The sequence below is a fragment of the Hakea prostrata genome, chromosome 5 (genome assembly GCF_041222555.1).
Source record: "Hakea prostrata isolate BN-2017 chromosome 5, UWA_Hpros_2, whole genome shotgun sequence".
Lineage (NCBI taxonomy): Eukaryota > Viridiplantae > Streptophyta > Magnoliopsida > Proteales > Proteaceae > Hakea > Hakea prostrata.
In genome coordinates, this window is record NC_142604.1 from 15,927,243 (window position 1) to 16,057,979 (window position 130,737).

Below are 130,737 nucleotides of genomic sequence, written 5' to 3' on the forward strand. Positions count from 1 at the left end.
TTGAGATATTTTTATATACCATCTAGGAGAGGGTGGGGGTAGGGGTTTTTGGCAGGCAATATGAAGGAAGAAGATGGATGAATTCCTTCACCCACCTAAGAGTTGGGTATTGGATGACACAAGGGTTAATAAATTAATTAGGAGTGTATTTTAATCATTTCATCTTGAGATTTAATTGAGACTAGCTGAAACTATTAAGTGTGAGCCAATAATAATATTGATAGCTAAGGGAGTTGCCTTCAGTTTCACCATTCTTAAGGGAACCTAGTAAAAAACTAAAAAAAAAATAAAAAAAAAAGAAAAGAGAAAGAGGCCCCCCCCCCAAAAAAAACCCACCCCACCAAAAAAAAAAAAAAAAAAATAAATAAATTTGATCCGATTTAATCGGAGAGGCAATCCCATCTGATTAATTATACTTGACATCCAAGAAGGATAACTATCGACTGATGATAGGGTTTGTTCCATCCAAATTTCAACCGGACAATAGATTTTTATTTGGAGCAGCTGTTGTTGTTGGCTGCTTTCAATGGTAGTGATCGCGCCACATAATCAAAATAAGATACAACAATTGAGAATCAAATACGAGGGGTTTACCTATAAATATTTTTTAAAATTTTTTTTCACTCTAAGGGTTTAGAGTTTACTAATTACAAAATTAGACCTCTCATATACTGATTTACCTAACTTCCAAATCTCTATTTCATTTTGCCTAAGTCTCTCTTTCTCCACCGATACTCCTTCCTCTACAACTCATCTCCACCGTGTCTCCTTCTACTGCAACTCATATTCTCCACCTTATCTCAACCGTGTCTCCCATTTCAACTATATTCTAGTTTTCACTTTGTCTCTCTTCATTCAACCATTTTATCTAAAGTGTGTCAAAACATTCGCTTTGTGCTTGGTTTAGCCCATTTTAGTGAACTGACACTACTTTTTCAGCACATTTTACCAAACAAGATTTCATTGGTTTTGTGCTAAAAATAACTCCAGCGCATGAAACAACTCTCAAAGAATTCGAGCACTCTGTGCTCCCTGATGACTTTACCATCATAAATACAGGGAGACCCAGGGGTTAAGTGTTGTGATCTTTTTTTATTTTTTTACTTGTAGGTCTCACACGATTTGTGGTGGGAAACATCGGATAAATATTTTTTAATTTTTTTTCCACTGTACGGGTAGCCACGTCATCAATATTTAACTGAACGGTTAAGATTTAAACATGAGGGATTGATGTGTAAATATTACTTTTTTATTTTACATTTTAAAGAATTAAATTTTATTAATTTACATTACAAACCCTCTCCTTCACGATACCGAACGCCTCTCTCATGTCTCTCAACCGGGTTGGCTCTTCAATCACGTTTCCTAAACTTCTTCGGCTTCTAAGGTGTTTGATGTGGAATGCGTGAGGGGCTATGGAGGATTTCCCGACATCTATCACTATCCGAAGTTTCCGGTTGAATGTCGTTTGGATGTCAATGCATCTTTGCCTCTTCTTCATTTCCGTTTGTGTCAGTTCCTCCGGAGAATCGGAATATAGAAGATTTCTTTGGAGCTTTACGGGCGGATAGGGTTTGGATTTTACCCAACATGATTTTCCAAGTGCACCGCGTGTCCGAATGAGAAAATACCCACGGGGAAGAGGCGCCCAGGTTCCGGCCCTTCACCAACCGGACCTTCGTGGTGGGAGAATCGTCGATTCCGCGCGAACTCGAAGGGAAATAAGATGGTCAATCAAAATCGAATCCGAACCCTCAAAATTGATAGCTTCAACGGCAACCGACGAGCAGGGGGAAAGAAACACGAAGAGAAAAAGAGAGAAGGGGGGAGGGGGAGGAGAAGGACTAGTAAGAAATTAATAAAATTAATTATTTGAAAGTAAAATGAAAAACAATATTTACACATAATCCTCATGTTTAGTTCAACCGTAATTAAATCTTAATGACATGGTTAATCTCAGCCAGACAACGCGCTAAAAATCCCTGATACGAATTCCCCAGACAACGCTACAAATCCCACACTGGATAAGACGTTTTGCATTGAACTCAGATGTAGGTCCCACCATTCCCATTATAAGTTATGTGGCTTCACTTTACTATAAAAGAAAGAAAATAAAGAAAAAAATCATTCGACTCCCTCTAAATTCTAATTCCTTTTTCGTCTTCTTTCGATTTTTTTCCACAAAAGATTCCCTCGGTCCGTCTACCTTTCAGGTAAAATGACCGATACAACCCTTTCGTAACAAAAATAATGAAAATAAAACCAATCCCAACCATCGCAAGGTGCAGTATCTTTTAAAATATACCAACCGACGACTCCCATTCTTCCAATGGTCTTTTCTCACGTTGCCTTGGGAAAAAACCTACCCTCCCATTCTTCCAAAAGTCGAGTCTACGTGCATAAGTGCATTTAGCTTCCTTCCGTACGAGGAGTCATTACTTTTCCAAGCGTCGCTGTTCTCCCTTGTACCACTTTTCTTGGTGTTGAAGCAATTACTCGCTCATGGACTTATAGTCTTCTGTGTTTAGTCTTTCTTCCTTCGCGACACAGAAAGCTCCGTTCCTCTCTCGTTGACTGACAGTGTGTACGATCAGTGAGTTACAGGAAGCTTGGGAGGTTTAGCAATGGCGATGACACCAAAAGAACACATAGAACACAAAAGGAATACTAAGTTCCGCTCCGGTTTGGAGACGAATGATGATCTTCAGCAGGCCATCAAGTATCTCTCTGCAGAGCTCTACGCTAAAGATGTCCATTTCCTCATGGAGCTCATCCAGGTTTTCTACTCCTTCATTCTCTCTGTGTTTTTCTCATTTCCTTTCTTCCCCTCTTTTAAGTACTGTCTTTTTCGGTAAGAGAGAAATCGTCTGCAACATTTTTATTAATGAAATCATCTGATCATACTTGATTCTAGAAAATTTGCATTATGCTTGTGATTTTGAAAGTCCGCATCATCGGAATCCATATTTTGGAGAACCATAAAGGAAATCATCATCCACTAAAGGGGTTGGTCTTTCCAACCGAGCAACCTGTGACGGTGAGAGAAAAATTATTATGAACCGTTAAGCGTGTTTTAAGCCATCAGATTGACCGAGATCTCGTCGGTCAAGTGTGTTTTGATGCCATCAGATCCAGATTTCGTTTGTTATTAAAATCTCTATCGAAATCTCGATTCGACGGCCCATGTTTTTGCGCTTAACGGTTCAGCGCAGTAGCGAAGCAAAATCCTTTAATTATTATTAATTTATTTTTGTCAAACACGAGGAAATTCAAATGTTCTCTCAGGAAAAAAAGAATTTCGGGGTTGTTGATTCAGGCGATTTCTTATGTAAAGAAAATTATTTTTGTTAATACTTTCAAAGGATTGAATGTCCTGGTATTTATTTTTGGGAATCGGTGATCGAAACGGTCCAAAGTTGATTTCCTAGTTGACTCACTGAGTTTGAAACTTTAGTTTAGGAGATTGCATGTTTCGCTGGTGATGACAACATGGAACTCACGTTGATTTCATGTCTTTTATAATTTTGTTAACGCTAGATTGGATATACGTCTTCATTTTCTGTGAATATACTTTCAGAACGCAGAAGATAATGAGTACCCTGGAGGGGTGAAGCCATCACTGGAGTTTATAATAACATCTCGAGACATCACAGCTACTGGGGCCCCTGCTACGTTGCTGATTTTCAACAACGAGAGAGGTTTCTCTCCAAAAAATATCGATTCCCTTCGCAGTGTAGGGAGATCAACAAAGAAAGGGAACCGGCAACGGGGTTACATCGGCGAGAAAGGTACTTCCCAAAGTTTAGCTACAATTTTAGATTTCTACGCATTTTTAGTGCAAATGAAGTCAATTACTTTATTTAATTGCATTTGCATCATCAACTCAAGTTATTTTGATATTTCTTTATCAATCTCTCTTTATTTATTTCTAGTATTCTTTTATTAAATAAAAACCACGTATAAAATGTATCTTTCTCTTTGTTTTGTTTTTTCCTTTTTAATGGAAGAGTCCTTGTTATATCTAGGAGATGAGATATTACATATGCCATCAGCAAGGGTTGAACCTTTGACCTCTTCATTAAGAAGTGTTCATTTTATCAATCAAGCAATCTTGAGTTGGTGATTGAACACAATGATAGTATATTAGGTGAAATTTAAGCCGCTTAATACATCGTGTGGGGATTTTCTTTAGCGTTAAAAAATTCATTCATTTCATGTTTAATCTCCCTTGCAACCAAAGACGATCATAGTATATTATGTTGTTTATTGGACTTTATCTTGACTTGGTATGTGCTTCTTATTTTTGGGTTCAATTTGGTTGAAATAATGAATCTAGTTGTTGATTCATCCTTCTTTTGTTGTTAATATTCAAGTAGAAAAAACTTTTTATTTAAGAGGAGTTTTTACGAGCTGAATTTTAAACATTGGATGGACAAAAATGTACAAGACATATTTTTTCCATCCCCATTTAATGGTTGAAATAAAGCCGTGTAGCATACAAGGCATTGTACAAAGTCTTTTTACTTTTTCTTAATTAGTGTAAATGGGAGCAAATGTTACTAGACTGCTTTTCGTACATTCTTCATATACATATTGCATATAAGAGTATGAGCCAAACTACATCTGTTAAAATATCACTATTTTAGCTTAGGTTTTTTTTTTTTAGTTACTTCCTATTTTGGTTACTTTCTATTTTTCTTATTGCTTGGTTGACAAGTAATCTCCTTATGATGGTTTCCTTTTTAGTAGATTTGGGAGATTCTATGCAATATGTAATTTCTTTTTGGCTATAACTCAGTTTAGAAAAGTTAGGAAACTTTCCTAAACTAAGATTTGATTTTACATTATAAATAAAGTATGAGGGGACACACGCACAAGCTCTTTCATTTTTCCTTCTCTTCATCTCTTCATCTTAGTCTTCTTCTATTTTTCTTCTTTTGTTTAATTTTCTTTTCAATCCCTAGGTTTTTTACAGGTACTGAAATTCTAACAACATTATTTTCCAACTCTAATTTATCGTTATTATAGATTCCTTCTTATATTATGTAGGAAACCTTATGTAAATCGGTTTCTTGAAAAGATTCTCTAGAATTTAGGATTTGTCCATAATCTTCTAGCAAATAAGGTAAAAATATTATGAAATGCCTAGGATTGGTAGAAAGAAAGCTAAATAATGGTTGGATTGTGGAAAAGATGGTGATGTGAACACAGGAACCCTAAGTCCAAAACCCTAAGTGGGCCCCCTAGGATGGATTTGAGAAGCCTCTATAAGGTGGCTGAACTTTCTACGAGGGGTATTTTGGGCATTTTGGCCAGTATTTTATCTTATTTTATTTCTGAAATTATGATTAGAATTCTCCAAAATTTTAGTTGAGTCTAGTTTGATAGTTTGAGTATATCCAGGATTTGCTTAGATTGTTCTATTTTGAGTTGAATTGTTCTGAAAGAGTCCTAAGTTAGTTGCTTTAAGTTATTTAATAAGCATGTGCTTAAAAGGATAACTTAAAGTATGAGATTCCAATCTAAGGGTTGTAATATTGTAATTTGATTCCCTTTTAAGTTTGGATAAGAGTCTAGTTTGAGTTGTAATTGGATCTCATTAGTTAAGGAGGACCTAGTTTAAGTCAGAATCTTTAATTTTAGGTTATAAATTGCCTCTTTCTACATCATAAATTTAAGTCTTGATGAATTAATGAATTGAGTGTTTGAGGTTCAAGGTCTCCTCTGTGGGGAGGCCCTAGCATGCTTATTAAAGCGGCAAAGCGACCAAAGCGATTGGGACACCGTCTTGGCGATTAGGCGACTAAGTGACTAAGCGGCGCTTAGGTGGCAATAAAGCAACCAAAGCGGTTTAGTCAATATTTTTAATATAACTACTTTTAAACTACTTTTTAATACAAATACTTTTTATAATAAACTAAAGTACAAAACAAACATTCAACAATCACATTCATAAAAATAAAATTAAAAAAACATTCAAGAATCACAATTATGAAAAATTATCCAAAAAAAGAATAAAAACATAACTTCATCTCATCTAGCATCATAAGATTCATAACAATAATTATGTAGTATGTACTATATCAGTAATCAATGTGAAAAATGAAAATGAAAGAAAAGTAGTATGTACTATGTCAGTAATCATTGAATATGGCTCATGCTTCACATTCTGTTGCTGACAGGCACTTTGGGCCTCGATTCCGAAATGGCTCACATATTTAAATTTATATACGGCATTGTAGAATAAGTTATGATTAAAAAAAAAAGAAAAAATAATATGCACAAATTAAAAAATATAAAAAAAAGGCTGTTTTAGCATCTAGGCGGCAATATGGCGCAAAAGGTGGCAAAGCGGTACTGCCTAAGCAAAAAAGCGGCAAGAAATCAGCCCGTTAGTTAAGCGGTCACAATTTAAGCGGTTCAAAAACCGCTTTGCCGCCTAGGCGGACGCTTTGATAACCATGGGCCCTAGTGGGGTGAAAAGCTTTCAAGTTTTTTTTGTTTTCTTCAATTCAACAGCTCTCAAGAGATCTTCAAGCATCCAAGCAACCATTCCAGTGAGCACTCCCAATCCCCAAGCAAGTACAACAGCCTTCCCACCCTTCCCCCTCCCTTATGCAAGACCCTAGAAGCCTTCCCCATCTACCGTAGCATTCCCAGCCCCCTCCCCTCTTGCCTAGCCTTAGAGACACCCCCAACCCCATCACAATTACCCCCTTCCCCTTCCCCCTAACAGTTTCCTCCCAACCCTAGCCCCTTTCCTAGTTGTTGTAGCATTCCCCATCTCCTTCTTCTCTTCCATGCGACACCAGATCCTAACCAATTTTGGATTCACTGTTTCCAGCCCCTTTTCCATCCCTTTCTCTTGTAATAGGATCGCATATATCCTAGGAGTAAAATGCTCCATTAATTCCTACATTACAGCTCTATTTTCTGGAGTTCAGAATTTCCTGCACTTCATCTTCTTCAATGATTTGTAGAATTTTGTTAAATTTCAAAAAAAACCCTAATCAAGGTTGTCAAGGCGACAAAAGCGAGGGGGGGGTTCCGCGTAGGCGTTTAGGCGACAAAGCGGCGCCTAGGCGGCAATAAGGCGACCAAAGCAGTTGGGTCAAATTTTTTCAATACAACTACTTTTAAACTATTTTTTAATACAACTACTTTCTATAATAAGTTAAAAGAACATTCAATAGTTACATTCATCCAAAAAAGAAAACATTCAAGAATCATAATTATGAAAAATCGTAAATAAAAAAAAGAATACAAACATAAGTTCATCTCATCAAGCATCATAACAATGACTATGTATTAATAGAGTGAACACGATAAATTAAATTAATATATCTCATTATTCTGATTTCCAAGTCATTGTCCATTAAATGATTCATTGATTCTTGATGTTGAGTATGACTCATGCTTCACATTTTGTTGCCGACGGGCACAGGGTTCGGGGAGGCTGCCCTAGCAGGGGTGTGGGTGTAATGTCCCTGAGCTTGTAGAGGTCCTATGTCACTTTGGACCTCGGAGTTCCTCGCAAAGCTATATATATTGTTTTGTAGAATAAATTTTGATTTAAAAAAAATTACGAAAAAACTATTATGTGCACAATATAAAAAAAGCGGTTGTTTAAGCGTTTAGGCGGCAATAAAGCGCATAAGGCGACAAAGCGAGAAAAAAAGAGCATGTCAATAAAGCGGTTGAAAAACCGCTTTGCCACCTAGGCAGACGCTTTGACAACACTGCCCTAATTGTTTAAAACCTTAGTCTCTCCTTCTTTGAACCAACTTTTGACTTGTGGATCAGCTATATACTTAAGTCTGGTCTGCAGGATAGCAAGCTTAGCCCACTCCCAACCCTAGCTAAAACCCTATTTTGCCCTAGATTTCAAAATTTGAATATGAATTTTAGTAACTAAGGCTGCATTTGTTTGCTGGAATAAAGGTGGTGTGGGAAAAAAGGGGTGGGAAAATTCTTGAAAAAAGCAAAATTTTCCTACTTTTCCTTTAAATCCTAAAATTGTAGTTTGTTTGGTTGCTTGGGGTGGGAAAGTTAGAGACACGTTTCCTTAATTTAAGGAAACTTGTCTGGTGAGATGGCAAGCCAACTTTCCCACCCCAAGCGTTTTCAAAATCCCAAAAATGTGTGGGACTTTGTGGAAAAGTAAAAAGTAGGACCCACAATTAACAATTTTCCACAAAATTCCTTAATTTCTTTTCCTTCTCCCTCACCCCACGACACATGGGGCCCACATGTTTTTTTCCCCCACCCCACCATTGCAAACAAACGCAGCCTAATAGAAGTCAGATCTGAATCTCATTCTAAACAGGCCTGAAGTGTTTTAAAAACCCTAACAAACCCCTCTGCCTATTGCTGGAATTTCCAGGGCAACCACATTCTAGGGAAGTTACGGTTTTACCCCTAATCCTATATCCGTGGTTACATCTGTTGGATATGGGTTGAAAGGGGAAAATTAGGTGACTCGCAAGGGTGGGAGAGGGGTTGGGGCTATCATTTTTTTGGGGGGGGGGGGGGAGCTGGCATGCTTGCTGTGCCAATCTAGGGTAGTGGGGGAATGGGTGGGGATTCTTGCACAGGATAGGGGAGAGGGTAGGGGAGTGTTGCGTGGGCCTGTGGAAGGGGTAAAGGGTGCTGTGAATGGAGGGGAGTGTGGGAAAAGGTGCTGCGATGGGGCTGGGGGTGTATCCTAGGGCTGGCAATGGGTAGGGAAGAGAGGGGAATGAGCTGGATTCATTGTACTTAAATGCTTGCTGGACTTGAAGAAGATGCCTTTCATAAGGATGCTGGAGATGCTGATACTTGAACACTATTTAACTTTCAACCACAGCCCCCTCAACTAGGAAACCATGATCCTTAACTGAATCAAATTTATTCAATAATCAAACTGAACATTACAAAGAAATGATAGGCTTATTTATAGCCTACTAAAAGACTCTTAACACTAAGTGGGATTCCTTAACAAACTAGGATCCCACCACATAATCGAGACTCTTGAATTGGAATCCAAAAAAACACATACAACAATAATAACAACAAGTCTTGTCGGATTCTTGCCTTCCAATCAACTCTGTTTGAGGCCATGTCACGTGTCCAGCCCCTAGCCAGCCCAAAAGAGCCAAGAAAGGGGCCCAAGTCCATTCAAAAGTTGGGCCAAACCAAAAGGGGCCGAATTCTGTCCAGGGGTAGTATGGTCATTTTCCTACCTTTGGACTGAGCTACATTAGTTTGATCAAGTCAAGTTTTATATTAGGAAAATAATATTGTTTTTTATTTCCTATTTGGGAGTCCTAATGTTAAGTAATTTTGGTATTTGTCTATTAATAATGTGATAGGGGTTTTATTTTAGAAAGTCCAATTTTGGTAAGTAATTTGTTTCCTATTTAGTAGGGAATTTCCTTAGTTGAGTCCCAAATTGTTAATTCTTGGTTATTTGGGAAGCAAGTTTCATTGTTTGAGTCTATTTGGGATAGGTGGCTATTTATAAATAGCCACAATTTCAATGTAAATTTTCAGTTTTGAGTCAACGAAAATTACGAATTGAAGAAAGACTTGAGCGAAGGTGTGGGATCCCTGGGAGAGAGACCTACAGCTGGATTTTAAGCTAGTGTTCTGCAATTTTCAAGTTCTTCTTCTACTTCCAGCTGAAGCAACATTTATAGCCTTCCATTCTCAACATACAAGTAAGCTCAGCCCCTTCCCTATCAATCTCAGCCCTTTCTTCTGTCTGCAAGCCTCCCTACCCCCTCCAGCACCTTGCACAACCTTCTCAGCCCCCTCTCCTCTTGTCTGACCCTAATCACCACCCCAAACCCATTGCACATTGCAGCCCCTTCCCCTTCAAGTTCCTGCAACTGCAGCCTATTTACCATAGCCTATAAACCATCTCCCTTCTACTACTCCTTCCAACGTTTTCAGATCCCACCAGAATTTGGACTCTCTCATTCCAGCCCCAAAACATCCATTATACCCTCTTTAGAATTGCCAAAGCCTTGGGACTTTATCCCTACTCTTAGCTTCCTCTAAGCAGCCCTATTCCCCTAGGCTCTGAGAGACCTGCAATTCATCTTCTTCCTTGGATTTGCAGAATTTCCAGAAATATGAATTTTCTCCAGTTAGATCCTATTCTAGTTGAGGAATAACACTTGGAGACAGTTTTGACCGGCAGAACCAGCAAGCCTAGTGTTGAGAAACACAATTTTGGTAGAATGGCTTAAATAGATCAGTGTGATCTCAAGCCCTCTATTTATAGTAAAGTGAAAAGAACACTATTACATAAATGCTTTTACTTGGGTAACAAGAAATAGAAGATTACATGAACAAAAACTCTCCCTCAAGTTGAGGCATAGATATTAGTCATGCCTAACTTGCTTACAATATAGGAAGGAAACTCCTACCTTCAAACCCTTAGTGAAAATATCTACCACTTGGTTTCTAGACCTCACAAAAGACATGCAGATGAGCCCTTGTTCTAGCTTTCCTTTGACAAAAAAACTATCAATTTCAATGTGCTTAGTTCAATCATGTTGCACAGGATTATTGGCAATACTAATGGCAGCCTTATTGTCACAATATAACATCATAAGGTTTGGAACTTGGACTTCAATATCTTTTAGCAAGCCTTTCAACTATAGTAGCTCATAAACTCCACGAACCATAGCTCTATATTCAACTTAGGTACTGGATAAAGCTACCACATTCTGTTTTCTTACTTTTCCAAGTAACTTGATTACCTCCAACAAAGGTATAATAACCTGAAATTGACTTCCTTGTCTGGAGATCCAGCCCAGTTTGCATTAGTGTATGCTTCTACTCTTAGATTATCAGTGGGTGATAAAAGTATTCTTTTTCTAGGAGTTCCCTTCAAATATTGTTGTATTCTAGTAATAGCCTTCATATAAGCTGAATATGGATCATGCATGAATTGATTCACTATCCCCACAGCATAAGCGATTTTGGCCTGGTGTGGGACAAGGAAATAAGCTTCCCTACCAGCCTTTGGTATCTTTCTTTGTCCACTGATTCTCTCTCTTCTTTTTTTAAGTTTAGCTCCAGCTTCAATAGGGGTATCCATTACTTTACATCCCAACATTCCCACTTCTAATAATAAATCTAGGACATACTTTCTTAAGGATTGGAATATACCCTTCTTTGATCGAGCCACCTCAATCCCTAAGAAATACTGTGACTTCCCTAGATCTTTAATCTCAAACTCTTTGCCAAGAAAGTCCTTCAACTTTTGAATTTCTTCACCATCATTCCCTGCGATGACAATATTGTCTACATAAACAATGAGAAGTGTGATGTTAGTACCTGACTTCTTGACAAATAGTGTATGATCAACATTGCTTTGCTTGTACCCAATAGAAGTCATTGCCTTCAGGAGGCGTCCAAACCAGCATCTAGGAGACTGTTTTAACCCATAAATTGACCTTTTCACCAAATATCTTTTAATAGACCCTTCAGCCATAAAAGTTCACATACTTCTCAAACCATGGATCTATACTCGGCCTCTGTACTAGACAATGACACCACATTTTGCTTCTTCTCCAGGTTACTAGCTTTCCCCCAATAAATGTATAGTATCCTGATATTGATTTTCTGTCAGGTGAACTAGCCCAATCAGCATCTATATAAGAAAACTTCAGCTTGGACAATAATAATAAACTTGAAAGGCAGCACCAGTCTTGAACCGTGTAACAATAGTAGACGCCAATAAACACTAAGAGTACTTCACCTAGGAGATAATCAACTTAAAAAAACTTCAATTTTTTATGTTGAACAAGCCATCCAATATTGAGGACAATAGGCACTATTAAAGATGAACAAAATACTGAAGTATAGTAGCATCAAAGGCACTTTCCAAATAATGCCAGTAGTAATAGGGAGGAATCTCCACACTAACAGATAAAAAAATCTTATAGCTTCAATGTCTACACATAGCCTCTTGCAAGGAGGCAAAGTAGCAAGCAAAGGTGTGGGTAGTTAAAGAAACATTATTGGTTACTGTGGACTTAGTAGGTAGGTAAAGGGTAGTATAGGTTATTATGGATTAAGTAGTTAAAAGGTAGTACAGGTAACTATGGACCACAATTAGGTAAAAGGTAGTGTAAGTTACCATAGATCACAAGTAGGTAAAAGGTAGTATAGGTTATTATGGACCACAAGTACGTAAAAGGGAGTGTAGGTTACTGTAGAATACCATTTTAGAAGGATAAAGTTCTTCACCACAAAATATTCTTCAACACATTTTGATTAGATATAGAAAGAGTCTCCAATCTCTCCCCCCCCCCCCCCCAAATGTAGTATTACATGTGAACAATTAATGACAAATAATATCCAATATGGAAATTCCCAAACGGACAAGAATGACAAATAAAGGAATGGGATGGCAAATTTGTAAATATCACAAAATTGAAACGAGAATGGCACGAATTTAACTAGAGAAATCCCCAAAAGGAAACACTGACCCAAAAAAAAAAACAATCAGTAAACTTGAAAGCCTAAATTTAAGGAAGCACTCCAAGAATAGAAACCCAAGATAAAAAGGAATCAGAAGACCGAATAAAAAACCAGAATCAGGAACAAGATCCGAAAATAGAATCAGAAATCTAGAACAACACCTGAGAACATAATCTAAAACCAGAATTAGGAATAGAATAGAGATAGAAAGCCAACCAGGATTTGAACCAGACTTGATCTCAAAGCCGAACTAACAATTGAACAAAAAACCAAAATTAAACCAATAGAACCATCTTCTTCCTCAAAGACCCTCAAACTTGAAAATTGAACATACTGAGACGGCACCTGCAACAAGTTCAACGTCCCTCATCCCTCTCTTTTTTCAACTGATCTTTTCTCTCTTTTTTTGTGGGAATATCACAAAACTCATTGGAGGGCTCAAAGTCAAATTGCAGCGAACTTAAGAAAGCAGATCAATTGGAAAGCACCAGGACTTTCAAGAAACTTCCAATTGAAGCAGAACCTCCAAACCTCCAATCAAAGATCTGAAACGAACTACTTTTTTTTTTTATATATATTTTTAAATGTTAAATCTCCATGGGAACCCTAGTTCAATAAATAGTTTGTCATCTTTATTGAACTTGGGTTCCGTTCTTCAAATTAGAAACCTAAACGGTTCTCAAACAGCCAATCGAGAAGGAGCAACCCGGGAATCTGATTAATGCTCTGATTCCATATAACAAACTATAATCACCTACGGAAGTGCAGCTGCAAGGCAGAAAAGAAAACAGAAAATCAAAAAAATCAGAGATGAAGAAGCAGCAGCAATGGGCTGCAATTTTAGCTTACTCACCTAGAATCATAGCCTCTCCATTTATAGATTTCATAGTCCACAAATACAACTTGAGAAGCAAGCCATCTTACCCTCTAAAAAGGGAAATAGTAAGTACATTAAATTAGAAAGAACTTGAAAATAGAAACTATGCTGAAAATAGGAACTATACTTTCTAAGTCTCCTAAACCTTGATCACCAAGGAATTTCTAAAAATGGAAAATATGTAACTCAAATTCCCCAAAACTTCTTGTTATCATCACGGTCAATTCTGAACCAGGAGGATAGTTCTGGCACCGGTTCTAAACGGCTAGGGGGCGTTAGGCCAACTCATCCTCTGCAGGAGGGAGTAGTTGATCTATGTGGCACAAGACCCATGTGCCTGAACCGAATATCCAAACGAAGAGTTAACCATACCCAGCTCATAGTGTGATCCAAGATCTCCTCAAGCCTTGAGACGACAGAATATCTGTAAATTCTTACACGCCGCTAAATAGGAACGGCTGAAAGGACCCTGTCTCGCAGCATGGCCAGTAAGCCACCGTAAAGGGTAAGAGCCCAATATATAATCCATGACCACGGAAGAAGGAGGTAAGCTCTACACACTCCAGCCTTCATTCTTTTACTTTCCAACCCTTCAAGAGCTTGATCTTCATCATCTCTTTGAGTTTGCACTCCTGAATGGTGTCTACTATTTGCTGGCCTGGATTAACTTGATCGTCGGAGGTGGCTTCCCGTCCTCAGAGGCGGTCCACTTTCACCTTGTCTTGGGTCTCACGAACCAAGGCTGGATCTGGAGCGAACATTGAAGCCAAGATAACATTTCTTGCACCAACACTTGTGAACCAAGTCACCATCTCTAAAAGTAGAAACTCAATGACTTGAGTATCAAGGCAGCAACCACTCTCAACAAATATTATGTAAGGGGTGTGGTCCTATGCATAGTTTGAAATCTCGTTTCGTCTCGGTATCTCATTGGTACCCGCTAAACATGGTTGTGTGAATTTTAGTCTCTCTTTCCCCCTACATGCATGGTAAGGCTATTTAGTCATTATTGAGGATATTAATTTTTCAATGTGCAGATACATTGGTTCTTATATACAATGTCTTGTAACTATTCTGTAAGAAAATAGACTAACAATTATCTTTTACCTTCATGTTCTTTTCTGTGTGGTAGTTGTGCTTTCTATAAATGACAACTAACATACTGGTGACTTGCAGGAATTGGCTTCAAAAGTGTATTTCTGATAACAGCTCAGCCTTACATTTTCAGTAATGGATATCAGATAAGGTTCAGTGAAGATCCAAGTCCAGATTGCAGTGTTGGATACATTGCACCCGAATGGGTAGAGGAGAATCCTACTCTTGCAGACATAAAACAGATATATGGTTCTGCTAGTACGCTGCCGACCACAACAATAGTGTTACCTTTAAAACCTGATAAAGTGGGACCTGTTAAGCAACAACTTTCCTGCCTGCATCCTGAAATTCTATTGTTTCTTTCCAAGATCAAACAGCTTTCTGTTAGGGAAGACAATGAGGATTATAGATTCAACACCGTTAGTGCAATCTCCATTTCAAGTGAGGCTGATTTTATCGTAAGGAAGAACATTGATGCAGAGTCTTACACCGTTCATCTCTCAGCTGAGGAAAATGATGATGAAACAAAAAGAAATTGCAGCTACTACATGTGGAGGCAGAAATTTCCAGTTAGGCTGGAAAACAGAGTTGAACGACAAGAGGTTGAGGAATGGGTGATTACTCTAGCATTTCCAAATGGAGAGCGTCTTGATAGAGGGATGAACTCTCCTGGGGTCTATGCATTTCTGCCAACAGAAATGGTTACAAATTTTCCCTTCATAATTCAAGCTGATTTTATTCTAGCATCATCCAGGGAAACTGTTCGCTTGGACAACAAATGGAATCAGGGTATTCTCGACTATGTGCCTTCTGCATTTGTTAATGCTTTTGTCTCACTTGTGACGACAAGTGTAGCTGCTCCAGTGTCTACATTGGTCTGTATGTTTGATTTCATACCTATTAGAAGCTCTTCATATCCAAAGCTGAATTCTGTGAGGGAGAAAATCAAAGAGAAACTGGCTGAGGAAACCATAATTCCATGTGAGTCTTACACTGATCAGAAGTTGTTTTGTAAACCCAGTGAAGTAGGCAGGATAATGCCTTCTTTCTGGAATATCTTAATTAAAGCAAGGAAGCAGGGTGTGAGCTTGCATAATTTGTCATCCCATGGATTGTGTGTTCTAAATTCAGCATTTGATAGAGAGGAATATGATGATGTTCTAAATTTCTTGGGAGTGAAACAAATGGATAATGATTGGTACGTGAAGTGCATCCTGAGTTCTAATCTAGTAATGGGTGTTTCGGAGGATGTTTATATGGAGCTTCTGTATTTCCTTGCTAGTAACTGGAATTCCTGCTTCATGAACACAAATGTCAAGGCCCTACCCCTTCTGAAATACATGGCTCAAGATGGGGATGTATCTCTATTGAGTATCAATGCAGTGACACAGGGAAATGGACGTAGAGTACGCCTATCAGAAGATGCCAATCAAATTTCATGGCTAATCAATTGGAATCAAGAATTCAGATGTCCAGGAAATCTGTTCTTTATGCCGAAAAGCACACAGGAGGCTCTGCGACTATTTTCTAAGAAGGAATCAATATCACAATGGTTTGCATACTATGTGACGATCTGTTCTGAGAATACTTCTGGTTATGCCTGTCATATCATTGAGTCTTTACATGATGACAGGAGGTTGGTTATTGCATTAGCTCACTTCTTGCATCACTCATTGTCTTATGGATATCTGTCTGAACGGGAAGTTCGTCAGTTTTGTGGTGATAAAATGCCCTTAGTAGATAACTATGGATCTGTAACTAGAAGAAGAAGTGGTGTTCTTGTCCCTGCAAATGGAAGCAAGTGGGTAAGATTGATTGGTACGAATCCGTGGAGGGGAGAAAACTTTGTTGAATTGGGAGAAGACTACTTGCAACCTGGCCATTTTGCAGGTTTTAAAACATCAGGGCAACAGCTCATGACATTCATGAAAAATTATGTTGGAGCTTCTGATATCCCGGATCTCTGTCCCCCTAATGCTGTATTTCCCACAGTTTCTGCTCCCTTGATCAAGGAGAATGCATTTTTGTTGTTTGACTGGATTAGAACCATGAAGTGTAAGGGAACAAAAGTGGAGGGAAAGTTCATGAGATGCATAAAGGAAGGAAGTTGGTTGAGAATTTCTTTGGGCAGCAGTTCAGGTTACAGGCCTCCTACACAGTCATTCCTATTGACCCCTGAATGGGGTAATCTGTTGCAGAATGGGTCTGTCTTAGTTGATATTCCTTTGATAGATGAAAGATTCTATGACAATAGAATCAGTGAATATAGGGAGGAGTTGAAGACTCTGGGAGTGATTTCTGAATTTGGAGAAGCATGTCGATTCATTGGGAAGCATCTCATGTCTCTGGCAGCATCATCAAATTTGACCAGAAGCAATGTGCTTTCAATGCTTACTTTCATTAAATACTTGAGGGAGAGGTATTTGCCTATCAAAGATTTTATCACGAATATAAAAGAAGAAAGATGGCTTCGGACTTGCCATGGGCACAGGTCTCCTGTTGGATCAATTTTGTTTAATTCAGAATGGGAAGATGCCTCAAAAATTAGTAATCTCCCTTTCATTGATCAAGACTACTATGGTGAGGAAATCCTCAATTTCAGAGAAGAGCTTCAGTCACTAGGTGTTATTGTTGGATTCAACCAAAATTACAAGGTTGTGGCCGACAACTTGAGTTTGCCATCTTCATTAACTTCGCCTGATACTGTTCTCTTCATTTTAGAATGTATTCGGCATGCAAGTTCTGAGAAACTTGTTCAAGTGTTAAAAGATAAAAAATGGTTGAGGACCAGTCATGGCTACAAGTCTCCTGGTGAATGCTTCCTGGATAGTTCTGAGTGGGGTTGCCTTCTGCAGGTGTTCAGTGGTTTCCCAGTGATTGATGAAAAATTCTATGGAAGTACCATCCTCTCATACAAAAATGAATTGCGAGTAGCTGGAGTAGTGGTGGATTTTGATCTAGCAGCAAAAAGATTTACTTGCTATTTTAAGCAGCACGCATCCTCTACTACAAAGGAGAATGTTGTCTCATTTCTCTCATGTTACAAACAGTTAAATGTTGCACGCCTTCCTTTTCCAACAGATTTTAGCAAGTGCATCCACGAGGAAAAATGGCTAAAGACTACTCTTGGCAACAGGTCTCCTAAGGAGTCTATATTGTTTGGCCCAGATTGGCTTTGTATCTCCCAAATTGCTATACTTCCATTCCTCAGTGATGATGGTAATAACTATGGAAAGTACAAAACTGAGCTGAAGGCATTGGGAGTTGTGGTTGAATTCAAGGAGGGAGCAAAGTTTGTGGAAGCTGGCATTCGTATCCCCTCGGATCCAACGGTCTTGACTCCCAACAATGTGTTTTCGTTGCTGGATTGTGTTCGAAACTTAAAAAAGCATGAAAAGAGTGATCCCTTGCCTGCGACATTTTTGAAGAGAATTAATACAAGATGGTTGAAGACTCATATGGGTTATCAAACTCCAGAGAAATGTTTGTTGTTTGATGTAGAATGGGCGTCAGTCTTGGAGCCAGAAGATGGGCCTTTCATCGATGAAGAATTCTACGGTTCCAGCATGATGTTGTACAAAAAAGAGCTCGGTGCCATGGGTGTCACATTAGATATCAAAGGTGGATGCACTTTGCTTGCTAGTCACCTGGAATTCCATTCTCAACTTGCGGTGATTGCTCGAATATACAAGTGTTTGATGAAATTTAGCTGGGAGCCTGAAATGAAAGAGAAAGAAGCTAGATGGATTTGGATTCCAAATGGATGCAGAAAGGGAGAGTGGGTCAGACCTGAAGAATGTGTCCTTCATGACAGGGATAACCTCTTTGGGGCACAGTTGAATGTTTTGGAAAGGCATTATGAGAAGGAACTACTAAGTTTCTTTTCCGTGGCTTTAGAAGTTAGATGTGCTCCTTCAATTGATGACTACCATAAGCTATGGAAGGAATGGGAAAATTCAGGATACCAGTTAACCGAGTCCAAATGTTGTGCGCTTTGGGTTAATGTTGCAAAGATTTGGACCAAAAAGGCACAGAATATTTTTATGGAAAACTTGTTGAAAGTACCTGTGGAGACAGGCACGGGTGAAATTCTTTTGTCCAACAAACAAGATGCCTTCATCCCTGATGATCTGCAATTGAAGGATATGCTTCAGAAGGCTTCCCTTCATCCATTATTTGTCTGGTGTCCGCAGCGAAGCATGCAAACTCTTCCTCGCTGTAAGCTTCTTGAAATGTACCGCAGTGTCGGAGTCAAGACTCTGTCTGAATGCATACAGAAGGATGAATCCTCCATACCAGATGGTACTGAACTCAAGATGATCAATCCGAGAGATGTACTTATCAGAGAAGGGCTACTTAGACTCATACTTGGGTATCTGGCAGACCCAGCACTGAAAATGGATGTGAAAACAAGGCATCAAACGGTCAAGTATCTTCTTGATCTTTCTGTGTTTCAGACAAGTAAATCAATTACTGCAAGTTATGTCTTACCATTCTCTTCAGGAGAGAATGTGAATGTTGAGGTAAGTCAAATGATTCGTTGGGAAAGAGAAAATTCAAGGCTGTTCATACAGAAGGCTTATAAACCATCTGGGCATAAAGCCAATATAGAATTTGCTACATCGTTTTCCAAAGTGATATCCGAGGGACTGTTATGGGAGAAGGAAGATCAGATTTGTGGACTATCTGAGCTTATCAAGTTGGGTGTTCTGCTGGAATTTGAAGAAGAAGCTATCAAGTTCTTGATGAATACAAAAAATCTGCAACTTCTAATTGAGGATGAGGAGTTCTTGGCTTCAGTATCCACATCGTACTAGCCAGTCCACCTTTATGCTTGCTCTGTTTGTCCATCTATCCCCTACCACTTATATCTGCTTCTGTAATGTTTTAAATTTCGCTTTTGTTACTCTATTTAACTCTTTGTATGTCCAATGTGCATCTATGGGGTATCAGTATTGGCGTCCAAATAGATAGCCCAAATTAATGCTTGTTTTGTTTGTCAGTCTTTCCTATACTGCATATATCTACTGCTTTAATGTTTTAAAGTGTGTTTTGGTTACTCAACTCCTCTTTGTGATGTCAAATGTGTATATATGGTTGATTAAGAACTCCAAAAATCTGTAATTTTTCATGGTGGATGAGTTCTTGGCATTAGTATTCACATCCAACAGGCCAGCCCAACTTGATCCTTGTTCTTTCTTCTGTCTCTTCTGTACAAGATCTGGTCCTTTAATGTCTGACCTTAGATTTAACTATTTGTGACTCAAAATGTCTATGGTGAGACTAGTGGATTGACATTTCCTTCTTCTTGTTCTGCTTCTGTTCCGTTTCCTTTTTGCATTAACAGTCTTCTTTATATGTACAAAACAGCAGGGCGGAGCTCCCTTGGGGCCGCCCCCCTTTTTTTCCTATTTTCATGTGTGAAATATCAGCACTTGAACCCCCTCCCCCTTTCCCTCTTTTGTAGAAAATTTTTAATGATGAAGACAATAGGTAGAAAGGTCATTGTGTTTTTGTGGCTATTCACTAGTTCTTGTTTCTGTAAGAAACTAATATTAGTTTTTAATTAATACATGGTAGATTTTTTTTTTTAACATTAGTGATAGATATTTTGTAATCATTTAGCCCGTCCCGATGTTAAGTCCTGGCTTTGCCCCTGTAGAACAGTATAGCATGCAAGTTTGTTACAATGGAAAGAATAGATCCAAGCTCTAGAAATTGGACATAGAAACATGATTTGGTTGTTTTTGTAGCATTTATTTTCTTATATACATAATTGGCTTGATTCTATAGCCAAATAAATGTTCAATCTTTCCCAATGACAAACAAATGCATAGATCCATCGACTATTATGTAACAGATTTGGATCATCTCCTTGGAGGGGCTCTTCCAATGAGTGTTTGATGAGTTGTAGGATTCAGTTGCATATAATATTCTAATCCAAGGGTACTCATATTTCCTCCAAGGAGAAGAGCCAAATACTTATGTGATCCCTGTAAAATTAAATGTTTTAGCATGTAATTAAACCCCATTCTCTCTTGGTTTACACATGCTGTACCTGTTATTTTACATTAATCGTTAATCACCCACAGTGGTTAAGATTATTTGATCTGCTCTATAATTTCTTCTTTTTTATGTTTTAATATATAGTTTATGTTCACTGTATACTTTTTCAATATCCTTGATTGATTATTTATTATCTTGCACTATAAACAAAGAAGTTCTGGTTGGAGTAAAAATATTATTTATTTATTGCACAGCATGAATCTACCCGATTTAGTATGTAACCATTACCAGTAAATGCAGCCCATTAGCTGCAAAGGCGAGTGATTATTTGTGACAATTGAAGTTATTGAACTGGGTCTGTTTGGGATGAGTCTGCTAGAGGCATCCATGGTCAGGTGATAGGCAAGGATAAAGCTTTCAATCGTGGAGTTCAACTTTGGTGTTTTTATTCAAGTTTACATTGTTAGGCTTATCTTAAACAATTTATGGACTCAGATTAGGTCTGTTTATTGGAGATGCATTGCCATTTGGTTCGAGATGGGTTAGTTTAGTTTGTTGTGGGAGTGGATTATGGTTTGAGATGAAATCCCTTCAATTTTTTAGTCTCTTAATTCTCTTTTACCCTAGAGAAAGACGAAGTGATTGAAGAAGACTTCGTCTCTTTATAGGTTTGAGCAATTAAGATTTATGTTGACTGTCTTCAACATACTTGTGATTAGCAATGTAACGCAATGGGTTACATGACATTTTTAGTTTCTCCTTCGGATAGAAGTAAAGTAAGAGTTGTAGATGGACATGCCAAGTTGAGCCATTCTTTCAACTACATTCGTCTACACTAGTAGATACAGGAAAAGCAAAATCATTTGTCCTTTTATTGAGATGCTCAACTTAGGTACCATCTCTTGAAGGTTGACTTACCATAGCAGAGCAGCATAAGACTGCAATGAGTAGTTTAGGTAAGATACACTGTTAGGCATGATACAGAGAAATATTGTTTTACTAGCATTATCCAGTGTTTTAGGACCAGGAATTGGACCGATGATCGAACCAGATAGTTATTGATTCACACTCAAAAACTCTAGAACTTCTTCGCAATCCCTGCCCCCATGGAAATTTAAACTTTTCTTGACCTGTTAATTATTTGGTGTTGATTTTTGCCTACTAAGCCAACCAGTGGTTCAATTCTAGGTTTCTTGAGCATGACTCAGTCCGATTCTAATCTAGATTCACTATTTTTAAAGATGCAGGAATGTGGTTCTTAGAGAATGCATGCAATGTAGTTAACATGCTTATAATATGCCTAGTGATCAAACAATGAAACAAGTGGCCCTTATTTAGATATCTGATATTCCCAGACCGGCTACCATAAGTTCCCTGAATTTCAAAGGATTTTGCCTACTTGATTGTTTCCCCAGGATGCCATGCTGTCCTGCAAAGGTATATATATATAATCTCTCATTGCTTTCTCTTGTAGTAAGCATGGTTATACATTGAAAACAATCATAATTGTAAAGTGAAAGAAGAGACAGTTTGAGGCTACCGTGCTTGGCTCCTCGAACCACTGCTTGCAGCCTCACTAAGCCCCTTAAAGCTCGATATGCTCTTCTTGCCTGTTATCATAAAATCAAAAACTTTGAATTTGGTTACCAAGAGAATCAAGAGACGAAAGCCTATACATGTTCGCTTGTACACTGCATTCTCATTGTAACAGCCTCTCCTAATGACTTCTCTGACTTCCCCAACCCCTTCCCTCTGGGCAGCTCAACATTTCTGTGGCCCCAATAAGACCTACCCCTACTGTTCATGAGCTTCTATTGCTGCGATTGGAATCTTCCTTTTACGAGGAATCGGCATCCAAATGGGTAAGAAAGTTTAAAAAAGCATGCCTTAAACCCTGATCTTTGAGAAGGGTTAGCCTTGCTGGGTCCCCCAAGACCGGGATCAGCCCGATTGGTAAAACCCTGTGAAGAAACAAACATGGAAATGATGCAATTATTAAACAGTCTGCGGTAAACCCTTGGGACCAAGAACTACAGATAAATCCGAGAGAGTTTTAAGAAAAACCCAATGAGTAGGACTTTTCACAAGTCATCTCCTTTCCAAGGATAGGTTTTAGCAGAATATACAGGTGTTTTGGGATCCTGTATTTAAGCTAATTAGAGTATAAAGAATACATTTTTTTTATTTTGCTAAAACAATCGATGTAGATATGTCATTCAATGTACATATCAATGTAGAGTTGTTCAAAAAGTACATTATAAACTTAACTACTTAAGCAAATAACATTCAATATATAATTTATAACTTCAAAATAGTTGAAAATAAAAGGAAAATACAACTTAGTGTTAAGAGGAGTGCCAAGAGTGAATTCATCCTGTGAGCTGAGTAGTATTATGCCTGTAACATCCTCTCCTCCAACCAACGAACATAGACATCCCATGACATTTTATGCCTATGGTTGTCAAGTTAATCGACAACTGTAGCTTTATGAGTCTGGTAATCAATATGCTTAAGATAACCAACATGAGGGAATACGCACTTTGGATAGGGAAGTCCTGATGGAGGGGGTATTTGAGGAAACATGAAATAATCAAAAAAATTGAAAACTTGGGAAAGCTACAAAATTTACAGGAAAAATATATGCTTAAGATAACCAACCTGAGGGAATACGCACTTTGGATAGGGAAGTCCTGATGGAGGGGGTATTTGTCGTGGGTATTTGGGGAAACATGAAATAAACAAAAAAATTGAAAATTTGGGAAAGCTACAAAATTTACAGGAAAAAGTCCCAAGTTTCCACGAAATTTCGTAGGTTTTGATGAAATTTCCCAAGTTTCCCACAAAATTTGGGAATTTTTTTTTTCATGAACCAGCTGGTCCAACTGGGTTGAACCAAGTTTCAACAGGTTTCGAGGTTTTGACAAATTTCGAAATCTCAACAGTTTCGAATGAAACTGAGGACTTTTTTCGGTCCTCATGAGTTTCGTTTCGCATTTTCCAAAATGGGAAATTTTGCAAGTTTCGATGGAATTGAGTTTCGTTTTGCATTTTCCAAAATGGGAAATTTCGCAAGTTTCGATGGAATTTTGTTCTATGGCTGCAGTGGCAGGTGTTTTCCGAGGAAAGGTGTAAGTAGAAGATGGGTGAAGAAATAATCTCTTCACCCATCTGAGGGTATGAGAAGATAATTTAGTTATATAACACATTAACATTTAACACCCCTATCACCTTATGGGCAAAACGGTTATTTAATTTCAAATTAACGAAAAAGTAACAAGAATTAATATTAGATTTGGTTGAAAGTGGGTCACCACTAAATTTTCCCCACCCTAAATGTATCCAAATTTCAAACTTGGGACTAAAATACCCCTCAGTTTATTTAATTGAATATGTTATGACTAAAATGTACTTTAAATATATATTTTTTAACTATACATTAATTGACGTTTAATACCCCTTTTGCAGATTTTTTTTCTTCTTTTAATGCCAACGTTTTTAGGGCCTGTTTGGTTACATGAGTCTGGAGATTTCAAATATCTAGAGATTTTAAATCTATAGACCTCAAATCTATGGAGTCATAATTTATAAAATTAAATGTTTGGTTGTGAAATGAAATATGTGGATTCATCCTAAAAAACTATTTGATCGACGTGATTTTTGTAAATATGCAAATGTATAGCTTTTTTGAAATCTCTAGATTTCACCCCTTACCCATAAATCTACAGATTCACGTTTTTAGTGTAAAAAAGTGAATCTATAGAATACAAGAATTTAGAGATTTTTACAACCAAACGGGTATAATTCTCAGATTCATGAATCCAGAGATTTGAAATCTTTAGATTCATGTAACCAACAGGGCCCTTAAATAACCTGAAAAGTGATGCTGAAAGTGTTCTGCAACCCTAAAAAGCATTTCGGTCATTGCTTGTCCCAGGAAGATTCTTTGGATGATTAAATAACTGCTAAATGTCGATCAGCATTTTCTCATTGTGGCCCATTTTGTTCTGAACAGCATTTTCTCATTTTCAATTGGGGATGGTAGGGATTCTAATCTAAGAACAACATTTCAAAGAACAAGAGAAGAAAATGAAGGCCTAAAGGAAGCTCAAAGTCTCTAGAATTTGAAGAATAATAAAATTGTGTGCAGGGGCGGACCAAGGATTCAATATGGGGGGCCGAAGAATAACCTTCTCGTTGGGGAATCACTAATGCTACTTTGCCACACATATGTGGGGTTCTTATAAGACCCATTGAAGGTCCCACCGCTAAATTATTTTATTATATTAAGCAATAGGTCCACATATATTTTGTGGGGCCCACACTATTAAAAAAAAAAAAGGTAAATTATTGATAGTGATATTTTTTCTTTCCGACAAAGTATAGGTAAATTAAAGCAACAATACAAAAAATATATATATACACATGATTTTTCTTAAAAGTACCTAATTGTGGAGTATTTTTTTTTTCAAATTTTCTTAACCCACTTATAAATAGGGAAAATAATAAATAGGAAGAAAGGAACGAGAGAGGAAAGAGGAGAGAGTAGAGAATAAATAGGGATTGAGGAGTTAGTTTCTAATTAGGAATGAAATTTTGAATATGAATAAGATTTTTTTTTCAAAAATTTCCTTAACCAATGTTTATAGAAAGAGAAGATAATAAATAGGAAAAAAAAATGAGAGAGAAGAGAGGAGAGAATAAATAGGAATTGAGGAGTTAGTTTCTGATAAGGAATGAAATTTTTAATAACTAATAAGATCTTTTTTCAAAAATTTCCTTAACCCACGATTTATAGAAAGAGAAGAGAATAAATAGGAAGAAAATATGAGAGAGAAGAGAGTTGAGAATAAATAGGGATTGAGGAGTTAGTTTTTAATTAGGAATGACATTTATATCTATTATTTTACTTTTAAAAATTGTTCTCAATATTTGAAGGGGCCAAATAGTAATATTTCACATGTAGGAAGAGAAAAAAATTAAAAAAAAATTAACAAACTAAAAGAATTAATATTATTTTTTAAAAATCCAGGGGGGCCTGGCCCCGGCCCCTCCATAGGTCCGCCCCTGCATGGAATAGAGTATTGAATTTGATATCACCTAGATCAAATTATCATACATCTCCAACATTAGATAACAACTACTTGGAGTCTTGAAAGTAGATGTTGTAGTCGTTGAATTTGACCAACTAGTTGGATCACTGGTTAGATCAGTGAATGGATCAAATATGGGGTTGAAGATTGAATCAGAGGTGACCTGAATTTGCTAACAAATCAAAGAACAGTCAAACTAGGTTAATCATATATGATTAGAAGTCACCTCTAATGATAGAGTCGGATTGCAAGCAAGACCATGAATTCAGGTTTTTGAAAAACCAGTGAAAGCTAAAGACGAGAGATTGGGAATGACATCGAAGTGCATACCTTATTTGGCTTTGAATATTGCTCGCATAAAATGAAGTGTCAAGATGAAGAAAAAGACATGACTGGGTGGCATTCAAGCACCAAATTGGTGCCTGAAAGTTGATCAGATTTGTTGTTGGGCGGTGCTGGTGCAGCAGCTTATGCGTGTGGAGAGCCCAGTGGTTGTTTCACACCAAGCTGAATCAAACCTTCAACTCAATGCGTTTATACTCGAACCAGTGGTGGTTATGTATTATATATCCTGACAAACATGAAAATACATATATATTTTATCCTTCCAAGAACATGCTAAACATGAAAACCTTATACAATACATACGCCACTGTTTCTTTCTAATTTTTATATCAAGAGCTAACGATCTTATTATATATTCTGTAACGACAAAGAAGGTCATTTTGCGTGTCTTACGTTGACGTTGCATGAGATTTCACATGACTTGGCCAAAGATAATAAATAGTTATTATTATATATACCAAAGTGTATAATTTGAATGAGACTCAACGGAAGCAGTTCAGAAGTAATCAAGATTCAAAACCCATCTCCAGAAATATAAAAATTTCGTCAAATCAAACAACGCGCGTTGATTATTTAATTTTCACGTGTTGTTTATTTAGAAATCCTTTCATGAGCTGGTTCTGCATGGCTACGGTTCTATGTATAACAGTATAAATAACTCCTTTAATTTTGCCGTGTTTTGGAGATGGAAACCTATACAGAACCTGCAGAAAGAGAAGCAAAATTGGAGTTCGATCGACCTATTGAAGCAGAGCAGTCAAGTCTTACCTAAGAATGGATTGCCGTAAAGCAAGAGTTTGTGATCAAAAGACAAGGAGATGCAATCTGTTGGAAGTGATTGCTCAAGTTCAAGGTGGGAGTGTTGTTTCTCGCCGTGTAATCGGCGGTGGAGTCACTCGGATCAAGATTGTTGTGAAGAAGCAAAACTTAAACAAATTTCTGGAAATGGTGGAGATTGATAAGAAGAGCAACTCTCAAGAACCACAGTCCTTATCATCAAACTTACAACAATGGAGGCCTGCCTTGAAGAGCATTGCTGAGGAGCAGTGATGAATATTAACAATTCCCATCTCTCTCTACACTGCATTAAATTCCTCCTTTTTATTCAATTTTATTTTCTCACTTGTGTTTCTAAGGATTCATGAAAGAACTCTGAATGTTGAAAGCCAGCTAGCACATTGTAATTGTTGTGAAAGTGAAGGAATACTATGCTTTGAAAGAGAAAATGCACACTTATTATTGTGAAGGCTTCCATACAAGCAGTTGCTCATATTGGAAATACTCTCCACTCAAGTCTGTTCTTCCACTCACACTCATATAAGTGTGGGACCATAGAACAAAATTCCATTGAAACTTGTGAAATTTTCACGAAATTTCTCATTTTGGAAACTTCGAAACGAAAAACTATGAGACAAAAAAAAAATCCCAAATTTCGATCGAAACCTTGTAACCTATCGAAACTTGTCGAAGCCTGGTTCAACCCAACTAAACCGGTAAGTTCATGAGGAAATAAATTCCCAAATTTTGTGGGAAACATGAAAAATTTGGTGAAAACTTGGGAAATTTCATAGAAACCTTGGAAATTTCGTGAAACCTTGAGACTTTTTTTTGCAAGTTTCGTTGCTTTCCCATATTTTCAAATTTTTTGTTGCTTTCATATTTCCTTAAATACCCCCTCCACTCCATCTAAACTTCTCTATCCAAATTGCGTATTCCCTCAAACTGGTTATCTTAGGCATGTTGATTACCAAACTTAAAAAGTTACAGTTGTCGATTACTCTAACAACCATAGGCATAAAATGTCATGGGATGTCTATGTTCTTTGGTTAGATGAGAGGATGTTACAGGCATAGTATTACTTAGCTCACAGGATGGATCCACAGAGGCACTCCTCTTGGCACTGAGTTGTACTTTTTTTTTATTGTCAGTTATTTTGAATTTGATGTTTTGAAGTTAGAAATTATATTGTACTTAAGTAGTTAAGCTTATAATGTATTTCTCGGACAACTATACATTGATGTTATGTACATTAAAGCTACGTTTGTTTGCTGGAATAAAAGTGGGGTGGGAAAATTCTTGAAAAAAATGTAGATTTGTTACTTTTCCCTTAAATTCCAAAATTGTAGATTGTTTGGTTGCTTGGGGTGGGAGTGAGAGACAAGCTTGGTGATGTGGCAGCTCAACTTTCCCACCCCAAGCCATTTTAAAACCCCACAAATTTGGTGGGATTTTGTGGAAAAGTAAAAAGTGAGACACATCGTAGCCTACATTGATTTTTTTTAGCAAAATACAACCAATGTGTTCTTTAATACTCTAATTAGCTTAAATTCAGAGTCCCACCCTAAAATACTCCCTAAAACCTGTCGAAACTTATACAAAAAAGTCCTAAGTTTCCTCGAAATTTTTCAATTTCTCACTTAGGTTTCTCATTTTCACTTACTCGAAACTTGAGTTTTCCTCGAATTTTGTTCTTTGTGTGGGACCCACACTATTCTTGCCTAACATGAATAGACCCTGTGAGTCTTGGTAGGTGAAAGGGTAATATAAGACTTTAGAGGATGAATGCAGAATTTGCCCATCCCTTAATGTTAGCCTAAATTAAATCCCTTTATACAACTTGTAATTTTAGAAATCTTATCAAACACAAATCTCTTAAGAGTCTTTTCTTTCATCCTCCCATGACATTTCCATTCTTAATGTTATAAATAGGGAAGAAGATGAAATTAAGACCTACTCATATGATTGTGTGGTTTGTGTGATCTAGTTGAAAATTTACTAAAAGGATAACAAAATTTACCAAAAATGAATATTTATAGAATGAAAAAGAGAGATTATTTCTACCAAAAAAAGAAAAAGAAATGATATTATTGTTGTCTCATGTACTATAGCTTAATTACTAATCAAATCCTACTCTTCATAAAATTACTATTGCTCTCTCACTTCTAACAGTGTTAAGAAGTTGTTAGAGTTAAATGTGTAATGTTTATTTTGTCATTTGTTAGAATTATTGATGTCCCCATGCATAATAGCTTGATTACTATCGACCTATCATATCCCATGTACTATCCAAAATAACTAACACAAACTTAGAATTTGCCTCAAATAATGCCCACTGATGTTAAGTTCCGTTGGTTTATTGATGACGTCAATCTTTGTATTTCTAAAAAAAACTCAAAATAATTTATTGTTTGCGTCAGCTCATTAGTATCCGACCTTGAAATCCAAAATAAATAGAATATAAGGACAAAATTGGTATTTTATATTTTTTCTTCTCCTAAATGAATTTGATATTATTTTTTGACTTCTTAATTCAAGTGAAAATTAAGAAAATAAACATTGCATACCGAATCTTAAAAGTCTTTTAAAACCATTAAAAAGAAATATTTTTTTGACCTGCTTTTAGAATCCTGAAACTTGGTATATGCTGAGATTTTACTTCATTTCAATATCTATATGTCTTCATAAGCCAAAATTATATAAAATATATATATAATCGCATCAATTATTCATCACAATCGCATTGAAATGAGTACATCAGTCAACGTGAACACCCTGGTCACTAATTTTTAATCACTATGTATAACGATGATCCAACAAAATCTTGTTTCTAAAAAAGAATTTTATTTTTCTATATATTTTTGTACCCGAGATTTTGACCACCTTATTCAAATAAATGTTCTTCAACGTATATTTTATAAAGGGTCCTGACACATGGAGGAAGCCACCCTCCGCAAAGGAGTCTTTTTACTTCTTCTTCATATTTTTTAACTATACCATTGATACTAGAAAGAAAAAAAAAGTGATCGAGATTTGATATTTGATCACTACTTCAGATTTGGACCATTGCCAATTCAGTGTTGTTCAATTATTGTGCAATATTGAAGAAGCCAAATGCCTCACAAAGTGAAAAATGATGTATTGACTTCACACATTTTGTCATAGAGTCTAGTGTAAGTTTGGGGTCACGCTCCTTCATAAGAAATACTTTCCCGTATAAATTGTTATCACAATTTTCTATTAGTAAACCGGCAAGTTAAAGCAACAAATACTGAAGTATTCGAGCCATTCAATTTGAATTGTAGGTCATTATCAATTGAATTACCCTTGTGTTTGATATTCAATCTCTATAATATTATAACGAATCCCTCCGCTTGTCAATTGCGTTGATTTGGCACCGGTATTTCATTTAAGGCGAATACGGTGTTAGACTCTCGAGCCCTTTGTAGCTAAAAGAATCATAAAGGAAGATTTAATGCAATATTCCAAATTGAACCCACCAAATTAATTATAGTAGGGAATTCTCAGTCTCCTTTTGTTTTTCCATGGATAAATCTTTGAATGTATCGATCCTATGACTGCAAGGTTTACATGATATAAATGAATAATTAGACCGAAGACCTATCCTTGTTAATCCAAAATAAAATATAAAGATAAAAAAATGATGTGTTTGGGAGGATTTTTCGTAACCTACACGTCTTAAAAGTCCAAGATTATGAAAATCAAGAGTAAAGTTTTGTCTTATATTTATAGTATATGATATTTAAAGTACTAGTTAGATTGAATCATACTTAAATCTGCTAAGATATCAAAGAAAAGTGAACGAATGCTAAAACATGAGGGATTGAGAATTAGAAGTGCATACCTTGTCTAGCTTTGAATATTGAGAATTTTATGAAATATGAAATGAAATTTGGAGGCTGATCTTTCCATTCAAGCTTCAAACCAGAAGTTTCTTCACCTTTATTTTGGGTGCTTCTTCGTGTCATTCTCCGGCACTAGTACCACAGTAATTCATTGAATAATTAAAAAAATTTATATATATCGAGACCTATAAATGCTCCTGTATGCAAAAGAGATATAATCCATATTGAAGGAACTAGAAGAGCTAGGGGTAGACCTAAGATAACCTTAGGAGAAGTGGTGAGAAATGATATGTATAGCTTAAGCCTTGTATCTAGCATGGCCTCGAACAGAACTGATTGAAAGGTAAGAATTCATGTTGCCGACCCCATTTAGTTGGGACAAGGCTTATTGTTTATTGTTGTTGTTGTATTACAGATACTTGCAATCTAATGGTGAAGTGGAGCCAACTTGAATATGCCAGAATAACAGCTAATAAAATCCTCCAACAACATGCTTTTTGTTTTTTCTTTGTTTTTTTCTCTTTCTCCCAAGGACATGCTTAAACATGAAAACCTTGTCCGATATATACGGCACTTAAGAAAGTCGTTAATTTTCCATGTCCCAAGTTTATGTGACGTGAGATTTCACTTGACTTGTCCTAAGATGATGCATTTTGCTTCAGTTGTGCATAGGACTATCCTACGTAAAAAGACGAACCGTTAAATTGAGATCTAAGTCAAAATTTCCGATCTCAACCATCGAAAAACAACAATCGAGATCAAAATCTTGCCCGAGATCTTGATCTGATGACTTGTTTTATCGCTTAAATTGTCGTGCACATTAAATGAGCTGAACTAAAGCTCTATCCAAAGATGATGACTAGTTCTTACGTAAAAAAGTTGAAAAATCACTCTTCACATACATTTTTTTATAATATTATTTACAAGTGTTTAATTTGAATGAGACTTTTCAATTTTGTCCATCTAAGAATGTGGCCTGTAATTAATAATCCAACGGTCACAAATAAAATAAAACCTAACTAAAAATTGAATATAATAAATCTCTAAATTTTTTTTTTTCAATCTTATCTATCATCTCTTTTGGAGTCATAATTTTAGAAATTTATTAGAATTAGTTTTTAATTAAATTTAATTTTTATAATTGAATTATTAACTATTACCTGTCACAACCCTGGATATAAATTGGAAACTGTGACAAAATGAAAATATAAAATTTTAGTCAAATCAAACAATGCGCGTTGATTCATTTTTCACGTGTTATCTAGAAATCCTCAAACCGCGCCTTTCATGAACTGGTTCTATATATAAATAACTCCTCTTGCCATGCTTGGGAGACAGAAACCAATACAGAAGCTGCAGAAAGAGAAGCAAAAAATGGTGTTCGACCTAATTGAAGCAGTGAAGTCTTACCTGAAAATGGGTAGCCGCAAAGCAAGAGTTTGCGATCAGAAGACAAGGAGATGTGATCTATTGGAAGTGATTGCTCAAGCCCAAGGTGGGAATGTCGTTTCTCGCAGTGAAATTGGTGGCGGAATCACTCGGATCAAGATGGTGGTGAAGAAGCAAAACCTAAACAAAATTCTTGAAATGATGGAGATTGATAAGAAGAGCAGCTTTCAAGAACCAGAACCAGAACTACGCTCCTTATCATCATCAACCTTGCGACAACGGAGGCCTGTCGCCTTGAAGAGCATTGCTGAGGAGCATTGATCAAAATTCACATTTCCCAGTCTCTCTATCTATACTTATTCAATTTTATTTTTCCACTTGTATTTCAAGGCTTCAGAGAAATAATTCTGAATGGTAAAAGCTAGCCAGCACATTGTAATTGTTGGGAAAGAAAAAGAATACCATGGGTTGAAAGAGAAAATGTACACTTTTTGTCGAAGGCTTCCAGACAAGCACTTGTCTATGGTGAGAGAATTGCCTCTTCATCCACGCTCATATGAGTGTGAGATCTACATTGTCTTTGTATAATATGGATAGACCCTGTGAGTTTGAATAAATAGATGAAGACGGAACAATAATTTTAACTGAGAGGTTGTTTTAATACCTTGATATCTGGTAGTTAGGGTTGGTATAAAATTTTGAAAATCATACAAATATTTACAATAAAAAACAATTGAAAGTAAGTAGATGTCATATAATCTACAACTCTAGAGGATGTTTATATAATTTGCTCATTTTTTAATGTAGCAACTTGTAATTTTAGAAATTTTAAAAGTCTTATTAAACATAGATCTATTAGAGTTTTTTTCCCCAATCCCAGTATGATATTTCTCGTCTGTCTTAGTGTTACAAATAGGGAATAAGATGAAATTAGGACTACATAATGGTTTTTTCCGGCCACTTAATTAGTCCTAGAACGACCTATTCATATGATTTTGTGTTTTGTGCATTCTAAGTGAAAATTTATATTCTTATTAAAAGAATAAAAAAATTACCAAAATGTATTTATAGCACGAAAAAGAAATATTAATGTTACCTCATGTTGCTCGATTATTAATCAAAACCTACTTGTCATGAAATTATGTACTATTGCTTTCAATCTCATTTTTAACAGTGTTAAGAAGCTACTGTTAAAGTTAAATGCGTAACGTCCATTTTTTTTCGTTAGAATTATTGATGTCCTAATGCACGAGAGCTTGATTACTATCTTATTCTATTTACTTTTTGAAATGATTAAAATCTTAGACTTTGCCTCGAATGATGCCCACTATTGTAAAGTTCCGTTAGTCAATTGATGACATGATATCTTTATATAAAAGTTAAAATAGTTTATCCTTTACACAATCCGTTTCAGAGGATTGGCCAGATTTTCGAATCTGAATCTTGGTTTATGCTGAGATTTTACTTTATTTCAAAGTCTATATTTTCTAAGAATCCAAGACTATAAAAATAAAAAAGTATAGTTAAATATAAATAACACCATAAGGTCGCTGTCTCTTTGGTATAATCGCTTCAATTATTCATCACTTTAATCACATTGGAAATGCTCAGTACATCAATCAATGTGAACTCATTGCCACTAATTTTTAATCACTATATATAATAAAGTTCCAACAAAATCTTGTTTTTATTTGAAAGTATTTTATTTTTCTCCATACTCTTGTACCCTGACCATCTAATTCAAATATATAATTTGCAAGTTTCTTTTATAAAGGGCTCCTGACACATTGGGCATGCCACCTCTCATGAAGTGTGAAATGATGTATTGATTTCACACGTTTTGTCATAGAGTCTTGTGTAACTTTTGGGATTTTGCTTGCAGCAGTGCGTACGGGCACTGCTCCAAGCAGCCAAAAGGTTATGATGAAAAATTGGCTCTGATGTTAAATCTTTATTGTAGATTTTTTCATGTGCAAAAAAATAAAATTTAAGTGGGAATATACCCGGTTAACTTGGGTCGAAACAATCCATTACAAAACCAAAATCCTATTTGAAAAAGAAAAAAAAATATCGTCTTCTTCCTTCTTTTGTGCTTCCGATTTTGTTCTTGAAAGTGGAGAAATCTGCGCCAACAACCTTCCAAACTTTTCGGAGAAAAGCTGCCAGAATCCGGTGGTATAAGAGTTCAAATTTGCACCAGGGAACATCATTTCCGTTTTCACGCAGGAAATCTTTCCTGTTGCTCTTCATCCCTCTATTTCTTTTTCTCAAAATCTGTCTCCCTCGTTGTTCCCATTTTTTAGAAGGAAAGATCTGTTTAAAAAACTTTTAAAAACAGAGGATTTCACCTAATATTATTGTTTCACTTGCTCGTTCTAGAATTAGATAATAAACAATGAGGAAAACCCCCCACGACCGCGACAACATCGGAATGAAAAATTCACTGAAAATTCAGATCCAATCAAATGAAAAATTCAGATCCGTTCCACTGAAAATCAAGATCCATTCCAAGAGTCGCCTTTGTTTTGTTTCTTAAAAAATAAATGTGGTGGCCTATTAAGTTTTTATACTCCATAACCACGCGAGAGTAATTGAAGCATCGAATATAGCATATAGAGTCGGTAAGATGGATGAACCAACATCTTTAGAATCCTCTTCTCTGTTGCAAACCTCTCTGATTGTTGCTTCCGTTCCAAGTTTCTTTCACTGCTAGAGACGAAGAGGGAGAAGGCGGAGGAGAGGAGATAAGGGTAGGTTAGAGGATTATCTAGGGTTTTTTAGATGATTTTTACCTTGCAGAGATGCTCTTTCATCTTCCCATTTACGATTGAGAAGAGGAAAATGAAAAGAAGACTTTTAAGTTTGGTTTGAAACTAGATGATCCACGGTCCGAGTTAAAGCCATTAAACCGAGTCAGTACCATTTAAAAGGAGTTTTGTTGCACATGATGATAATCCATGATGAGGATTTAATCAAACATTAAAGATTTAATCCTGAACGTATGTTGCTTGGAGCAATGCCTAGTAGGCACTGCTCCCAAGCAAAATCCTAAGTTTTGGGTCACGCTCTAGAAATACTTTCTTATATAAGATGTCATCATAATTTTCTTTTTAGTTAACCGTCAAAAAAAATAATTACTAAAGCCATTCATGTTGAAATTGAGACATCTTCACTAAAAAGTGTTGGTCATTACCAATTGAGCTACCTTTTAATGGTGTATGATATTTAATTACTACAATAGTATAACAAATTCCTTAGCTCTTGTCATTTTTGTTGATTTAGTTTCATTTAAGGCAGGGTGTTATACTCTCGAACCCTTTGTAGTTACACCCTCGAATGTTCACAAGTAATGCTCTTTCCTAGGCTTCATCCTCATGTAGATGCTCTTGGGAAGAATGCACATCTTCTTCATCGGGTTGATGTTCTGATATCTTGTTTTAATTTGTCTTTATATTCTCTTAAGAATATGGGGTCAAGCCCCAAAGTTTACTCCGGCTTTCTTACTCATAGGGTATAAACATGGTTTAGCAACCAGTTGGGGATCTAGTTGAAAATTTTACAATACCACATTCTGCACATTCTGCAATCGGAGAACTACTCAATGCAACAACAAACAAAGACTCAAAAATTAATAGATGAGATTATTGATCAAATAAGGATTCCTCAATATTACCATGCATATACTATTCTTTTTTTTTTTTTTTTTCTGAGGTTCATTCGGGCCAGCTTGCACGCCTGCACCTCGATTACATCCTCAGAGGGAGTTTTGTCATCCGCAAAGGTCGAATCCATGACCTTTCTATTGAGAAATATGGAACTTACCACTCTACTAACCATATATTGACAAAGTATGGATTTTGCTACTTGTGAATTAGCACTTAATAAAAATTCTTGTCAAGCATAAACCTTTCATAAATCATAAGGAAAGATTTAATGCGATATTCCATTTGAACCCAACAAAGTATAGTAGGGAATTCTCAGAATCTCCTTTCATTCTTCAATGACATTTCAGATCTTTCATCGATAAACAAAGAGTTAATCACAAGGGAATACAATTAGATTAAAGACAACTGAATGGCTTTCCACTAAATCTTTGAATGCATTGATCCTATGACAGGTCTATATGATATGACTAAATACATGGACCGAAGACCTATCCTTGTTAATGCATAAAAAAAAAAAAACAAAAAACAAAAATAATGTGTTTGGGAGGATTACTGAACCTACACGTTCTAAAAGTCTAAGATTATGAAAATGAAGGGCGCCTTATATTCAAAGTATATGATATGTATAAGGAATAATTAGTATTGCCCTCCTCTATTATGATTTATTACTACTTTGTTTTCTATTGTTGTTTGCAAAATCTTTTTTTCCCTCGGCTGGTTGGCACCCACGGGGGGGGGGGGGCGGGGGGGGGGGGGTCCGCCCCCGGTCCTCTGTTGAGATCCGATTAAAAAAGAAAAAAAAGAAAAAAAAAAAAAAAAAATAAAAAAAGAGTGGTTGTTGTGTGTGTCTTTCCCCTCCCCCTCCCCCCCCCTTTTTTTTTTTTTTTTGTTTTTTGGGTTTGGTCCGGACCCCCCCCCGGCTTGGGTTGGTGTTGTGGTCCTTCGCCCCCCCCCCCCCCCCCCCAACAAAACGCGTGGTGGCGTTTTTTTGTTTTTGTTTTTTTCTTTGTTCTCCTTTTCCTCTTCCTTTTTTTTTTCTTTTTCTTCTCCCCCCCCCCCCGCCCCGGCGGGCCCTCCCGCGGCCGGGGGGGGCCGGGGCGCGGCGCGGGTTGTCTCGTTGGTACTAAATCCCCTCCCTCTTTTCCTCCTCCCCCCCCTCCCCCCCCTATAATTTTTGAAATTACTAATTTGATCTTACATTTTACCTATAATTATTGTTGCCCTCCATCATTAAATTCCAGTAGTTAAGTGATGACGTGACAATTTTTATTTATTTAAAATTTTCAAAATAACCCTAAAGCTTTATTCTATTTGTTTATATTTTATATTGGATTACATTATTATCTTAATAATTAGGAAAAAAATTAACCCTAATTTGGTAGTTCATTATTTTTATCTTTTTTATATTTATTTTTTAGTTTTTATTATTTACTTTATAATTTGATGTTATCAATTTTAAGTTCTTTTTCTTAATTGAAAAATAATAATAATTTAGGCAGTCTTGTTTTGGAATTTAAAAATGATAAGAATACAAGCGGAAATTTGTTACTTGATATAATTTTTTCTAAATTAGGATAGTATTGTGTTTTGATTTCTTAATTCTAGAAGGAAAAAAATAGACATTAAACATTCAAATGTAACAGTTTTTTAACACTGTTAGAATTGGGGAGCGACAACAGTAATTTCATAAAGAATACGAACATTTCATTAATTAAGCTATAATAGAGAGGCACAACAGTAATTATCCCTATCTAAAATATATGTAATAGCTACCCCCTGAGAATGCAGTCAAGTGTGCGAAAACTGGTCTGGAAGAACCTCAATTGCTCCCCTCCCCCCCACCCAAAAAAAAAAAAAAAAGCTTAGTCAAATAAATGACACCATACAATTAGTTGTGTTAAGAACCCTTGGCCTACAAATTCCTCTTTGGACAAGGGGTTTTGAGTGAGGAAGAGTCTTGTTATAACCCAATTGTATGTAGTGAACATTTTCACTAATTATTCATCACTTTAATCACATTCTAAATGATCAACAAATAAAGTTAATATTATTTTGGAGCAAGAATCTTCTTCAAATCTTTAACTTACTAGGGTTATCTAAGGGTGTCAATCAAAACTAGAGTGCTTGCTGACTAAGGTATAAGGAAATATAGTAGCATCATATCCATAGGTCCAAACTTTTGGAGCAATTATTAGCGTTTGATTCTACAAATGATACTAAAGCTAGGAGGTCACAGGTTTGAGTTCCCCCAATTAATGGTGCTATTTGGAGGAAAAATTTTGGAGATATTTTGGACCTCGTCGGACGTATCTACGAGGTCAACCCTATTGTTTCACCTAGCATCTAGGAGGATTGTTGGGGATCTCGTCGGGCTGTATTGAGGTTGCCCTAAGATAACCCCAGATCAGGCTTGAATTGGAGTGCTTGCTGGCTAAGGTATAAGAAAATCTATTTGCATCATATCTACAAGTTCGAACTTTTGGCACAATGGCATGCACTTGAACCTATAGTAGTTGAAATCAAAATCAAAATTGACTCTATGAAATTGTATTGTATTGGACAAATAATTTATAGGACAATGTTGTACGATTCGAGAAGAAAAAGTTAAAAAATGCTGCTTTGGCTTTGGTACGATATAGTACCAGTTACCAATTTGAACGTCAGACTAACAGTGTGACGGAAATTGTACTGAAAATATCATTTACATATCAAAACTGGATCATTTTTATTTAATTTTTTTTTTATCATTTTTGCATACCAAAATTGTATTGTATTGTTTAATGTCATACTCATGTGAAAATCGTGTCATACTATGTAATATAGTATTCACACCATTTTCACATATAATTTTTTATACTAAAATCATACTGTACCTCACTATATGGTAACGGTTTGCAAATGTAAAAAACCAAAATGGTATTGTATAGTTTCAGCTTTATGTATTGTTTTTTTATTTGAACCCGTTAAGACTATGCCATATATATATATATGACAAAAAATTACTTTTAAGTGTAAATAATAATTTTTTTAATTTAATTTCAAGGGGGTTTCTTATTTTTAAATATATGTTTTCACACCCATATAATGGACCTTCATTCTTGTCGAGCTCTCTTTTGTCTTCGTAGGTTTGACTTTTCTTTATGAAATCATTTTCTTTCATCTTTCCCTATTTTGTCTTGAGTTTTTATCTTTCAAATCTGAGTTTTTTTTTCTTTCTTTCTTTTTCCTGTTATCAAAGTTCTGAGATTTCTCTATTTCCGGTGTCAGATCTGATAAAGAAAAGGAAAACCGAGGTCTTTTTCATTTTTTTATTTTTTTACAAAGAATAATCTCAAATATTACAGCTCGAATTTTGCAAATCTGAAAACAAAGAAAACTCAAAAAAAATTTAGTAAGAAGAAATCTCAAATCTAAAAACCAAGAAACTCAAAACGAAATAGAGAAAAAGAAAAGGATTTCATACAGAAAAGTCAAAGCTGGGGTCAAACTTTGTCCACTAGATTATACATGGATAGAGTGCTTTTTTCTTTTTTTTCTTTCTTGTTTTTTAATGCAATTACAAGGATAGAGTAGATAGAATCAAACTCTCTTTGTAAGCCAACGCAGGGTTGCTAGTTATAATAGTAAGACTAAAACTGTTAAAAATAAAAAAACAAACAAACTCTTAATGAAAAGGTTGAGAGTTTAACTCTTGCTTATGACATTATGTAATATGCCTATTTCTATCTATAAAAAACACTCTTAAAAATCAACTCGTCATGAGTTTGACCATATCTAACCTCTCCAAGAAATTCTCTCATATGTAGTATGTAGTTGGTCTACACTCTCCAGCAAAAGTGTGGGATGCTCAGTAGGCAACCCTCTAAGTCCAACCAAGCCTGCTCTTCTTCTACCCTTATGCTCCAAAAAGCAATCCAAAATGAAGAAGAAGCTATGTGTACTTTAATATTTGAAAAGAGTGGTTATGAAAACAAAATTAGAGCCGAATTTACCGCGCGGGGGAATGAATGTCGTTTGAGGAATTTAGATTGAAAAGAAAAAGAGGCCTCGTTGTAAATTGAAAAAGAAAAATAAAATATGTTGTGCAAAGTTTTCTGCTGTGCACATCAATACACTTTTTTACCAAATCACAATCCGAAATTTAAAGCTTGATTTTAAATTTGAGAATTTATAAAAATCCTTATAGTTTATTTGTTTTCCCAGCCTATGATTTGATATAAAAGTGCATTACTGAGTACAACTAGAGAATTGTGCATAGCAGAGGATGTTTTCCCTGTCTTGAACTCATATCCGGCACCAGGAGAGAGTTATATGTCTCTTCTCAGGCTCATAGTTGCTTCTTTGGTCTATCATTATTTTTGTAGAAAATAAAAAAAATAAAAATCACATCTCTAAATTAAAAAATTAGAAAAATGTAAAAAAAGTAATTCAAAAAGTTAACTAAATCGAGTACTTTTATCAAACCGATAAAAATGGTTAAGAAATGGATATCACCATGTCTACATTACATTAGTAATCCGACAGATTCATATACCCCTAAAAGTATACAAATATGAATTTTGGAAGCAGATTTTTGGTTATCCATTTACACACCCCTATCCATGACGAATAATGTTTTTGTATTACTAAGGCTATTTCACCAAAAGGTATTAAAAGGTAAAAGAAAAATAAAAAACCATAGCTACTAATATATATTATCTCAGGAATAAGGAGAAACCGATCTACTACGACATCTCGATGCGTCAAAAAATTTTAGTCGGACGAATTTACCCTTTCCATCATAGGGGGATTTTAGTATAGTTTTTTCTTCAAGGTAATAATCCATTTACATGCCAATACAGAGCTGTCCTAGTGGTCGAAATCAACACCTCTTAGTGAAGAGGTCGTGGGTTCGACTCTAGGCATTTAATATCCCCATCCCCCAGTTTAATAAAGCCCCTTTGTACCAAAAAAAAAAATCCATTAACATTGCACTAATTTTCTTCAAAAGATTCAAAATATCAGTTTCCTCTTTCTTTCTCTCTCTTTTTTTTTTTTTTTTTTTTGGGGGGGGGGGGGGGGGGACAAAAATATCGCTTGGCGGTATGGTTTTAGGTATTGAACCTTTGAGCCGTATTGGTTTCAATTGATTGTTTTGGATCAAGTGCAGTAATTCAATTGCTGCGTTAGAGTTTTCTTTGTTGGGCAGCACTATCCCAACCCGGATCTAGCCGGGTTCTATTGATCATGTCCCCTTCCCAACAGAAGTCTATCTCTTCCTGTCCAGGGTTATACTCCATTGCGTCCACGGAAGAGAAAATCACAATGCATCTTGCTCAGCAGGCGTAGCTTGGAGTGGGAGTGTTTCAAGGCCCACAAATGGGTAAGGAAAGTGGCCGCAAGAGAGGAAGCCAAACATGCCTACTGACCACAACCTTGCTAACATGTGCTAGAGAAAGCAAAGGTAAGCTCTATTTTTCATGGAGTATTGATTCCCCATAACGAATAAGCTAGCTCTAAAAAAAATTGTCTATGCAGTACTCAACTAGGTCCCCAATTCCTCGGTTATATTGGATTTGGCCCATCTAACCTTTTTTTCTTTTTTCTTTATATTTTTTTGGTGTGTTAGCTCTATGCAGTACTCACTACGTAAGAAAACTAGCGAATTACGTAGTCAACAAGAAGAACAAATAGTCACACTTGAAAGTAATAGAGCCTTCCTACAAATCTTCTTTTTTTTTTTTTTTTGGGGGGGGGGGAGTAGAACTCAACTACTAGTAATGCTTCGAATTTTGAAAGATAAAAAAAAGAGACCATGAAAGAGTTAGCTCAATTGATAATGACCAATGCCTCTTAGTAAAAAGTTTAGGATTCGACTCTCTTTGTGATATATGTAATAGTCTTTGCCCTCAAGATTTATATAAGCACTCTTTAAGCAAAAAAAAAAAAAAAAAGAAAAAACCAAACAGATAATGGTGAAAGTATTACTAAAAAATTGAACCGGTATCGGCTCCAATTGTATGGGAGTTGATTTTCGTGTTTAAACTTTAAACACGAAAGCCATGCTTCCGGTTTGACAAAAGACAATCGCTACCCTTTATAGAAAAAGCAGTTATTTCCTTTTTCACCAAGAAAAGCGCCATCATTTTTTACCTAGATCATCCATCATATCATAATTCATACATGCATGACCAATTAGTGTTCTTTTTATTAATAATTTTCTTATTATTTAATTATAACTAAACAATTTCATGATTGGACAAAAACTACCTTCTGTTTATTTTAAAAAAGAAAAAAAAACACTTATTTCAAAGCAAGTCGTAGAAAACACAAAGTCACACGTACACTCTTTCTCTCTCTCTCGAGATATTAACAATTCAAGCAACTAGCGAATCTGGGCACTCTGGATGAAGAAAATAAAACCTGAAGCAAGTCTTTGGATTAATGAAAGACAAGAACAAAAGCCCATCCATCATCGATCACCATCAAAGAGAAATTATAAATTCAATAACAAGAGATTTATTATTCGATTGACTAGTTGAATCACCAGTTAGACGTATGATTGGATCAAATACGGACCTAAAGATTGAACCAGACCTAAAGGTGCTAAGAAATCAAAGAAAAGTCAAAGCAGGTCGATCATTTGTGATTAGCAAGCCTCCTCCAATGATGCAATCAGATTATAAGTGAGACCAATGAATTAAGGGTTTGTAAAACTAGTGAATGCTAAAACAGGAGGGATTTGAAGAATGTGAACCCTTGTCAGGCTTTGATCTAGAGCATTTATGTTCACCACATTTTGGGTTTAGGGTGTTCAGGTCAGCGTTAATTGCAGGTTGGACATGTCCTAGTCAGCACCATGAGTTGTTCTTATCCAATTGCCGACATAAGATTATAAAGTGCCCAAGATAAAGAAATTAAATACATCACAGGATGCCTTCAAAGACCAAATGTGTGATACAAAACTCGTCATATCCGTTGTTGGGCGGCACAACTTATGGGGGCTATTGTCAAGTTCATACCAAGCCAGATCGAACCTTTGGCTCAATAAATACATACTTGAATTGACCACTGGACCAATAGTCAAGTATATATTATCCTAATCCTAACACAGATAATTAAAAATATGTACATTTGGTCCTTCCAATAACTTGCTAAACAAGAAAATTTTGTGCAATTAACTTTTTAATGTTTATATCAAGAGGGATCTTATAATATATTCTGTATGAAATGAGAAAGAAAGTGAATTTGCGCGTCCTACGTTGACGTTGCATGAGATTTCACATGACCGGGCCAAAGTCAAAGATTCTAACTAGTTTGTTTTTTTGGTTGAAAAGATTATATTGTAGAGCAGCAAAGTCGGGAGAGAAAAAAAAACAAAAAACTCTCTTAATTTAAGAGTTTCAGAAGCTTGATTAGCAACCAAATATTAAATTGCGACTTTATTGTAAGTGGTTAAAAAGTAGTCGAAACTGATCTCCAGAAATATAGAATTCTAGTCATTGGTCAAATCAAACAACGCGCACTGATTAATTTTTCAGGAGTTTATCTAGAAATCCTCAAAACTGCTCGCCTTTCATGAACTGGTTCTATATATAAATAACTCCTCTTGCCATGTCTGGGAGACAGAAAGCAATACAGAACCTGCAGAAGGAGAAGCAAAAAATGGTGTTCGACCTAATTCAAGCAGTCAAGTCTTACCTGAAAATGGGTAGCCCGTAAAGCAAGAGTTTGTGATCAGAAGACAAGGAGATTGGATCTATTGGAGGTGATTGCTCAAGCCCAAGGTGGGAATGTCGTCTCTCGCCGTGAAATTGGCGGCGGAATCACTCGGATCAAGATGGTGCTGAAGAAGCAAAACCTAAACAAAATTCTTGAAATGATGGAGATTCATAAGAATAGCAGCTTTCAAGAACCAGAACCAGAACCACGCTCCTTATCATCATCAACCTTGCGACAGCGGAGCCTGCCGCATTGAAGAGTATTTGATACGAACCCGTATCTTGAGGTAAAGAAGAAATTTAAAAGGGTTAGGGACAGATTTCAGAAGAAACAGGGTTGGGGAAGAAGAAGAACACAGAGACAAGAGAGAGACAAGAGACAAGAACAATATTCTTCATATCCCCTTCAATGCCACACCGTATTACATTTATATGCTAGGCCTCCTATTGTAATGACCCTACTAACCTTCATTAATCATCTAATTCTCAATATTCTCCACAATTATCCCTCTAATAAGATCCACCCCTAACCGGGGTCGTAACATTGCCGACCCCTTATGAGAACCTTGTCCTCAAGGTTCAGGTGCAATAATGGCAAAAGATGAGTTCGTTAATCCAACAGCCAATGTCATTGCCCAGCCAAAAATGTTAATGCACATGGATAGAGCATCCTTAGAAACCTTGGGGTTCTTAAGATATCTTGAATTGCAAGAAGCATCTAGCAGTGATCTCCAAATACTTGAAGCAGGTGCCATTGACATGTTCTCAATAAGAATTGTAGCTGCATTGAGTCGCCCAAAAGAGCCAAGAAAATCCACCATGCAACCATAGTGTTCTTGAGTGGGCTGATATACCATAAGTGAACCAGTTCCCATGCTTAGAGTATGCACTGTAGATTGAGTCCCATGATAAGATTTTTTTTTTTGCAGCTTGTAGATCAATCAAAATCTCATAGTAGAGATTTGCAGCAAGTTCAAATGCATCCGCTCCACCGGGGTCTTTGTAGTTCCTCTTCGAATCTTGAATCATCCTTACAAGAGTCCAACATCGCTGTACTTCTTTATGGGAATGAATCTGTAGGCATGAACAAAGATTTTCGCAAAACCTCTACAACAGAAATCATCTGCCGAGTCAGCCACCTTTCAAGTCCCTCTTCCATCTTTTCACCAGGATAAACCATGTAAAACCAGGACACCAAACCGGTTGCAGACCATGTATAATAGATGTATCAGTTGCTAAAACACATTGCATGTCAGCAACCTGTACCCATAGACTTAATCCTATGGTGATAATACCAGATATAGAGCTGGTATACCTGAAAATGCAACTACCCGGTCCACGCCATGCTCAATGTCAAAGATGTTGGATCCATTTCTAGTATGTCACCAGCCCATTTACTAATAAAATACCAAATTGTGGAAAGTAAGTCAAAAATGCTGCCCCCATACCCGGATAGTGGTAAGAAAATTTTACTTTCTGTACTCCTTGAAATATGTTCTGTTTGAAGCATATGAGCACCGAAGAATTTCGAGTATTCCGAACGCAGAGATAAGAGCAACTGGACTCCACCAGTCCGCAATGAATGTAAGTATGTAAGGCACAAACGAAGGTGATCTTAGTAGGAATCACTCCTCCCCGTCCAGCTTCACGAAGAGCTCAATTGCTTCCGTGCCACACCCACCGCTTAAGCCAACACTCAAGGAAACCCAAGACTCAATGTTCCTTCTCTCCATTTCGAAAATTGAGCCATATGCATCAATAATGCCTCCCTGCTTTGCATAGATGTTTATAAGGGCACCGCCAAGACGTAAATTCACCGCTCGATCCAACCTTTAGCATATAGACATGTCTCCTCCTACCCAAGGCCGAGGCTCCATGCTCAACACAAGCAATAAGCAAACTAACCATGGTGGAACCATCTAGTTCAATACCCTCCAAGCCCATATTCCCGCAAAGCCCCAAAGCCTCATTGGGCCATCCCTTAAGACCGAACCCATTAATTATAGAGTTCCAAGTCAAGAGATCTCTCTCGGGCAATATCACAAACAGCTTATGTGCATTCTCACAACATCCCCCGTCTCCACCCTCTATCGCCGATAATGCATTCACACCATACACGTGGTGAAGGCTACTCACTATTTCACAATGACGCAAAGCCCAGGCAGAGACCACAAGTTACAACACAAACACGCACCACCCCCAAAAACCCCGGTAAACCCATCAAACCCCTCGTGGACCTATTTGCAGAACCCACCCACCAGTAAAGAAGGTTTCTAGAAGCCACCATAACTTGTAGATAATCCAACTTATGTTGAGAAATGCGCGGTGGTGACAACACCCAATGATGCCACCAACCAACCAAACCAACCACCGTGACCCTCTAATCTCACCGCCCAACAACATGGGGTTGTAGGAGATCAGCACCGCCGCCGAGGAACACCACGGAGGATGGTGTTGAATCGTGGCCGAGCAACATCGACCCACCGCCGCAATGATGCCAGACCCACCCCCAACATGGACACCCACACCCATTCGAAGACATCACCAAGGGCCCGGCCACACGCGACGCGAGAACGCCCCCACCGCACCCGCATTGACTCGGAAGAATGATCAACGCAAAGCAAACGCGCTACCCCCGAAGTTCACCACCACGACCTCGATTGAGATTTTGCCGCACCAAGCCACAGGGAAAAATCAAGAAACGAGGCGACCCCACGGCCCGGACCCCCCACAAACCTGCCATATGAAGGCCTCCCGAAGCCACAGCCCACCAGCGAACCCGTTGATATTCGCACAAAATGACAAGTTAGTGGGGCCAACTCACGCGACAACCCAAGGGCCATCGCCAACAACAAGGGTCGATACCCATTGTCATGATGCTCGAACCCGAACCCCCAAACAAGGTGACACTGGGGAGGCCCACCGCCACACGAGACACCCCACGCCCCCGAAAGTGAGAATGCCGGGATTGCGCGATGGGCGATTGATTGGGAATGGCTCATGAGGCTAATGGTTGGAAAGATGAACTTGCAAAGATACCGACGAGTCGCTGATCGATGAGAGAAGCGCAGGACCCAAGAGAGTCCCCGCCAGCGGAATGAATGAGCCACCCGGGACCCAGCGGACCAATGTTGCACCAACGATTGAAAGAGTTCCAGAAGAAGAAAACAGAGAGAAGAATTAAGAAAGATGGGAATATAACATACCGGATGGTATGCATATACAAATGTGGTTACCAAGATAGAATATACTAGGTTACCAGATAGAATATGCTAGAAGCGGTACACAACACACCGAGTCACATGGGTAGCGCGAAGAAAAGCGGCACACGCGCCACGGAGGGCCCGATGGAGGATTGCGAGGGCAACCCCAACCGAGTGCACACCCCCACCAGAACCGCCCAAGGGAAAGGTGGAAAACACCTCAAAGCGGATAAGTCCAACCAGGTGCGCTCAAGTGGAAGACCACCATGAATTAAAAGGGCAACGCACTACCTGACGATAAGACGCGGAAACGCAGCGGGGAACCGTGGAGGGAGGGTCGGGGCACAGGGAAGGGGGAGGAACGCCGACGCAAGGCGAGCACCGAGGCGAAAACGGGATGGATCCAGAATCAAGGGGAAGAGCGAGACGAAGGGACCACCCACACGCCAACCCGAAAGGGTCCAAGAACGCCCCAGCGGATCAACGGCAGCAACCGACGGCGAAGGGACGAAGCCGGACAAGAGCGCCGCCAAAGAAAGCAGACCGACGGGAGGCAGCCAGCGCGGCCAACAGAGGCGAGATCAATGAGAAGCGGCAGGCCGCAACCGCGCACCGAGCAGAGGAAGAGCGGGAAGGAACGGTCACAGGGAGGTTCACGGCCGAGAGTGCGAAAAGGTGAAGTCCGGATAGCAGAGGATAAGCGAAAGAAACCGCCAACCGAGAAACGCCCAACGATGAGGATAACGGAAACGAAGCAAGAACACCCAAGGCCGGTGACTACCCGGGGCACGGCGGGATGGAGGCGGCCGAGGGCAAAGTCGGCCATGGAGACGAGTAACTCCCCAAACCACCGAGAAAAGAGGGTCGCGACACCACAATGGACGGGAATCCATGGGACGAACAACCGGCATGAATGCCCAAGATGTAGCTAGGAAACCAGGGCGAGGGGCTGAAATGGGCCGACTTGTCAAACGATCTACCACTACCATGATCGCCCGAGAAGCGGAACCCCGGATGAAACCAGGAGATTTCCTCCCAAACCCGGAAGGACGGAGAAGCCGGGCAAGTTGGGGAGTTTGTGTGTTGGCAAACTGACAATGAGCACAAAGACGGGTACTGGCCACCCAACCACCGACGCACGAGAGTCCTTCAATGACGGACATATCCAGCGGACCTCCGACCGGAGGCATGGTCGGGAGAAATTGGCATAAGGGGGAAGTGGATGGTAAGACCAACCCGTGCTCAGAAAAAGCCGACGAAACAAAATGAATCAGTGGCCTGGGTGTAGGTTGTGGATGATCGTGAAGCCACCGAGGTCTTAGTCCACTAAGGCGCAACAACTCGAGGAGGAGACGGTGACGAGTATAAAGAGTAGACTCGGATGTCAGAGAGGGCACCGACCTGGCTCTCGGCGGGACGGATGAATGTCAAAGTCAAATCCAAGGAGTTTAGTTAGCCAAAAATGCGATCGGGTCGAATAATTGGGTAGTCAACCTCAAGCCCCGATCACGGATAACAAAATGACCCCAAAAGATAGCGCCACCAACGCCGGGATAGCATACACACGGCATAAGTTGAGGAAGCCCCATCGGAGATAATGAGAGAAAGCAATAGGGCAACACGACGCCACCGTCGCTCCAAGATGCCAGCACTCCACCCTCCAACATGGACACCTCACACCCATCGAAGACACACCAAGTTCCTCCGTGTGCCACACGGAGCCGCGCGGAGAACGCCCCCACCACCCGCATGATCCGGAAGAATGATCAACGCTTAAAGCAAATCGCGTACCGCCGGCTCGAAGCCACCCCAGCGACCTCGATTGAGAGCCGCATCCAACGCCACAGGGAAAAACAAGAAACCGAGGCACCCCCACTGGTCCCGGACCGCCCGCACAAACCTTGCCATATGAATGTGCCCTCCTCGAAGCCACACGCCCTACCAGCGAATGCGTTGATATCGCATCAAAATGACACAGGAGTTGGGTTCAACTCTATCGCCGACAACCCCATAGGGTTCCTACCGCCTCAAGCAACAAGGGGATACTCCATGTCAGATCCGAACCCGAACCCCTCAAACAAGGTTGACATCGGGTGAGTCTCCACCGCCACTACGATGAACCCCACGGCCTCCCAAAGTTGATGAATGCGGATTGCGCGATGGTGCCGATGATGGGAAGGCTCATGAGGCTAATGGTTGGAAAGATGAACGGCGAAAGAACCGACGAGTCGCGATCGATGAGAGAAGGCAGGACCGCCAAGAGAGCCCGCATTCGCGGAATGAATGAGCTCACGCCCCGGGAAGCCAAGTCGGACCAAGAACGAACCCGATCTGAGGTAAAGAAGAAATTAAAAGGGTAGGGACAGATTGAAGAAACAGGGTTGGGGAAGAAGAAGAACACAGAGACAAGAGAGAGACAAGAGACAAGAACAATATTCTTCAATCCCCTCAATGCCACACCGTATAATTTATATGCTAGGCCTCCTATTGTAATGACCCTACTAACCTTCATTAATCATCTAATTCTCAATATTCTCCACAATAGGCCTCCTATTGTAATGACCCTACTAACCTTCATTAATCATCTAATTCTCAATATTCTCCACAATTATCCCTCTAATAAGATCCACCCCTAACCGGGGTCGTAAGAGTATTCCTGAGGAGCAGTCATGAAAATTCACATTTCGCAGTCTCTCTCTGCACTTATTCAATTTTATTTTCCCACTTGTATTTCAAGGCTTTAGAGAAAGAATTCTAAATGGTAAAAGCTAGCTAGCTAGAACATTGTAATTGTTGTGAAATAAAAAGGAATACTAGCTATGGGTTGAAAGAGAAAATGCATACCTCTTGTCGAAGGCTTCCACACAAGCACTTGTTTATGCATGGTGAGAGAATTGCCCCTTCACCGACTCTCATATGCAAGGTTTAAAGTATCGGTATCGAGTATCGTATCGGTCAGGTGATTTTAAGAGACGTATCGTTCTCTATCGAGTATTGTATCTCTCTAGCTAATGTATTTTAGTGTAATTCAATGGAGAGACGGTATCGAGATGTATCATATCGTATGGACTAAATATGGATACGTATCGACTAGTAAACCTTGTTCATATGAATGTGAGACCTCCACTATCATTGTATAATATGGATAGACCCTGGTAGTTTGAGTGAATAGGTGAAGACGCAGCATTTCTACATAGTCTTACCTCAATAATTTTGACTGAGAGGTTGTTTTAAGCCTTGATCTCTCGTAGTTAGAGTTGGTATACAATTTTGAAATATCATACAAATATGATTAAAAAAAAAAAAAAAAACAATTGAAAGGAAGTAGATGTAATAATCTACAACTCTAGAGGATGTTTATATAATTTGCTCATTTCTTAATGTAGCCTAAAATCCCTTTATACAACATGGATCTGTTACAGTTTTTTTTCTTTTCCCAATCCCAGCATGATATTTCTTGTCTTAGTGTTATGAATAGGGAATAAGATGAAATTAAGGGCTACATAACGGTTTTTTTGCCACTTAACTAGTCCTTGAATGACCTACTCATATGATTTTGTGGTTCACTTGTTCTAATTGAAAACTTATATTCTTATTAAAAGAATAAAAATTTACCAAAAAAATATTGATAGAACGAAAAAGAGATATCATTGTTGCTTTATGTACTATAGTTTGATTACTAATCAAATCCTATTCTTTATGAAATTACTATTGCTTTCTCATTTTTAATAGTGTTAAGAAGCTGTTAGAAGTTAAATGTGTAACGTCCATTTTTTTCTTTGTTAGAATTATTGATGTTCTAATGCACGAGAACTTGATTACTATCTTATTCCATTTAGTTTTTGAAATGACTAATTCAATCTTAGACTTTGCCTCGAATGATGCCCACTGTTGTAAAGTTCCGTTAGCCAATTGATGACATGATATCTTTGTATTTAAAAAAAAATTAAAATTAAAATAATTTATCCTTTACATCATCTCATCAGATCCTATCCTGTGAAATTCAAAATCGATAGAATATAAAAACAAAATTGGAATTTTTTTACACAAGACGTTCCAGAGGATTGACCAGATTTTCGAATCTGAATCTTGGTTTATGCAGAGATTTTACTTTATTTCAAAATCTATATTTTCTAAGAATCCAAGACTATAAAAATAAAAAGTATAGTTAAATATAAATAACACCATAAGGTCGCTGTCTCTTTGGTATAATCGCTTCAATTATTCATCACTTAAATCACATTGGAAATGCTCAGTACATCAATCAATGTGAACTCATTGTCACTAAATTTTAATCACGATATATAATGAAGAACCAACCAAATCTTGTATCTATTTGAAAGAATTTTATTTTTCTCCATACTCTTTTACCCTGACAACCTAATTCAAATAAATGATCTGCAGGTTTCTTTTATAAAGGGTTCTTGACATATGGGGCATGCCACCCTCTCATGAAGTGTGAAATGATGTATTGACTTCACACATTTTGTCATAGAGTCTAGTGTAAGTTTTGGGCTAGAAATACTTTCTTATATTAGATGTCATCATAATTTTCTTTTTAGTTAACAGGCAAAAGCAACAAATACGAAAGTACTTAAGCCATTCATGTTGAAATGGGAGAGTTGAAATTGTGATCTCTTCACTAAAAAGTGTTGGTCATTACCAATTGAGCTACCTAATGCGTCACAATTATATTCCTTCTCCTGACTAAACCTCCTCTCGTTCTCGGGACAATGAGTCATGCAAATAGGGTTAGACGCGGGCCGGCTCGAGTGTTGGACAACCGCCTCCGATGGCTTAGTCAGATAGTGAACAGGTTAAGGTCTCGTGCAAGAGCTACACAAAACTACGTTCAGAATGTATTGGATGCTTACCGGAGGGGCGTGTCCTTGCTTTTATACTGTAAGTGTTACATTTTCTGTATTTGGTAAGTTTACCCGACAAGAGCTGTTGTTTCTCCTGGGATTATGCCTCTTGCCGTTGGTCCCACTCAATCGGCTACTGAGTTGACCTTCCATATAGAGAGTGGTTGCCATATAAGTCCAGCGTATGTAATGACTTGATCGAGCTGATCGGTAACTGTCCCGATTATATGACATATTAAGCCCCCACCCAGGTCTGAGCCAGTCGGGTAGGAAACTCCCGTATCACTACCTTTTAATGGTGTCCAATATATAATTATTATAATAGTATAACGAATTCCTCAACTCTTGTCATTTGTGTTGATTTGGTTTCATTTAAGGCAGGGTGTTACACTCTTAAACCCTTTGTAGTTACACCTTCAAATGTTCCCAAGTAATGCTCTTTCCTAGGCTTCATCCTCATGTAGATGCTCTTAGGAAGAATGCAAGTCTTCTTCATTGGGTTGATGTTCTGATATTTTGTTTTAATTTGTCTTTATATTCTCTTAATAATATGGGGTCAAGCCCCAAAGTTGACTCCAGCTTTCTTACTCATAGGGTATAAACATGGTTTAGCAACCGGTTGGGGATCGAGTTGAAAATTTTACAATACCAATTCCTCTCAACCGGATGAACCTGCAAGAATAAGCTCGATTGTGGAAGTCGAGTTTTCACCTTCGACGATCTAGTTAAGAATCCGATTAAGGAAGACAAGAAAGCAATGAATAATAAGAATTCAAATAATGATGGTTCTATTCAGCTAAGGAAGACAAGAAAGCAATGAACAATAAGAATTTGAATAGTGATGGTTCTATTCAGCGTACCTTTCTCTAGTGCCCTTGTACTTTTCTACAGTTTTTATATGTATGAGTTTGACTGGGACTCAAACATTGTTCGAATTGCAATACGAATCTTAATGATTGAGTCATACTCAAATATGAGTAGTTGAATCCCAATTGAATACCCTTTCTTTGGCTACAAGTCTTATTGGATTTGTCTTGTTATTCTGCCTTTCTACTTGTTCGACCGACCTTCTCTTTGCCGGTTCGACTTGGTCCAAACTATTTGGACTGGGCACAACCGAACTGATTTGGGCTCAACCGAACTGGTTCGGGTCAGTTTATTTCTCCTTCATCAATAGGGTAAAAATGTTTCACTAAAAGTGGATTAAAGATAGTGTCTAATCTTAATCTTTAGATCGATATTGTCCATGTGGCACCTTATTAGAGTTCACTGGGCATTCCCTCGGAGATATTCTCTCTAGAGAGAAGCCGATGTAGGGTAGGTAGAGTGGTAAAACTCATACTTCTTTTTATTTTTTTCCTTTTACCGGTAAACAGATATAGTAATATACTAAAGGCTACTTTAAAAATAAGTTATTCAGTTTGGTTAATTTCCTTCACGCCGAACTTTTAAAATTGGTAACTGGTTGATTCAATCTGATCCGATTTAATTCGGTTCAATCCCGTCTGATTAATTCGACTTGATTTTAGATTCAGTGTTCGGTTCTCGGTTGCAAAGTAACTTTTTGAATCGATAACATATGCTGATTAGGGTTTGGTCTATTCAATTTCAACCGGGTATGAACCAAACCGGATAACACGTTTAGCATTAAACACAGATGTAGGTCCCACCTAGACCTGTAAATGGATAGCCAAAATTTGCCTCCGAATTCGCATTCGTATTCATTTAAGGGTATTCGTATATGAAATTTTTCTTACGGAAAATATCCGTATCCGTCCGCTAAGCTAAGCAATCGGATTCGGATTCGGATAATTGCTTATCGGATCGGATAATGTCCGGATAAAAAATTATCCGGATAGAGTAAAATATTTAACATTTTTTCTTTAAAAATGAATGATAATCGGATTCGGATACCGGTAATCGAATTCAGATAGCGGTATTCGGTAATCGAAAATTAGAAATTTATAATAAAAAATATAAAAAGTGACAATTATCAATTAATAATCGAATAATTTATTGGATCCGATTATTATCGGATATCCAATAAAGTTTTGGATTCGAATTAGGATGCATTCTCTAAATTTTTTCCGGATTCGGATTCGGATTTGGATTCGGATAGCGGAATTTGCTAATCAAATTCGGATTTGGATTTATACTGGTGTATCTGATCCAATTCCGATCCGTTTACTGGTCTACAGTCCCACCACACCCAAAATTATAAATAATAAGTTCTGTGGTTCAGTTTCGACTCCCTCCCCTCCACGTAGCCATTAAGGAGTCCCTCTGCTGCTTTTCACCGTGCAATCTTCCTTTTTCTCTCTCCTTTGGATTTCTCTCCGGCGAAAGTTTCCCTCCTTATAGGTAAACTGGTAAAGTATCTCAAGGTTCGGTATCTTTCAAAATATACCAATCGGACGACTTCCATTCTTCAGATGGTCGTTTCTCACGTTGCCTTGGGAAAGAACCACTACCCCTCCCATTCTTGCAATTCTTCCAAAAGTCGAGTCTTTAGTTTCCGTACCAGGAGTCTCTGACTCTGAAGACGGAAGCCATTACGTTTATGCCTTTCTGTTTCCCTTTTCTTGGCTTTTCTTGGTTTCGATTCGATACAGTCTCTTGGTAGACCCGCTCCGTCTCTCTGTCATTGTTTGTGTAAGATCAGTGAGTTACAGGAAGCTTGGGAGGTTTAAAAATGGCGATGACACCAAAGGAACACATAGAACATATAAGGAATACAAAGTTCCCCGCCGAAAGAGAGACAAATTATGATCTTCAGCAGGCCATCAAGTATCTCTCTGCGGAGCTCTACGCTAAAGATGTCCATTTTCTCATGGAACTCATCCAGGTTTCCTTCTCCTTTCATTCTCTCTGTATGTCTTCTCATGTCCTTTCTCCCCCTCTCAGTCTTTGTCAGTTAGAGAGAAGACATCTCAAACACTCCTAACAATGGAATCATCTGATCATAGTCGATTCTAGAAATTTTGCATTCTGCTTGCGATTTTGAACTCGGCATTATCTGAATCCATAATTTCGAGAATTTTAAAGGAATATATTTTTTAGAGGGAAAAGTTCTGATGAACGCAGGGTGGTGGTTACGCTTGAAACCCTTACCCTCTTGCGGTAGGAAATTACTCTACTGCCAAGTATGTCCTTCCACTTCTAAAGAATAGTTTTTATTTTTATTTTTTTAATACTTTTAAAAGAATTGATAGATTGAATTGAATGTCCTGGTGTTTAATATATTTGGAATCGGTGACCAAAACGGAGTTGATTTCCTAGTTGACTCACTGAGTTTGGAACTATAGTGGGAGATTGCATGCTTCGATGCTGATGACAACATGGAATTCTCCTCACGTCGATTTATCTATTTTATAATTTTGTTAACGTTTTATGTATATATATATGTCTGCATTTTCTGAAAATATACTTTCAGAACGCAGAAGATAATGAGTACCCTGAAGGGGTGAAGCCATCATTGGAGTTTATAATAACATCTCGAGACATCACAGCTACTGGAGCTCCTGCTACTCTGCTGGTTTTCAACAACGAGAGGGGGTTTTCTCCGAGGAATATCGAGTCCCTTTGCAGTGTTGGGAGATCAACAAAGAAAGGGAACCGGCAACGTGGTTACATCGGCGAGAAAGGTACTTCCAAAAGTTTAGCTACAATTTAAGCCACTTAATACAATCATTTGGGGATTTTCTTTAGGGTTCAAATTTCACTTCCTTTCATGTTTGTTGAGTAGGGCTCATGCTTTACATTGTGTTGCTGACAAACACGGGTCCTGCTCCTCAGTGAGCCAGGGGGTTGTGGGGGCAGTGCCCCTTGAATCTATAGAGGATTCACGTTTCTTTGGGCCTCGGAGTTTCTTTATAGTTTGGGTTTGGGTCCATGAATAGCGGTGGCTTAGGGTTTCTAAGCGCATAAATATATTCTCTTCTAAGAGAACATCAGAAATAGTTGGTTTTGAGAAGAATATAGGGAAAAATTAATGTTAAACGTAGCCTCACATTGAGGTGAACCAGGGTAAAATCCATGTCTCTTTCTTTTTTGTTTTCTATTCGATTGTGTGTGATTGATCGCTCTAATCCTAACAATGTTTAATCTCCCTTGCAACCAAACACAATGATAGTAAATTAAGTTGTTGACAGGACTTTATCTTGACCTGGTGTTTGAGTGATTTTTATTTTTGGGGTGCAATTGGTGTTTGTGCTCAGTACTTCTGAGTTTGGGACTACTTTATGTATTAGAGTGCGTTTAATTGTTTGAAGTAATGAATCAGTTGCTGGTTGTTCCTCTTTTGTTATTAATAATTTAATATAAAAGAAGAGAGATTGTTTAATCTTATTATCTAAGAGAAAGATTTTGTACACACTAAACGTTAACCATTGGATGGACATAAATGTGTACAATGCATATTCTCTCCATTCCCATTTAATGGTTGAAATAAAGTCACGTACCATGCATGACATTGTATAGCGCTCTTTTCCTTTTCATTTGAATGGGATAAAACATTAACACACTATTTTTGTTCATTCTTTATATACATACTGTGTGTAAGGGTATGATCCAAGCCTACATCATTTTCAAACCCTCATTTGTTGTAATTGCAGATTCCTTCTTATACCATGTAGAAAACCCTTTACCTAAAAGGGGGAAAACAATGGAGTTGTCCTTCACCATGAATCACTATATTTGATGAGGTTGTGGGAGTTTGTGATTACATGGTTGCTCACTAGTAGTGAAAATTCCAACCCCATTAGTGAACGGTGGAAAACTCTCTTGGAAAAAGTTGAGTTGGATTTTTTGCACCTAGAGATTCATTTGCACGATTGATGTCTTTTTTTTTTCCTAATTATTTTAAGGGAAGAGATCGCTATTTTGGCTTATGCAATATGCTGCCCCTGCATGTGGACATGTAGGCATGCAAAATTACCTCCACCGTATGGCTAAACGGCAGTCATTATGTACATCCCTATATCTGCAGGGTAATGCACGACACCCCTAGGCAGTGTTCTTTGACTGCTACTCCGTTGGCGAATTCTGGCTTTTCATAGCTGCTGGACAGTTGCTTTCTACATCTCTGTATTGTGATGTAGGGGTAGTGCACCACAACCCTGGGGCTTTGTTTTTGTTTTTGGTAGAGCCCTTTGGACATGTTCTTTCTCCTTTTCTTTATATATCTGATAAAGCTACACATGACAAAGCATGCAGTGAGTGGACTTGTGTCAAACAGACCAATTTTATTCATAGCTGATCTGTTGCACTCTTCTAGAATTGAATGAAAAACAACAGTTCTCACAGTCTGGTTGTATCTTCTGTTTATCTCCATCTCTTCTGTTTATGGAAGCTTGGTTTCTTCAAAAAGTTGTTCTTACCATATTGGAGCTAAATATTTCACTGGAAACTGATGCAGGTCTGATGCCAAATTGGCCAATTTCCCTTTGAAATCAACTTAGGGTTGATCGATATGGGTGTTGGGCCTTTGTTCAGCAAATTTATGTTGTCATGGGCCTACTCTATGGCCCCATTAGTTTAGGGTTTAGGTCAAGTATGGAAGTAGGTTTTTATTTTAGTTTTTTTTTTTTTGGATGAATGAATAATTAAATTAACTGAAAAAAGATACAATAAACAACCTTCAAACAGGAGGCTAGAAAGAGGAATTTAGACCCCAGGAAACAACAATAAGCCTGTTCCTTGGGGTGTCAATAACAAGGGGATGGGGAGAAGAGAAACTCTAGCAGAAACATCAAAACAGATGGCCTTCCAAATCATGACAATAGAGCGGGATTTGGAGGTCCATTTTCAAAGATTGCGTTCCCACCAAAGATGATGAACTGTAGCACTGAAGACAAGCTTACTGATCCAGTCACAAATAGAGGAACCTGGAAGACTTCTCATGACCCAAGACCAATATCTAGCAAACCCAAAGGAGCGATGCGAGCATGGCCAAATAGAAGCAAGGGCTTTTCTCCAAAGGGAGTTGGAGAAAGGGAAAAGAAAGAATGGGTGGTCAAGGTCCTCATGGTTACACCAACAAAGGGTACAGTTTGGGTTCACAAGGATGTGACGGCTAATGATGAAAGCTTGGGTGGGAAGGGCAAGCATGAGGGCTCTCTAAAGGGTAAGTGAGTGGCGGGGGATGTGACCTTTGAACCAGATCAACGGGGGCTAGGGGGTGGGAAGGGGTACGGAGGAGGTCCCAGGCCGAGGACAAGGTGAAGGTTTTAGTGGGGGTGGGGAGCCAGACAGTAATATTATGAATGGAATTTGAGAGAGCGGGGAGGGAATTCCAGACTTGTGTGAAACAGGGGTGGGGGGAAAGGGATCAGGAGCCATCAAAAATGAAGGAGGAAAGGGGGGGTGGATTTGGGAATGTTGGTATTGTACATGATGCAAGGGCCAAGGAGGGTGAAAAGAATGCCCATCGGATGCTACGGATCTAGCCAAAAGGAGGTGGTGGTGCCAATGGAGATAAGAGTAGAGATCGTCGTGAGTGCACGCGGCCCCAGAAGGAGAAGCTTTCTCCAAACCCAGGAAGGGTTGGAGGGGATGGGAATGGTCCAGAAGGAGTCAAAACGGAGGATGTCAGAGTGAACCCGTCGGACCCAAGTGGAATCTTGTTTGGATACGATCTTCTAGATGAGTTTGAGGAGGTAGGTCATGTTGACATCCAAGATGTGGAGAATATGGAGGCCCCCTTCAGATTTTGGGCTACAGGTAGCCGTCCAACTAATGGGATGAAGGAAGCGGGATGCTTCTTGACCCTTCCAGTGGAAAGCACAGAAAAGAGATTTCATAGCAAGGATAATGGATTTGGGGAGGGAGAAGATACCACACCAATAAAGGTAAGATGAGTGGAGGACTGGTTTGGTGAGCACAACTCGACTAGCGAAAAGAGAGAAGCTTACCTTTCCAGAGTTGAAGCTTTTTGTAGATATGATCAAGCATGGGGGAACAGTGGTGATGAGTGAATCTACCAGGGATAAGGGGAAGACCAAGGTAGGTCACCGGGAAAGAACCAAACTTGAACCCTGTAAGCTGCAGAAGAGATGAGCACAAGGAGTCAGGAATACCAGAGAGGAAGATAGTAGACTTCTCAAGATTAGATTAACTTTGAGGCTGGAGAAGGACTCCGGCCTCAAAGTTAGAGAGGGCTGAGAGGATGGAGGAGATGGATTGATGATCAGCTTTGGAGAAGATCATTAGATCATCAGCCAACACAAGGTGGGTGAGATTGAGGGATTTGCATTTAGGCATGGGGGAGATGAGATGCTGATCAATGTTGGATTGGAGGATATGAGACAGAACCTCTAAGGCAAGAGAGAAGAGGTAAGGGGAGAGGGGGAAACCTTGACAGATACTAACACGAGAAGGGAAGTAACCAACCGGAGTGCCATTAGTGATAATGGAGAAGTGGGGGATAGAGATACAAATCTCAATCCAGTGGATGAAAGAGGGCGGGAATCTCATAAGAAAGAGAACATCGCTGATAAAGTCCCAGCGGATAGAATTGAAGGCTTTGTGGAGATCAACCTTCATAAGAGCAATAGGGGAGTGGGAGGTCTTATCAAATCCACGAACAATTTCCTCACAAAGGAGGATATTATTTGCTATGCTACGACTAGAGATGAAAGCAAATAGGTTGGAACTCAGAAGAAGGGGCATAACCTTCTTGAGTGTGTTCGCAAGGACCTTAGAGATGAATTTATAGAGGAGATTATAGAGGGAGATAGGGCTGAAGTCCGTGAGAGAAGAAGCACTTGGCATTTTGGCAATGAGACAAAGGAAAGTTTGATTGATGGAGGAGAGTTGGGAAGGATTGAGGAAGAAGCTACGGATGGCTTTCACATGGTCATCCTCAATAAGGTCCCAGGCTGAGAGGAAGAACCCCATACTGAATCCATCAGGCCTAGGGGCACGATTAGGCTTATGGGAGCAAATAGTGAGAAGAATTTCTTCAGTGGAGGGGATAACATACAGAGGGAAGGGAGAGAGGAGGGGTCTTGAAATTTTTTGAGGAGATTAGGGGGGAGGGAGGAACGAGGAGGGAGAGAAGGGGAGAGGAGATTGGAGAAGAAAGAGGCGACTTCGGCCTTGATATTGGGAGGATCGGAAATCCAGGAATCATTACTAGAGAGAAGGATGGGAATAGAATTGTAATTTTGGCGAGCTTTGAGGGAACGGTGAAAATAAGTAGTATTGGAGTCCCCAAGCTCGAGACATTTGATTTGAGCTTTCTGGCGGATGAAGCTTTCTTCTTGGGAGGCAAGAGAGGAAAGCTCCTTAGAGAGCAAGATTTCAGAACCAGCCAAAGAAGAGTTGAAAGGGTCATCATGAATGAGGGACTGGATACGAAGAAGATCCGATCGACAAGAAGTAACCCTAGAGGAGATATTACCCAAGATGGAAACATTCCAAGAACGAAGAGCTTCTTTGGTGTTTCTGAGCTTACAGGCGAAAGCAATGAAGGGGACAGAATGGTAGTGAACCGGTTTTTCCCAAGCCTTAGCAACAGTGGGCATAAAGGAAGAACTAGTAGTCCACATATCAAGTCCATATCTCAAAGAATTTAAATGGCTTTGGGCCAAAGCATAGAGGAGGAAGAATATGGACAAGACATGGGGAATGATTGGAAAGGCTAGGAGGGGAGGAGGCATGGGAGGAAGGGAAATTTGGAGAGCCAAGAATCATTAGTGAGGAATCGATCTAGCTTAGAAGCAATTCTAGCTGAGCCCACATGATGGTTATGCCAAGTAAGAAGATGGCCCGACCAACGGAGGTCAGAGAGGCCAGAGTCTTTGATGCAGGAGTTGAAAGCATCAACCGCAATCGAGTGAGGGGGTGCCCACCAATATGCTCATGGGAGGAGCGGACAATATTGAAATCTTCACCTATGCACCAGGGCTGGTCCACAGTGGATGAAGAGATGGAACAAATATCCTCCCAAAGCAGGATACGGTGGGAAGCATGATTGAATCCATAGATGTGGTGATGAAGAAAGGGTGAGAAGGGGATGGAGGGGATATGCTGAGGTATATGAGTTGGGGAGAAGAGTTTATGAGAGAAATTTGGAATTTTGAGGGGTCCCAAAGGATCTAGATTCTCCCATTAGAGGAGTGATCATAATTTGAAATGAAGGACCAAGAGGGGGCTATAGCTCGAGCAATCCGATGGGCATTATTTTGGAGGACATGGGTTTCAAGAAGCGCACAAAATGAAGCTTTTGATTCTTTGAGGGGGTTCTTAACTTCCAATTGTTTAGCTAGGGAGTTAATACCCCTCACATTCCAAATGAGAACATCAGACATAATGACGGGGTGGGGGTGGGGCAGTCAAATGGCTATTTGAGTTGGGGTTGATAATGGTAGGGGAATTTGAGTTTAGCTAAGAAATGCAGAGAGGGGAGTTGTGGTCTGTCTCACATAAGTGGGAGTTCAAGGGAGAGGGGGTTTCAAAGAGATCTGGGTCAATTGAGGTCTCCGATAGAGAAGAGGTGGGTTCAGGGGAAGAGATATGGGGCAAAGGTTGGTTTATTGGGTTGGGTTCAACATTGTTACGGTGGGATATTTGAGGGTTAGTAGTGTGAAAAGGGATAATGGGCTTTCGGTTGTTATGGGCTAGTGTAATGAAAAGTGGGTTAGTGGTGGGCTTCGGAGGAGATAAAGGAGGAGGCCCATTAAGGGAAAAGTGGGCACAGTTCAAATGTCATGGTCCAACAAGGGGGAGTTTCGTGAAAGGCTTAAGCCAAGTGTGGGCCCCTCACGGAATGGGTAGGTGAAGGGTACTTTAGGCACAAGGGGGTTTAGGTTGGGAGTAGAAAAAGGGGTTGGCGATGGAGGAAGGTCTGGTTTGATGAACAAAGGGAGCAACAAAGGGTTTGTAGGGTTTCCACCTTTGAGGTTTGCAAGAGAAGGGAAAAGTGAAGCTTTTTCGTTAGCGGTAAAGGAACAGGGATCTCTTTGTGACCGGTCTACAGTAGGTGTACCTTCAGGCGGAGATGGAACAGTAGCAGTGCATACAGAGGCAATTCCAGCATTCTCAGAATCCAGACTTGCAGGTTCAGAGGTAACCTGGGAAATTTTGGGAGCAGCGACAACCATACGGGGATTACTTCGTCTTCTTCGTCTCCTTCGTCTCCGGTAAGTATTGGCTACCGGAGCTTCTTTCACTTTGTTGCAGTGAGCACATATTCAGGCAGTGTATCCAGTAAAGCGGCAGCGGTGGTAGATGGTCTACTGAGATAGTGATTTTTCCAGGACATCTATTATTTTTGTTGGCGGAGCTTCAGAGACTTTGTAGGGCATGAAATCCACAGTTGGATTTGGTTTTGTTGTAGAGGAAAGACGAGTGCATCTAGACAGAGACAAACAAATATTTGTGTCATGGCCGAAACAGGAACAGTGGTTGCTGTGATTAGAGATCCAATCATATACAATCAATTGATCATATTTTAGACCATTGTCATCTTCAATCTGACTAGAGGCGGTAGAGGAGCAACAGTTGAGAATTCGATACAAATCCTTGTATAAACAAGGCGTTCCAAGTTGATGGTTTTCGAATCTGAACGGAGGGGCTTCCCTATGGCCAAACCAATACAACACATGCAATCAATATTCTAGAACTCAAGAGGGAGCCTAGGGAGGTTTATCCACAGGGGAAGGGTGCTGAAGTCGACCTTGTGGAGGGGCATCGAGGGAGTCCAAGGTTTGATAAAACATAGAGGTTTGTCGTCGAACCATGCTGAGCCTTCAATAGCACGGGACTTACACTCCGGGGAATCAAAGTTGAACAGGAAAGTACCGGAGTCAAGGAGGTGAGTTCCCATGATACTGATGGCTTTCCATTGTTTGGCCAGGGAGGTCTTGATGATATCTGTGGGTGGAATAGGGCCGAGGAATTGTCTAATGATGGCATGTTGCCATCAAAGGATTCCAGCGGCAGTGGGCAGTAGGGGTAGCAGTATCAGTGGGGATGAAAGAGAGGTCTAGAGTCGTAACTAAGGGATTGGAGGTTTGTAAAAGAGAGTTCTATGGTTTAGTGGTTTCAGCAGGTGGGAGGGGGGGGGTTTCAGGGGAGTGGTCAAGTTCAAGGTTGGCAATGGTGGTTGGAGACGGAGAGAGTATAGAAGGGTTAGGTGGTGGGGAGTGACGGGAGGTTGAGGGCGGTAAGCACAGAGGGGGATCCATGGGGGGGGGGGGGGAAGAAATTCTTACTGGCGGGGAAAATCAGAGCAGTGCGTTGGTTCCTTATTTTCGTTCTTGACTCTTTATTTTAGTTTAGTTGGTCTAATTATGTAAATTCTGCCCAACTTAAGTTATAAGGGCAGAATAAAATTTTTATGTTTTATTTTTGGTTTAGACAATGTTTGAGTCAGTCTAGGATAATGACAAGGAGTCCTTTTTAAGTTTACTTATAAGGGTCTTATTTGAATTTGGGTTAGCATGTTGACTGCAACTATCTTAAAGTCAGTTTCTAAGTCTTAATTTCACTAGGACTTCTTATGTAAGCTATAATTAAAGACTAGGGCATGTAACAAAGGATAGAATTCAGAATACGATTAATAAAGAGATTGTTGCTGCCTAAGAGCAAGGTGTTAGTAGGACGTCTCATCGATGGTAAGGGATCTCCATATGATTGAGTAAGCACCTTAGGGTTTCTATTTGAAGGCTTCTCCTTTGGCAATGCATGTAGTCTGCCTCCACTTCTTTCCATCTCCATCACACCCTATTATAAGGCTTGTGTTACATGTAATTAACAAGTCAGCACTTAATTCCATTCCCTTCTCATATACCCTCCTTTTTATTTTCTTGATGTTGAGGAATGTCACGTCAGCATCGCCATAGCAGCCTCCATTAGTTTTGATGATAACAAACATGAATTACTTATGACTATATTGAGTTGTGCAAAGCTAATTCAATATGATAGCAAGTGGACCAAACCCAACTCATTGTTGGATGCCCAAGTCAAGGCCAAGACCAAGCTAAGATGGACATGAAGTCCAAGTCAACATGATCATGAAGAATGGAGTATAAGAAGATTCAAGAATATCAACTTAAGCTCAAGCAAGAAGACTTAGTAAATTAAGGCCTATGATAAATCCTTGCACATACAAATGTTATTGTACTCATTTGCATCAAAATCATGTGTATCATGTCATTAAATTGACTTAGGACATGTTAGGAGTGTGTATGAAGACATAGGGTTGGTTAGAAGACCTTGAAAACCCTTACTGTCCCTTAAAGTCCTTTGACTGTGCTTTTGGGTTTAAGACGGAGCTCCATTTGGCCCCAGATGGCGCTCCGTCTGGTCACAGAAGTTCAGATGGAATTCCATCTAGTTAAAAATGCTCCATTATATTTTAAATGAAACAGACGTCCGTTTGAGTCATAAGGCGATCTGTTTGGGCTAAAATTTACCCGTTTTCTATTCTTTGGGGGTTGGACTAAGGCACTCAAAAGCCATCTATATGAGCTCAATTCACCCCATTTGAGAGTTTGAACCTTGCCAATTGATCATCTACTCCCCAAATACTCTCAAGTATTCAAATTCCAAAGAAATCACTTGTTTTGCCTTTCTTACTTCTCCCTTGAAGAATGTATCAAGGTGTTTAAGCAAGCTCATTGGAACAAAGCTTGAAGTGATTGAAGGCTTTTGTTGGAAGGTCATTAGTAGTGCATATCATATGATTTAGATATACAACCCTTATTGCATCACACTCACACAAGGGGTATAGTGTCATGCCTCTTATAAGGTAATATCCTTTTATCTTTTGTATCTTGTTGTTTTCAATTCTAAGTCTAGGCAGACTAGAATTGGTTTAGGGTACTCTTGCTCGTGAACAAAGATTGTAGAAGGTGCTTTTACCTATGACCAAAGATTGTAGGTGTGCTTTTGCCCTAGGATAAACAAAGATTGTAAATGGTGCTCTTGCCCTATTGAACATAGATTGTAAGAGTTTGGTTCTCTACCCACCGTATTGAAAGAGAATCACTAGTGAAGATCTCTCTTGAGGCCAAGAGAGGAGTGGACATAGACTTGAAAAGTCGAACCACTATAAAATTCTTGTGTTGTGGTTGTTTGCTATTGCTTACTTTCATTCAGTTCACAATTTATCTTGAATTTACAATTAAACCGGAAAATTGGGCAATTCCACTAGTTGCAACCTATTCACCCTCCTTTAGGTTGTTTTGACACTTGAATTGAATTATCTTGAATTTTTGGACTTCTCTAGAGACCCAAAATTCAAGGTTAGATCTACGCCAATCTAACCGTTAAGTCTATCTCAAACTTCAGCAACCTCATCCCCCGACCGTAGTGATCTTCCATCCCAATTTAAGCCTCATTGGACCAACCAAACCTGGAGATTTTATTCATCCTTGTTAGTATCACTCTATTTTCCCTCCAAAATCAAGAAACCTAGTATCTCCCAAACCATCCGTCCAAAACCATTGAAACTTGAAAAATTATTCTCAAGACCAAATATATAAATTCCTTTAAGTTTTCATCTAATTTCTGCACTTCATCTTCTTCCTTGAGAAGTGTGCAGAATTTTTAAAGTTTCCAAGAAAACCTAACCTTTCCAAACTTAATCCCTTTTCTCTAAAACAGTTTCTAATTTATAGATTAGTAATATTACTAATTGTGAAATACAGAAACAGCAACCCTAGGCCCTTCCCAACCCAACCCAACCAAAACACTAAATTTGTCCCTAAATTCAAACTCAGCTTTGAATTTTGAAATTCAGTAAATTTCAGACCTGTTTCACCAAACCCAGTAGCCTTATAAACCCTAAAACCCTCAGCCAAAGCTTCTAGAAGCCCTAGTTAAGTGATGGTTTCATTCTAGAAGATCCTGGAAGATTAACCCTAAACCTGGGTTTACATCAATGGTATTAAAGCTATAAGTTCCAACACTTCTCGGAGTCTATAACCATTGTAGAGGAAGCACTAAATATGGAAGAACCAAATAGAGACTTCTATCAGTTTCACCACTGTATCTACAATGGGATATGGAAACCACAGAGGCCTCCACAGATGTACAAGTTAGAGACATATGATGGTGTTAAAGACCTCAAGGTGTTCTATGAATGGTTGTATGATCTAGACAACTACTTTGAGAGGTACAATCATTCAGAGCATGATAAGAAGTTTGCATAGAGATACTTGGTCGGATATGCCTGTGAAAGATGGAGTCACATGATGAAGCAATTGTGGGTCGAAGACACCGAACCAAGCACTTGGGCAGAGATGTTAGAGATGTTGACTCAGTTATTCTTTCCCCAAAAACATCAAAGTCAGGCAACACCAACATGCCCAAAAGTTGATAGTAGAGATTAAGAGGACTTGTACAAAAGAGCGAGACAGGGATGACCACATTAGCTACAACAGCCAGGCTATGACCATCAGAGGAGGCTAGAAATAAGTAAACAGTTGAAGCAGATCTTCACACAACTCACTGAGATGAACAACAGAATTACAAAACTTGAACAAACTAGTAAGTGCACTCAAAGAAGGGGAGTTCCTGATTTACTAATCCTTGAAAAAGAGATTGACATAGACAAAGTCCAGATAGAGAAGGACCTAGCCCATAATGACAAGATCCTAGTAACCAAAGAAGAAGTCAAGACCCTCATTCCACCAAAGGTAACAGATAGCAGGACCATACCAGCCCCACCTCCAAGTGGAATGGAACCTCCTTTGAGCCTTCCACTTCTTGGAGAAGATGTTGTTAGCATTCTCAGGGCAATAGCAATAGTCAAGATAAAGGAATTGACAGAGAAGGACTCCAAAAGCTTCACCAAATACTTCCCCATGCCCTGCTGGTTTGTTGAAGAAGGTACTCATTGACTTGAAGACCACATCACCCAAGTCATCATCCTTCCAGAGTTTTGTCTAGGAGCAGTACTGGCGGCCCTATACCTACAAATTCCTCCTCATTGCAAGATGAGAGGTCAAGTCCACTTGAAAGCCCTACAAAGAGTTTTGACCCAAAAACACATAATAAGCACAGTCATCAAGTGATGAATGTTGAAGAAGGGGACAGCTGATGTATCCAGCCCCAAAAGAGCCTAGAAGGGCCCAAACAAAGGGGCCGAATCTATCCAAGGGACAAAATGGTCATTTTCTCCCCTAGAATTGAGTCTATTTAGTAGGGTTAGTTTAGAATTAATTCTGATTTTTAATTTTGGTTTTATTTTCTAAATTAGATTCTTAGTGATTAAGTAAGTGTTGTTACCTTTTATTAAGAGTCTTTGAGTTGTAAATTAGGAAAGAGTTATTTCCTAATAAGGAGTCCTAATTTTTAGGTGCTAGTCTAGTAAGTTTGGGTTGCTTAGCAACCAAGTTTCCGTATTTGAGTCCAAGTCCTTTGTTTTAGTCTATAAATAACCTTTCTAGTGTAAGTTATTTTTAGATTTGATTGGTTGAATGAATTGAGTTTTGAGAATAGACTAATATAGTTGTGGGATCCCTTGGAGAGTGACTGGTGGCTGGGTTAGAAGCTCTTATCTTCTTCAATTCTGAGATTTCAGCATCTTCTTCAAGCATTCTCCTACAACTCTAGCCAAGCATTCATTCACAAGTAAGTTTGAACCATCCCCAACCCCTTCTCCAGCATCCTCAGCCCCACCCTAGCCCTACCAAAGCAGCCGCAAGCCTTCTTCTTCTTCCCCACGTTTTCAGTCCTAACCACACTAGGGTTCCCTCAACCCCAGCCTGAAAACCACACCAGAATTAGGGCTGCTTTGAGAGTTTTAAGATTAGGACTAGTTTCTATAGTCTTAGGCAATCCTAAAGAAATTACAGAAGCAGCAACCCTAGCCCCTTCCCAATCCAACCGAAACTTTAAATTTGCCCCTAAGTTCAAATTCAGCTTTGAAGAAATTTAGTAAATTTCAGACCTGTTTCACCAAACCCAGCAGCCTTATAAACCCTAAAACCCTTAGCCAAAGCCTCCAGAAACCCTAGTTAAGTGCTGGTTCCATTCTAGAAGATCCTGGAAGATTAACCCTAAACCTGGGTTTACATCACTGTTCTTCCAAGATCTTTTAAGAGAATCATCTCATATGCGATCAAGAAAGGGTTCCTTGAAATTTTGGGGTTAGGGTATATGGGTGGTTGTTCCCCAACTGGTTCCTAACAATTGGGTTCTAATTCCCTGCTTGGGGTTTGGTTTGTTTGATGGGATATAGATAGATATAGGTATAAGGGTATTTAGGGTATGAAGGATACTTTAACCCACTGTGGGAGGTTGATAAATTCATTGGTATGGGGTTATAATGTCCTATTGTATTCCCTAGAAAGCTACGTCCTTGACATAGCTTAGAAAGTCCAGCTCCCCAAGAAAGAATTTACAAAAATTCCTTATGTTTCATTGCCACAAAGGAGTAGAGATTTCTAGTTACAATGGTAGCCATTGTAAAGGCCATGCATGCGATAATATTGGTTTAGGTAACTTTTTCTGTTGAGCTCGATAAATTTTTCCATACTTAACTAATGATTATGTCCCAGCAAGATTTTAATGGAAATAAAAGTAAACACTTTTCCTCGTGAAATCTGTTAATAAATTATGTCCCAGCAAGATTTTTCATCCTTTCCCTAATTGTCTCTAATTTGAATTCTTTCCATATCATTTCATCTTCTCATTTGAATTCTTTCCATTCATCACTCCTCTCATTTGAATTCTTTCCATTCATCACTCCTCTCATTTGAGTTCTTTCCATTCATCATTCTTTACATTTGAATTCTTTCCATACCATTTCATCAATATCCTAATTTGGCCATGCATAGTTTGAAATCTCATTTTGTCTCGGTATCTTGTCGAAACCCACAAGACTTGGTATGAATTATGTGAAAAGCTATGAGTAAGTCGTTTGAGGTAGCAAACTCACTAACGTATCTAGGGTTCCCCGCCCGGGGCCCATGTCCAACTAAGTGCTAGGGAGGCCGAATCCATTCCAGGGGTAGAATGGCCAATTCCTACCCCTGGATCGAGTTATATTGAAGACCAAAGTCCAATAGTTTATTTTATTTTGAAGAGAGTCATAGAGTTTTAAAGCAATGTTTCCTATTAAGAAGTCCTACTTTTAAGGATAGCTTAAATTAAGAAACTGTTATTTCCTTTTGGGTCCAATTTGTCTGTTATCTAATTAGTATTAGGTAACTCAAGTGTAATCTCAGATCTAAGGGCTGAGATTGCATAGTAATTAGATTCTTTTGTCAAGTCTAATTTAAGTTGTGGTGGGGCCCTAGCATTCAGGGAAATCCAGTAGGAGTCTGAGTCTTTTGTTTTTTCTTAGAGTTGATTGAATGAAAAAGGGTTTTGAGAATACAGACTGGTAAAGTTGTGGGGATCTTGAGAGGAGAACCTGCGGCTTGTTTAGTGATTTGTTTCTTCAACCTCAAGACCTTTCAATCACCAAGACAATTATTTTATGAAGAGTTTTCTGCAGTTCCTTCAATATACAAGTGCAGCCCCTTTCCCAAACCCTAGAAGCCATTCCAATCTCTTATTTCTTCCCACGTTTTCAGCTCCCACCCCTACTAGGACTCCCTCATCCCAGCCTCCTTCCCTGCTTGTTAAGACCTAGAGTTGCCCCTAATCTTATTGCAAGTCATTCCCCACCCCTTTCCATTAGTTTCGGCCCTTTTCCAAACCTCCCCTGGCCCTTTTGTTTTTCCCCATCATCTTCTTCTTCCAGCAGCAGCAGGTTCCATTCCTTCTGGTAGATCATCATTCCCCAGCCCCTTAGACTCCCAGACTCCCAAAACCTTTTTCTAGAATCGCCCCAAGCTTAAGATTACATTCCCCAAGCCCTAAGTCACTTTAAACCATTAAACCCTAATCTGAAAATTTTCTGCAACTCAGCTGCATAGAAAGTTGCAGAAAATTTGAATTTCCAGATTTTCTAAAACTTAACTACTTCTGTCCTAACATCCCATACCTATCTTAACCCTTAATAACCCTTATTAGTATCCTTGAACTACCAAATCAGCAACCCCAGCCCAACTACCAGCCCTAGCTGAAACCCGAAACCTTTCAATTAGCTGCTGCAACTTGTATACAAGGTCCTGAAAGTGAACCCTAATATTACATATCTCGCATTCAACGGAGGCTTGTAAATGTCCAAAGAAGTGATTTAGTCTAAGATTGAAGATTAGAAGAGCTAGAGGCAGACCTAAGATTACCTTAAGAGAAGTGGTGAGAAAGGATATGCATAGGTTAGTCCTTATATCTAGTATGGCTTCAAACATAGCTGATCAGAAGGCAAGAATCCATGTAGCTGACCCCATTAGTTAGGACAAGGCTTGCTGTTGTTGTTATAATGTTCCATTACACAGATACGTTGGTTCCTGTGTACAATGTCTTGTAGCTATATTCTGTAAGAAAATAGACAGAATTTTCTTTTACCTTCATGTTCTTTTGTTTGTTTTAGGTGTGCTTTCTATAAATGACAACTAGCATATTGGTGACTTGCAGGAATTGGCTTCAAAAGTGTATTTCTGATAACAGCTCAGCCTTACATTTTCAGTAATGGATATCAGATAAGGTTCAGTGAAGATCCAAGTCCAGATTGCAGTGTTGGATACATTGCACCAGAATGGGTAGAGGAAAATCCTACTCTTGCAGACATAAAACAGATATATGGTTCTGCTAGTATGTTTCCAACCACAACAATAGTGTTACCTTTGAAATCTGATAAGGTGGGACCTGTTAAGCAACAACTTTCCTGCCTGCATCCTGAAGTTCTATTATTTCTTTCCAAGATCAAACAGCTTTCTGTTAGGGAAGACAATGAGGATCATAGACTCAACACAGTTGGTGCAATCTCCATTTCAAGTGAGACTGATTTAATCATGAGGAAGAACATTGATACAGAATCTTACACCGTTCATCTCTCAGCTGAGAAAAATGATGATGAAACTGAAAGAGAATGCAGCTACTACATGTGGAGGCAGAAATTTCCAGCTAAGCTGGAAAACAGAGTAGAACGACAGGAGGTTGAGGAATTGATGATTTCATTGGCATTTCCAAATGGAGAGCGTCTTATTAGAGGGATGAACTCACCTGGGGTCTATGCATTTCTGCCAACGGAAATGGTTACAAATTTTCCCTTCATAATTCAAGCTGATTTTATTCTAGCATCATCCAGGGAAACTGTTCGCTTGGACAACCAATGGAATCAGGAAATTCTCAACTGTGTGCCCTCTGCATTTGTTAATGCTTTCATCTCACTTGTGAAGACGACTGATGCAGCGCCAGTATTTGCAGTGGTCCGTATGTTTGATTTGATACCTATTAGAAGTTCTTCATATCCAAAGCTGAATTCTGTGATGGAGAAAATCAAAGTGAAACTGGTTGAGGAAACCATAGTTCCATGTGAGTCGTACACTGATCAGAAGTTTTTTTGTAAACCCAGTGAAGTAGGTAGGATAATGCCTTCTTTCTGGAATATCTTAATTAAAGCAAGGGAGCAGGGTGTGAGCTTGCATAATTTATCATCCCATGGATTATATGTTCTAAATTCAGCATTTGATAGAGAGGAATACGATGATGTCTTAAACTTCTTGGGAGTGAAACAAATGGATAATGATTGGTACGTGAAATGCATCCTGAGCTCTAATCTTGTAATGGGTGTTTCGGAGGATGTTTATATGGAGCTTCTATTTTTCCTTGCTAGTAACTGGGATTCCTGCTTCAAGAACACAAATATCAAAGACCTACCCCTTCTGAAATATATGGCTCAAGATGGGAGTGTATCTCTATTGAGTATCAATGCAGTGACACAGGGGAATGGTCATAGAGTATTCCTATCAAAAGGTGCTGATCAAATTTCATGGCTAATCAATTGGAACCAAGAATTCAGATGTCCAGGAAATCTGTTCTTTATGCCAAAAAGTACACAGGTGGCTCTGCGAATATTTTCTAAGAGGGAATCAATATTGCAATGGCTTGGATGTCATGTGAAAGTTTGTTCTGTGAGTACTTCTGGTTATGCCTCTCAACTAATTGAGGTTGTAAAGGATGACAGGAAGTTAGTTATTGCCTTAGCTCACTTCTTGCATCACTCATTGTCTAATCGATTTCTGTCTGAGCAGGAAGTTGGTCAGTTTTGTGGTTGTAAAATGCCCTTAGTAGATAACTATGGATCTATAACTACAAGAAGAAGTTTTGTTCTTGTCCCTGCAAATGGAAGCAACTGGGTGAGATTGATTGGTACAAATCCATGGAGGGGAGTGAACTATGTTGAATTAGGAGAAGACTACTTGCAACCTGGCCATTTTTCTGGTTTTGAAACAACAGGGCAGCAGCTCATGAAATTCTTGAAGAAGTATGTTAAAGCTTCTGATATCCCGGATCTCTGTCCCCCTAATGCTGTATTTCCCACAGTTTATGCTCCCTTGACCAAGGAGAATGCATTTTTGTTATTAGACTGGATTAGAACCATGAAGCGTAAGGGAACCAAAATGGAGGGAGAGTTCATGAAATGCATAAAGGAAGGAAGTTGGTTGAGAATTTCTTTGGGCAGCACTTTAGGTTACAGGCCTCCTACACAGTCATTCCTATTGACCCCTGAATGGGGTAATCTGTTGCAGAATGGGTCTGTCTTAGTTGATATTCCTTTGATAGATGAAGGATTCTATGATAATAGAATCAGTGCATATATGGATGAGTTGAAAACTCTGGGAGTGATGTCTGATTTTGGAGAAGCATGTCGATTCATTGGGAAGCATCTCATGACTCTGGCAGCGTCATCAAATTTGACCAGAAGCAATGTGCTTTCAATGCTTACTTTTATTAAATCCTTGAGGGAGAGGTATTTGCCTATTGAAGATTTTATCACGAATATAAAGGAAGGAAGATGGCTTCAGACTTCTCATGGGCACAGGACTCCTGTTGGATCCATTTTGTTTAATTCAGAATGGAATGATGCCTCAAAAGTTAGTAATCTCCCTTTCATTGATCAAGACTACTATGGTGAGGAAATCCTCAACTTCAGAGAGGAGCTTCAGTCCCTAGGTGTTATTGTTGGATTCAACCAAAATTACAAGGTCGTGGTTGACAACTTGAGAGTGCCATCTTCATTAACTTCGCCTGATACTGTTCTCTTCATTTTAGAATGTATTCGTTATACAAGTTCTGAGAAAATTGTTCCAGTGTTAAAAGATAAAATATGGTTGAGAACAAGTCATGGCTACAAGTCTCCTGGGGAATGCTTCTTGTACAGTCTTGAGTGGGGCTGCCTCCTGCAGTTGTTCGGTGCTTTCCCAGTGATTGATGAAAAATTCTATGGAAGTAGCATCCTCTCATACAAAAATGAATTGCGGGAAGCAGGAGTAGTGGTGGATTTTGATCTAGCTGCAAAAAGATTTTCTTGCTATTTTAAGCGGCACGCATCCACTACTACGAAGGAGGATGTACTCTCATTTCTCTCATGTTACAAACAGTTAAATGACGCACACCTTACTTTTCCGACAGATTTTAGCAAGTGCATCTGTGAGGAAAAATGGCTAAAGACTAATCTTGGCAACAGGTCTCCTAAGGAGTCTATATTGTTTGGACCAGATTGGCTTTCTATCTCTCAAATTGCTACACTTCCATTCCTCAGTGACGGTAATGACTATGGGAAGTACATAACTGAGCTGAAGGCATTGGGGGTTGTGGATGAATTCAAGGAGGGAGCAAAGTTTGTGGCAGCTGGCATTCGTATCCCCTTAGATCCAACGGTCTTGACTCCCAAGAATGTGTTTTCATTGCTGGATTGTGTTCGAAACTTAAAGCATGAAAAGAGCAATCCCTTGCCTGCAGAATTTTTGAAGAGAATTAATACAAGATGGTTGAAGACTCATATGGGTTACCGAACTCCAGAGAAATGTTTGTTGTTTGATACAGAGTGGGCATCATTCTTGCAGCCAGAAGATGGGCCTTTCATCGATGAAAAATTTTATGGTTCCAGCATGATTTTGTACAAAGAAGAGCTCAATGCTATGGGTGTCACATTAGATATTAAAGATGGGTGCACTTTGCTTGCTAGTCACCTGGAATTCCATTCTCAAGTTGCCGTGATTGCGCGAATTTACCAGTATTTGGAGAAATTTAACTGGGAGCCTGAAAATAAAGAGAAAGAAGCTAGATGTATTTGGATTCCAAATGGATGCACCAAGGGAGACTGGGTCAGCCCTGAAGAATGTGTCCTTCATGACAGGGATAACCTCTTTGGCGGGCAATTGAATGTTTTAGAAGGGCATTATGAGAAGGAGCTGCTAAAATACTTTTCCGTGGCTTTAAACGTTAGACCTGCTCCTTCAATTGATGACTACCATAAGCTATGGAAGGAGTGGGAAAATTCAGGATACCAATTAACTGAGTCCGAATGTTGTGCCTTCTGGGTTAATGTTGCAAACGTTTGGAGCAAAAAGCCAAAGAATATTTTTATGGAAAACTTGTTGAAAGTTCCTGTGGAGACAGGCACAGGTGGAATTCTTTTGTCCAACAAACATGATGTCTTCATCCCTGATGATCTGCAATTGAAGGACATGCTTCAGAAGGCTTCCCTTCATCCATTATTTGTCTGGTGTCCGCAGCGAAGCATGGAAATTCTTCCTCACTGTAGGCTTCTTGAAATGTACAGCAGTGTTGGAGTCAAGACTCTTTCTGAATCCATACAGAAGGACGAATCCTCCATACCGGATGGTACTGAACTCAAGATGATCAATCCAAGAGATGTACTTGTCAGAGAGGGGCTGCTTAGACTCATACTTGGGTATCTGGCAGACCCAGCATTAAAAATAGATGTGAAAACAAGGCATCAGACAGCCAAGTATCTTCTTGATCTTTCTGTGTTTGAGACAGGTAAATCAATTACTGCAAGTTATGTCTTACCACTCTCTTCAGGAGAGAATGTGAATGTGGAGGTAAGTCAAATGATTCGTTGGGAGAGAGAAAATTCAAGGTTGTTCATACAGAAGGCTAGTAAACCATCTGTGCATAAAGCCAATATAGAATTTGCTACATCTTTTTCTAAAGTGATATCTGAGGGACTGTTATGGGAAAGAGAAGATCAAATTTTTGGACTATCTGAGCTTATCAAGCTGGGTGTTCTGCTGGAATTTGAAGAAGAAGCTATTGAGTTCTTGATGAAGACCAAAAATCTGCGACTTCCAATTGAGGATGAAGAGTTTTTGGCTTCGGTATGCACATCCTACTAGCTTTCCAACTTTATGCTTGCTTTGTTTGCCCTTCTATCACCTACCACTTATATCTGCTTCTTAATGTTTTAGAATCTGCTTTTGTTACTCTACTTAACTCTTTGTGATGTCTAATGTGCATCGATAGGGCATCGGTATTGACATCCAACTAGCCAGCCCAAATTAATGCTTGTTCTGTTTGTCAATCTCTCCAATACTACATATATCTGCTGCTTTAATGCTTTAATGTGTGTTTTTGTGAATATATGGTTCATAAGTGTCAAGAACTTCAAGATCTTTGATTTCTCATGGAGGATGAGTTCTTGGCATCAGTATTGACATCTGACTGGCCCCCCAATTTGATGGTTGTTCTGTTTGTCAATCTATTCTATACCCGATCTGGCTCTTTAATGTTTAACCTTGCATTTAATTATTTGTGATACCAAATATCTATGGTTAGACTTGTGGATTGACATTTCCTTTTTGTAGTTCTTTTGCTTCTGTTCCTTTCCCTTTTTGCATTAACAGGCCTTCTTTTATGTGTACATACAGCATAGCAGGCAAGTTTGTTACAATGGAAGGAATAGACCCAAGCTCTAGAAACTGGAAATAGAAACTTGATTTTTTAAATTTTATTTTGTAGTATTTGTTATATATATATGAAGCTAAAGGATCTCATTAGAAAACCTTTCAGTCAGGGTACATATCAACTATTTACAAAGGTTGTAGATTATTCTCTAGAGTATTTCTATAAACACTAGATTGAAGGTACATAGGCATAGATTGAAATGGGAATTTGGAGATATGAGTTTAAGAAAGATCCTTAGACAGCTGCAAGAGGACCAGTACCAAAAATATGGGCAAGCAGGAGTACTTAGGGCTTGGTAGTAGATCTGTGATAGTTTTGCAATTAGTCCAGAGTTGTCTGAACCCTAATCCACCTGCTTTTGTAAACTCTACGCCTGCCAAACTCCTTTCCAAAACAGTCTCCAATTTCATGTCAAAAGGGTATGTATCCATTTTCTTATGTACAAGGTGTCTCTGATGGACCAGAAAATAACCCCATATACAACTGCAAGCATTAGAACAGTATTAGTAATTATAGACCAATTAGGAGTGGGGGGGGGGGGGGGTAGGGGGGTTCCTACATGGATCTGAAGCAGTATCACCTGAATCCTTTGCCTTAGGAAGGTAAAAGGGAGTTGTTTGGGGATTGTATTTGGAGTTCTGAAATCCAAAATAACTTGGCATGTTAAGTTTTGGTTGGGTGTAACCTGTCAGTTCCAAACTGAACTTGGTTTCTAGATTTCCAAATATAATTAAGGTTACTGCTAGGACTGAGAAAATCCTGTTCAATTGTGGAATGTTCCAATGGAGTCTAGTACTCCAATCCCGGCAGACCTCAAGAGTTGACAATGCAGTGATAAATTCTAATCGAATCCCTAACGGACCACAAGCCAAAATATGTTTCGAAAACTCACACCCAAAAAATAAATGCATTATAGTTTCTTCTTTCAATCCACTTAAAGGACACAGTTGAGATATTGAGCACCACTTACCAATGAGAATTCTAACAGGGAGACCATTTACAAGAATTTGCCAAAAGAAGCATTTATACCTTGGATGTAGGGTGAATTTTTTAAGAAAATAACTCCACCATTTTAGATACTTAACTCCAACGATATTATGATGAGGAGAAATATGTAAGCAGCCATCCTAGTGGAAAATTTGTCACCCTAATAGAGAGAGCAGTGCCACCTGTCTTCATTGCCAGATACCTTGGAAGACACAATCTCTGTTGCAAAGTGAATTGGCAGGATTGGTGAAAATAAAGAGACATTCCATCTACTTTGGACTAGGGTTTGGGATACCCGTTTAATGGAATTAGTTTGATGAAGTTCGCTGGGGATGCAATGGGATTTAAGTGTTGGAATCCAAGGATCCACCCGAAAGTCACTATTGCATCCATCTCCAATCTGTCTAGAAACATATTGCTTTAAGAGTAGCTAAACTTGAGGCTAAGCTATTCCATGCATGAGAGCCTTGTTTTCGCCAAGTTTTAGGGTCGAAAGGGGAGTTTGTGGGGAAATATTTACCCTTTAAAACCTTGGCCCACATAGAGTGTTAGGTTCCAAGGTAATACGCCTACACTGTTTGAGGAGGAGTGCTTGGTTTTGGATTTTAGATGGTCAAAATCCTAGCCCTCCTTTATATTTAGAAGTGAAAGGTAAATTTTGTTGGGTTATTAGCAGTTCCAGCCCATAACCTAAACATGATAGTTTCAAGTTGATTGGCTTGATTCGGTACACACGTAAGTATATATTCTTACGTGACAGGTTTGGTAAGAAATGTTTAGATGCATATACTATTATGTGACAGGTTTGGTCTCTTCCAATGACTCTCTGATGAATTCTAGGATTCAGTCACGTGTAATATTCTAATCTAAGGACATTCATTGGATTTACCCTAATTTTTGGATTTGAATATTTCAAGTGCTGAATCTTATAACTCAATGAACACTCATTGAGAGATTTTCTCAAAGGAGAGGAGCCAAATAATTAATTGATCCCCATAACATTAAATGTTTTAGCACGTAATTAAACCCTCCCTTGCTTGGTTTTTGCACGCCATCTTTGTTATTTGTTTTATTCTGATCATTTGGCAGATCCCAACATTGGTTAAACTTGTTTGACTATACTCTATGATTTGTTCTCTTTTTTCTCTTATATAGTTTATGTTCACTAGAAGAGCTAGGGGTAGACCTAAGATAACCTTAGGAGAAGTGGTGAGAAAGGATATGTATAGCTTAGGCCTCGAACAGAAATGATTGGAGGGCAAGAATCCATGTAGCCGACCCCATTTAGTTGGGACAAGGCTTATTGTTGTTGTTGTTGTTGTTGTTGTTGTATAGTTTATGTTCACTATGAATATACCCTTTCAATCTACTTGATTGATTATTTAGTATCTTGCATTTAAATGAAGAACTTCGGCTTGAGTTAAAATATTACTTATTTTTTGGGCAATTTATCACTAAGAATTGAATTTCATAAGAAGTGCATAAACAAAGGCCTTTTTTTAATCAAAATTCATTCTTATTTTTACCTACTTAAAAGAAATCAATATTAGCTATTTTATGGTTTTGTTTGGTTCAAAATATTATTGGTGCTATAAGATTGTGGGCATCTTTGAGATTCTTGGTTGAAGGGTTTAGAATTTATGTGTTTCTTCCCTTTTCTTTTTGCTGTTCCAAATCTGGCTTTTTTAGTCATATATTTCTATTATCTTTGCAGCATTTTGGAGAGACAGTGATGGCATGCAATGATCTTGGGCGGGGTTGCAAGCGGGGACAGAAGAAGAGGCCTGGGCGAGGTGAGGTTGTAGGTGCAAGAAGAAGAGATTCCGGCAAGGTGGAGTTGCAGAAAGAAGAGCTTGGGTGGGTGAAGAAGAAAAGGCTACGGTACTAGTGTGCAGAGCTTGTCTTCCCAATTCACAGGTTAAAGGTCTAATTTATTCTTAGACTTTGCTTCCTTTAAGCACGGGTTCATTACAAAATTGTTTTTCCTTAGAATCCATCACATTTTGGATTTTGAGGATTTTTTTTATTCTTTAAAATACAAATAAGATTTAAACAAAAAAATGAAAAATGTGAGAAATTGAGAATCAGAATTGATGCAAAAAAAGACCCTGAGCTTGCATAGCAGGAATTTAGCCGATTTAGTATGAATCCATTGCCAGTACATGTAGCCCATTAGATGCAAAAGCAAGTGATGTTAGTGGACACAACAGAATTTATCTATTAGTTAGATATCATAGGCAATGACATAAGGGTATCAATTGTGTACCGAAATTGTTTAAATGACACAGAACTACATTGTTTAAATTTTGGTACAATATATGTGCCAAAATCGAATTTGGCAATTTGGTATAGTACATTATCAGTTTCATGTATCATATAGTGGATATGTACCGAAATCGTACTGAATTACCAATGTACTGTGACAAAAAAATACTGTACCAAGTAGGGGTTATTTATGTAATTTCACAGTTAAAGATAAGGTTTAGTAAGTTTTACCCTAATTCTTCATCTTTGTCTTTGGCTCTTCTCTCTTGACTCTCATCATCAAATCCTCTGGTGGCCTCTGACAGTTCTCTATAGGTTATTCTAAGGAAGTTCTGGGGTAGAATCTGTGAAAGCTTGTTGTTTACTGGAGTACAGCATTTTGAAGCTTACCTAAAAGAGCTAGGAAGCTGCCCTTCAAAAGAATTATTGGACAGATTGATTGTAGAAACAGCAAGACAATTTGACAATTGATGGAAGATTCATCTTCCCAGATAGAATGTTTGCTGTCAAATCAATTTCTTGAATTGATTCCATCTTGCTAATTTCATGTGGCAAGTTCCCTTAATTATGAGAAAGATTCAAAAGCATTCTGATCTCACTAAAACTAGTAATATTTCTCCAGAGATTCTCCATTTTAATCTGTTAAAGGGCAAATCTAGCCTGTATATGTCCTTGCACTGACCCATCTCAGATTTTCAAGAGGCATTTCTTTTGAGAGCAGATTGCTGTCGGGCTACACATAAGTTAATTGATTAAGGTTCTCTATACTTAGTTGATATGTGGAATTTCTCCAATTAAGCTGTAAGCCCAATGTGTTGTTGGAATTGACCCTATGAGCAAAGTTGTTAGACAATGTAAGTTGTTGTAGCACTTTGAATCAACCATTGATTTCTAATGGAATTGTTCCATTTAAAAGGTTGCTTCACAAGTCCAACAACTAAAGATTTGAAAAATTTGATGTTTGAAAGAATTTGCCCAATAATTTGGTTTCCTTGAAGTTCAACATGCATTAATCCAGCTCCAAGTTGACCTGTAGTGTCAACCAATTTAACAAGGGTCTAATTCGGGAGGCGATCACGGGTAGAGGATAAGACATGGAGAAGAATGGATCATTTCATACTGAAATTATACCATTTCATATATCGTTTTTTGACACCTATTTCATATTGAAATTGTACCGTACTATTTTTTAAAGTTCTTTTTGATATCAATTCTCATTGTCTATTATGCCTATTTAAAAGAAATAAGTACAAGAATTCATTATTGGTCAAAAATGAAAAACATTTTGGTGAATTTTGTCAAAAATAAATTATGGAATGAAAAAAAAGTTTGGTATGTCAAAATGAAAAAGTTGTTAAAAAACGATAGTGAACAAGTGAGAAAAGAGAAAAAATATGATTTTTACAAAAGAATGTGTATTGACTATTTTACCCTCATCTGAACTATAAAATTTTAAGTAAACCTTTGCATAAATGAACAAAATGAACTTCTCACCCTAATCCATAATAGACAAAAAGTCTATTTATGGATTTTGGAGGCTTTTCTATTATTTTAAATAAAAACAAAATTGATAATAGATGCCAAACAATTTAAAATAATGAATTTAATAATTGAGAATGATAATTGATACAAAAAAGAGCCTAAAATACCATTTTCATATTGTACCATATAACTTTGCCACAATACATTTTTGGTTTACGGTGTAGAAATTCGGTATGGTATTATTAGCGCACCAAATACCGATACCATACGGATTGACACCTTTACAAGGACAAAGCTTTCACTCGTTGAGTGCAAACCTTGGTGTTTCAAGTTTGAATTGTTAGAATTCATCTTAAATAATGTGGATTTAGATTATCCAGTAAAGTTGTTTATTAAAAAAAAAAATTATCTACTAAAATTTGTTATGGTTTCAATATGAAACTGATATTTATCAAATTTGAAATCAAGCTTTAAATCTCAGCCTATTATTTGAAAATATCTGCATTACTGTGCACAACAGATGATTTTTTTCTTGGAAGAAATTTGAACTCTTGACTTGTTACTTATTTAGTGATAGATTTACGCCTACTAAGGCGATACAGATAGAAATATTGTTGTACTAGCATTAGGCAATGTTTATATGGACCAGGAATTGGACCAATGAACCAGATAGCTATTTTGATTCACACTCAAAGAACAATAGAAAATCTTTGCATTTGCATGTGAGAATCAATTATAGGTATCTTGGAATTGTAACTTGTATATATAAAGGAAAGGAGGTACCTAAATCTAGTTTTAAGGAAATTTGAACTCTTGACTTGTTACTTTTTTGTCGTTGATTTTCGCCAGTTAAATTCCAGGTTTCTTAGGCATCATCAAGCTGATACTTATCCGGATTCACTAATTTAAAAATGCATAAAAGCAATTCTTAGAGAATGCATCCAATGCAGTTAACATGCTTATAATATGTCTAGGGTTTGACCGTGGGTAATGATTAGCACCTTTGTGAAGAGGGTCAGTATTTGATTCTCCCGTGATATATGTAATGGTATACATCTCTCTATATATAAAATCACCAATTCCCCAAAAAAAAACCAAGGAAACAAGAGGACTTAATGGAGATATATGAGATTCTCAAACGGCAAGATAACGATGATCGCTCGCATACCATAAGATCCCGGGTGAAAATTTGGTGCTGAATGAATTATAACATCAAAAATTTTAATCCCTAAATTTCAAAGGATTTTGCCAACCTCATTGTTTCTCCAATGGGCAATGCTATCCTACAAGGGTATATATAAATCTCATTGCTTTCTATTGTAAGAATGGTTATACATTGAATACAATCATCTTTTTTCTTTTTTTTGGGTACAAAAATACAATCATCTTTGTAACATCAAGGAATAGATGAAACACCAGTATATGCTTTTATCTCACAAACACAAACATTCTTCTTCAATCTTTAAGAACGAAATAATATAGAAATTAAAAAATGAAAGGAAAAAAAAAAAATCACATTTAACAGTGATGTTAAAAGCAAAGAAAGATTCATACCTACATGAAGGTTTTGAATTTACCCCAAAAAAATGAAGGTTTTGAAATGGAGATATCAGTTGAATATATATCAGTTGTGTGAGATGGGGTGTTTATTTAGCCCAATTCTGAGGATGACATGCTGAGAAGTTGGCGATCTCTAATCCTGCGTTGAAGCCGGACAAGCGCACGCATGCAATTTAAGGCTATGCGTGCTTGGCTCCTTACTTGTGCTCCACGAACCACTGCTTGCAGCCTCACTAAGCTTCTCAAAGCTCGGTATGCTCTTCTTGCCTGTTATCATATAATCAAAAACTTAATTTGATTACCGAGAGAATCAAGAAGAAAAGCCCATAAAATCTAAAGAAAGTACATACAAGACGACCCCTGAAAAAGGCTTGGATGATTATGGCAGCGAGGTCCTCTTTGAAGGACAAATCCTCCAAAGATGAAAAAGAAGCACTGGCATTGGCATAACCTTCATCATCACCATCATCTCCACTTGCAGCATCAAACTCTTTAGGGTATTCAATTATGTGTTCTTCATTGGCTTGCTCTTTCTCTTCCTCTTCCTCCATTTCTTCATTTGTGAAGGTGTCGCTGTTGTTAGTGTGATTGAAGACGATAATTGGCTTGTGTGGCGGTGATTTACTGAACTTCCTTCGAACGGCTTCAACCAAATTAGTCCCTATTCCCATGCTGCATGATTTCTGAGTAGAATCTGATGATCTTCTGACCCTGAAAGTCCTTTGAACAGCTCCTACCCAATTCCTCTTTACTGCCATCCCTAACCCAATCAGAGAGGTCAGTCCTCCCTCTCTCTCTCTTTTATCTTTCCTGAAGAGAGAGAGAGAGAGATGAGTTCTACTCTCAAGAAAGGGAGGGAGAGAAGGTGGCTTGAAGGAAGGAAATGTGCTCACCATGTACTGTACGTACAGAGCAAACTTATTGGAACTGCAGAAGAGAAAAAGAAAGCAACGTGGGGGCATGTTAATGTACTATTGGTTTGAAGCATTCCACCACGCAGGCCGGCAGAAGCCAGCAGCAATACCAGATTTGATTAATGGTTCCTCAGTTTCACTTTCACCTTAATGGGCTTGGCAGTTGGGCAATGAAAGAATTTATTGATCACAAAACAAAGAATGTTTCATAGATTGAGTGATGTTCCCAAGATCTTCTACAATTAGCCAATTAGGAAACTGGGATTGCAGAGATATTAGTATATCCACTTACCTGCCGTCAATGGAGTATAGATATATCCAATTTGTATTTCAATAATTGGTATTCCAATCCAAGTCAAGATTAAAAAAAAGGGTTTAGTGGTAGCTGTTAACAGAATGGAAATCTCTCCTGGTCAATGATGAATTCTTGCCAAGTCAACTCTTGGATTCTGCAGACTATCCCAAGACATGTATGCAAAAAGAATTGGGGTTCTGCATCTATGCCATGGTTTTATCTTCTGCAAAGCATAAATCAGCTCATGATTGTCAGGCTCCTCTCATGTCTGCTAAACAAGATTATAAAAATACTAGTCCTGCAAACATAGCCATTCCTTCACAGCTTTTCCTTTGGAGACAAAGCAACCAAGGTTTTTGCGATCAATTCTCAAAGGGCTTCTCATTCGAATCATCATCTCCTTAACCAAGGCTCTCACCGGCGACTCTCCCCTAATGTTACTATGCTTTCCCACTCCACAGACAACAACCACCTCAGCCGGAATGATCAAACTCCCACTACGGAAACCTGATCTCAGTTCTTCAATCCACTGTAACATGATCACAAAAGCAGAACCCAAGTGCATTCCATGTAAATCTAACTTACCCTCTGAACAACTCCATTTCAAGGTTTCCATTAGCAATGATGATCCAATCAGTTCTTCAACCAGCAAACCCTCTGCTGTCGGCAACTTCTCGATCAATCCTTCCATCGTAAGGGGAAGAAGCTTGAGTTCTCGGAAGAAGCAACATAAATGCAGGGCATGAATTCAAGACGGAATTGTAGGTGCGAAATGAGTACTGAATGCCTGAATCCTTCATCTTGCGAAGCCATGATTTCATTTCTGATAGCTCTGAACGATCGCCATACGACGAAAGAACAATATTCGAACAAACTGTATCCAAAACGAACCCTTTATCCTCCATCCGTCCAAGAACTCTTCTCATCTCCTCGAAAGATCCTGTTCTCCCATACCCATTTACGATACACCTAAATTCATAGGGAGATGGCTTGAATCCTTCCAAAGCGTGCATCTCCTCCATGAATTTCTCGGCTTCATGGGGAAAATCCAGGGTACACAAGCCTCGTATCATCGTCTCGGAAGCTCGTCGTCTCAGAGGAAAATTGGGGGAATTGGAGAGAAGTTGTTTCAGATGTCCGTAAGAGCAGACGACACCTTGCTTCGATCCACGCTTGGAATAGGAATCGATCAGATCGCAGTAAAAGAAGGCCAAGTCTTGTCCTCCGTTTTGAAATCCTAACTTCTGAATCGATTCGGAGAGTAGGGTCTCCGCTTCTTCAAACTGCCCTTGCTGGTCCAGTAAAGCGATAAGAGATGCCACCAACTTAGGGTTCCAATGAAACCAAGAAGTGGTAGTAATCCTTGTGTATAACTGCAACCATACCGGGAATGAGTTAACGACTGATGCATATACAGAGAATAAACGAATCAATCAATACAGAAAGTAAATTGAGAAGTTAAGGGATAGTGAGAACGTTACGGGGAGAGCTAGAGAGGAGAGATTATGGTGGATTTTGTCCGAGGAGAGGAGATGAGAGAGGGCGTTGAGAGCAATGGGCTTAGAAGAGGAGGCGACGAACTTCCGAATCAGACGGTGGGCGGAGGAGGAGTCGCCATCTGCGGCGGCGAGGGAGGAGAAGAAGCGGTGGCCCTGCTTGCTCAGAGCAAAGATCGTGGCTGAGAACGGTTGCCGCCGGTTGGGCTTGTGGTGGAGAGTCTGGAAACTCCATGAGAGAGGAAGGAAGGACACCTGTAGTCTCGCTGCCATTAAATTACAGAAATGGCACAAAGACCACTAACACAGATGGGTTGAAGCCAAGGGCTATCAATCTTGTATTTTCTTTTCTTTTTTGGGGGTAGAAAGTGATTTCAGTGAAAGTGAAAGGTGGGGCAAGAAAAAACACAAGGCATCCTGATTACACGAGTCCTGATCAGCCAAAGATCAGAAGTTGGTTTGATTGTCCTATTTGCCATGGACAAGGCTCTCGTTACTAGAGCATTTGCAATAACATTTGCAACTCTAGAAATACAAGAAAAAACACAAGACTCAAAAGGAGGATTGAAGGCTTCTAATGTCTTCCACAATGCTGGTCACCTCCAAGCGGGGAATCATAGAAAAGACCTTTGCAATCAAATCAAACACACATTGGAAAGACCTAGATGAATAGCCTTCAACATACCATACCAGATTGCAAGAGCCTCTCCCACCACATTTTAGCTTTAGGTGTTTTCTTCAGAGGTTCATAAATGTGAAGAGTGCTTCTAGTGCGAGGCTTTTGTTTCCCACGTTGGCCTATGGTAAGACAACTCTCACCAACGGGGATGATGGGTGGTTCTGGTCCAAGTAACTTTGGTTAAGGTTCAGGGTAAATCAGTTTATGGTTTAGATATGATTTGATAGGATGGTTGCAAGGTAATTGAGATATAAGGTTCATTGAACTAACTTGATGGGTATTTGCTATTTGGCAGCCCATCAAGTTTTGTTGGGCTATTATGGGCTTGACATGGGTTAGGTAAGGTTGATGTTCAAGGTAGGTGATCCAACAATTAGCATCCAACGATGTGTTTTGGCAATGCAACACTTGGGAGGACGTTAAATTGACAAAATTGACATTGGCCATGTGCTTGAGCAAAGATAACACAAAAGTTGAGTGCTCAGGTTGAAGTCTCAAGAAATCCTTGATAGGGGAAGGAAGATTGGGATTCAAGTGAGCTATATGCATAGGTAGGCCATTAGAAGGTTTCAGAGACATGGGTGTTGGGAGTGGTGGCCAAATCAACTGATATAATAGGGTTGGAAAGTTTATTATACGAAATTGGTAAAGTGAGAGGGTCATCTAATGGGATTTGGGAACTCATGTCAGGTGTCCTCAGCTCTTGCGAAGTCTGAGCCACCAATGAAATCGAACTGGTGTAATTTTTCCTGTTAGCAGGTAAAAGATCATTGCCTGTAGCCCTTTTTGAGGGAGTAAGATCCTTGGTAATCCGATCTGCCTCTTGAGACAATTGACTCTTTGACCTGTCACCGCGCGTCCTATCAATACCAACCAATTTACTGTCACCAGTACCTTCATCATCCAATGCTCCGGTGCAATCTTCCGGCCTCAAGGCTCAAACTATTGAACTCTGAACCATACTAGATTCTGCAACCACTCTATCCTCAAAGACAGGTACAACAAACCTCAACAATCAGTCATTAGGTATGGCGCCTCTAATTTTTGGGTGATATTTAGGGCCAAGTAAACTACTGTATACAATTCTCACTGCATCCATGAATTTGATAGTACCAACTATGCTCTTCAAAACGGGTATGGCATTTCTTCTCTTCATGTCCAAGCATATCGCAGAAATAACAAAATAGAGTGAGCTTCTCATACTTCACCAGAATCTGATTTTGTTCTCCAAAACTAAGCTTTCACATTTATGACCACCGTCAGCGCTTTATTAACTTTCAAATTGACTCTAGTTCTCGCATAATAGATTCTATTACCGAACTGCCAACCTTCAATAAATACCACTTTGCTGGGATTACCAACCTTCCTAACCATTTTTAGAACTATGGAGCAGTGGCATGAGTTTCGGGAATTCTGGGGAAACGTACACCCAACTTTGCATTATATCGCCGAGATATCACCGATATCTCGGCGATTTCCTCCGAACCGGGATAATTAACGAAAAATCGATTACATCTCCATCTCCCCTGATTTCTGGTACCTAATAGATTACAGAAGAACCCTCTTTGTGTTTTCAATTTTTCTGATAAAAAAGAAGTGCAAGGAAATGGTTCTAGTCGCACCAAGCCCTAAAAGAAAAACGAGAAGATTGAAGCAGAACAAGAAGAAACCCTGTATTTTTCTGATCAAGAAGAAGAGAAAAATGGTTTGATCGCACCAAAGCCCTAACCGTTACTTTCTGATCACCGGCTATTTTCTTCACTTCTTTTGTTGCTTTGCTCAATGATTAACCTAATCCACCGCAACAAACAAATTCTTCTTGCCTAGCTCCACGCCTCCACGAAGTTCTTCTCTGCACTCAGTTAGCGGATTTTGCTTCAGGAATTTGTTGTAAACAGATGAAGAAACTGCTGAACTGCAAGTCTGCATCTCTACAGTGGCTTGGAAATTTGTATAACTTGTATTTCACGTTTCACCTTTCACGCTTGGAAACTTGAAATAAATATTTTAAAATTTTAAACCCTCTTTTACACAAAACGCCAAATGCAAAAAGAATAAAAACCATAATATTAACAAAAAACCCCAAAGAAAAGAAAAAGAGAACTAATATTATAAACGGAACAGAAATACAGATAAAAATGTTAATATTTTTATTATTTATTGAAACGAAATGTTATTAAGGAAAACGAATGGAGATTCGGTGGGGGGAGGGGCTGCATGGAGGGGTCCATGAGTTTCGTAGGAATCTGGGGTAACTACACCCAAAATTTGCATGACGAGAAGTCCCATTCACTCCTACTATTCCAAGGTTGAAGAATTAGCAGATTGCCTGCCACAAATCAGGGACCATCCTCCATAATGTTATCCCTATCCATCTTCTATTGGAAGTGGAAATAGTATTTCCTTTCCTCAACTAGAACCACCTCTACCTTATGACAAGGGTTCCAAGTCGAAATAAGTCCCTCAAAACTGCTTGTCTACGAAACTTTCTGCCTTCCACAATTAGACCCACTAGAGTATTCTCCCAGGTTTTATTAACTCGCACCACATCTGCTGCATCCAGCTCCAAATCATCATCTAAGGTTTCTTCCTGGCCTTCCGCATACTGAGAATCAGGTAAAGATTGGGATGGAGAGGGGGGATTTTTTGTTGGATTAACAGGTATTGTCAAACAGAACAAGCTCCTGCATTTTAGAGGAAGAGCCAGCCGAGATAGATATTAAGAAAAGAACAAGCCTTCACCGAGAATAGAGGAGAGGGGGTTGCAGGGGAGAAACGATTAAAGCATGCTTTAGGTGAAGGACATCATCAAGCTGCTTTTAAACTACCATTCTATCACCTTCTCCCTGAATGTTCCTTTCCTCTCTTCCGAAATTCTGAAACCTAGAATTGATCCACCCATGCAAATTTTTGGAGAGAGAATAGACTTCCCAACGAATATAAGTTTCTCTAAGAATTTTTATTTTTTTTTGGGGTGTCAATCTTCGTATCTAGAAAAGATGTGAACCAAATCGAACCTAATCAAAACTGGAAGAATCCAAACATGAAATGAGACCAAATGAAAATTCAAACCGGAATCGAAACTACCGATTTACCTAATTAAGAAACCGATATCAGCCCAAAACCCATTGAAAAGCCTATTTGGAACGTAATCAAAACCGAACCGAATTTGTAAAGCAGAACTGAAAGTCTGAAACACATTTCAAAACTGACAAAACCAAACTTAAACCAGACCCGGATCGAACCGTTGTATTGACCAAAAAATGGACCCGTTGAGCTATGTTTATCCTTTGGATTTGTGGGATAAAAAACGAAAATTATGCAATTGAGAGTTGAAACTTGATGGTGTCGCTGTAGATGTACTGAAAGTCCAGTAAGTCATCACTGAACTCGTAACCTGAGAAGGAACGATGACGATAATGGCGAACTTCGTCAGTGTCTCTGCTCCTCCAGTCATCTATCGGAATCGTTATCGTTCTCCAAATCATGGTGTTACCCGCAATGTTGAATTCAAGGTAGCCCAAGTCCGAATACCTCCCCTTGTTAGAAAACTATCTATCCCCTTGTCCTCTCTATGGGGAAAAGAATTGAATAATTCTGAACTCTTGGTTTCAGGGAGCAGCAGCGAAATTGCCTGTGAAATGTTCTACGGGCCCAACTCAAAAAGCGGATTCGGAAGACGAAGAATTTGACCGTCCTTCATGGAGCCTTTCCTCATACAACTTGTATGCAGGACTTGGAGCTTTGGGGTTTATCGAAACTGGATACTTGACTTATCTTAAATTTACCAATTCCGATGCTTTATGCCCTGTTAGTGGCGGCAGTTGCAGTGACATTCTTAACAGTGATTATTCCTATGTGTTCGGTATGTTATGATCTCTTCTTTTCTTTCTTCTCCGACCTTTAGTTATATTTCCTTTTAGTTGGTATGTGGGCACTGTGTTCTGCAGTTGATTGATTTGAATTGCTGATAGACTTAGATGGTGGTCCTCAAGATTCTACTTGTTTATTACTAAAGGAACTCCCAATTGTCAATCCACTGTTTGTTCTACAAAAACAAACTCCTCTCTTTCTCCCTGATGGGTTTCTATTACATACTCCCAATGAATCTAGTAACAGCTAATTTCCCACCTTATATCCGTGACACAAAGATAGTGGAGCTAGATTACTGCACTAATATATTGTGAGGAAGAATTGGTTTACTGCTAATTTACTTTTTGGTGATCAAATGCATACATCAGGTTGAAGGTACTAATCTTCTGCTTCCCCATTGAATTGGTATCATAGATGTTGATTTTCTTTACTTGAATTGGATCTCTCAGACACAGCCTCTAGAATGTTCAATATGATCGTGTGAGGAAGTTATGAGAGAAATGGTTTGGAAAAACAGGCAAACCCGGCCTAAAAGGCCCCCCCAAACCCCCCCCCCCCCCCCCCCCCCCCCCCCCCCCCCCCCCCCCCCCCCCCCCCCCCCCCCCCCCCCCCCCCCCCCCCCCCCCCCCCATAAAACCTGGAGGAGAACTTAATGTTTGACTTTATACCCGTGCCCTGGAAACCTTTACTAGAGACATGAAAATCTACTTAAGATGGTAAATGAAAAGAAGATAAAAGGGGTGCAAATAGTCAGGCTTAGTTGAGAAATCTCATGCCAAAGGTTACGCCTATCCATGGATGGACCTCTCTTCTCGTCCAGCTTCCATGCCAATACAAGTAAGCCTTGACATCCCAATTTGAGCTAGAACGAGACCTGGTAATGCATTTATTGATCCTTCCTTTCCTATGAACTGATGGGGCAGATAATCTAGAATGAGGCCTGTATTGGTTCTATTGCCAATACAGGGGTATCCACTGCACAGCAGTGATCCCAGGCATGCACCATTTGATGCAGTTTCAGTTTAGTATTTTCCTTGTTTGGTTTTCTGAGCTGCTTCTTAATTTTTGAGATGGGTGTCAGATTCCAACAAAGTTTCATTGGGTTCTTTTAATCTTCTTCATTCTCCTATCTTGGGCTTTACAGATTAGGCGATGCCGCAATGGAATGTAGGGAGGACAGAATTAATTAAGATGACCTTCCCCTCTGGCACAGATGCAGTTCCCTCTCCTTTGCAAAATTGATTTTACCTATTTCTATACTTTGCTCTTGAAAGTCAAGGGACCTGGGATCACCCTCTACTGGAAGACGCCTTTACTGGAGAGAGTATGTCTAGATTTCCATAAAAGTTGAATAAAAGAAGAAATAAATGGCAGCCTTTGTTGATCCCATTTCCAAACTTCCATTTTAGTTATACCCCTTATTCGGTTCCTTGAATTTCACCTTAAGGAAATATCTTTCGACAATGAACTCCATCTTTCGCGTATAAATCAAAAGAAGTGTAGAACAAACCCTCCTTCCACCCCCCCAACCCTCTCTTTCCAAGAACAAACAAATCTTTTTAAAAAACAGAAAACAAAAAGCAACTTTGTCTCTCAATTTTAGTGCAGATGAAGTTTTGATGGAGAATTTAATGTCCTTAGTTTGGATTTTGCAGGCATTCCTCTTTCATTGATTGGTATGGTTTCATATGGTTTAGTTGCGCTAGTGGGTCTACATCTGTCAGGGAAGAGTTTGCTTTCTGGATTGAAAGAAACTGATGGTCATGTTATTTTACTTGGGAGCACTACAGCGATGGCAGCAGCTAGTGCATACTTTTTATACCTTCTGGGCACAAAGTTTTCTGGAGCATCATGCTCTTACTGCTTGATTTCAGCCTTCCTGTCTTGCAGCCTTTTCTTCCTTACACTAAAGGTGTGGTTTACTTTTCTCTTACTAGTAAAACATCCCTGTGGATGGCAATGAACAATTTTCTGCTTGTGTCTCGACTAGGAATTTGGGTTGCAAGAGATACAGAAGATGGTGGGTCTGCAGCTAGTTATAGCCAGTGCAGTAATTGCTGCTTTGAGTCTTTCATATAGCACTCAAGCTATTCAAGCCCCATCCATGAGGTGAGTCACTAAGTCCTCTATCAAGTGTATTTTAACTATAAGCATTCAAGACTTATCCCAAATGTTGGGGGTCTTGTTTCTTCCATCCTGATTTGCCATTTGATTCTATTTAAAGCCATAGAAGATTGCTTCTCTGGCTAGCTATTGGTCTTTGCTTCCATTGAAGGATTTAAAACTCAGTATGTAGATCAGATCAGACACTGCCACTCCTGATCCAGGTTGATCCAGTCTGATACCGGCTGACATTGGTGGTAATATTGATGGATTAAGCCTGATATAGTTATTGTTCCTGGTCTAAGATTACTTAATTTGAGACAATGTGAAAAGACCAAAGTGTTTTTGACTTGACAAGCATTATGACCATCAGAAGATGGATTGAACTCGGGTACTTGGCACAAGGCTAGTGTTGAGTTTTTTTGCAAGCCATGCTGGACTGACTGGATAAATTGAATGTTGGAAGGTAAAAGGATGGCATTCGATGGTATAAGTTTTTTTTTGTTAAGGTTTTTATATTTCACGAAATCAGTTGTGATGTAAGGGAAAGGTTAACTGTGTCTTTATTACATACTACATGTGATGTAGCCTGCCTATCCTCTTGGGAACCATTAGTGTAATTGGCTAAGGAGATTCTCCAGATGAATAGGGAGTTTTTAACCTGCAATCAGGAAACAAAGAGAAGCAAGAGAAGAGACGGAAGGGCTGTTTTTGGATTGTGAATAGATTAAAAGAAAAGAAGAGAACGAAAAGATAGGGATTGGGGAGCAGAGGTCTCAGCTTACACTTTCACAAATAAATGCAATTGAACTATCAAGTTTGATAAAAGGATCACATGCTTTTTTTGTTGTTGTTGTTGTTGTTTGTTTGTTTGTGGAGGGGGGGGGGATTAAATTGAGTGAACTTCAAAGAATTCTAGCAGAATTAAATAACCATTAAGTAATCATATGGACTTAAACACTGATACTGACTAGACTAAGATTAATACACTGGAAGTAGAACTCTGTGTAGCTATTAAATGTCCTAAATTTACTCAAAACACTTCACTAAAGATATAATCTCCTGTATCTTCCATGGACCAAGATTTTTATGCCTTAATAAGTTGTTTTTATATTCCAGCAGCCTGTAATGGACAAGAAAGAATAAATAGGAGGGTTGTTTTGGCTCTGAATTGTACTTGTAGTAACTTCAAAGAATAGAAGAGATAGAGGGAGAGCTAGCGGAGAGAAGTTCACTCGCGCACTTTCATTAACAAAGTTCAATTTCAATTGTCTAATCTGATTGGTGTTGCATCCTTGTATGCAAATATCAAAAGTCATACTTCAAAGTTCAAACACTTAAAACAAAGTCTAAAAATGTTAAATTACCATCAAGTAACTTAATGACTTATAACTAACGCTGACTAGTCTAACATTAATTAGATTAAAAAATGAAATTCTATTTTAGCTTATAAATATCCTAATCCAACTCACTTTAGGCAATAATTTTGTCTACCCCTATGTGCCTCAAATTCGGCCATTACAAGTTAATAGCTCTTGAAACAAAATGCCGTAACTAAATACTAGCAAAATGAGAACAAATTTTGACTGGCTTGCATTAAAATATATTGAGATCTTGGATTTAGGAAACCAAAATGATGTAAACCCAGGTTTAGGTTTAGACCTCAGGATCTTCTAATTGAATTCCAGGAGGCTTTAGCTAAGGGCTTTAGGGGTTATAAGGCTGCTGGGTTTTAGGGGTTATAAGGCTGTTGGGATTGTGATTTCAGGCCTGAAATTAAATAGGAATTCAACTTAGATTTGGAAATTCCAGTCCTTGGCCAACTAGGACTCAATTCAGGTTAGGGTTTTGGGAATGGGTCTCGGCTGGGAGGGGAAAGGGATAGGGTTTCTGGTTCTAATATCCAGAACTGTTTTCTATAGATGTTCTTCAACCAGAACCAGATCTGATGATTAGGACTTCTGAAATTTCAGAATCAAATTTCTGGAAATTCTGCAAGTTCAAGGAAGAAGACGAATTGCAGGTTTGTTAAACTTCAGAAATTAGGCTGAATTGGGAGAAATAAGAGTAGGACTAGGTTCTAGGCTTAAGGGCGACCAAAAGTGAAGGAAAAAGGGGTCAACTGGGGCTGGGAATATGGTTTTCCTATTAGGGTTAGGACTGTAAACGTGGGGAAGAAGAAGAGGATGAAAGATGGCTTCTAGGGCTTAGGGGAGGGCTGGAATTTTCAGAAAACTAAAGGGGAAGGGTGAGAGAGTATTTTTGAGGGGGTTAGGGCTGCTCCTAATGTCTGAAACTAAAGGGAGGGGTTGGGAAAGGCTGTGGATTGAAGAGGGAAGTGTAGGGGTTAGGGGAGGGGGCTTAGTACGAGTAGGAGTGCATTTTCAAGTCCAGAACGATATTGAGTCTGTTTGGTTTCATAGGCATCTTAACATTCAGTTTTAACCAATAGTTGGTTTTTTTTTTTTTTTTTTTTTTTTTTCTTTGAAATTTCCTGACACCGAGATACATTACAAATTATAACACATGCAATTGTTTCTCACTGTTCCTTATTAAATTAACCATCCGAATACAGATACTAAGATTTTTACTATATAATTATTACAGGTGTATTCTGATTTCAGTTTGGGAATAGTAATTTGGTGCAATTCATGGTTTTTGCATTTAGGTATATGTGCCTTACCAAGGAGGATCTTTTCTAGATAGTGAAACAGAATGGATCCTTCTTTGGTTTGGTTTGTTATGATTTTTAAAAGTCAGGTTTGGGATTCAGTTCCATATTGACAACCCTATTTCTGGTGGTGTACATATTCTTGAATCTCCTTTAGTAATGGTTTCCTTTTGTTGAAGTTTGATTACCTTTCATTCATTTTTGTTTTTTATCATCTGTTGGATGAGTTTTGTATTAATATAGTGTGTGATGATTAAACTAATAACAAATTAGATTTGCACTTGGAGTTTCTATTCAAAAGTGTATGTATGGGGGCTACTTATACATTTGGAGCTTGTTAATGAAAGGAATCAGATTATGGCACATAAAATTTTCTTTTTGATTGGAAATCCTTCTTGAAAGTTGACACAATGATTCTTCATACCTTTCCTTTCTCTAAATTTCAGACCTGCATTACCTGCAGCAGTCTGCTACACCATTAACAGGCTATCTAATCTTTAAACCAACCAGATTAATTTCCTGAATTCTCATACGTTGTCACTTCGTGGTGATTCAGCCTGGAAGCCTCAAAAACCTTGTAGGAACTTAGAAATTATTGCAAAGTACAACTTGTGCAACACAAACCCAAGAGAAATTTAGTCTTAGCCAGATGCCATATCTTAGTTTTCTTGATCCATCAAAGGGCACCCAGAGAGAATTAATGTTACTGTTACGATGCCATGTCTTTGCTTTCTTTAACCTCCCTCTCAACCCTGTACTAAGTCTATAGTCTTTGCTATATTTATTGCTACCATAGTTACTGGTGGTAGTAGCCAGCTGTGCCTATTTTTAAATCAGATTCTACAGCAAAATGTAGAAAAAAAGTTGTTGAAATTGGTGTTCACTAGCCAGATACTGGAGTTGTCCATTCTCCAGTTGATTAGATAGTAGTACTTCAGTCTAATTTCACAGCCTTCTTAGGTGTTGAGTATGGAGTTTCCTGTTATATTGTAGTTTTCATTCTGAAGATGCCGAAGATGCTATTTCTCTGTTTTATTGTTCATAGCACTCTTTTCCTCATTGTTCAATTTATGCAGCTCAGCCGAAATCGATCTGCAACCATTTACAGTTGAGATAAAAACAGAATCAAGTCCCTTGGCCATTTCTCTTGCGAGGCATCTTCATTCCATAGGAGCTAAAATGTATGGAGCTTTCTGGTGTTCTCATTGCTTAGAACAGAAAGAGGTACTAATATTGCCATCGCAAATTCATATTTGATGTAGGACATAAAGGTATGAGCTAGAGACTAAGTGCAGGCTTGCTAGGGGAGATATCAGTTCATGTTCACATTTGTCCATCACTCTTTTTGGGATTATTAAGATATGGGACATTTTCGGATATATTACCCAAAGTAATCAATACAAAAAGATGTACGAGTGACTGGTGTTGATGAATAGTGCTGTTGTGGACAAACTGAAGAAAAGTAATTTATCTTCATGTCCAAAAGATATAGGTGAAAGTTGGTCACCTTTCATCAAAAGCATTGGCCCATTTTCATATATGTATGCTATTTCTAAAACTGGAAATTCATTATGAGCAATTGTACCCTTCTTCTTGTTAATACAGATGTTTGGACGTGAAGCAGCTAAGCTGTTAGACTATGTGGAATGCTTCCCAAGTGGATATAGAAGTGGGACCAAAATAGCAAAGGCATGTGCAGATGCTAGAATTGAAGGTTTCCCGACCTGGGTGATAAATGGTCAGGTTAGAATGCCCCATCCCCAAGTGGACAATCTCCTCAACTTGTTTAGAATCTCAGCCAAAATTTACTTTTTCGGATCAACTACTCTTTTAATGTTGCATATGTGAATATTATAATGGGCTGTGCTAGAGCTTCTCCATGCACTTGCTTTACAACACATGAGGTGCTGACATGAGGAACCTCCATGCTTTTCTCATGCATCATCTCCATAATTATTAATGTGTCATATAATTCACTGCAGTGATATTTGTACCCCAAAATAAATAAATAAAAAAACGAGTAGATTGGTTTGATGCCACATTGATGCATTTCAATTGATGAGGCTTGTGACTGTTCAAGTAGGCATTTTGCTATCTTGTTGATTCCCTGCAGTTCAGTGGGAACTCCTAGGATCATGAACATAATGACCCTTCAGAGCAGGCAGTTGCTGTTCAGTGTGCTGTGTTATGTATCTCTATAACCTACCATCAACCACATATATTTTATTTGAAATCACCAAGGTCTACATCTAAGCCAACAAGGAGTTGGTCTAGCGTGGTTTTGCTGTTGACTGTTGTCAGGTCAGGGTGCCGAAATAACACCTAGTCATCAATCAATATTCATGTGTTTCCTTCATTAACAAGAAAAGGGTGCTCTTGCATTCAGTCTTCAACAATTCACGTGTTGGTGTTTGCCTTTCAACAATTGCTCTTTTCCTTGATACGGTTCTTTAATTATTTTTCCTTCTTCCTTCCCTCAGGTTTTGAGTGGTGAACAAGAATTTTCAACATTGGCAGAAGCATCTGGATTTGACCTAAATGATTTCAATCCAAGCTGATCAGTTCCCAGTGTGCCACTCATCCTGAACTGAAACGTGCAGATTGTAGATGATGTTAATCCAGCTTATGTTGAAATCGTCTTATGCCTCTTAACAAGTTTGAAGATATGGAAGCCTCAACAATTTTGAAGAATTTGGGAGGTCCAGGTCTCTAAAATGTACATAATTATATCTTTTAATTATCATTCTTTTTTATTCGGATTAAATTCATGTATATGGTACAGCCTCCCTTTCCTCCTCTTGTGGCACAATATACCTAGACATATTGATCCTGTGTCTTGCTTTGTTGTAGGGTACATCCAGAAGGCACTGTAAATATTATTTAATGGTTGCTGCCCTTTACCATCTTTAATAATGAAAGTGTTTTACTCACTTTTGGTGGCAATTCATTGCTGAAGGCTTACTTTGCATCCTCTGTGGCAAAAACTTAGGCTATGAATTGATTGGAGCCTCTTAACATGTCGTTAACTGTGATTCAGAGACTTGAGATGTTTAACATCAAGGCATTCTTTTCATAAACAAGAGCATCGTTATCTCTCTCCTCTGGCTGCTGCACCCTCTGCCCTTCAATCGTATAGTTTGGCTCCAATTCAGATGACAATGAGCATGCTTCGTTGAGGAATTTTAGTTGCGACACAATAGAACTGCTCATTCTGTGAATTAGGGAATGAAAGTATCTATGTTTGTTGAAAACTTCTCAAAGCTGGTGCCATTTGGAAGTTGCATCTCTAGCAAGCACCTCTCTAATATCATATGAGATGATAAAAAATAAAAATTACACTTCTGGTAATTTTGCAGTGATCAACATCTGTAGTTTGCTTTGGTGACCCAAAAGACTAGGGTTTGAAAAGTTGGATTGGATAGTCCACAAACGAGGGTGAGTATCCTTTTTGGTACTTTCACCAATTTTCCATTTAATGTTTAAAGTGTCCCATAATACGATGCAATTTTAATTGGTACGTATTAATTAATATTGGATACAACTAATACAATACCATCAATACATTTCATCCCCCTTCCCTTTCCTTAAATGGCACGTATTAGATTGCATCAACATCTAATAAAATACTTTCATATTACAAAATTTGTTAGGGTTATAGTAAACAAATGGTTTTGTGGCCTACCAAGTCTTTCAGTCATTTCCATTTATATGGGTTCATTTGATAATGTAATTGTAAAATGCTTGACTACATGTGTGGTGAAAAGAAAAGTTTTTTAATTGTCAATGATGTGTTACTAAAGCGGTTAAAGGCTCAACCTCCCACGGGGAGGTCTTGGGTTCGCACCCATTCGGCGGCATTAATTATATAAAAGCTCACTTGAAGATGTAATCATGGTGCGCGCATGCTGGCCTGAATGAACCTCATATATAAAAATTATAATTTGTAAGTTGAACTAGGAACTAGTGTTTTGTATGAGTTCATGAAGTGATGGTCTTTCACAGACATGCTTGCTTCGTCTAACAACATTATGTTTTGTATGAGTTCATGAAGTGATGGTCTTTCACAGACATGCTTTCTTCGTCTAATAACATTTTTGTTATCTTTGACTTACTAGAGATAAGGTGATTTTAAGAGTCGTATCTATATCCAGTATTGTATCGCTTTGACCAATGTATTTTAGTGTAATTTAATAGAGACGTATCGAGATGTATCGTATCGGTTGGGTCAAATATAGATACATATCGGCTAATATCGTATCATATCATGGGATACTTTAAACCTTGCCAGAGAGAATGTCTATATGAGTATAACATAGTGACATGAATATATACGTTTAGATCCTCAACATATGCTGAAACTATATCATAAAATCATGATAAAATGATAACACTTGAAATGAAATTTTAGAAACTCTTGCACTTAAAGGAATATAAAAATATATTTTCATTTTTTATTAAAAAGAAATTATAAATATTTTCTATCAAAGAGCTAAATTACTGTTGCTGGAGATCAAAGGAGAATCAATTTATTTGACATAAATACCCCTCTAATATATTCGTTCAAATAATTGTTTTCATTGTGCCATGTGTTATGTGTGATTGGTGGCAAAGCTCTTACATTTTTCAAATCTCTCCGGTTTAACCTTAAAACTATAATTGAACCTCATTTATTTTATTTTTACACTAAATCCACAAAGTAAAAAAGATTAAAATGTATAGGAGACAATTTCTTTAAGACATATTTATTTCATTCTCAAATACACATACCCAGATGCATCTCTAGCAATAGCATTGCTAGGATATTGTGGGGAATAGAGTAAATGAATGTGAAATTCATACAAGATGGGTAGCGCATTTTCGACAATATATCTACACAATTGTTTATGTCTCTATACAGAATACAAAGTTAATATCTAGAATTCGGGCGATCTCTTCCATAAGTTCTCTAAAGCACCTAGGAGCTAGCATCTCCTTGTTGATGTATTTTATTGATAGTTTTGAGTCATAATATATTTTAATTTTAGTGAAGCCTATTTTTGCTGCTAGTGTTATACCTCGGCTTCTAGTTCCCACTTTAAAATCCCTTATTTGTTCAGATTTGCACCACCAGCAATGACACATAAAACCTTTCCTTTGTGATCTCGAACTATAGCTCAATACCTATTGATTTTCTCCAATATCTTAATTGGGCAACTCAAGTCTTCATTATCCTAACTCTATTTAATATTCTAACATGTATAAAGATTGAGAGGCTAATGGATATGGTGAATGGTGTAAACTGAATTCTTTGGTACAATGAATTATTATGAACATATACGATGCCGACAAGCTATGGTGTTTTTATTCATTCATTGATTGTGATGAGTGCATACCCTTTAAATGTTCAACATACTCAATTTGCATCTTATTAAGAAAATTATTTTTTTGTCCTTCCCTACCAACCACATGACATTCTTACCCAACTTAATCTGCTTGATGTAGTTAAGGGTGTCAATCATACCGTGTGCTGTTTTTCAAAATCAATACCACGCTATTTATACATTATCCAATAAATATGGTATGGTATCAACAAAACTATATGGCTGAACAATTGGTACGGTAATAGTACGTATAAAACATTACAAATGAACCATATTGCAATCAATACCTACTTATAATAATGTTATGGTAATGGTACGACATACTTGTACCATATTGTATTCGATATAATAAGGATATAAAATAAACTTATTCAGTACTGTTTCCGTATTGAATTGATATCCTTAGATGTTTACTTTGTCCATCTTAAATCCCAAGAGATACCCATTGAATCTCCACCTCTATATTCATGGCTCCAAAGACAACCACCATGGAGGAGCCAAATACATTAAATCTCTGGGAAGTTTACCTAGTCCCTGCAACCAACCCTAACTAATTAGTCATCAAAGTTATTTTTCTTGACACCCTTAGGTGTTTACTTTATTTATTAAATCTTCCATGAGATTCACTCATAATTTTTTATCATGAACCACCTTCGGATTATTACATTCAACAATAATGTGCTTAGACAAAAAAAATTGATAATGTGTCAAGGTTCTTGGAGAAAGATATATGAAATTCAACCTCAGCGTGGAATTTTTTATTTTTTACCCAAAGTATTGACAACATAGATTTAACTAAAGAGTAACATTTTACCATTCAAGTGCTACATTAATGGGGAACCAGCCTCAAAACTTTAGGTATGTACTAGGGGTGTAAGCCGCACTTGGGTCAGGCTAGCCTAAACTCAACCACTATCCTATGGAGTTCAAACCCCAAACTCATACCTTGCGCTAAGGACCTAAACGCCAAACTCAAAACCTACTTATTAGAGTTCTAAGCCCAAACTACCCTAATTTATCTAATGGACTAGGTTAACCCTATTTACCCTAACTTGATACTATTTAACCCTCACAACAAAACAAAATTCATGGAATGGTACACCAAAAATATCGGAATTCATCTTTTAGTTATGAAATATAGATGTTTGTCAATTGGGCTAATCCAAGTTAGATGTTTGGCTTGATAATTATTCGAAAACAAAGGATCAAGCAGGATTAGTCTCAACCTTAACTCACTTTATAAAAGTTGAGTGTTTGACTGATATCCTAATATGTACTTTACTAAATAGAAATTAAGTATTTACTCTTACTAAAAGAAAAGAAAAAAGAAAAAAGAAAAAAGAAAAAAAAAGAGTTAATTTTCATTTGGACCCTCTAAGTATATTTTATGTCATTTTTTATCCAAAAAAAATTATCTTTTGCATTTGCCTCCCTTGAGATATCAAAAAATGTCAACCAATCAGGACAGCAAGTCTAAAACAGGGAATTGAAGGCTCAGATCAAGTCCAAACTTGAAGGGGTTTTGCACACACACCAAGTGACTTACCTAGTATGTAGAAATGCCTTCGAACCAAGTCAGAGAGTACTCCAAGTCCATCAACTAATCCCATCTTCATCAAGGTACAGTTTCCTTTTCAGTCCTGAACATGTTTCCATAAATGGAACATTGTCATCAACTCTCATGGATTCTAAGCCAAACACCAAGTCTTCCACTGAGATGGCCTATAGTTGACTTCTTGCTTTAATTCGGGTTGTAGGACATACAAACAACAGGGTTTCTGGGTCAAGGTTAGGGCTGGGTTTCACAATAATGTAGTCTCTAAACTAGACATGCATTAAGTCACACAAGCACGTTTGTTGGGTTCTTCACGGCAATTGGGTCAAGTCAAATCAATCCGTGGCTGGGGTATAAGTCACCACTCTCTCACATCACCATTGGTATAAGATCTGGCTCGTGTCAAGGATTACTCTAAGCCCAATGCAAAGTCATACGGTCTCGTACTACATATGGTCCTGATACTTCCCCTATGGCACCAACCAACTTGGTTCAGTGTCTTTTCCCACCTAGAATCAGCGTATCTTATAGCACCAACTAGCTCGGACTACGTTGAGCCCTAACCCTATGGTCATCCACATATAATGGACAAGATGTTCTCCATGTCCTCTCAAGGGTCATTTCACCGGTCTTGAGCGCCCATGAGCCCTTGTCTATTATATGCAACCCTACCATCTCATGATGACAGTGGGTCTACTTGATGCTCACAGGACCCAGCCACTGACATCACTGGTTAACCGGTTTCAATACCCCTACCGGAAGGGTAGTAGTACTCATGAAGTCACCTAGCCAAACACTTCTAGACATGCCCTACATATGTCAATCAATAATTAGGGAAAATGCCAAGGGCACCATATGAATGCGTCCCATACCGCCTCCTCTGGTATCCTATGGCAGAAATGCCAAAAGGGCATTCCCCATTCCCCAATGTTACCTAAACAATCACATAAGATCACTCAGGCAATGGGCGAACCCACAACCCTAGTAGAAAATACAAGGTAAGGATATTAATAGGGATAATTACTATTGCCCCCCTCACTTCTAAAGGTGTTAAGTGGCTGTTAACATCAAATATAAAATGTCTATTTTGCCCTTAAAATTAAGAAGTAAAAAATATAGCATTACCCTCATTTATAGAAACTATATTGCATATCAATTATATCCTTAAAATCTTATATTTTAGAATTAGTTTTGAATTTGGTGGGACCACATACTTATGATTGTTGAAACTTTCACATTCCACTTAATTTTTCATAATCATCATTATGGAAGTTTTACAAACAAATTAGTATATAAGATATAATTGATAGAAAATTTGGTAACATACATAATGGTTAGCATATATTAGGTGATTTTCAATTTTCAGTTTTGAATTAAATTTGATATTTCTTAATATTTTAGTTTCTATTTAATTACATCTATCCTTTATTTGGTGATTTATTTTTAGAGAAAAACAAAATCACATCTTTCCTTTATTTGGTGGTTTCTTTTTAAAAAGAAAAGTGAAATTAAAGTTAATTTTTTCCTATTAAGGGTAGTATTATAACTTGAAAAAGAGAAAATAAGTAAAAAGATAATTGAAGGGTTATTTTTGGGATTTTGAAACAATATATAGATGCCACATCATTAGTAAACTGACAGAGCTTAACGGTAGGGGGCATTAGTAATTGTTGACAAAGTTAAAGGTTGGAATAGTAATTTTAAAAAGTACAGGGGATAAAGTAATAATAAAATCAAAGTACAAGGGGGCAACAGTAATTATCCCATATTAATATTGTTCTTCCTTTTTCATCTCATACAATATCACACTATATTCATATCAATAACATAGGATTCAACAGCAAAGAGAAATACTCAAGCAATAAATCTTACATTCCATTCGTGCAAAGTCATACACATGCTTATCATAGTAAACATAAATTTACAGCAATTTATATCGATAAAAGAAATTAAAATAGTAACAATTAAATATGTATAACATGGTTAGTTATTCCTCACCTTTTACTTTGCTCCTTTCTCCAAAGTCCAAGAATTCACTCCCACAAGTTTGGTGACTAAAGATACATAAATGCTTATTTATGCAAGAAATTAATAATCACAAATTAGAGTCTATTTGAGTTTTAAAGGATATCCCAAAATCTTCCCACGAAAATTCAAATCCTTACCCTTACTTTACAAAAGGGTAGTTCCCAACCATACTAATAAATGATCTCTAATTCGCCACAGAATTGAAGTCTAAACGAAACGAAATTTTGGGGAAAACTAATTGACAACAAAAGGATCCTACGGGTACCTTGAATTTAATTAAATTTGACCCATCTCAAAAAACCCTAAATTTGGCTCTCATAAATCACCCGTGGGTGACCTAGAGAGTCAAAATGCGTAAACCTTAGTATGTGATCTTACCATTACTCCCACAAACTAGGAAGGAAAATTAATACAAGAAAAGAAAGCATCCAAAATACCTAACAACCTTCTCTTTCAAGATCTCCACGAAAGAAGAGAAGAGAAACTCTCACCAACCATGATTAAAGAGAAGGGTTAAAGAAAACTAACATTTCCTAATAATTTTGCGAAGATTTGGATCATAAAAACTTTCGGAAGGATGGAAACCGCTCTTTTTCTTGGTTTCTCCTCTTCCCACAGCCTCCAACTTGTTCTAGCCTCCAGAATGCGTTTACGGATGAGATAAAACATAAATAGGGTTTAAAAATCCAAATTTCCATTTTTGCCCCTAAACAGAAAATGAGGTGGGGGTTGGTTCACCCAAACGGCCCGATCTTCCAGCCCATGGTTGGACTCCCAAATGGTCTCTGATTTAGTGATTTTTGGCTCGTTGGAAAGTTCTTTCAATGATCTTCAATTTGATACCTTATTCACATCAATCGGATTCTTCGAAATCAATCTATGGTCATTCAAATATCACCCTATTTACATCATTGTGATTAATCTTCTCTCTTCATTTAAACTCTAGGAGAGTTATTGAGTTATCACGAGGGTCATCCACCAACATTGGGTCCATTTTCAAACCTTAGGGCTCGACTTAAATGGTCCACGATTGTCGCCAATTCGAGGCCCAGGTTCTCGGTCTTGAAACCGCAGGTTAAAAGGGTAGAAATCCGAGGGATTTCACACAACCCCCACCCCGAATACAATCACAGATGTGATGTTCAGATTCTTGAACCATGTACTCACCTTGCTGATTTCCATAGTCCTCATCTCTTCTCTGCAATGGACTTGAACCTCTTCCCATGAGGATGAGCTCTCTTGGATCGGAAGCCCACGGCTGATAATCCACCCTCCTCTTGCTCAGATTCTCCGATGGCAAAACTGGCGTTGCCGATCCACCGCTGAGATCGATGTCGTAGTTTGAGCTAGCGAACCCTAGTGTTCTTTTTTTTTTTTTTTTTCGTCGTTGAGATTGAGAGTTAAAAAATTGAAGGAAGAGGTGAACAGAGTGGGAGGGAGGCAGAAAACGACGAAAGAGGAGAGGGATGCAAAACTGGAGAAGTTCTCGCCGGTAAACATGGCTGGGCTTTCGTTTCGGCCAGAGATTCTGATTCGACTACCTAGAGGGGCTGAGTTTGTAAATTAATAAATTCTAAAACCTTTAAAATGCAAAATAAAAAAAATCATATTTGTATATAGGGATAATTACTGTTGCCCCCCTGTACTTTGATTTTATTACTAATAAAACCCTGTTCTTTACAAAATTACTGTTGCCCCCTTTCCTTATAACGATGTTAAGTAGCCGTTAAGTTTGAATATGTAATGTCCACTTTGTCCTTTATTAAAATTAAGAAATCAAAAGACGATACTACCCCGTTTATAAAAACCAGATTAATGTCAACTTTACCCTAACTTCATTTATTTTGAATTAAAAAAATATTGGTTTTCTACCTTCACTAAAATTATTTATTTTGAATTAAAGAAATTGGCAAAATTCAAATTCGATTTGGTTTCCCACCTTCTCCTCTAGCATACGTAGGGAAGGAAACCACAATTTTTTTTTTTTTTTTGGGGGACTGGTGCTTTTTTAATATTGGAAACCAAACGTAACACCTCCCCATGGGATTTTAGACTTTTAACCGCTTTACTAACCCACCATTGACGAAACCACAAAATCTTGCCAGAGAAGGAATTAACGAAGTAGGTGATATTCAGTTTCCAAATTTTAGTTGAATTCTATCTTCCCTCCTCTTCGGTTTCTATTTTAATTTATTCAATTATTATTTCTTTATTTTGGTGATTTTTTTTTAGAGTAAAACGGATTATGATAATTTTTTTCTCTACAATTAATTAAGGGTATTACTGTAACTTGACAAAAGGGCAAATAAGTAAAGAGATAAGTAAAAGGGTATTTTGGGATTTTCAAAAAATATGGAGATGCCACATCATCAGTAAACTAACGAAACTTAACAGTAGGGGGCATTAGTAATTATAGACAAAGTTAAAGGTTGGATTAGTAATTTTTCAAAATACAGGGGATACATTAGTAATAAAATCAAAGTACAGGGGGGCAATAGTAATTATCCCTTGTATATAATATTTTTTTTATTTTTAATCTGAACCGTTAAATATCAAATGGATGATGTGGTCGAATCTCGACCGTTGGCAGCAGCTGCTGTAAATAAAAATCCACTGTTTTGGTTGGTTCCTTCTACTAGTCTTCCCATATCAGTGCAAAGATTGATTATTAGGTACTCTTACTATGTTATCTCCATTAACTACACAGTTCCATTTTGAGTTCTTGAACATTACCCACTTCCTTAATTTCATTCAAATTCAATGGAGAGAAAGCCATCACCCCGGGTATGCCCTCCTACCTATGGGAACCAAATTACCATCCTGAGCATTGATGGAGGAGGAATTAGAGGGATCATTCCAGCCACCATTCTCGATTTCCTTGAGTCCCAACTTCAGGTCTCTTTATGAATTTATTATCAATGCATGCAATATTAATATATGAAGAACTTATCATGTTAGGGTTCTCTCTTATTTCTTCAATGGGGGCAGGAACTGGAACTGGACGGTGATCGAAGATGTTAGACTTGCAGACTCCTCCAATGTGATTGCAGGGAGGAGTACTATAGGAGGACTTGTGACAACCATGGTGGATTTTATATTTGGTCGTACACTTATCATCTTGTATGGGGTTCTGCAATAAGATACAAAGCAATTCAATGTGCCAAAGAACCATTGATGAATCCTACCAAAGATTAGATGCCAACAATGATTCTCACATTCTATAGCAGTGTTATCAACCAAGCCAATTACTTAAGATAGAGTAAAGAATGTTGTAAGTTTCCTTGTTGTAATTAATTATTAACAATTTAAAGCAGAATTTAAGATTTTAATGTTGCTCTAAACCCTTTGACATGTCCCCTGATTTCTTGATATAAGTTGAAAAACCAAGTTTTTTACAGTTGTTAGTAATACTATTAGCTTGTGGTTAAGCTTTTGTTAAGGGGGGAAATACCAGCATTTCTTCACCAGATTGATGAGTTGACAGCATTACCAAGGCACCAATTACTGATCTTTGACATTGTCATTGCAGGATGCAACAGAGTACAAGTTGAAGGTTAGACAACAGGCTAAGCAATACCCATCTCTAGTGTGACACCATATGTAACCCTTTCTTTCTTTTTCTTTTTTTTTAATTATGGCATTAGCCAACGGCAAATTGGTGCATTTATCAATTGCATATGTATGTGTGTATTGAGACTTTTGAGTGACCATGCCTTCTAATTCACAATTGCATTATAATTCTAAATCTATGATGATAAACAATTAGTGATGATTTCAAATTCTTAACTTATATCCAATATATGATGAGCTCAATTAGAAATTTGAAACTCACTGCTTCTTTAGATCCAGCGTTGTTCCACTCATCAATACATGAGTCACAAAATCAAAAAGATATGCACAGTAGTTTTTGCTGTTGGGTATTCACTATACAAGCATAGAGATAGTGCAACAATTAGCATGCATTAAATATCTATTATTAATTATAGAATGATTGAGTTCAAATTGAAAGGAATTATTTACCAAGGAAAAAGAAAATTAAAAATAATTTTTTAAAGAAATATAAGAAGGCCAATGGTTCAGATAATCATGAGATTAATGGTCTTATATTTCATGGTATAACTTATTAGTAACTTTTCCAACTAAGGCTTGTTTCAACTTTTTTCAATGTCAAGCGCCATATGCTTGTTTTAATTCTTTCAATGTTGTAACAAACTCATTTTACATTAAAAAAAAAATGAGAGACACTCTAACTAGGGAAGGAAGAGGACACTACAAGAAATCTGAAGTTCCTCGGATGCAATAGACACCAGATTTTCATAAATGCTTTATTGGAGCTGTCAATTGCCTCAACAAAAATAATGGTAAAGTTTCAGTTGCAGACTTGCAGTTCCCTATTGGATATATGAAGTTTGATATCTCTCTAATATAAATTGCAATAAGATCAGGAGATGTCTAGATATTCATAAACAAATTTGATCTTCTTACTTCTAATCGCCAAAACTTCATGATTTAACCAACTTTGTTTTGGAATGTCAACTTCAAATTGATTAAAGAAGCTATTTGCTTTTCTCAGTAGAAATAAAGAAGGTATTTGTTGGTGAGAGGACAAGTGGGCATTTAAGTGATCTAAATAGGACTTTGACTTTTAACTGGGAAAAAAAAACTTCGTTCAAATGTCTTTTCTTATGGCTATGTTATTTTCACAAACAACAAGAGCAATGTGCATTTGCACATGTGAATTTTTACTAGTATATATATATAAAACCAAAACAAAAGGTGAGGGATCCTGCATGGCTGTATTGAAGGACTAGATGATTTAAAAAGTCAAGGGAGAGAAAATATCATTTCAAGCGATTGACAATCCACGTCATAAAATGGGTGATCGGAATTCCCTTGAGGTGGGATGGGAGAAAGGTGAGCAAGGCGATTTATTTGAAAGAGAAAGGCCTAGCTATTGTTTTTTTATCTTAATCTGAATCAAACCAGAAGATACCTGAAAATGCCATAAATAGACCAGCTGAGATTGCCAAAATAAACTTCACAAATCTAATATTTAGTACTCCATGAGAATCTTCACATTCTCTTCCACCAAGCATTCCCTCCTTGCAAACATTTCCCGCATGTCTTGGAAATTCATGCGGAACTTGAAAGTAGGCCAACAAAAACAAAACAGGTATTATATCAGTATTTACCTCAACACAATTATTCTTATCCTAGAAAAGAAAGTTCAGTCCAGAAACACACATGTATCTCACAATGAAGAAACTAATAAAACTAGGAGATTGGTTTTTGTTGTGCTCATCACCGCTATTACTCAAGGGTCTCAATTGGTAGGGTTTCGATAATTCTGACGGTAGAACTGTACTAAATTTATATGGTACGGTTTCTGTATTTGCAAAAACGGTACTACTGTAAGTTTCAGCGAAAACGGTTTAAACATGCTATAAAATTTTTTTTTTTTTGGGAACTGGCGAGTTGATATTATGGGGGGAATATTACTAATATATGTGCCGCTGGATGGATGCGAACCCAAGATCTCCCCATGGGAATTTAGATTATTAACAACACGACTATTCTACCATTGGCTAAACACGGTATACTTTTGGTAACACAACTCAAACCAACCCTTATGCCCACCCAACAAACAATGTCAGCTACATGAATCTCATTTTGCCACCCAACTATTTATTCACTAACCTTAAAAGATGAAAACTTTTAAAAAGCCTCGTTTTCAATTCTTCAGCTCTTTCCAATATTCCATCACTCTTTTTTGGCAGTTTTTATTTAAGAATATGTTGCTTGCCAAAAAGAAAGGAAAATTAATTAATCCATAATCTACCTTTCTTACTCTATGATAGGGGTGTCAACGGTGGGGTTTGGGGTAGTTTCGGGTTGGGCATAACGGTTTCGGGCTGAAAAACACCTAGCCTAAACACGGCCCATTAGCAAAATAATGGTTTCGAGCCGGTTTCAGTTTGGTGTAGTTTGGGTTCGGGCTAACTAATGGTTTGGGCTAATGTTTTAGATTCAGGTTGACTAATGGTTTATGGTGTGTAAGAAAGAAAAAAAAAGAAGAAACAATTGAGCATCTTACAATAAAAGCGAAAAATATATGAAAAGCAAAGTTGCTATTTGTCAATTTTCAAAAAAAAAAAACCCATCCATTCTATAGAAATCAAGAACCTAGATATTAAGTAGTAAAATGATTATTTGATCTTTGAATTCATGTTTAATTTATTAGTTGTCTATACCAACTACCTAATGGTAATATAATAATTCAAATACTATTTAATGTAAAATTATAAAACGGGTTGTAAACGGGTTAAATGGGTTATAATGGGTTGCGGTTCGGTTTCGGGTTGGTGCCGGCCGGGCTCCACAACCCTCAACCCAATTACAGCCCATTAAAGTTTGGTTCGGGTCGGTTCGGACTATAACGGACCAGTGTAGTTCGATTTTAACGGTTCGGGCTATAAATTGACACCCCTACTCTATGGTTGAATCTTTTAGTTAATCGTTTGGCAAATTTCTCTCTTTTTCTCTTCTTTCTCTGTCCTGTTTTGCTTAATAAATGCATAAGAACTTGTTGTAACATTCAGAGTTCCAATAATTCAATAAAAGAATAAGCAAGAACCGAATCACATACCGCTGTTGTATGCTCCGAGATATTTCTATATCATCAGGATCAAAAGCAGCTGCATGCACGTACAGCAGAAATGTGTTTGATCTCGTGCAAATATTAATAATATTAATTAATTATGACGATTAAGACATTCGGATTCATATAATTATTATGTATTCTTGATAGTCAAAATTAAACAAAAGTCTAAAGAAAACCACAACCCATGAGTTCGACCAAATTACCTTTAACATAAAATTTGAAATCAAAACCTGATCATTTATTTTTCATTTTTATACTCAATTCACAAAATAAAAAAGATTTACAACAATGTATAGGATACAATTTTTGTGAGACATTTATTTAGTTCTCAAATACACACACCCAGATGCATCTCGAGCAATAGCATTGCTGAGATTTGTTGGGGGACAGAGTAAATTTACGTGAAATTCATACAACAGTGGTATGCGCATTTTGGATAATATGTCTGCGCAATTGTTTATCTCCCTATACACAAATACAAATTTAACATCTAGAAAAAAATGGATCAATTTCTCAATTTCTTCTAAAAGTGGTCTAAAATACCTAGGAACTGATGTCTCCTTGTTCACGTATTTGATTGATAACTGTGAGTCAGAATTTACTTGAAGTTTGGTGAAGCCCATTTCTGCTGCTAGTATCAACCCTCTCTTTATGGCTTCGAGTTCTAGCTCTAAAATTCCTATGCTCTGATCTGCACCACCAGCGACGGCAACTAAGGCATTTCCTTGGTGATCTCTGACTATGACTCCATATCCCGCTCCATCTAATCTTCTAGATGCATCAGTGTTGATGGCAATCCAATCAAGAGGTGGTGGCTCCCAAGTCAACAATTTCATAGAGGACGAACATGAATCTAATTTGAGGGAAGCAAAGAAATCCCTTGCCCAAATTGGAGGGTTTGACTTGAGGCAGGCAAAATACTCATTGGTCAAAGTGTGAATCCATTTTCCAGAAGACATTCTCAACTGCTCAAGGATGCAGTCATGATGGAAAAAGCGGGTAGAAGGTGGCTCTGAAAATGGATTTTCGTGGAAGCAAATCATACAAGTTTCTTCTTGGGTAGGAAGGGGTGCTGCCACATGATATTGATATTGATATTCATCTTCTTCATCTTCGGTGTTGGAAACTATACAACTTTCGTTAAAGTTTATTGATGAAAGCATCAGATTGAGGTCGGTCAGGTTGTCGTTGAAGTCCATTGATGAAAGCATGTCGGTCGTCATGTTGGCTTGAGGAAGGAGGATGGATAAGGAAAGAATTGCAGGAATTAAATGCAGGTTTACTCTCGATCGGAGATGGGAATAGGAGTGGAAGATCGAAGAAATAAAATGCAGGTTTACTCTCGGTCAGGTTTAAATGCAGGAATTACATGCAGGTTTACTCTCGGTCGGAGATGGGACTAGCAGTGGAAGATCGAAGAGAAAATGAATCCGTGGAGGCGGAGCAGTTCAATCACTTCCTTTATATATATTAGTTCAGAGTTATTACTTCCACTATGCCTAGGAGTTGGCGTTAGCACTGATGAATTAATCAACACCGTCCAATGATATAATGATATATGAATAATGAACTGTTGATTATATCCATGTGAGATTTGTTGTTGTTCGGTTGTTTACCAAAAAAAACAGTGATTCGACTCAAAGGAATCTCAAACCAAACCAATTTGCTGGACCGAATGAACCGACTATTTTGCAATTTTTGGGTTTTCATGTGTTGACGAAAATACATTTTTGACCTCGATCCAGCGGGCCCATATGACTTAAGTGTAATTAATAAAAAGTACGGCATGCATGGCTCTCCGTTAAAGGATCCTCATCATCTATGGTGTTTTAATTTGCGAAGAGACGATGGGAATCAATTAACCCAGTCGGCCTACATTTTACAGGAGGACTGGAAGTCTGGAAGATCTAAAAGGTCAGAGTCTCATCCCGTCAGGGAGCTTTCTCAACCACACAAATAAGTGGGGCCCACAAGTGAAAAACGAACCCACTTATTTGTGTTGATTGAGAAACCGTCGAGGAGCACCGACGGGTGAGAATCCGGACTCAGAATCTGGATCATTACCCACAAAATCAGGTGGACTCCACAGCTGAAAAAAAAAAAAAAAAAAACTCCCATCACCCACCCCTAGGCACCCTGTATTTTGGGGTGGAAAAGCCGAGGTCGCAGATCTGAACTCATGAACTCAAAGCTTAGGGCCTCAGGAGGGGAGAGAAAATATTGCTCGTAGGTGAGTTGAAGACCGTCAGCCGAGGCATATGCTGAAGACGTATACTCAGGTGTGGGGAAGGTCATTCTAAGGGAGTCTTGCTAAACCAGTTAAAGAAAAGCTAAATGCATTTTTCCATTGTGTTTCATCTTCAACGTCTTCATATGTTTAATTTGGTTTGCTGTGTATGTGAGTTAGAGTGTACTCGCTAAGATCAGGGAGTGTATGTGTGACTGAAGGTTGCTGCCAAGAGCTGGTGTTGCAGGGTTTCCTCATCAGCATTTTGAGAGGTGAACAAGAAATTTCAGCATTGGTAGAAGCAACTGGGTTTGACCTAAATGATTTCAATTCCTGCTGATCAGTTCCCAGTGTGCCAATCATCCTGAACTGAGACATTGTAGATGATGCTAATTCAGCTTATGTTGAAATCGTCTTATGCCTCTTAACCAGTGTTGATGCTGTATTCGGTCTCTCTTGGTCAATCGCCCGAACCTGCAAAAACGTGTTTGACCGGTGTGGTTGAGTTTCATCTCCGACAAACAAGTTTAGTATAGAAGAATAGAGGAAGCAAGCTTGATCTCTCCAAGTATTCAATAACTCAAGAGTGCATACTTGATAATAATGAGTATAATGTGGGTTATTTATAGGGGTTACCTTCTCTGTGTGGTAATGGAGTTCAAATATAACTCTGAGTATTGCTAACTTCCGGGGAAGACGAATCCAATTGAGGCAGCCCTAGTAGAGTTAGATCCAAACTCTTCTTCTTCTTCTTATACAAGTTGCACCATGATATTCCGGGGTTTGACCATAACATAAGCCCCCCAGTCTTGTGTGCACCCGATCATTTCAATGTTCGGTGCATGCGAGACTTATCGTCTTCCCTGGTTGAGCCTAAATTTTTTTTTTGGGGAAGACTTCTTCAATAAGGCAGTTCCCTTAAGTGGGCCCTAAATTATTGACTACTTCTTTATATGGTTTAAATTGTATGGTCCCTCCATTGGTTAAATTCAATATTACAAGTTACCCATCTTAACGGTCAAGCCTTTTGACCATTAAGTTTGGGTTGTAGAATTGTCCAATATACCCTCTTAAGTGTGTAAAGACCCAAATACCCCTAAATTAATTTTCATTCATTTTGCTTTTTAAGTGAGTGAAGGGATTCTCCTTTCACCCATCATCTTCATCTTCATCTTCATCTTCATCTTCATCTTCGGTAGTGGAAGCTATAGAATTTTGGTTGAAGTTTGATGAAAGTTTCAGGTCGATCATTTTGGTGGCTTGAGGAAGGAGGATGGATAAAGAATTGCAGGAAATGCTATGTTTACTCGTTTGGGGATGGAATAGGAGTGGAAGAAGAAGATGAATCAGTGGAAGAGCACTTATAATTACTTCATTCATTTATTAGTTAAGAAGATTTAACTAATCCCATTAGGACTAGGATTTGTAAGTTATCTGTAGTTACTCTCTGAACCGAACCAAGTCCCAACGCAGATGGGCTTTTCATGAAAATACATTTTTGACATTCTCCAGCGGGCCCATATGATAAGTGTAAGCCCATTCGCACACCCATATGGTGTTTTGCAAGGAGACAATGGGAATCAATTAACCCATTCTCTATATTTTGTAATTAATTCTCATTGTTGTTGGTTTCGAGATGTACGTATATGGTATACCCATAGCTTATGCCCTCTTACATACAGAGGTTATAGTGTAATTGTACACCAAAAACTTCCCTTAGTTATAATCTTACTTCATCTGAAAGATAATATGGTTTGGATGTGGAAATGGATTAACTGAGCGATGACCGTTTAAGACATGCTCTGGCCCTCTTTATCGTTCTCTGCAACACAAAAACTCCCATTTCAGTTTCTCTCTTCTGTCCCTTTTGTCCCTCTCTTGAACATACGAGCAGTATAAATGCTGGATATTGAACAACTATTCTGCTCTAAAACTTTGCTACATTCTCGGACAAAGAACTTGAGAAGAACTAGGGTTTTTAATGAACCATAACCGAACCAAGGCATTGGTTGGGTTGGTTCTCCTTGACCAAGGGTATGAGCCAAAACCATATATATGAAGTATTTACTTGATTAATCGCTTCTGAAACCAAAACAGATGCTGAGGGATCCTTTTGCATGGCTGCATTGAAAGAAAAAGGCCTAGCTTATTATGTGTTTTGAATCTTAATCTGAATCAAACCAAAAGATATCTGTTGGGATTTATTAATTGTTAATAAATCATATGCTCAAGGGCAAAACTGGAAAATTATTTTTAGAACGGTTACAAAATATGGGGTTATATATTTTGGTAACCAGCCGCATCACTTATGTGATTTAAAATTTTCGTACGTGAGATTTCTTGAAAGGTGGCTCTCTCTCTCCCTCTCTCCAAGAAACAACGCAGAAAAAGAAGTTATTCGAGGATTTTCTTCTCCTTGCTTTGGATCTCAATACCATCCTTCCACACGGCATTTGGGTTGTTGAATTCATTCTATCTCCTCATGATTGTGGAATCAAACCGATGATGGGATCGTGGAGGAACGAGAACGTGGATCCAAATTATTTCCGCTGCGATAATTCTTTTGGGGAAGGCGCCCCTCGATGATTTTCCCCCCCCCCCCCATCAAAAAAAATGTGGAATCAAACCAACAATATCTGAAAATGCCATAAATAGATCAGCTAATTTATCTTTCTCACTCCCATAGATGCTATCATCACCTTCAATGTAGTTGCTCATCCTCACGGTGTGTGGGCATATGCCAAAAAAGGCTGTGGAAAGCAGTGGTTCATTCAAGCCACAGCGGCATTCCTGGGGGTTACAATGTTTATAATGGTGTTGATGCCATACCTTCTCAAGGCCGGGGGGGGGGGGGGGGGGTGGGACATGGTGGTCGTGGGGATTTAGATCTGATGGGCCAGCCTTTAAGCAGTAGCTTATTTAGCCCGGGGAGCAGGGGGGAGGCGGCTCATCTTCACTTATCGAATAAAGATATAAAATATAACCAACAATATCTGAAAATGCCATAAATAGACCAGCTAATTTATCTTTCTCACTCCCATAGATGCTATCATCACCTTCAATGTAAAGTTACTCAATTATTTCCTATATATGTGACTAGTTTTCTAGATTTTCTTCTAAAATAGCTATCAAAGTTGTTCAATTATTAAATTTCAAATCACAAATAAAATGGTAGAGATGAAAATAAGTAGTTGAAAACATGTATTTAATATGTATTCATGTCCATTTAGAATAATTTACTTAAGAAAATAATTATCCAATTATCATCCGAATCCAACTGAATCCGTCCGAAAATCGATAGGATATTATCCGAATCTATTCGAATATAATAGGATGCGGATATGGTATTACCACTATCCGATTCAAATCTGGTCCGTTTACACCCCTAGTAATAATGTGCTTCATTCGTGGCAGTTGTGTTTTTGTAGGTAGGTTGCTAGGGTTATTCTCATTCGCTGATGACAAGTGGTGAAGGGGTTTTATACAATAGGAAATTTGTACAATTTATCCAATGTTTATTCTTTTTTAGGAATACTAGAGCAGTACATAACTACATTTTTTTCATTCTTAATTCTGTGTGCATCTCTTACATAACAATATCTGTTGTTTTGGCGCATAGATATAATGTGCTTGTTGGTAGTATAATACCCAGTCCAATATTTGTCTGTAGCATCTCCACTAAGATTTTTTTGGCACCCGCAGAAGTTCTTCAGCAGTTGAATTATCTCTTAGCCTTTTACATGTAGGTTAATGAATCTTAGAACCGTTTTGGGAATGGACTTATAATACTTGTGGAAATTTCAAAATTAGATAGTCAAGAACTTGGTAATGGAAAGTGGTTGCACCTTTCATATGACCTTCTAGAAGTAAAGAAAAATCGTTGTAATTAAGACTGCTAAAAGCTTTTGGCTTTACTGTACTACTCATTAACACATACTGCCTAGGTCTTAATTCACTTTAAGATTTATATAACATATTGGTTTTCTCCAATATCTTAATTGTGCAATTCAAGTCTTCATTATCCTAACTCTATTTAATATTCTAACATGTAAAAAGATTGAGAGACTAATGGATATGGTGAATGGTGTGAACTCAATTCTTTGGTACAATGAATTATTATGAACATATACAATGCCGACAAGCTATGGTGTTTTTATTCATTCATTGATTGTGATGAATGCATACCCTTTAAATGTTCATCATACTCAATATGCATCTTATTAAGAAAATTATTTTTTTGTCCTTCCCTACCAAGCACATGACATTCTTACCCAACTTAAACAGCTGGGATGTAGTTAAAGGTGTCAATTATACCATGTGTTGTTTATTGAAATCAAAACAGCACTACTTATACATTACCAAATAGATATGGTATGGTATCGATATGACAAAACTATATGGTTTGACAAATGGTATGGTAATGGTACGTATAAAACGATACAAATGAACCATATTGCAATCAATACCTACTTATAATAATGATATGATAATGGTACAACATGCTTGTACCATTTTGAATTCGATATACTAAAGGATATAAAGTAAACATTCAGTACTCCTTCCATATTGAATTGACACCCTTAGATGCTTACATTGTCCATCTTAAATCCCAAGAGATACCCATTGAATCTCCACCTCTATATTCATGGCTCAAAACTCAACCACCATGGAAGGGCCAAATACATTAAATCTCTGGAAAATTTACCTAGTCCTTGCAACCAACCCAAGCTAATTAATCATCAAAGTTATTTTTCTTGACACCCTTAGATGTTTACGTTATTTATTGAATCTTACACGAGATTCACTCATAATTTTTTGTCCTAAACTACCTTCAGATTATTACTTTCAACAATAATGTGTTTAGACCAAAAAATTTGATAATGTGTCAAGGTTCATGGCAAAAGATATCTGAGCTTCAACCTCAACGTGGATTTAACTGAAGAGTAATATTTTACCCTGCAAGTGCTACGTTAATGGGGAGCCAGCCTCAAAACTTCAAGTATGTACTATGTAGAAATAAACTGAATTTATTGATCATTGTATATAATTCAATTAAGATATTATAGGAAAGTAGGGGTGTAATTCACCACATGGGTCGGGCTAGCCTAAACTCAACCACTACCCTATGGACTTCAACCCCCAAACTCAGACCCTGCGGTGGCCTAAACTCAAAACCTGCCTATTAGAGTTCTATGTCCGAACTACCCTAATTTATCTAATAGACTAGGCTAACCTTATTTTACCTTAACCTGACCCTATTTAACCCTTTAAACAAAACAAAATTCATGGAATGGTGACACCAAAGAGAGATCGAAACTCATATTTTAGTTATGAAATATTGGTGTTTGTCAATTAGGCTAATCCAAGTTAGATGTTTGGCTTTATAATTATTCGAAAACAAAGGTTCGAGTAGGATCAATCTGAACCTTAATCACTTTATAAAAGTTGAGTGTTTGATGGTATCCGAATATGTACTTTACTAAATAAAAATTGAGTATTTACTCTTACTAAAAATAAAATGGATAATTTTCATTTGGACCCTTTGAGTATGGTTTATGTCATTTTTTATCTAAAAAATTATCTTTTGCATTTGCCTCGCTTGAGGACCTCAAGTTGAGGTATCCAAAAAAATCCAACTAAGACACAAAACTAAATGGTATCCATTGGTTTAGTAATTTTTGTGCCAACACTTTTATGTTCTTTTAATTAATTTCTTTTATTGAGACTTATCAAAATATTTTTTTTGGTGAATTTTATGAAAATAACTATAGTCAAAAACTTAGATTTCTTTTACTAGCAAAAAGAAAAAACAGTTTTTGTTTGGCGCTCCTTAAGTGGGCCCTAAATTCTGGACAGCCCCCTTATATGGTTTAAATTGCATGGCACCTTCATTGGTTAAGTTAAAATATTGCAAGTTACCCCTTTTAAAGCTAAACTACCCCTCAGTTAATTTCATTTCATTTTGCTTTCTAAATAAGTGAAGGGATTCTCCTTTCTCCCATCATCTAAAATACCCCTCAGTTAATTTTCATTCATTTTGCTTTCTAAGTGAGTGAAGAGATTCTCCTTTCACCCATCATCTCTCCGAAAACCTCATCACTACCCCCTACTACCCCTCCCCTGCTGGGGACCACCGGCAGGGAGAACCTTCGTTTTCTTCATGGCTACCGCTTTCTTTTTCAAGCGAGGCTTCTGTGCACGATTGCTGTTGCACCTTATTAATCAGATTGGTACATGCATCAGACAACATGAACTTGATCAAGTAGCTTGAGGAGGGTTTTTTTTTCTTTTTTTCCCAATTCGATTAGATGTCTAGTTTTGTATTTTTATTTTGGTAAGTATTCCAGTAGATATTTCTTTTTCTTTTTTTTGATAAGTATTTATGTAGATAGTTGGAGTTGACTCTAATATGTCTAGCAGTTGTCAGCTCTTGAGGTTATCTCCTTATCTGTAGTTTCCTCTTACCTAACCTTACCCACCACTCTCCCTTGAGCAAATTCTTCTAGTGTCCAAGGGTGGTCTTCATCATCACTTCATCATGAAGAGTCCTAATGAATTAATTAAAAATAACTTGATCGATCCCACTAAGTATACCTGTGACTCGTGCTGGGTGGGTGTTTTGCAAGAAGATGATGAGAATCATTTAACCCAGACTATATAGGGCATATGCTATTATGAATTCTCAAGGTTGTTGCCAAATGTATAGCCGTGTTATCATCACCTTTAGGGCTTGCTATCCTCATCCATTGATTTATCTTTCTCACTCCCATAGAAGCTATCACCACCTTCAACGTAGTTGCTCATGGTCACGGTGTGTGCGGTAGATGTCGAAAAAAAATTGGAAAGCAGTGGTTCAAGTCACAGCGGCACCGGCATTAATTGACTTCACAACCCATGAGTTCGGCCAAATTACCCTTTAACATCAAATGTGTAATTAAATCTCATTTATTTTTCATTTTTGTACTAAATTCACCGAATAAAACATATATATATATATATATATATATATATATATATATATATATATATATATATATATATATAGCATTGCTGAGATTTTGTGGGGATAGAGTAAATGTATTTGAAACTCATACAAGAAGGATATGCGCATTTTCAACAATATATCTGCGCAATTGTTTATCTTCCTATACACAAATTCAAAATTAATACATTAGATAATTTCTTCAGGAGATTGAGGAGATGATTCCTCTTTTATTAGAGCATCTAGGAGCTGATATATCTTTGTTAATGTATTTTACTGATAGCTCTAAATCAGAGTATATTTTAATTTTAGTGAAACCTAGTACCTCTCTTTAAGCTCTAACTCTAAGATCCCTTTGTTCAGATTTGCAACACTAGCAATGGCACATAAAACATTTCTTTCATGATCTTGAGGTACGACTCCATACCTAATAGATTTATATAATATATTGATTTTCTCCAATACATTAATTGTGCAATTAAAGTTTATTATCCTAACTCTATTGAATATTCTAACATGTAAAAAGATTGAGAGGCTAATGGATATGGTGAATGGTGTAAACTGAATTCTTTGGTAGAATGATTTATCATGAACATATACGATGCCTACAAGCTATGGTGTTTTTATTCATTCATTGATTATGATGAAATTGAGTATTTGTGCAGATATATTGAGTATTTGATTGCCCCCTTATATGTTTTAAATTGCATGGAGCCCCCATTGGTTAAGTTCAAATATTGCAAGTCACCCCTCTCTTTTGACCTTTAAGTTTGGGTTGTGAATTGTCCAATATACCCTCTTTAAGTGTATAAAGACCAATATACCCCTTAGTGTATTTCCATTCATTTTGCTTTCTAAGTGAGTGAATGGATTCTCCTTTCACCCATCATCTTCCTTCATCTTTTCGGAAACCCCGCCACTACCCCCGGCCCCTCCCCAGGGACCACCGGTAGGGAGAACCTCCGTTTTCCTCATGGCTACCGCCTTCTTTTTCAAACGAGGCTTCTGCGCACGATTGTTGTTGCACCATATTAATCAAATTGGGATATGCATCAGACAACGGGAGCTTGATCAGGTAGCTTGAGGAGGGTTTTTCTTTTTTTTTTGTTGAGTAAATATTCACGTAGATAGTTGTAAACTAATTCTGACCTTAATATTATTACTTCATTTGTTAGTTGGAGTTGATTCCCAGTAGGACTAGCAATTGTTAGCTCTTGAGGAGGTTATCTGTAGTTCCCTAAGGCTCTTTTTGGCATCAATTCTCATTCTCTATTGTGCCTATTTAAATAAATAAGTACAAGAATTCATTATTGGTCAAGAATGAAAAATGGTTTGGTGAATTTTATCAAAAATAAATTATGAAATGGAAAATAAGTTTGGCGTCAAGATAAAAAATTGTTAAAAATGATAGTAAACAAGTGAGAAAAGAAGGAAAAAGTATGGTTGTTATAAAAGAATGTGTATTGACTATTTTACCCTCATCTTACTTAGAGAACTTTAAGTAAACTTACACAAATGAAGATAATGAAATTCTCATCATAATCCATAATGGATAAAAAGTTCATTATGAATTTTGGAAGTTTTTCTATTATTTTAAATAAAAATAAAATTCAGAATAGATGCCAAACAATTTAAAATAATGAAAATTTCTCATAATTGACAATGAGAATTGATACCAAAAAGAGCCTAAGACCTAACCTAACCCATTGCTCGCCTTGAACAAATTATTCTACCGTCAAAGGGTGGTCTTCATCATCACTTTATCATGGAGAGTCCGAACGAATTAATTAAAAAGAACTTGACCGATCCCCACTAAGTACTTAGGACTCGTGCTGGGTGGGTGTTTTGCAAGAAGACGATGAGAATCATTTAACCCAGACTATATATATGCTGTTATGAAATCTCAAGTTGTTGCCAGATGTATAGCCGTGCTGCCATATACAAGTATTTGCTTCTATGGAATAAAACCATGTATGAAGCATTTACTCAATTCACTTTTAAAACCATATATATGAAGTGTTTACTTGATTAATCGCTTCTACAACCAAAACAGAGGGTGACAGATCCTGCATGGCTGCATTGAAGGACTAGATGATCTAAAAGTTCAGGGGAGAGAAAATATTGCTCCTTCAAGCAATTGACAATTGTCCTCATAAAAAGGGTGATCGGAACTCCCTTGAGGTGGGAAGGGAGAGAGGTGAGCAGCCATGATTAATAAGGCAAATTATTTGAAAGAGAAAGGCCTAGCTATCATGTGTTTTGATCTTAATCTGAATCAAAGCAGAAGATATCTGCAAATGCCATAAATAGACCAACTGGTTTATCTTTCTCACTCCTATAGAAGTTATCATCACCTTCAGCGTAGTTGCTCATTTACACCTAGACGGACGGTCGAGATTTCGATCTCGACCGTTGGCTTCACCGTGCTGTGCATTTAATGCGCAGCACTGAAGCACAACCCGTGTTGATGGCAATCCAATCAAGAGGTGGTGGCTCCCAAGTCAACAATTTCATAGAGGATGAACATGAATCTAATTTGAGGGAAGCAAAGAAATCACTCTGACCAAATTGGTGGGTCTAACTTGAGGCAGGCAAAATACTCATTGGTCAAAGTGTGAACCCATTTTTTCAGAAGACATTCTCAACTGCTCGAGGATGCAGACATGATGGAAAAAGTAGGTAGAAGGTGGCTCTGAGAATGGATTTTCATGGAAGCAAATCATACAAGTTTCTTCTTGGGTAGGAAGGCCTCTTCGGTGTTGGAAACTATACAATTTTCGTTGAAGTTTATTGACGAAAGCATCAGGTCGAGGTCGGTCGTGTTGTCGTTGAAGTTTATTGATGAAAGCATCAGGGCGAGGTCGGTCATCTTGGCTTGAAGAAGGAGGATGGATAAGGAAAGAATTGCAGGAATTAAATGCTCAGTTTTACTTTTGTTTGGGGATGGGAATGGGAATGGAAGATCGAATAAGATGAATCCGTGGAGGAGCAGTTACAATCACTTCGTTTATATATTAGTTCAGAGTTATTAATTCCACTATGCCTAGGAGTTGGCGTTAGCCATGCACCATTTGATGAGTTTCAGTTTAGTATTTTCCTTGTTTGGTTTTCTGAGCTGCTTCTTCATTGCTGAGATGGGTGTCAGATTCCAACAAAGTTTCATAGGGTTGTTTTGATCTCCTATCTTGGGCTTACAGATTAGGCGATGGTATGTAGGGAGGATGGAATAAATTAAGATGACCTTCCCCTCTGGCACAGATGCAATTCCCTCTCCTTGGGCAAAATTGATTTTACCTCTTTCTAAACTTTGCTCTTGAAAATCAAGGGACCTGGGATCACTCTCTACCGGAAGAGAGTATTTCTAGATTGCCATAAAAGAAGAAATAAATGGCAGCCCTTGTTGATCCCATTCCCAAACTTCCATTTTAGTTATACCCCTTGTTCGGTTCCTTGAATTTCACCTCATGGAAATATCTTTCGACAATGAACTCCATCTTTGGCTTATAAATCAAAAGAAGTGTAGAACAAACCCTCCTCCCCCAACCCTCTCTTTCCAAGAACAAACAAATATTTTTTTAAACAGAAAATAAAAAGCAACTTTGTCTCTCAATTTTAGTGCAGGTGAAGTTTTGATGGAGAATTTAATGTCCTTAGTTTGGATTTTGCAGGCATTCCTCTTTCATTGATTGGTATGGTTTAGTGGGTCTACATCTGTCAGGGAAGAGTTTGCTTTCTGGAATCTGGATGGAAAGAAACTGATGGTCGTGTTATTTTACTTGGGAGCACTACAGCGACTGCAACAGCAAGGGCAGAGATATGAGAAATTAGAAATAATTCAGTCCAGACTTTCTCATTTGGTTGTTCAGATTCCTATCTTTTGCCTTCTAAGCTTTTATGGCTACACATTCTTTGATTGATTCCCCATTATTTTTCATATCCCATGTTATTTTGTGCTAAGACTTTCGGTGGAAATGACAACTGGAATGCTTTTTACTGTGTAGTCATTGTAGTGAGATGTGGGGGCATGCTAAGCGGCTGTTTGGAATCATGGAAAGCCTTTATCTTGTGACTTTGTGCCTGAAGCACTATAAATGGTTCATGTATGCAGTACAAGAGACAAGTTACTTCTAATCAAATGGGGGAGAAGACTAATGTATAGTTCACCCAAGAAGAACACCACCAGCCAAGAGAAAAACAATAGGTGATTAAAATTTTCTCTATTGAATTCCAACTGAGGCACCAGCTTGATAATGTTTCGAAAGCCTAAAATTAAAACGAACACCAGAAATTATGAATGGAAACAAAAATAAATAAAAAATATATAGAAATTTAACATAGTTTATATGGCAGTGCATGCTTGCGAGTGAAGAAGAAGAACTTTCATTATGTAGAAGAAGAACAGAATGGAGATCTCTCAACCAATCGTTAGAATGACATTACAAAATTTCTTGTCCAACACTTTAGGGCAAAAATAAAAAATCTCACAATGACCTCTTACGCAATCATTAATATATATATATATATATATAAAGGCTTTAATTGGGTCAAATGGTTGATCCATTTGGTCATTCGAGTCGTCTACCAAAATATGTTAGTACGGATTCATCTTCGAAATCAAGTACAAAAATTCGGATCATAACATAACAAATAATATTATGAAAATAACATACTTTTAAAAGCCATATTGAACTGGGAGATCAACACTTATATTTTTGGCTAATCATCATGACTTCTAATCAACAGCTTTGAGAATGTTTCCCAAAGAATAAAAGATGCTTCAAACTACCATTCTTGGAGTGTTCCATCCCCATATGCAAGCAAATGCCATGGGAAAAAAAAAGAGCAGTTGGGATGAGCAGTTTTGGGATTTTTATTTGTGGCAACTGTCAGCAGCCGATGGTTGAGAGTCGACCACATCATCAATTTGATATTTAACAGTTCAGATTAAAAATTAAAAAATATTATATATAAATATGATTTTTTTTCTTTTGCATTTGAAAGGTTTTAGAATTTATTAATTTACAAACTCAGCCCCTGTTGGTAGTCGAATCAGAATTTCTGCCGGTAGCTGATACCCAGTAATGTTTACCTGCGAGAACTTCTCTGGTTTTGCATCCCTCTCCTCCTTCGTCGTTTCCGTCTCCCTTCGACTCCGTTCACCTCGGTTCACCTCTTCCTTCAATTTTTTAACTTTCAATCTCAACGATCTAGAGAAGAAGAAAAAAACAGAATACTTGCTGATTCCTTCAAGAAAATGACCCAGTGGATCATGTAAATTCTAAATAACTGACTAGAAAAGGAACAAAGATAAAGAGAAAAAAACAAAGGGAGATATCTCTGTGCAGAATTTTGATTGCAGAAACGGGTTTCCAAAGGAGAAATAGGATAACTATGGGGACGGTGCGCAGATGGGTGAAGTTCAAAGGATGTGGGAATTCTTTGTCGATTGCTATGTTGAACTCTCCCATTCAGGCATCCCGTATCTCTCCGTTTACAACGAATCCATGTAACCATCGAATGATGTAGGAATTCTTTGTGAAATTCTTGATTGCTTCATAGACCAGCATTAAAATGAGTTGTCGCCCATGCTACAGATTCGCAAAGAACATTGGAAGAACTAGTTTTGGTTCTTGTTTTATTAATGGAAATGTTTATTTTCTTCTTCCTGTTTCAGTTGATAACTTTTACAGTTACTTTCTGTATGAAACGGAAAACGAAATCAACTTTCAAAAAAAAAAACCCAATTTCATGTTTATCAAAACCGAATCATCAAGAATAGAAGTATCATTTTCAACCCCCACCCTGAAAACAATCACAGACGTGATGTTCAGATTCCTGAACCATGTACTCACCTTGCTGATCTCCATAGTCCTCATCTCTTCTCTGCAATGGACTTGAACCTCTTCCCAGCTTCAGGTCTCTTTATGAATTTATTATCAATGCATGCAATAATATATGAAGAACTTATCATCTTAGGGTTTTCTCTTATTTCTTCAATGGGGCAGGAACTGGACGGTGATCGAAGATGCAAGACTTGCAGACTACTCCAACGTGATTGTAGGGAGGAGTATAGGAGGACTTGACAACCATGGTGGATTTTATATTTGGTCATACACTTATCATCTTGTATGGGGTTCTATAATAAGATATAAAGCAATTCAATGTGCCAAAGAACCATTGATGAATCCTACCAAAGATTAGATACCAACAATGATTCTCACATTCTCAGTATAAATTGTGAAAGTGAATCATCTATAGGAGTGTTATCAACTAAGCCAATTACTTAGGATAACGTAAAGAATGTTGTAAGTTTCCTTGTTGTAATTAATTATTAACAATTTAAAGAATTTAAGAATTTAATGTTGCTCTAAGCCCTTTGACATGTCCCCTGATTTCTTGATATAAGTTGAAAAATCAAGTTTTTTGACAGTTGTGAGTAATACTGTTAGCCACAAGTTGTGAGTAATACTATTAGCTTGTGGCTAAGCCTGGGTTAAGGGGGAAAGTACCAGCATTAATTCTTTACCAGATTGACGAGTTGACAGCACTACCAAGGCACTAATTACTGATCTTTGACATTGTCATTGCAAGATGCAACAGAGTGCAAGTTGAAGGTTAGACAACAGGCTAAGCAATACCCACCTCTAGTCTGACACCATATGTAACCCTTTTTTTTCTTTTTTTTCTTTTTTTCTTTTTTTTTTTTTTTTTTTAATTATGGCACTTGCCAATTGCAAATTGGTGCATTTATCAATTGCTTATGTATGTGTGTATTGAGACTTTTGAGTGACCATGCCTTCTAATTCACAATTGCATTATAATTCTAAATCTATGATGATAAACAATTAATGAAATATGATTTTAAATTCTTAACTTATATCCAATATATGATGAGCTCAATTAGAAATTTGAAGCTCATTGCTTCTTTAGATCCAGCGTATTGTTCCACTCATCAATACATGAGTCACAAAACCAAAAAGATATGTACAGTAGTTTTTGCTGTTGGGAATTCACTATACAAGCATAGAGGTAGTGCAACAATTAGCATGCATTAAATATCTATTATTAATTATAGAATGATTGAGCTCAAATTGAAAGGAATTATTTACCAGGGAAAAAGGAAATTAAAAATAATTTTTTAAAGAAATATAAGAAGGCCAATGGTTCAGATAATCATGAGATTAATGGTCTTATATTTCATGGTATAACTTATTGGTAACTTTTCCAATTAAGGTTTGTGTTGGGATAATTGTATTACAAATTCTACAAAATACAAAAAATGAAATTGCAACACAATTGAGAGATGAAGATCCTTAGCTAATCTGGAGAGCTTGATGTTGCAAACGAACGAACCACCGATCAATGAGGTTGAGTCACACCTTGAGTGCTGTCTTTAAAGTAATTGATGCACCCTACTACCAAGGGTTCTTCGCATCACCACCTCCAAGATAAAGCAACCTCCAACTAGAAGATGAGATAGTACTTCTAGTCCCTTCAAGGAACCAAAAGCTAGAGCACAACACTTAGACAAATTCAAAGAAAGAAATTAACTTTGTAACACAAATAACGTGAGAGTGAAGAATGTCTCTATTACACACCACATGCAAGGAAGGGTTGGGTTTATATAGGCCCAAACCTCACCTTACACCCCTTAGGATTCTTAAGGCAATGAATTAGATTTAATCCATTCAATAACCTCAACCCCACTCATGGTAATGGCCATGAATGGTCATGAAGTTGAAATGAGAATTGATGGTCAAGAGTTAGAATTGAAGTAAATTCCACCCTTCAAGTAACCCCACCACATCACCATGATCAAGACCATTAAGACTCATGACCAATATCATGAAGAGCCTTATAACCAAGGTCATGAATAGCCTCATTTACTCATGGTGTCTCATTACCACCCTTACCTCATGGGTCCCACACACTAACAAAATAATTAAATAAAAGAAATACAAAAACTAATTTTGAAACTTAATATAGATTTTTACTAAAAAACCTAACAGTTTGTTTCAACTTTTTTCAATGTCAAGCGCCATATGCTTGTTTTAATTCTTTCAATGTTGTAATAAACTCATTTTACATTAAAAAATTAAAAATTAAAAATGAGAGACACTCTAACTAGGGAAGGAAGAGGACACTACGAGAAATCTAAAGCTCCTCGGATGCAATAGACACCAGATTTTCATAAATGCTTTATTGGAGCTGTCAATTGCCTCAACAAAAATAATTGCAAGTTTCAGTTGCAAACTTGCAATTCCCTATTGGATATATGAAGCTTGATATCTCTCTAATATAAATTGCAATAAGATCAGGAGATGTCTAGATATTCATAAACAAATTTGATCTTCTTATTTCCAATCGCCAAAACTCATGATTTAACCAACTTTGTTTTGGAATATCAACGTCAAATTGATTAAAGAAGCTATTTGCTTTTCTCGGTAGAAATAAAGAAGGTATTGTTGGTGAGAGGCCAAGTGGGCATTTAAGTGATCTAAATAGGACTTTGACTTTTAACTCGGAAAAAGAAAAAATTTCGTTCAAATGCCTTTTCTTATGGCTATGTTATTTTCACAAACAACACACAGCAACGTGCATTTGCACGTGTGAATTTTTACTAGTATATATATATATATAAACCAAAACATAAGGTGAAGGATCCCTACAAGGCTGTATTGAAGGACTAGATGATCTAAAAAGTCAGGTGAGAGAAAATACCCTTTCAAGCGATTGACAATTGACGTCATAAAAAGGATGATCGGAATTCCCTTGAGGTGGGATGGGAGAAAGGTGAGCAAGGCGATTTATTTGAAAGAAAAAGGCCTAGCTATTGTTTTTTTTTTTTTTTATCTTAATCTGAATCAAACTAGAAGATACCTGAAAATGCCATAAATAGACCAGCTGAGATTGCCAAAATAAACTTCACAAATCTAACATTTAGTACTCAATCTGAAACTCCATGAGAATCTTCACATTCTCTTCCACCAAGCATTTCTTTCATGCAAACCTTTCCCACATGTCTTGGAAATTCATGCGGAACTTGAAAGTAGGCCAACAAAAACAAAACAGGTATTATAGAGTATTTACTTCAACACAATTATTCTTATCCTAGAAACACACATGTATCTCACAATAAAGAAACTAATAAAACTAGGAGACTGGTTTTTTGCTGTGCTCATCACCGCCTATTACTCAAGGGTCTCAATTGGTACGGTTTCGGTAATTCTGACGGTAGAACTGTACTAAATTTATACGGTACAGTTTCTGTATTTGCAAAAACGGTACTACCGTAAGTTTCAGCGAAAACGGTTTAAACATGGTTTAAATTCTATTTTTTTGGGAGCTGGCGAGTTGATATTATGCGGGAAATATTACTAATATATGTGCCGCGAACCCAAGATCTTCTCATGGGAGTTTGGATTATTAACCGCACGACTATCCTACCTTTGGCTAAACACGGTATAATTTTGGTATAACACGACTCAAACCAACCCTTATGCCCACCCAACAAACAATGTCAGCTACATGAATCTCATTTTGCCACCCAACTATTTATTCACCAACCTTAAAAGATGAAAATTTTTAAAAAGCCTCGTTTTCAATTCTTCAGCTCTTTCCTATATTCCATCACTTTTTTTGGCGGGCTTTATTTAAGAATATGTTGCTTGCCAAAAAGAAATGAAAATTAATTAATCCATAATCTACGTTTCTTACTCTATGATAGGGGTGTCAACGGTATGGTTTGGGACTGTTTTGCGTTGGGCCTAATGGTTTTGGGCTGAAAAACACCTAGCCCAAACACACCCAATAACAAAATAACGGTTTCGGGCCGGTTTCAATTTTGTGTGGTTTGGGTTCGGGCTAACTAATGGTTTAGATTTTGGTTGACTAATGGTTTATGGTGTGTAAGAAAAAAAAACCAAGGAGAAACAATTGAGCATCTTACAACAAAAATGAAAATTATATGGAAAGCAAAGTTGCTATTGGTCAATTTTCATTAAAAAAAGCCCACCTATTCTATAGAAATCAAGAACCTATATATTAAGTACTAAAATGACTTCTTTTTTCTTTTTTTTTTCTTTTTTTGGTAGGAATACTAAAATGACTATTTGTGAATTCATGCTTAATTTTTTTAATTGTCTATACCAACTACTTAATAGTAATATAATAATTCAAATACTATTTAATGTAAAATACAAAACGGGTTGTAAACGGGTTATAACAAGTTGCGGTTCGGTTTCGGGTTGGTGTGGGCTCCACAACCCTCAACCCAATTACGGCCATTAAGGTTTAGTTCGGGCCGGTTCGGGCTATAAAGGGTTGGTGCAGTTCGATTTTAACTGTTATTGATACCCTTACTCTATGATTGAATCTTTTAGTTAATAGCTTGGCAAATTTCACTCTCTTTTTCTCCTCTCTTGGTCCTGTCTTACAATAATTAGGTAATGAATAAACAAAAACCGAACTACATACCGCTGTTGTATGCTCCGAGATATTTCTATATCATCAGGATCAAAAGCAGCTGCATGCACAGCAGAGATGTGTTTGATTTCGTGCAAATATTAATAATATTAATTAATTATGACGATTAAGGCAATCGGATTCATATAATTATTCTGTACTTTCGATATTTAGTTTTCGTAGTAAAATAAAAAATTTCAAAGCTTTCATTTGCAGATAGTCAAAATTAAACAAAAGTCTAAAGAAAACCACACCCCATGAGTTCGACCAAATTACCTTTAACATCAAATTTGTAATCAAAACCTCATTTATTTTTCATTTTTGAACTCAATCCACAAAATAAAAAAGATTTACAACAATGTATAGGAGACAATTTTTTTGAGACATTTATTTAGTTCTCAAATACACACACCTAGATGCATCTCGAGCAATAGCATTGCTGAGATTTGTTGGGGGACAGAGTAAATTTACGTGAAATTCATACAACAGTGGTATGCGCATTTTGGATAATATGTCTGCGCAATTGTTTATCTCCCTATACACAAATACAAATTTAACATCTAGAAAAAAAGAGGTCAATTCCTCAATTTCTTCCAAAAGTGGTCTAAAATACCTAAGAACTGATGTCTCCTTGTTCACGTATTTGATTGATAACTGTGAGTCAGAGTTTACTTGAAGTTTGGTGAAGCCCATTTCTGCTGCTAGTATCAACCCTCTCTTTATGGCTTCGAGTTCTAGCTCTAAAATTCCTTTGCTCTGATCTCCTCCACCACCAGCGACGGCAACTAAGGCATTTCCTTGATGATCTCTGGCTATGACTCCATAACCCGCTCCATCCAATCTTCTAGATGCATCAGTGTTGATGACAATCCAATCAAGAGGTGGTGGCTCCCAAGTCAACAATTTCATAGAGGACGAACATGAATCTAATTTGAGGGAAGCAAAGAAATCCCTTGCCCAAATTGGTGGGTTTGACTTGAGGCAGGCAAAATACTCATTGGTCAAAGTGTGAATCCATTTTCCAGAAGACATTCTCAACTGCTCAAGGATACAGTCGTGATGGAAAAAGTGGGTAGAAGGTGGCTCTGAAAATGGATTTTTGTGGAAGCAAATCATACAAGTTTCTTCTTGGGTAGGAAGGGGTGCTGCCAAATGATATTCATATTCATCTTCTTCAGCGAGGTCGGTCATGTTGTCGTTGAGGTTTATTGACGAAAGCATCAGGTCGAGGTCGGTCATGTTGGCTTCAGGAAGGAGGATGGATAAGGAAAGAACTGCAGGAAATGCTCAGGAGTGGAAGATCGAAGAAATGAATCCAGGAGCACTTATAATTACTTCGTTTAAACCTCCAAATGCAAATACATTTTTGAGATTCTCGATCCAGCGGTTATGACTTAAGTGTAATTAATAAAAAGTACGGCATGCATGGCTCTCCGTTGAAGGATCCTCATCATCTACGGTGTTTTAATTTGCGAAGAGACAATGGGAATCAAGTAACCCAGTCGGTCTACGTATTATAGGAGGACTGGAAGTGTGGAAGATTAAAAGGTCAGGAGTCTCATCCAGTCGGGGAGCTTTCTCAACCACACAAATACGTGGGCCCATAGGTGAAAATTTGAAAAAAAAAATAATTTTTTTAAAAAAATGTTTTTTACTTGTGGGCCCCACTTATTTGTGTGGTTGAGAAACTGTACTGGAGCACCCAATGGGGTGAGGATCCGGACTCGTAGGTGAGTTAAAGACCCTCAGGTGTGGGGAAGGTCATTCTAAGGGAGTCTTGCTAAACCAGTTAAAGAAAAGCTAAATGCATTTTTCCATTGTGTTTCATCTTCAACGTCTTTATATGTTTAATTGGTTTGGTGTGTATGTGAGTTAGAGTGTACTCACTAAGATCAGGGAGTCTATAATGACTGAAGGTTGTTATTAGAGGTGTAAATGGACCAGATTCGGATCAGATAGTGGTATATCCATATCCGCATCCTATTATATTCGAACGAATTCG

The 130,737-nt window shown here is 37.9% G+C and overlaps 4 protein-coding genes across 4 annotated transcripts; 3 read left to right on the top strand and 1 right to left on the bottom strand.

Annotated features, from left to right (window-relative positions):
- Nucleotides 1–2,441: 2,441 nt before the first annotated feature.
- Nucleotides 2,442–19,742, top strand: LOC149015417 (uncharacterized). Its single transcript, XM_089155456.1, has 3 exons — nt 2,442–2,777; nt 3,578–3,788; nt 14,531–19,742. The coding sequence occupies exons 1-3, from the start codon at nt 2,625–2,627 to the stop codon at nt 19,264–19,266; spliced, it is 5,100 nt and encodes a 1,699-aa protein (XP_089011582.1). The 5' UTR covers nt 2,442–2,624; the 3' UTR covers nt 19,267–19,742.
- Nucleotides 19,743–53,754: 34,012 nt separating this feature from the next.
- LOC149015418 (uncharacterized) lies at nt 53,755–78,352 on the top strand. The gene is made up of 4 exons (XM_089156366.1): nt 53,755–54,200; nt 54,789–54,999; nt 69,836–74,547; nt 77,835–78,352. Exons 1-4 carry the CDS (start codon nt 54,048–54,050, stop codon nt 78,006–78,008), a joined length of 5,250 nt encoding a protein of 1,749 aa, XP_089012492.1. The 5' UTR covers nt 53,755–54,047; the 3' UTR covers nt 78,009–78,352.
- A 2,317-nt stretch (nt 78,353–80,669) lies between these two features.
- LOC149015419 (pentatricopeptide (PPR) repeat-containing protein) lies at nt 80,670–84,446 on the bottom strand. The gene is given in 4 exon segments (XM_089156984.1): nt 80,670–81,694; nt 81,778–83,363; nt 83,365–84,009; nt 84,118–84,446. Coding segments are annotated over 3 exon segments (1,368 nt in total). The 5' UTR covers nt 84,406–84,446; the 3' UTR covers nt 80,670–81,694; nt 81,778–82,928.
- A 3,677-nt stretch (nt 84,447–88,123) lies between these two features.
- Nucleotides 88,124–96,572, top strand: LTO1 (NAD(P)H dehydrogenase (quinone)s). The gene is made up of 7 exons (XM_089156431.1): nt 88,124–88,326; nt 88,427–88,676; nt 90,340–90,596; nt 90,675–90,793; nt 94,535–94,682; nt 95,064–95,201; nt 95,939–96,572. Exons 1-7 carry the CDS (start codon nt 88,222–88,224, stop codon nt 96,014–96,016), a joined length of 1,095 nt encoding a protein of 364 aa, XP_089012557.1. The 5' UTR covers nt 88,124–88,221; the 3' UTR covers nt 96,017–96,572.
- The last annotated feature ends 34,165 nt before the right edge of the window (nt 96,573–130,737 follow it).

Excerpts from the sequence above, each read along its gene's own strand:
- LTO1 (XM_089156431.1), top strand. The coding sequence starts at position 88,222 with ATGACGATAATGGCGAACTTCGTCAGTGTCTCTGCTCCTCCAGTCATC. Across the intron at positions 90,794-94,534 it reads ATTCAAGCCCCATCCATGAG|CTCAGCCGAAATCGATCTGC; the intron begins GTGAGTCACTAA and ends CAATTTATGCAG. Across the intron at positions 95,202-95,938 it reads CCTGGGTGATAAATGGTCAG|GTTTTGAGTGGTGAACAAGA; the intron begins GTTAGAATGCCC and ends TCCTTCCCTCAG.
- LOC149015418 (XM_089156366.1), top strand. The coding sequence starts at position 54,048 with ATGGCGATGACACCAAAGGAACACATAGAACATATAAGGAATACAAAG. Across the intron at positions 54,201-54,788 it reads TTCTCATGGAACTCATCCAG|AACGCAGAAGATAATGAGTA; the intron begins GTTTCCTTCTCC and ends ATATACTTTCAG. Across the intron at positions 74,548-77,834 it reads ATGAAGAGTTTTTGGCTTCG|CATTTTGGAGAGACAGTGAT; the intron begins GTATGCACATCC and ends TTATCTTTGCAG.
- LOC149015417 (XM_089155456.1), top strand. The coding sequence starts at position 2,625 with ATGGCGATGACACCAAAAGAACACATAGAACACAAAAGGAATACTAAG. Across the intron at positions 2,778-3,577 it reads TCCTCATGGAGCTCATCCAG|AACGCAGAAGATAATGAGTA; the intron begins GTTTTCTACTCC and ends ATATACTTTCAG. Across the intron at positions 3,789-14,530 it reads GGGTTACATCGGCGAGAAAG|GAATTGGCTTCAAAAGTGTA; the intron begins GTACTTCCCAAA and ends GGTGACTTGCAG.